The sequence below is a fragment of the Ascaphus truei genome, chromosome 5 (genome assembly GCF_040206685.1).
Source record: "Ascaphus truei isolate aAscTru1 chromosome 5, aAscTru1.hap1, whole genome shotgun sequence".
NCBI classification, from domain to species: domain Eukaryota; kingdom Metazoa; phylum Chordata; class Amphibia; order Anura; family Ascaphidae; genus Ascaphus; species Ascaphus truei.
In genome coordinates this window covers 37,261,996-37,406,174 of record NC_134487.1, presented here as the reverse complement: position 1 = coordinate 37,406,174, position 144,179 = coordinate 37,261,996, and the positions used below count along the sequence as shown (strand labels likewise).

General features: G+C 42.9%; 4 protein-coding genes and 1 long non-coding RNA gene across 6 annotated transcripts; 3 read left to right on the top strand and 2 right to left on the bottom strand.

The window, feature by feature from the left end:
• Nucleotides 1-1,658: 1,658 nt before the first annotated feature.
• On the bottom strand, nucleotides 1,659-13,777 carry PSMC2 (proteasome 26S subunit, ATPase 2). Its single transcript, XM_075599645.1, has 12 exons — nucleotides 13,571-13,777; nucleotides 12,224-12,261; nucleotides 9,832-9,913; nucleotides 8,735-8,834; nucleotides 8,138-8,269; nucleotides 7,591-7,663; nucleotides 7,050-7,145; nucleotides 5,046-5,210; nucleotides 4,407-4,494; nucleotides 3,791-3,993; nucleotides 2,228-2,324; nucleotides 1,659-1,939 (listed from the first exon to the last, which is right to left on the bottom strand). Exons 1-12 carry the CDS (start codon nucleotides 13,656-13,658, stop codon nucleotides 1,782-1,784), a joined length of 1,320 nt encoding a protein of 439 aa, XP_075455760.1. The 5' UTR covers nucleotides 13,659-13,777; the 3' UTR covers nucleotides 1,659-1,781.
• A 979-nt stretch (nucleotides 13,778-14,756) lies between these two features.
• On the top strand, nucleotides 14,757-18,009 carry LOC142494369 (uncharacterized). The gene is made up of 2 exons (XR_012801399.1): nucleotides 14,757-15,374; nucleotides 16,817-18,009. It is a non-coding gene; the product is annotated as an uncharacterized LOC142494369 (long non-coding RNA).
• Nucleotides 18,010-37,191: 19,182 nt separating this feature from the next.
• DNAJC2 (DnaJ heat shock protein family (Hsp40) member C2) lies at nucleotides 37,192-60,585 on the top strand. The gene is made up of 17 exons (XM_075599642.1): nucleotides 37,192-37,363; nucleotides 39,225-39,415; nucleotides 41,157-41,232; nucleotides 44,833-44,931; nucleotides 45,577-45,718; nucleotides 46,283-46,363; nucleotides 47,538-47,603; nucleotides 48,369-48,460; nucleotides 49,418-49,539; nucleotides 50,822-50,971; nucleotides 53,397-53,485; nucleotides 54,611-54,680; nucleotides 55,956-56,143; nucleotides 57,496-57,596; nucleotides 58,144-58,257; nucleotides 58,964-59,118; nucleotides 60,078-60,585. Exons 1-17 carry the CDS (start codon nucleotides 37,306-37,308, stop codon nucleotides 60,150-60,152), a joined length of 1,869 nt encoding a protein of 622 aa, XP_075455757.1. The 5' UTR covers nucleotides 37,192-37,305; the 3' UTR covers nucleotides 60,153-60,585.
• Nucleotides 60,192-77,763, bottom strand: PMPCB (peptidase, mitochondrial processing subunit beta). The gene is made up of 15 exons (XM_075599643.1): nucleotides 77,741-77,763; nucleotides 77,543-77,610; nucleotides 77,075-77,179; nucleotides 75,986-76,126; nucleotides 74,585-74,671; nucleotides 74,034-74,163; nucleotides 73,112-73,310; nucleotides 72,862-72,941; nucleotides 71,170-71,282; nucleotides 70,582-70,725; nucleotides 69,112-69,272; nucleotides 68,432-68,517; nucleotides 67,985-68,073; nucleotides 67,646-67,721; nucleotides 60,192-60,759 (listed from the first exon to the last, which is right to left on the bottom strand). The coding sequence occupies exons 3-15, from the start codon at nucleotides 77,147-77,149 to the stop codon at nucleotides 60,695-60,697; spliced, it is 1,446 nt and encodes a 481-aa protein (XP_075455758.1). The 5' UTR covers nucleotides 77,150-77,179; nucleotides 77,543-77,610; nucleotides 77,741-77,763; the 3' UTR covers nucleotides 60,192-60,694.
• Nucleotides 77,764-110,518: 32,755 nt separating this feature from the next.
• LOC142494929 (N-acyl-phosphatidylethanolamine-hydrolyzing phospholipase D-like) lies at nucleotides 110,519-140,638 on the top strand. Of its 2 annotated transcripts, XM_075599640.1 has the most exons (6): nucleotides 110,543-110,756; nucleotides 125,107-125,378; nucleotides 125,652-125,943; nucleotides 133,206-133,852; nucleotides 136,533-136,647; nucleotides 138,291-140,638. In XM_075599640.1, the coding sequence occupies exons 3-6, from the start codon at nucleotides 125,665-125,667 to the stop codon at nucleotides 138,411-138,413; spliced, it is 1,164 nt and encodes a 387-aa protein (XP_075455755.1). In that variant the 5' UTR covers nucleotides 110,543-110,756; nucleotides 125,107-125,378; nucleotides 125,652-125,664; the 3' UTR covers nucleotides 138,414-140,638. The 2 variants fall into 2 exon arrangements, with proteins under 2 accessions (XP_075455756.1, XP_075455755.1); XM_075599641.1 differs by lacking the exon at nucleotides 125,107-125,378 and having other exon boundaries at nucleotides 110,519-110,756.
• Nucleotides 140,639-144,179: the final 3,541 nt, after the last annotated feature.

Here is a 144,179-nt window from a genome sequence, read left to right as displayed (position 1 = left end):
GCTCCGACGGTCCCTACTTTAAGTATGGATCGTCAGAGCAGTAGCTTGGGACGATATGCCCTTATTACGCAGACTCAGTATGAGGTGTGTGGTTGCTACAGGGGGGGGGGGGGGGTTTGCATGATGCCACAGGACTCTCGGCCGCAACACGCCAGGTTTGTGCTGTGATCACTGAAGGTCATCAGGGACTCTGTGGGTGAGCAGCGCAAACTGCAGGAACGTTAAAATCGGTCTGATTAAGTTCTAGGCCACAATAGAACTGGAAACGGAACGCCGCTTTGGTGCAAAATTTTGCCCCTAACCTCACTATAAAAAGCCGGTAGCGATCCCATTGTTTTAGGAGCGGGATAAAAGGACCTCGATCCAAAACATTGCCCATTTTATTGATTTTTGTGTGCTGATGGATTAAAACTTGACTTTCATTTATACATTTGAGGAGTGCTGTGAATTTGTCCTTTCTAAACATTTGAGGATACTATCATTGTGGGCAGACCTGCGAATTGGGAGCACGTCAGTAGAAGTGTGGCTGCTGACATGGGAAATGCCAGGGGAGAACCAGAAGTACTCAGTGGTCATATACTCAGTGGTCGACAAATCACCAAAAAATCTACTCGCCACCTAGTACCACACGTGTGCTGCTTGGGCCAATAGGAGCTCGCCACGATGTTAAATCCACCCGGGGCGTGCAAATGTATAGGTTTGTCAAACACTGGTCATACTGATGTTTAGACAGAATTACAGGCATTGCACCAGGTTTCTCTTTCCTCACAAGTTTTAGGAGTTTGGGGGAGGGGGGGATCGTAGCTTTAATATGATGCACCAGAGAACTAAATGTTATTGCGCAAAGACTAATGAATAGTTCTGCATAACATATCTTTTCTTGTTAATTACCAAGGTTATAAAAGCAGTTACTTAATTTATACAAGTAAAGATTTTTTCTGTTAAAGTCTTATTACCCGTGTGTCACACAAGAAGCTTCAGATCATTCAGCGTAGTCACAGGGAAATATAGAAATGGTTTTTACATTTGCCTCGACCATGAGATTTTCCTTATTATTAAAGTTGCACATGAGCTCGGTGAATGTGACTTATGGTCAGAGGTTTTCTGTACCTTGTAACAAACAGAAAACAAGTGAAACAAATCTGCGTTTACATATACAGGTGGAGGTTTGTGGTGTTTGGACAGCTCTACGAACTATTTCCCTAGACTGGGCAAGTACAGGGCGCTGTTAACATTTGTGGGCACGGAAGTTGTCAAACTAAGACTGTCTCTTGTTAACCCATTCACTGCCAGATAGGTCTTCAATGTCTGGTGCAGATGCACGGGCTGGAAAGGAGGTTACATTTCAGATTGTTTTTAAATAAAGTGCTACATTTGACAATTATTTTGATAAATGTTACGTTTACCGAAATGTTGCATTAAATATTTCCGTGTACTTTATTTGCCGATAGTATATTTTTCTAGATATATATTTTTGTGTTTTACTAAAGTAAATGCCTTGTTCCGGGAGATGTTTGTTCAGACAATAGAATATGACCATTAATGTTTATTTCCGATCAAAATAAAGTGATTGATTGCAGTGCCGTCTCGTCTCCCTTTATTCTTTTATGGTCCCAGATACACAAAGCGGAAAATCAACAAACACAGAAACAAAGAGGCACATTCCCAAACCTTTATTTGTACTTTACGTTAAGAGCACTATTTTCTACACAAGTGTGGTGACAATTTAACAGTAGTACAGAATGAAAAACACACAAGCTTAATTAGATTACTGTTCCATTTTAATTGTAGGTCATATATCTTGGTGTGGCACTGAATTTAGCGTATGACTTGATGACCTTGTTCACAGCCTCCAAGAAATCTTTCTCCGTGGCAACTTTACGACGGGCTCGAATAGCAAACATCCCAGCCTCGGTGCACACGCTCCGAATTTCAGCACCTGTATAGACGGACGTTAACAATTAGACACAAGTAGCCATATGGCTCACACCGTGACTGGCACACATCACGGTAACCAAAAGACAGGAACAATGCTTTTATAGGAGAGTGAAAGTGCAACTATTACCAAAGCAACCAGTTTATTGTGCTCGTTTCACTAAAAAAATATATCCAGCATACAGATGATGGGAATGTATGTACCACAGAATGGTCCGACTTCCTCATTTATACAACCCAAATAATATGCCACTTACTAGGAGAAACCCCCAGATAAATTCTGTAACCATACCTGTGCTATTGGGACACAGTCGAGCCAGCAGTTCAAATCTTATATCCCTCTCAACACTCATGGAACGAGCATGAATCTTAAATATGTGCGTACGCCCCTAATACAAAAACAGGAAGCAATAATGGTTAAATGGATATAGAATTCTGACATTTTATACACATCCAAAGATCGGATTTTTAGACTGGGTTTTATGTTCCACAAAGTTAATTTATAACTACATTAAAAAAACATATTTAATCTATAGATTGACGTGATATATATATATATAATATTTTTTTTTACAGAAGAGTAACGAATATAACTTAGCAAGTTAAGTAAATAAAATGGTAACGCTATGAATAGAGTACTTGGTCACTAAAACAGACAGATTGTGGCATTAATATACAGTTCCAAATATCACAATCCATATGTGTAGCCTGTAAAATAAAGCGGCCTCAATCTGATCTTCTCTCCTTAAAGCAGCAAGACATGTGAAATCTTAAACGGGTTCTTTTGTTTCTTTGTTTTTATAATAAATTAGTTCTGTAGTATTAGATAATTCTGCATTTTAAAAATATATATTATTCAACTCAATGCCATTTTTAGTGAGTTTTAAAGCATCCTTTGATTTCTATAGCAGGTGTTAACCCACCTCCCCAGCAGTGCAAGATATTTGCAGCACTTTACTGTTTGTGATCATATGTTGCCAATATTCCCGCAGTATGAGCAGCAAACTGTAACAATAGATGTTACCTTAGTAATATAAGGATACATTGTAGCTACAGTTACACTGACTGAAGCAGCCACGTTACTACCACCATAAGGATTTTTACAGATATATAACAAATTATAAAGTACCAAGTGATTGCCATCTTATGTAAGAATGTACAATTATACATTGCCATGTGCTTCAAATATACAAAAAAGACCACAAAAAAAAAGGGGGCGTCAGTGAGCGTCCATCTCGAACGGTCCATGAAATGTCTGTTAATTGAATGTATAACCTCTGTTCATACAACGTAACCAGGTAGTGCGCATAACTCTGTGCTCAGGGCATACTTGAAAGGAGAGGCAACTCTCAATGTATTACTTTCTGGTAGCAAAGAACATGCAGCTTTCATAAGAAAGCACCGGCACGCCGCAAGGTCTTGCAAAAAACAACCAAAACAGAAACAATTGCTCTATTTTTTGCGAGAGCTGTGGAGTGCCGGTGCTTTCTTATGAAAAAGCTGCTTGTTCTACTTTGTGATATTGTCTCCCTGCAAAGGGTGGCCCTCCGTGCACCCGAGGCATTTCCTTATAGTGTGGCAAATTATTTCCCAGTAAACTATTTTAGAATAAATCAAAATGAACACGTATATTCCACAGTATCTTTCTCAAAGCTTTGCAGTTAGTCTGTTGCTTAATTTGAATAACTATTATAGGCACCCTAAACTCTAAAACACGCTATGCCACAATATGGTATTTGAAACTGCAGTTTAACTAATCAAGTGAATTATTTTTAAACACATACACATGCTTTTTTTCTGCAAAATATTTAAGACATCAAATGTATTTTAAAACCGAACAGGAGTTTCCTTTTACCTCAAGATCAGGTAAACTAAACTCAATTTTTCTGTCCAGTCTTCCAGGCCTCATAAGAGCTGGGTCCAAGGTGTCGGGTCTGTTGGTTGCCATTAACACTTTAATGTTTCCTCTGGGGTCAAATCCATCCAGCTGATTGATCAATTCCAGCATAGTGCGCTGGACTTCATTGTCACCTCCAGCTCCATCGTCAAAACGAGCTCCTATTAATATAAAGAAGAAAAGTACTGAGAATATTCTTGTTTCCACCCCTTTCACTCCAGTAAAGTAATCCCTGCATGTACCATTTCTTCCGGTGACTTGTAAGGGAGAAGGAATGGTGTAACCGTCCCGGCTCAGAGCCAGCACATGTGCTGCTCACACACCATAAAAACACTTCTATATGGAACCAAAAAGGTACACAAAATATAGAAGATATTCTGCCCGGCTGCTAGTTCACAACTAGCTGCTGACTTCCACTGCCCCTTACATTTGCACCCTGCCCTTTAGATTAGATCCATTAAATAGGGATCTCCTTCCTCATTGTGCAATAACGTGTTTGAATGTTTGTTACTTGCACATTTTAGCCATGTGTACCTATTGTAACGCATTAACAGAAACATCTATTTGAACATACCACCAATGGCATCAATTTCATCAAAGAAAATCAGACACGCTTTCTTGGTCCTGGCCATTTCAAAGAGTTCCCGCACCATGCGGGCCCCCTGGAAATAAAACAAATTGCAATTAATATTAACTAGAAGTAGATTAACATTTTTGTGTAGGGCATATTACTGCTCTGAAGCAAGAGAGTACATCTGCAATATGTGGAGATTTATGTTTTCATCAATGTGAGCAATACATATTAAACACATTCTTTAGTTGCCCGTAAAGCTCCTTTAACAGATAGAATTTAAACAGCCAATTCCTGCCTTCTATATAAAAGCTACAAATTGTGGTACTTTGTCATTACTTCACTTTTTAAAAAAGTGCATAGTGTGACAACAAAGATTTAACTGCAACACAAAATAATTACTATACCACGAAGAAACTTCATCTACCAGCAGAGTAACTAATGCCAAAGTATGGTAAATATTTACAACATCTTTTTCTTAACCGAAGAAACGTGATGGATGGAGTGATGGCCTTCCATTTTAAAAAAAGATTCATTTGTTTGCAAAGATCATTAGTGCTTTGAATAAATTACATACGTCGGAGCACTTGTTATGCAGTAAGGAGTAGCCAGGATACTAGTGTTGTGAACGCATGTGTTTACCTCTCCAACATATTTCTGCACCAACTCAGAACCAATCACTCGGATGAAGCAGGCGTCAGTTCTATTAGCCACTGCACGGGCACACAGAGTTTTCCCTGTTCCTGGAGGTCCAAATAGCAGTACTCCTTTGGGGGGCTCAATACCAAGATTAACAAACCGCTCCGGCTAAGGGAGAAAAAAATAAAAAGTCTTGCCAAGTTCTGAAAAACTAAGAATCAATCTGTGCAGAAATTCTTATTGTTCGTTTGACATGCCCTTCCCCCTCAATATTCCAATAGCACTCTCCCCCCCCCCCCCCCCTTCAGTGCCCATATTAAAAGACACCTCTTTAACCAAACATATGGGTAGCGCTGTTGGCTGATACTATACATCTCTTATGCACTGACCGTGGTCCCTTGCAGACGCATTTACGATAACTCCCCTCCCCCTACTCTCTCCAAGTTCTCCCTACTTACCACTTAGATTGTAAGCTCTTCAGGCCAGGGACTCCTTTTCCAAATGTTACATTTATGTTGAAGCACTTATTTCCATTAAACTCCAACTGGGTTCCCAGCACTCGCAGGTAAAATAAAGAATGAATGTCACGGGTATGCCAAGATAAATTGTTACTATGTTATAAAGACATAATAGAGGATACTGAGAAATGCAAAATGAATATACAAATTCAGGGTGTACACAGAATGTGATACTGGCTAATAACCATTTAGCAAATCACACAGATACACAGTGAAGCCAAAAAACACAGTATATATAAAAGAAGAAGAATGTAGATCATACAAAGCACAAAAGGAGAGAACACATAAGAACCACATGTGCAACAGGGAAATGCTACACAATTAGCAGGGAGAGAAGTGCAGAGAAAAACAAGGGGGGCAACGTTTCGGGGGGTGAGCCCCTTCTTCTGGCCCGTTCCCACAGACAGGCGGGTCTCTGGTACTTCTTGGTACAGCTGCTTTCCTCTCCAATCAGCTTGGATTCACAGCAATTCGGACCGGCTAACTTAATGTTAGCCCGAGGGATTTCTATGCATTGTGGATGCCTACTTGCCCAGCTCACAGGCTTTGGGGAACATTTACCTTGCACTTTGTCAGCTTGTCTTTCTAATAGCCGGGGTGTTTTCAGTAAATACTTTGTTGCCCTTAGGGCTTATTTGTGCCTTTGGCCATGTACAGGCCTGATACTATAGAGCTGGGTTTACCTGATTGGGGCTACATCCATTTTATAGTGTATTACACCTGAGGGAGGTTTTATTTTGAGGGTCTTAAGGGAAGTACCACAGACCCACCTGGGTTAGAAGGGCCAGAAGGGGCTCACCCCCCGAAACGTTGCCCCCCTTGTTTTTCTCTGCACTTTTCTCCCTGGGTTGTTCCCCTCCTGCTAATTGTGTTGCATTTCCCTGTTGCACGTGTGGTTTTATTTGCACTCTCCCATTGTGCTTTGTATGATCTACATTCTTCTCTTGCATATACTGTGCTTTTTGGCGTTCACTGTGTATCTTTTTTGCTAAATCGTAATTAGCCAGTATCACATTCAGAATTTGTATATTTATTTTGCATTTATCAGTGTCCTCCATTATGTATTTATAACATAGTAAAAATTCGTTTTAGCATACCCGTGACATTCATTCTTTATTTTACCTATGAGTGCTGGGAACCCAGTTGGAGTTTAGTGTGCTTATTTTGGAGGGTTTAAGGTCCCTCTCTTGTTCCCGCTGCACCACTATCATCATATTGCATAGACCTGTTTATCGTTAGAGTGCTGCCTATACTCTATACTTATTCCCATTATGTTATATTATTATGTCTCGTGTATTACTGCTGTGAAGTGCATGGATGGCGCTATACAAATAAAGATATACATACACTTAGAAAAAGCAGACACAGAGGTGAATGAATGAAATGAATTGAACGCGTAACCTCTGTTTATGCAATGTGTCAGAAGTAACCCAGCAATAAGGACCTGGTGCTAATCTGTGCATTAGATCTGTGGGTTCAGTAGACTTACATGAAGCAGAGGAGTTTCAACGACTTCCCTTAGTTTTTCAATCTGCTCTTTGCATCCACCAACATCACTGTACGTCACATCAGGTTTCTCCTCTACCTATGGAAAAAAGCCGGCACGTTATACGCCAATATTTACAATATGCAACATGAAACAAAAAGGATATTTGGAAATGCGATATTCCATAGTGTATATGGAAAAACTCTCTGCCTCTCTAAATGGCTCCACCTCACATTTCAGTGACTTGGGCCCCTAGGTTCCAGCATGCAGGTATATCTCCATATTTAGATTAATATACTTTGAACGTTGTGATCTATGTTGTATAAAAACTGATGTTCACTATATCGAATATGTACAAATGCGGTATCCTTCCCTATTCCCCTAATTCCCTCCACAATTGTGATTTTACCAGATTATATGTATCAATGTACCTCCCCCCTTTTTTCCTTTTCTGTATCCCCTTCCCTAAATTTTGAAAAATGATGAATAAAAACTTAAAAAAAAAAAAAAAAGTGGACATTCCAGTAGGACTGATAAAAGTTACCTGCATCATCGTTACTGTGGGGTCAATCTTTGGAGGCAAAGGTATATGGATCTGGTACTTGTTTCTATCCACTCTACAGGCGACACAGATGCAAGACTGGTATTATATTGAGACATTATTTGAAAAATCACATAGCACGTTAGATTTGCCCAGCTCTCCCATGGAATGCCTGCATAAGCCAATGAGTTTCACTTAAACCCGCTGATGCCAGAAGGACAAGCAGATCAATGGGTTTCCGGCCTCTGTCAGCAAATGGGCTGGCAAACATTAAAGATCGCAATGTTACACCGTTCTACCTACACAATGGGGGAGGAGTGAAAGCAGTGTCACAAACAACCAACACATTCAGTTGCATTGTAAAGTTTTCAGTGGTTTTAATACAAAAATAAAAAACTTTATAAACCTACAAGTTTAGGAAGCATTCTAATCAGATAAAAGACAACATGAACCTAATGCACTTTTATAATATGCGTAGAGTTGCTGCTATATAAATAAAATTAGACATACATACGGTTCATTTCACAGTTGAGAAATGTGCATTTCTTACCCAACTCTCATCCCTTCCTCTATGTCCGTAGGGGCAACTTGATCACTAAGGTCAACCACAAACTTGGCAAACTGCTTGACATTAATAATGTATTTTGGATCTTCAGAATCAGCATTGATTATTTTTGTACATCTAGAAAGAAAGCAAACAACGCATACAAAAAATTAAGATCACTTAAAAAATAAAAATGCCGTCTTTTAGCTGTGTTTTCTACACGCCATAAAATCTTCACTGAATAGGGGTTATTCATTAAACGGAGATAGAGTGCAATTGAAATCAATGGGAGTTTCTGTACAATAGTGTGCTGATCAGCACTCTGTTTAACAAACAACATTGTTTATTACTGCAGCCTGATGAGCCCTCACACAAGGAGTCTATGCACAAATGTGACGTAAAGTTTCTAATATACTGCGGCACCAAGGACAATCTTCCAGATAATGACGGCGCAGCAAACGGACATTTACAATGGATGAAATATGTTATTGCTGCCTCAAACTACAATAAAAAAGTCTGACACAAATACAGAGACCCCACAAGTAATCAGAGACGGGGGTTTTAACAGTTGCCAGTATGAATAAGTGAGAAATACGTCAATACCTGGCCACTTGCAGCGGTTGTTCACTCTGGAGAGTCTGTTTATCGGCAGCCAAATCCCACAGGGCTGGAGGGGCAAGTCCTGTGTCCGACTCCTTAATTCCTGAACAGATGATAGGCATGATTGTCACTGTACCACAAACATATTTTTGTTTCCAGATGTACGTGCAGAAAAATGAGACACTGTACAGAAGGCAGAGATATTAAACAGCAGCACATGCACAGTCAGACCCAGCCTCCATCAGCTACACTAGCTCCTCACCTGGCAAATAGGAGAGTTACCCCATATCCATTTTACATTATTAGACACTTTACAAATATAACAGAAGTCTTGAATAAAACTTTAGTGATGAATAATGGCAAGCCCGCTCTATTAAAAGCTCACATGTTTATTAGGGAAATGCCTCCTTTCACAGCTCAAAAAAAAAGTGTTAGCTACCAGCATCAGTCTACTGGAGGAGGCTCCTCGACCACAGTGAGGGCCGGTGCATGAAAAGAATGCAACAGCGACGGGAACTCTTCGGAAGAGCTGTCAATCCCCGCTCTGCTTCCCAAAGTTGTGCCCTACAATACTTTCCATTGCGCTATACAGGGCATCGTGGGGCTACTTCACGGAGCAGAGTGTTGATGGACAACTCTACTTCCACAGACAAGGTCTTTCAGCTCCACAAGTCACCCCCAGTTTTCCATTCGGACCGCTGGTTTTTATGAGCCCTGCCTCAAACTTTTTCAGTTGGTACTTGCCAGTCTGTCACACTGTGTATTAGGCCTAAACCAATAGTAACTGAGCTATTACTGTTTTAAGAGCTTGCGAAATTGAGGATGGGCCGTATACATCTGTAGAGGTTAATTCAGCAGTTTATGTAGTTGTCTTTTAAAGAAAAAAAATACCTTTACCACAGTAATGCAGATTTCTTATGCTGATCATGTATGACTATTTTAAAATGAAATCCCCATTAGCCCGACCACACAACCTTTGTTTACTTTTTTCCCATACAATTTTCAATTATGCAGCTGTAACTGAGGATATATTATTGATACGATGTTGCAATAGACAAATTCAAACAAGTTTAAAACAAATAACCTAAAAAAACACATACCTGTGAGCTCATTGATTTTCTTAAGCAGCTGCTGTATATCATCTTCTACCTGCTTGATTTGTCGTGAATACGTGCTTTGCCCCTACAATGGCAACAACAGTTCTCAACTTTGGCACTCACTTTATATACACAGTTTCTTTACATATCAAACTGCATGGCTGCACTGCTTGGTCCCAGTATTAGAATACCTATGCAACGGTACAGCTTACTACAATGAACAACCAATTGAAAAAAATGTCTCTTTGGGTTACACTGTCAGACTATGGCCAAGATTACAGTCCTTACTTGCGCGAGCGCGCGATGGACCGCATAGCCTCGCGCACACCTGCAGCCCTAGCGATCTGTGCATTTGGCTGCAAAGGATTGGGGAGGCGTGGCGGACGCGTCACGAAGCTGGTTCGCGCCCTCATTGGCTGAACCGCTCACGTGACGATGACGTCACACGGCCATGCTTGAAAAGACAACATTTTTTGTCTCTTCAAAATTTGGTCTCGTCATCGCGCTCCATTGTGTGCGCGCACTAGGGGCGGCCGCATACGGATTCTGACATCTGTGTTTGGTGAGCGCGTGCACCATCGCGTCGAGTGTAATCTCAGTCTTATAGCTTGCATTGGTTTTTTTAAGGCCATGTTCAGAAGCTTTTAAGATTTGGATATGTTGGGCCAGATTTTTATCCACGACCGGTTACCCACGAATGACTTGCACTTCCTGCTATGTGAATATGATTTGGATGAGACCCTATACTAGTTACCAATTGACTAAGAAAAATGTGTAGACACTCTCCCCAACAATTATTCTCTCCCTTGTGTGGAGATTATGTCCATCCTACCACCTTCTATATTAGTGTGATTTATGTTTTAAGAGCTTTTCATTCAATGTTATATGTTATTATATTGTGGTGTGCATTCGAGTGATTTTCTTTTGGGTGGCTTCCCTGAGGTCATCCGTTTTTGTTTTCACTTGATAACTAATCACATTATTGCACCCACGATACCCTCACTTTAGATTTATTAACTATATACTAACTGCGCGCATTTACTCGGATTTATAGAATTCTCAAGTTGATCAACTTCCATTTCGGTGTTTTTTTGCTTTATTAAAGCTTGAAAACCTTGCGAGCGGAGGGGTGTGATTTACCCTGGCTACTCCCTTTAGTCTGATGTCCAAGTCAGCGTACGCAACAAGAGTTATCACCGGCAAAGCCCTCTTCTCTACCGCTCCTATGTATTAGTCTTTTTTATAAACACAGATGAGGTTAGGGGTAGAGGAAACTCTTTATTGACAACAGGGCCAAATTAAGAGGCCCAGAAGAAAAAGGTTAAGGTAAACTGAATAGAAGGCAGCTTGTGATAAAGTTAGTGGCCTCTGAAGGCAGAGAGCTCGTTTGAGACTAGAGCTAAATAACAAGCAACACTGAGCACTCCCTGTCACAGCAACTAAAGGCCCCAATTTGTACACATTGTGCTGCTCCTTCCTCAGAACTGTGTAATGCAAGTAACAAGTATACCAAAAGCAACACACAAGAAAAGGAGGTGTATTTACCAAGCAGTCTTAAAGCTGCAGTTCAGTCTTTTTTTTTTATTATTTATTTTTTTAATTCAATAGTTTCATGTGGGCAATCTCTAATTACCTAAAGAACTGTATAGCTGCCGGTCAATTCGTTCTCCATGTATTGATCGGCGAAATTTGGCGACATCTTTAGATATGGGATAGGTTTTTCATCTGCTTCTGTCAGTCAGTGGAAGCTCATGAATATTCATGAGCACTCCTGCACTGACATGTGCTAGAGGGAGGGCAGGGCTGACAAAGGGGTGTGCCAGGGCTTGTGACAGGACATGAAGGGGCAGTGCCTTAGCAAATGGCTGTTAAAATAGAATACAAGAAAATTGGTCTTTCAAAGTTGTTGTTTTTAAAACAGAAAATGCTAAAAGTATTTTTTCTTACTACAGAACTGATTTATTAGAAAAACCACAAATGCAGGATATTGACTGAACTGCAGCTTTAAGTCTTAATGCACCTTAAAGTCCATTTATTTGAAGGGGTTGCAAGGTGCTAGTAAATCTAGGAGTATGTCTTTGTCGTGTTGATGTTTCACATGAAGGTTCTTAGGATCATATAGATCTTTCCATTAGACTTTATCAGCAGGAACCTTAATGCTGTCTTACAAGAGCCCAGGCAGTGTCAGCTTTAGTACTGTCACAAGTTAATATAACCAAGGGAAAATAGTATCCACAATATTTACCCAACTATATGGTGCATATCAATGAAAAGTAACATCATTCAAGCAATGGATTCAAAGGCTTAGATGCCTGAGGCACAAATGTGTTAAACGAATGGAAATGAAAGCATTTAGGTCTTTGAAATGTAAAATACCTATTATTCTGCAACTTACATAGGTTTTTAACAAGGCAATATCCCCTTCATCCAGAGCTGAAATAAAAACACAAAGCAAGTACTTTAGCAACTTTTGTATTAATACAATTGGCGATTCATTCAGATAGAACTCAGTTCATCATGTACATCCTACCCTATGGTTATATAAAAACTTTGTGTTTGAGGGTGACATGTAATATGTGACCTTAAATTAGGAAGCATATTTGGTTTGCTAGTCACTCAAATCTGACCCTGGTTAAAGCTATAATACTTAGTAGGTCATTCTTGACGAGAGTGGGTTTTAAAGAGATAAAAATGGAACAATATACATTTAATATTTTAGCATAATCATTCAAATGAATAACACGAAGGGTTTTTTAACTATTGCTGTGAATGGGTCATAAGGTGCCTTGTGGCTCGATACTACAGTATTTAATAAACATGGGCCTTCATTACCACAGAAGTTTAGGAATCAACTGAGTATTGGCAACAAGAGGAGACTATTCACAAGAAAACAGCAGAAAATTGCGGTATGTATCTTGCAGACACTATATTTTCATGCTCTATTGCAATCTCCCTGCAACCTCTAATTACTGCAGCATCTTGCAAACAGTACATTTGGGAGGGAGGGGGGGGGGTGCAACCTCCCTTTGTCAGGTGCATCTAACTAAGGGCGGTTGTACCTCCCGAAACATTGTGCTTGCGCTTTTCGCTGCAGATTTGGAAATTATTTCTGTTGTGCTACTAATATTCACACTCATTGCTGCAGGCCTCACTAGGCACAGACAAGAGTATAAAATACATCATAAAAGCTTTAACAGTGTGTATATTTCTTCACTTCTTCACTAAAACAAAAATCAGCTTTTTGTTGGGTTGTCCTTGAACCCACAAATCTTCAGGGCCTTAGACCAGTACAAACATTTCAATTAACTCATTCGGTGCCAGAGGCCACACTTTCACGCTGACCGGGTTATGGGACAGCATTATATAGGCGTTAACCCTCTATGCCAGAGGGGACCTGCGAACCATCGCGCTGGCCTTGGATATCGTGATAGCCACGGCGATTAACCCATTTAGTACCAGAGAGGACACTCGTGCCCTGACAGGGGGGGTTGAGGGATACCATTTTACAAGTGTTAACTCTTTCGCTGCCAGAGGCTCCTGCCGCAATGCATTCTGGCAGCAAAAGGGGTTAAACAGCCCTGCTTGCTTACATGGGAGCCAATTGTATCAGACGTCACTTGGGTCTCACTTCGCCCTTCACATTGTTGCCCCGGTGTCTCCAGACCTCCCCCATGTAGACATTGCTGGTGATGTGGAAGGCCCGGCCCGTGCTAGTCACCCCGGCGCGGCCTCCCCCACTCACCTCGGATGGGCTTATCCTCTTCCTTCTCCTCCTCCTCTTTCTTCTTGTCCTTAGTCTTCCGCTGGTCCGCTCCCAGGTAGTCCGGCATGGTGACGGCTGCGGCGGGTGTGTAAGAGACAGCGACACACACAAAGCAAACCGGAAACGATTCCCAAGTCCCGGCGTTATTACACAGCAAACTTCAGGTAACTTCCGGCAGCTTCCCGGAAACCCAGTGTCGGTGCGTCACCGAAAGCGACACTGGTGGTTGGCGAAAGTGCGAGGATGTCGGATGTTGCCAACCACCTGTGATGTCATCAGATCGCGCCAGCTCCAGGACTGCCTTGGTTTCAATTGAAGTCTGTGGTTCAGGATGTCAGTGCAAGCTGTGGTAGGGCCAGAATAACAACAGTAATAACTTTATTTTACATACGAATAGCAGGGATATGGTTTCAATATTAAAGATGGATGCCCCAAAAATCATTATATTAACAAATATAGTATGTTTAAAAAATATATATATATATATATATATATAAGATGAGCATACAGTTATATTTACATATTTGCATATTTGCTTTGCAATGGAGGGTTTTTGTCACTTTTTTTACTCACCATAACTTAACTCAGTATTATGGTATACCCCATCCCTTAGCTTCTTTGCATACCCAGTCAATCAACCCCACACTGATGAGACCCATTAAGATCGAAACAGCTGTCTGTGGGTGGTTTTCTGGGTATGCACCTTAACCCTGGCTGTGCTCAAAGCTGTGACCATGCAGCAAGCTTAAGCCTATAGGGAACCATGTTAAAAATGGTTTTTGAAGCAAAAGGTGGCACTGCGTGCTCATTTGCATGTCATTTCCCAGAATCCCTTGCTGCAGTGGAAGTGCTGTGTGCTGGGTGATAATGGTGAAGGGCGGGGTTGCAGACCTGCCTTAGACATGCAGATGAGCATACAGTTATATTTACATATATATATATATATAGAGGTATCAGTACCGTGTTAGCCGAGCTTCAATAATCAAAAAATAAATAGATGATACCGTTCTGTGGCTAACGAAATGCTTTTATTTGTGCGAGCTGTATCTCGAAAGCTCGCACAAATAAAAGCATTTCGTTAGCCACAGAACGGTATCATCTATTTATTTTTTGATTATATATATATATATATATATATATATATATATATATATGTAGCGGTCATGTAAAATGCCTACAGTCATCTCTCCTGTTGGCAGTAAGGCCTGGTAAGTGTGGGCATGCCAGCAGTAATTATGGAGGTTTTCCCTCACACCCTGGTGGGGTGCCCTGTGTATGGATGGGACTGGTCACATGCTCTGACTCCATGGTTAGTGATGTCAGAGGTGTGTCAGCCTCAGAAGTTACATAAGGCACAGCACTGTGTCTAAAAGTTAGTTGCTGTATAGTTCTTAGTTCTAGTTCAAGCCCAGCAGGAGTTGCTGGAGAGTCTTGGTATGAGACCTGAGTTCTGCTGAGAGGAAGAGTTGCGGTAACTCCAGAGGAGACTGTGTCCAGGGACCTGGCACAGGATAGTGATCCCTGCGGGGATAGGGAATCCCTATTAAAGGAAAGAATCACCTTTGAAGGGAAGCAGCGGGGAGAATCATGAGAGGCTAAGTCTCAACTGCGAGGGGCAGCTAGCCCACATCATTCAATAAAGATGTGTTCATTCAGAAATCCTCTCGTGTACATCTGTGGAATGAGTGTACAGAGAGGAGCACCACGGAGGAGTTCCTCAACAGGATCATCCCCATGCGGACGCAGGGACCCTGTTGAGGTGGAGGCGCTGCACTGGAACTAGGTGAGACTCAACACACTACCTCAGCTGCCTGTCTAGACGGGTTCTCCCCACACACCATCATGCGGGAGACTCAGGAGTCCTGTAGCCAGCAGGTGCACCACCAGACACTACCACACTGTAATGGGGACCGGTTAGACCACAGGGGCCAATGTGAGATTGGGTGGGTCAGGCCGGGCCAGAAAACGCGTTATATATATATATATATATATATATATATATATATATATATATATATAGAACACACAAATGAAAAGGACAAAGACAACCCCCTTGTTAGCACTCTAAATTACACCTAAAGAAAATCTACTAATAAAGATTATATTGCAAGAACCAGATGCACTGCAGAGTCAGAAAAATGAACAAGATTTTATTGGAATAACAGCAAGACACACTAACTTAAAAACATGAATATACTAAAGACAGCCTAACAAAATATATGTATCAAAAATATATTGGATAAAAGGGGGACTGTTAATCTAGTGAATGAATTCTATTTTACCTCAAAAAAACTAGAATGTATCTAAATGAATATAAATTGTAACACAAAAGTAGTTTAATATAACCCTTGAAGGTAATACAAAATATTATAAATCCCTACTGGCATTAATGCCTAATAGAGAGATATATGATGGATTGTGGCATGGAGGAAAAGTATATGATCAATGACCCAGTATACAGCCAGGAAAAATAATATATTACCAAAAATAAAGGGGGAAGAGAAAGGCAAACAGGGAAAAAAATGATATAAAAATAATAATCATACCCTGCCTAGCAATTCCCAAAAAAAAAGGAAAAAAAGAAAACAATGAGAACTGATGCAGCAAAAAAAAAAAATTATACCTATTAATGACATGCTAACAAACAGAGTCATACAAATGGAAAATACAGCAGTGCATAGCACTGCAAGGACAAGTAATGCCCAGACAGCAAATAGAGTTAATACTCAGCTGTAGCAGGGTTGCGTGAGGCATGTGTCCATCAGATTGTAGAAGGTTTGTTCCAATGTTTGTGCATAGCAGAAATAAAGAAAATCAAAAAATGCTGCAACAGATCCTTCACAAGTCCATCCAAATAAAGATTACATGGGGGCTGTCAGAGAGTAAACACTATGCAACCTATGGGACTTAACGATTCCTTAGGGTTTGCTATGTTTCTGTAGCTAGTTTTTGAAACTGTATACATATGAAATCTTGCAGGACCAATGAATTTTTGGAAATTAGTGAAGAAGCATGCCCTCAACCTCTCAAATTTAAATTACATAATTATGCATCATTTTCCTCTCTGTTTTACTATTTATATTTTTAAATCATTGATTTATTTTTAATGATATAATGTGATCATCTACTCTTTTATTCATTTCATCAATTTTGCAATTTGCTTTATAATAGCTTTAAATTTAATGCAACTCTATTCTACTAACATGCATGTCCTTTTTTTGTCAGTGCACTGATATATGAATTGATACCTGCATCCACGCCAGTTCTTGATGTGATTGGCTGATGACGTCACCAGATAAATATCTTACTGACGTCTGATCTTGCACAACTTCTGCTTCAGAGTCATCACTGTGATGGGATCCTCGCCTATCCAGATGCAGTGTTATGCAATAATTGATATAAGTCTATATATGTCTTTAGAAGCTGTTAAGCCAATATTAGAAGTAATGTATTGCTGATACAATTAAGACTGTGATGAGTAGCGATGTATACAACTTAGGACTCTGCAGCAGTACAAGTACTTTCTGAAATATGACTGCTGTTTTTTGCCCATGATCTTGTGCATAATGAAATGACAGAGATCAATTCCAGATGATCAACATGTCTATAGCAGCCCTACAAGTTTCTAAGGGATTTTTTTATCCCATATTGCCTGTGATCTAGGCTACTTATATGCTTTATTACTGTGACTATGGCCGTTGTTAGCAAAGTTGATAAGTACATGCGCACTGTGATGGGATCATTACCTATCAAGATGCAGTGCTATGTAATAATTGATATAAGTCTATATATGTCTTTAGAAGCTGTTAAACCAACATTAGTAGTAATGTATTGCTGACACAATTGAGACTGTGATGAGTAGCGATGTATACAACTTAGGACTCTGCAGCAGTACAAGTACTCTCTGAAATATGACTGCTGCCTTCTGTCTACGATCTTGTGCATAATGAAATGACAGTGATCAAGTTCAGATGATCAATATGTTTATAGCAGCCTTACTAGTTTCTAAGGGATCTTTTATCTCTTATTGCCTGTGATTTAGGCTACCTATATGCTTTTTTATGGTGACACTGGCTGTTGTTAGCAAAGTTGATAAGCACATGCGCACCACTGCTAATATATAGGTTCAACCTGTTTAACCTGTTGTTACCTTAAGTAATTACATTATTACTTGCACTGGTGTGTGTGATGCAATTGAACTTGGCCAGCATCTTCTATTGGATAGGGAAATACTGACAATGCTGCAACTGATTACTTCTCCTCCTATATAACACTGCTCGCCTGCACTTTAAATTTTACCACTCCGGGAAGAAGCCCACCGACGGGTGAAACGCGAAATAGGCTGTCTTTAGTATATTCATGTTTTTAAGTTAGTGTGTCTTGCTGTTATTCCAATAAAATCTTGTTCATTTTTCTGACTCTGCAGTGCATCTGGTTCTTGCAATATAATCTTTATTAGTAGATTTTCTTTAGGTGTAATTTAGAGTGCTAACAAGGGGGTTGTCTTTGTCCTTTTCATTTGTGTGTTCTATATAGTTGTTATTATCCCCTAGCACCAACAAGCTCTATAACTTTTTTAACTGATTTAATTTGGGGTTTATATTTTATTTTACCCCTATAGTCAGTATTAATCTGGGGGCTTGCTTTAACCTTTAATATTAGGTGTTGAGCAACTTCCTTTTTTGTGTGTTTTATTTATATATATATATATATATATATATATATATATATATATATATATATATATGTAATACGATACCGTTTGAGCGAATATCAGAGGCAGCACTCCACAAGGTTGTCAAAAAAAGTTTTGTATTTAGTGTGACATAATAACCAACGTTTCGGTCCTCCACACGGGACCTTTCTCAAGGTGATGAACAAACAGAGTGCAGTAAAACACATATATATACCCTAAGCAACCAAGACAAACAGGTGCAACACATGATTTAATATATCAATCACTTACATGCTGTATACAGGAACTACCCATTTACAGCGCGTCAGCTGTCTATTGCGAATAGCTCCGCATTATTTATTTATTTCAGGTGGTTCGCGCATGCGCAATGGCCATTTACTTGGTTTTTATGACCAATTTTCTCCCTGCAGTAGCGCTTGGCTCGCGCAGTTACACGTTTTTGCTAACATGCGCCCTCCACTGGCTCGGCTACACGCGACGGAAGTCTTTGTACTCAGTTACATCAACTTTTGACACACACATGCGCAGTGAGCGCAGCTTACGTGGCAGGAGTGCTACAGTGCTCTTGTTAACACCTGACAGCCTGGTTTCAATGGGTAGTTCCTGTATATAGCATGTAAGTGATTGATATATTAAATCATGTGTTGCACCTGTTTGTCTTGGTTGCTTAGGGTATATATATGTGTTTTACTGCACTCTGTTTGTTCATCACCTTGAGAAAGGTCCCGTGTGGAGGACCGAAACGTTGGTTATTATGTCACACTAAATACAAAACTTTTTTTGACAATCTTGTGGAGTGCTGCCTCTGATATTCGCTCAAACGGTATCGTATTACTTATTTGATTTATATAGGATTTGCACCCACCTTTATCTACCTGACGGAGTGCCTTGTTCTCATTCATTCACTATATATATATATATATATATATATATATATATATATATATATATATAGTGAATATATATATATATATATAGATAGTGATTGACAAATCACCAAAAAATCTACTCGCCACACAAAAAAATCTACTCGCCACCTAGTACCAAATGTGTGCTGCTTGGGCCAATATTTACTCGCCCGGGGGTTAAATCCACTCGCCCGGGGCGAGCAAATGTATAGGTTTGTCGAACACTGTATAATATATATATATATATATATATATATATATATATATATATATATATATATATATATATATTGTGACAGAAACCAGGGGTTGGTAATAAACTCCATATACAGGGCTCCCAGGATACTGAACAGTTTCTGTCCTGTCTAAGCTGAACAGGGCAGCCTCGTGGTACAGGCACTCCATTCCACAGTTTGTCTGCTGCCTGTTTTCTGTCACCTGTCATGCTGATTAGAGTTCAGGTATATAAGACCTGTTTCCTGTTTCCTCTGAGCCCCGCCCAAGAGCCTGGAAGGCTGCTGAACTGCAGAGGGGTGAGAAAGCCTCTTTCCCAAATCGCTTCATTCATTCTGTTAGTTTGTCTAAAGACTGCAAAGGTACTTATTTTGTTGGTGGAAGTGGACAAGCCACTTCCAACTCTGAGTCAGGGACATCTAAGTTTAAGTTATCGCTCAGACGAGCAGCTTTTTGTTTGGCTTTGTTTTCTGTTTAAACTGTGGCAGTCTCAGTGCCTGGGACTGAATAAACCAGGCATAGCCTGTTTAAAGGAACAGTACGTGACGTCTCATCATTTAACCTACCCTAAAAGACCGTGTTCTAACAGTCCCGGACAGACGGCGGAGCCCCGGAGTAAGCCGTTTGTCACATATGGTGGAGAATGCGGGCAGAACACTGAAAGGTCTGGGGGTTAAAGAACTTTAAAAAAAAAAAAAAAAAAGAAGGTTTTTTTTTTCTCTCTCTCCAAACAAGATGGAAGACGTGGTGAGTGCGCTGGTACGCAATGTCGCTGTCCAGAAAGACGCGAATGAAGCCCAGCAACAGGCGAGTGAAACCCAGCGACAGCTGTTAATAGCCCAGCAAGAGACTAATGCAAACCAGCAAGAGACAAACCGCCTGCTGAGAGAGGAGCAAAAGCGGTTCGCTCAGGGCTTACAGCAGGAACTCGAGATCCTGAGGGGGACTATCAGTAACCTTCCACTGGCAGAGGCAGCCCCAGTTCCGAAAATGACCAGGGCAAGCCACTACCTTCAGAAGATGGGACCCTCGGATGATGTGGAAGCCTATCTTCTCACGTTTGAACGCACGGCACAGAGAGAGGGATGGCCAGAAGCTGAGTGGGCTGGTCTAATCGCACCCTTCCTAAGCGGCGAACCCCAGAAGGCTTACTTTGATCTAGAGCCCGCCGAAGCTAACGTCTATGCAAAATTGAAGTTCGAGATCCTCGCCCGCCTCGGCGTAACCACGGCTGTTCGTGCCCAAAGGTTTCACGCATGGTCCTTCACGATGGATAAAGCCACCCGAAGCCAGATGTATGACCTCATCCACCTCGCCCGGAAGTGGCTACAACCCGAGATCAACTCAGCAAGCCACATCGTGGAACGGTTGGTCATGGACCAGTTCTTGAGGAAACTTCCCTCTGCCTTACGCCGTTGGGTCAGTCGGAGTGACCCCCACAATGCGGATGAGCTTGTGGCCCTTGTAGAAAGGTACAGTGCAGCAGAAGAGCACCCGCAACCCACAGTCGTGGAGCAACCCCACTATCCGAGGTTCCAGGACTCTTCCAGAGACGGTAAAAGGGTACCGGGGTTAAGGGGCGCTGAAGAGCGGCGACCACCTTCACGCCGCTCCAGCAACAGTGGTTCGCACACTAAGGGCAATAGCCAACATGGGGAGCCGGGAAAAGGCTCTAAGTGGGACACAGACTATGTACCTAAATGTGTAAATTGTCATGAGAGGGGCCACACAGCAAAAATCTGCCCACTAAATGATGAGCCCATGCAATGCAACAGCGTGGAACCTTATTCGCTGTTGTCCCAATGTATGGGCCCTAGCCCAGAGGACCCCTTGAATAACCATCTGTGGGCATTTGTAAAGGTTAATGGTAAGAGGGTTCGGGCACTTCTTGACTCTGGGAGTATGGTCACACTAGTGTCCGAATACCTATTGCCCATTAAGAAGAAACAGGTAAACAGTTCACAAAGAGTGGCAATTTGTTGTATACATGGGGATAATCATGAATATTCCACTGTTGATGTTTTTTTTGAAACAGAATTTGGTTCTTTAGATTTCAAGGTGGGTGTTGTACCCAAACTGGCACATGATGTGTTAATAGGGACCGACTTTCCCCATTTTCTAAAAATGTGGTCCCCAGCTCAGAATAGCGCCCAGAGTTCAATAGCAGACCATAACGAAGTGTTAGAAGAAACAAATCCTTTCCCTTTTTCAGAAATGGAGGTTGACGAGGGCCCAAATAAGAAGGGGGAAAAGGAGGAGTGCTGTGAAATTCCCTTCCCCATCACTACTTTGGTAGGGAATACCCCAAATCAAGATGTTGATCAGGCACTTACCACCCCAGTACAGGATAAGACCCTCGCTGACCTAGAGGTCAGTCCTGGGAGTTTTAAGAAGGCCCAGTGGGAGGACCCCACATTAGCGGTAGCAAGGGGAAATATACGGGACCAGAATAGTACTCATGGCCAACCAGATAGGTCACTTGCTTACCCCTACTTCGAGGTAGAGAACGACCTAGTATATCGGGTTGATAAAAGAAAATCAGTTACAACTAAACAATTGTTGGTACCACGGACATTCCGTAACGTAGTATTACACCTCGCACATAGTCATCCATTGGGGGGACACCTAGGGGTGGAAAAGACAAAAGAAAAGGTTCTCCGAAGCTTTTATTGGCCTGGGGTTCTGGCAGAAATTACAAACTATTGTTCCTCATGCCCAGAATGTCAGATCACCGCCCCGTTCAAAGCATACCGCAGCCCATTGGTACCCCTTCCCATAATAGAGGTACCATTTGACCGGATTGCTATGGATCTAGTAGGACCCCTAATAAAGTCTGCTAGGGGACATCAGCATATATTGGTAATATTAGATTATGCTACCCGATATCCGGAGGCAGTTCCCCTACGTAGCACCTCTGCTAAAAACATAGCAAAAGAGTTAGTACTTCTGTTTTCCCGGGTCGGAATTCCTAAAGAGATCTTATCTGACCAGGGAACACCATTTATGTCCCAAGTAACAAAAGAGCTATGTAAACTCCTAAAAATCAAGCATCTCAGAACCTCAGTCTATCATCCACAAACAGATGGTTTAGTGGAAAGGTTCAATAAAACCTTAAAGAGCATGTTACGCCGGGCGGTCGATAAGGATGGGAAAAACTGGGACTGTTTGTTACCATACCTGTTATTTGCCATTAGGGAAGTTCCCCAGTCATCCACAGGCTTCTCCCCGTTTGAACTATTGTATGGCCGACATCCAAGGGGCTTACTGGATATAGCCAAAGAAACTTGGGAACACGAGGTTACCCCTTACAGAAGTGTAATAGAGCATGTTGCCCAAATGCAGGACCGCATTGCTGCAGTCCTACCCATAGTGAGGGAACACATGGAGAAAGCTCAAGAAGCACAAAGGAATACGTATAATAAGGGTGCTAGGGTCAGAATTTTTTTTCCAGGTGATAGGGTACTAGTTCTGGTTCCCACCGTGGAGAGTAAATTCCTTGCTAAATGGCATGGGCCATATGAGGTCTTGGAAAGAGTGGGAGAAGTAAATTATAGGGTAAGGCAGCCAGGTAGGAGGAAACCTGAGCAAATTTACCATATAAACCTACTCAAGCCCTGGAAAGATAGAGAGGTCTTGTTAACCCTAGTACCCCCAGGTCCGTCAGAGAATCAAGAAACTGACCCAGAGGTTAGCATAGCTGAAACACTGTCCGTGCATCAGAAACGAGAGGTCCAGAGTTTAGTGAGAAGGAACAAAGAAATCTTCTCTACACAGCCAGGTAAAACTAACGTAATTAAACATGACATAGTCTCTGAACCGGGGGTCCGAGTTAACCTTAAACCGTACCGAATCCCAGAGGCCAAGAGAGAGGCTATAAGTTTAGAGGTTAAAAAAATGCTAAAACTAGGCGTAATTGAGGAATCCCAAAGTGGGTGGAACAGCCCTATAGTTTTAGTCCCAAAGCCAGACGGTACAACAAGGTTTTGTAATGACTACCGGAAACTAAACGCGGTGTCAAAATTTGATACTTATCCTATGCCCAGGGTGGATGAACTTGTAGAGAGACTGGGCAAAGCCCGATATCTCACAACCCTAGACCTAACAAAAGGGTACTGGCAGGTTCCCCTCACAGAAAGGGCAAAAGAAAAAACAGCCTTCTCAACCCCAGACGGCCTCTTTCAATATAAGGTGCTGCCTTTTGGCTTACATGGAGCTCCCGCCACATTCCAAAGAATGATGGATAAAATTTTAAAACCACATGTTCGGTACGCTGCCGCCTACCTGGATGATGTGGTAATCCATAGTGAAGATTGGCAGTCCCACCTTCCAAAGGTCCAAGCTGTGCTCGACGCAGTTCGGTCTGCTGGACTAACTGCTAACCCCGCTAAATGCACTATTGGTCTGGAGGAGGCCAAGTATCTGGGGTATTCTATTGGTAGAGGGTTACTCAAACCACAAACACTCAAAGTAGAGGCGATACAAAATTGGCCAAGGCCAGTCACAAAAAAACAAGTAAGGACCTTTTTGGGGTTAATTGGCTACTATAGGAGGTTTATTCCCAATTTTGCAACTAAGGCAACCCCACTAACCGACCTCACAAAAGCAAGAGGACCGCTAATGGTAAAGTGGTCCCCCGAAGCCGAACAGGCCTTTAGAAGCCTGAAAGAAGCTCTCTGTGCCCAACCAGTGTTGGTCACACCTGACTTCTCCAAAGAATTCGTAGTCCAAACCGACGCATCTGAGGTAGGGCTGGGGGCGGTACTCTCCCAGGAGTCTCAAGGGGAGGAGCACCCCATCCTTTATTTAAGTAGGAAACTAAATCCCCAGGAGAAAAATTACTCCATAGTCGAGAAAGAGTGTCTCGCAATAAAGTGGGCTGTAGAGACACTCAAGTATTATCTGTTGGGGAGAAAGTTCAGATTGGTCACAGATCATGCACCCCTTACCTGGATGTGTCAAAATAGGGAGAAGAACGCTAGGGTGACCAGGTGGTTCCTAAGCCTACAGCCCTTTAAATTTTCTGTGGAACACAGGTCGGGGCACAAACATGGCAATGCCGACGGGTTGTCAAGGATGCACTCCCTAATATCCATGGTCGCTCACACCTCGAGGTCTGAGCTGGGGGGGAGGATATGTGACAGAAACCAGGGGTTGGTAATAAACTCCATATACAGGGCTCCCAGGATACTGAACAGTTTCTGTCCTGTCTAAGCTGAACAGGGCAGCCTCGTGGTACAGGCACTCCATTCCACAGTTTGTCTGCTGCCTGTTTTCTGTCACCTGTCATGCTGATTAGAGTTCAGGTATATAAGACCTGTTTCCTGTTTCCTCTGAGCCCCGCCCAAGAGCCTGGAAGGCTGCTGAACTGCAGAGGGGTGAGAAAGCCTCTTTCCCAAATCGCTTCATTCATTCTGTTAGTTTGTCTAAAGACTGCAAAGGTACTTATTTTGTTGGTGGAAGTGGACAAGCCACTTCCAACTCTGAGTCAGGGACATCTAAGTTTAAGTTATCGCTCAGACGAGCAGCTTTTTGTTTGGCTTTGTTTTCTGTTTAAACTGTGGCAGTCTCAGTGCCTGGGACTGAATAAACCAGGCATAGCCTGTTTAAAGGAACAGTACGTGACGTCTCATCATTTAACCTACCCTAAAAGACCGTGTTCTAACAGTCCCGGACAGACGGCGGAGCCCCGGAGTAAGCCGTTTGTCACAATATATTAAAAGTTGTCTTATGTTAGTGCATTGAGGATTTTACAGCTGTTTCAGTTCACTTCTTTGCATGTAAAGTACACTCTCCTTAACCAAGCTCAGCCTCTAATCAGATGACATTATAATTATGGGTTCAGTGTATTGTTTTCTAAAATCTGTGTTTATTTTTTTTTATTCTTTTACCGCTGTTTTCATTTTATTAAAAAATCAGTGTTAGCAATAAAAAAAAAATTGACATACCTTTGAATTTGGGTGTTTATCTGTGCACTTTATTTCTTTGTTACCATACTCCCCCGTTATGCCTTTGTCTCCTACCTGTGGACTTGCTGCCATGAGGGGGAATTTAATTCGAAAGGATGCTTTATTTCCGGGTTTTATCCGTTTTAACCAAAAATGCAAGATAATAAATTGGTGGTGTTTTTTTGGTTGAAACCTAAAACCAGAACTCCTAATTATAACGGATGTGGAAGAAGAAAGGTCAAAAATATTCCTGACCCCACCTTCCCTTTCCCTAAACAGTCACTTACAGCAAATTGGATAATCTGTATTTTATAGTCACTTATAGGGGATAATCTGTATTTTATACAGTCATAGTTTGCACCCCCTCTCAAAAACCTTCTGGGTTTTTAGTCTACCAGTCTTTCTAGTTGTTGCCAGGGTGGAGAAGTAGGCATACTACTTACGGTAGGGTGACCAGATGTCCCGGTTTTTTGTTTGTCCTGAAATTTTTGTAAATGTCCCTGAAGATAGGACAATTTCAAGCCTAAAATATTAATTATGCAATATTCTCTATATTCATATTTATTCCGTGTGTAACTGGTTAAAATAAGTAATATAGTATTAAGTTAGAAATTATATTGGAAAATGATAAGATGCCTCTGCAAAGATAAGAAGATAAATTAGTCTGAAGACAGTCAGGTGCAGAAATGTTTCTCTGCTGAGTTGCAAGAGTTTGTAATCAAAGGTTAGTAAAATAAATATTTAGTAGTAAAAGCCAATACAATAGAGATGGGTCTTAAAAGATAAGGAACATAGGATTACCTGACAGAAAAAAGAGGTTCTTCTAAATCAAAGTAAAAGAAGAAACGATAAAAGAAATGTATCGTTCAAGCAGATGTAGCAAAGAAATTATACTAGTTAAATGTCAGGATAGGACATGTGAAATAAACCTAAATTGTAACCAATGTCCAGTGTTATGATTGAAAAATTAGTATTTGAAAGACAAATTACAAAGTTGTAGCAAAATTCCTAGAACTGTATCAGGAATATAAAAGAAAGAAAGAAAGAAAAGCAAGAGAAGATTACCAACATTATAAAAGAATTGCATGGAAAATGAGGGATAGGGATTGATACTGAAGTAAAAAGCAATTCAGCTCTCATGTCTTGAAAATATCTGCAGCCCACAGAGTAGCCCCCCACCCTCTCCTTCCTCCTCTGAAAGTTACATATGAAGTTGTATACTTCACAGACATGCAAGTTAAACATCAACCTAGAAAGAAATTGGCTAGAATTAAAAAAAAAAAAAAAAAAAAGTAGTTTTAATATCAGTTTTAAAGAAATCAATGAATTAATATGAAAGTATCCAGGTGAATTAGAATAATAAGAATAAAACAAGGAAAGTCTTTTTAAATTAGTTTGTTGGCAGAAATTAGAATCAAACTGTTTTTTCTCTCTAACCATTAGTGTAGAGAAATACTACTGTTTAGTGTAGATTTTTTTTGATATCAATGGCAGGGTATAATTTTTTAGGATCACATGTAATTATTTGGCTACAAATCAGAAGCGTATGATTTCTGATTGTCTTATCATTTCTGTGTTCCGCACTGAAAAAGAAAAGGGGACATCCTCTTCAATGTTGTTTGTTTGTTTGTTTGTTTTTAGAAAGAGCATAGTACATTATTTATTTATTTATTTATAAAATATTTTACCAGGAAGTAATACATTAAGAGTTACCTCTCGTTTTCAAGTATGTCCTGGGCACAGAGTAAAACAAATAATACATGGTTACAATTACAGTTACATAAATGAACAGGGTATACATTATATACAAGACATTGCGTGCACAGTTAAAGAAAATATATATTATGAGCGTATGAAACAGTTACAGACCAGATTAAAGTGTGAGACAGCCTTAGATTTGAAAGAACGTAAGCTGGTGGTAGATATGAGAGTCTCTGGTAGGTTGTTCCAGTTTTGGGGTGCACGGAAGGAGAAGGAGGAACGTCCGGATACTTTGTTGAGCCTTGGGACCATGAATAGTCTTTTGGAGTCTGATCTCAGGTGATAGGTGCTGCATGTGTATAATATGTGTGCATAAATAGTGTGAAGGAATGATATTACATGTCATGGAGTGAAATATTATGTCACTCTATTACATTTAATGATTTAGGATTGAAGAATAATAAGGGTTAAAATAAACCTAAGTAGCATTGTATTCTAAAATGTATTAGTATCATGTTTTAAAAGAAAATGAGAAATTAGGCAGTTGTGAAAGGATTATGCTTGTGTCCTACTGGATAACACAGTGTATGAAATACATATTAGGGGTATAGAATATGAGATTAAGATTTACATTGTAGTAATTCCATAGCTCATTAACATGTTTTTATCAGATCTTAGCACCGATTTTGGAACTCCTGGGTGTGGGAGATACTGTGTTATAATATGTGAATGATCTATTGATATACTGTACATACAGTTTTGTTTGTTTATGCTTTAGAGGAGTCAGGACTGAAACCATAATACACGCATAGGGAATCCCAGAGAGAGGGGGAAGCACAGGAGAAGTCTTTCAAGTGTGAATGAGAGGAGAAGCTTGCTGTGCCCGCAGTGTGACGCAGTCACGTGGTGCGGAAGACTGGTGGAGAGAACCAAACCCGGAAGTCCTGCGGTGGCTGACAGTGGAGGAAGCGCCGGCGCAGCCTGACCCCCCTGCAGCAGCCACTACGCATACAGGTTACATCTCCCACAACGGACACAGACTAAGCTCTATTTCCATTGCCTTATTTCTGGGGCTTGATTGTAAGTTCCCACTGCATCCGTGTGCCTCCTGATGTTCATCAACTAAACCTTTTTTGCCATTTTCTACATCTGTGTGGCTATTCTTAATTTCTACTACTGTGTCATGTGTACATCTTATTTTGCTTCATCCTCCCATCCCATGGGATTATAGCAGTGGCTATCTGTATACATCTGTCTTATCCACTGTGTATGTTCCCATTCCCAGTTGCATCATTTCTCTACCATACAGGATTGCACTATTATTTGTGTTATTGTTTTTTCTCCTCATATGTTCATCCTGGTGTCTGCGCTCCCTGACTCCTGGACACTGCAGAGCATATACATGTCTATTTAGGTGGGGTATAATACGGTAGTAATGATTAGGTATGATTGGTAATTAAGAGAACAAATGTTGGGAGGGATGAGCCCCCTCAACTTCACATGTGCTGCAGAGTGTACAATCCAGGGATATGCCGTCCATATACTGATTGCAAAACAATTCCGGACAAGAAGGAGTTAGGAAATAACACAAGCACAGTCTCCTGACTTAACCCCTAGTGTGGGAGTAGCCTAGCGTAGACGGAGGGCTGACCGAGATGGTCTCTCAACCAACCACGGACCCCTCGAGCATGTAAATCCCGCATATATGGCTGCTCACCTGGGGTGGCTTGAAAAAATATATATATATAGTAAAGGAGTCACTTACTCCAATTGTGCTGCTCCGTCCGGATCGGCGTGCTCCAGGCTGCTTGTGATGAACGAACAAAAACCTCTCAATGAAAGGAGTGGATCAGCGGGCACTGCTGGCAAAAATGAGAGGCTGGACTGCGCTAAAAAATGCCTTTATTTAAACCATGAGCAAAAAACAGATTAAAAAGGGAGAGTCCCCCCTAAGCGCTCTAACGCGTTTCACCCCTGTGGGGCTTTGTCAAAGAGTACTATTACTCACTACACATTGCCTTAAGTGAAGGCCCAAACCGGATATGACATCACACCATTCTCAATATGGTCCAACGCCCACACGTAAGTGAGAGGTAGCCCACGGTATCGGAGGATGCACACCAGTCCGGATCGGGTCACAAACTGCTACACACGCGCATTGGTTACCCAAGATGAAGAATGAAAGAACATATTCAATTCCATTTGTATATGTTTTGTGTTAGATTTATTTATTCATTTTTATTTCTTTCCTTTTCTTCAATTGCACTGAATGTAAGTAGATTTAATTTGCCCATTGGGCAATCAGTGAAATGTCTTGCTACTGGAAATCTGAGGTCTTTGTTTTTTATAGACCTAATATGTTCCATTATACGTATTTTTAATAGTTCTCCCGATGTAGTTCTTTCCACACCCACATGTTAACATGTAAATGACATATTGGGTATTACATGTTATAAAACTTTTCAATTTCATTTTATCCCTATTTTTCTTCGTACGTATGGTTTTTATAGATTTTGCATAGGTACACATTTTGCAATAACCACATTTCTAAAAACCTAGAGGTGCCACAAAGCCTTTAGTTTTAATTGAAGATGAAGCAAATAAACTGGGTGACACATAATTTGATATTGTCCTTGCTTTTCTAAATACACATTTGGGTACATTTTGAATTGATGGTTTTAATTTAGTATCAAGGTTTAGAATGTTCCAATGTTTAGAAACAATGGTGCGAATTGCATTAGCCTGTCGGTAAAGTTGTGTAATAAAGCATAATGGTACCTTCGGTTTATTGTCTCTGATTTTGTCTTGCATGCTCAAACGATTATCACGTGGAGTATTAAGTGCATGTTCAAATGCCCTCTGTATATCAGTCTCCCTGTATCCCCTTTGGCAGAATCTTGAGGCTAGTTCTTTGGATTGAAGTACAAAATTGTCCATATTTGAACATATACGTTTAAGCCTTTTGGAATGCTTTTGGAATGCCTCTAAGTAGAGACTTCGGATGTCCACTATCTGCCTTTAGAAATGCATTCCTTGAATTAGGTTTCCTAAATAAATCAGACTGTACATGGGAGTCCAAATCAATGTATAATTGTAAATCAAGATATTCAATTCTTTGTGAATTATATGAGAACGTAAATCGTAAATTCAGATTATTATTAAGATAGTCCACAAACTCCCTCAATGACCCCACATCACCTTCCCAAATCATCAATAAATCGCAGATAAAAAATAATATTACGATAAGGGTTAATGTGACTAAAAATGTGATTAAACTCCAAATAACCCATAAATAAGTTTGCGTATGAAGGTGCAAATGATGTGCCCATTGCCATTCCTCGTGTCTGTAAATAATAATGTCAATCAAAAAGAAAATAATTGTGAGTTAATAAAAATAAAATTGATTCAGTGATAAATGTGGTTTGTGCAGGTGACAATTGTGATTTATTAAGAAAATGTTCAACAGCTGTGATTCCTTGTGTGTGATCAATAATTGTGTATAAAGAGGTGACATCTAAGGTCACCCAAAAATAATTCGGAGACCAAGTGATATCTACAAGTGCATTAAGTAAGTGAGTAGAATCCCTCAGATATGACGGGAGATTGTGGACTATCGGTTGCAAAAAGATATCAATAAATCTCGATAGACCATCTCCCAAAGATCCAATGCTCGATATAATCGGTCGACCAGGAGGGTCGACCAGAGACTTATGGATCGTTGGGAGATGGTGGAAAATGGGGATAACAGGGTTAGCAACCGAAAGGAAACTTCTTTCTTTCTCGTTTAGAACCTGCAAAACAACACCAAAGTCTAAGATGTTTTTTAATTGAGCTAAAAAAGTATCTGTTGAATCTGCTTTGAGAGACATATAGGAAGCTTTGTCCTGTATCTGTCTCAAAGCTTCATTTTTATATTTGATACTGCTCTGGGCCACAATTGCCCCCCCTTATCAGCATTTTTTATAACAAGATCTTTATTATTCATGAGACCAAGAAGGCTGCTACGCTCTTCTCTGGTCAAATTGTTGCCAAAATTGGGGGAGGAGGTGTGGCCCAAAGCTAATAAATGCAAATCACGCTCAACCAGTTTTTCAAAAGTGGCTATGTGTGGGCCCTTAATGTATGAGGGATAAAAGATGGATTTATTCTTCAACCCTGAATCTCTGGAACCCACTAGGAAGGACGAGATATAATCAACATCTTCATCGTTGTCTTGTTCATCCAGGAGGCTATTCATGTCCTGTAGGGTACATAGCTCTCGAAAAGTAGTTAATTCACAAGTGTTGGAATTATTCATTGGGGTAAGAGAGGGCTGACCAGGATCAACATGATCAGCTCTGTCTATACTTCCAGATAAAGTGTTAAGTGTCCCTCTATTATCAATATTATCATCCCCCTGAAAAAAAGTTTTTAGAACCAACTCCCTGACGAAGCATTGCAAATCTATAATGGTGTCAAATAATCTAAAGTTCTCATAGGGAGCAAAGATAAGTCCTTTGTTCAATAGTGAGAGTTCCATTATTGATAGTGTGGTCCCAGAAATATTAATGACATTGTTGGGATGTTCTAGGCGTATTTCTTCCTTTTGGGTCCTGCGCCTATTGATAGGTAATTATAAAAATATTTAGAAAGTTAAATTATTTTTACATTTTAAAGAAATGCTGTAATATCATTATTATAGTGTAGAAACTTGTTACACATAATTCAAGTCACAAAAGTCAAAGAAAAGTATAGTGTATATATGGATGAATGTAAATTATAGAAATGAAAGACAGGTAAATATATATAAACAGATATCACTGCCAAGAACCTGATACTGTACTTGATTCTCTCCTCAGGTGAAGGATATATTTAGAAACCTGGAAGAGAGTCCCATTTGGATAAAAAGTACCGGACAAACCGGAATTTCTTTTCCCCCTGAGAGTATAACATTAACAGGTCCATGGTATCTGACACTTTTTGGAACCAATGTCCAATGTGTGACGATGCTCGTCTCCATTCAGGAGACGGACCTGCAGGGCTGAGGTAGGGATGCAGAATAACCGACCAGAGCCCAGGTACAGAGTCCTGTTAGAATATCCGAAGTCGGTAAGCAGGCAGAGGTCAGAGCTGGAAGCAGTGGTGCAAAGTCCAAGAGACAGGCAGAGGTCAGGGCTGGAGGCAGTGTTGCAAAGTTCAGGAGGCAGGCAAAAGGTCAGGGCAGGCAGAAAGCAGTGAGGTCGAGGTCACAGTCAGCAACAGGGGAATCCAATCAGGCAAAAGGGTAAAGCGTGACAGCGTAGACAAGCGAGCTGCAAAACTTAGAACTTTGCTCAGCGACTCCCACCAGGAACTGCAGCCTTATATAGTAATGAATACTGGGAGAGAGTGGAAAAGATGGGGGAGAGAAGGGAAGAAAGCTCCCTCTTGCTACAGTCTATAAAATGGTGCCAGGGGTGAAGAAATATTGAACAAGAATACTACACTTGCCTAGACAAGTGAAGAAAGACCCCTATACAACTAGCACTCATGGAATGGATATATGATATATACAGAATAAAACTTAACCTTTATTGGTTTATGAAATAATATATAAAGGGGGGATGAACACTAAAGCACAGACACACAACACTTAAGACAGCTGATCACATAGATAATTAAAACAAGTATTAAACAACACACATCCAAACAAAAACACAGTGGTTGGGGTGGTGTACAGAGGGACTAGTAGTAACTGGCACCTTAGATAAATTCTAATGCTAATGTAAAAGATGCCTCAGGGTGGTAAATATATATAGGTCCAGAAAGTGTGGTGTGTATGTATAGTATAGGTAGCAACCTAACACCATCCAAACCAGTCCTGATTGAGTAGTCACTAAAAAAATGTTGTAAACGAGCTGCAAAGAAAAACAGTGAGGGGTGCAGTTCCAAAAAGCACCCCACTGATAGATGGTAGATAGGTACTGATACAAACATTGTTTATCAACCAAATATACTTAGTGAAGCATGATAGGGTAAATACTTTAGACTAAATTTTGCCTGATAAATTGTATTCACATCATATTCGAAAAAATTGACAATTGCAAATAGTCCTTGCTTAAGGGAATATGGTTAACATTTTGTTAAATCCACACCCCTCCCCATCTCATATGTTCTGCCAATCTCTTTGTCAGAGATATCCTCAATTCATGACTACACATTTTTCCAAGCTAGTGTAACAGGTTTCCTGGACTGGCCTGACCCACCCAATCTCATATTGGCCCCTGTGGTCTAACCCGTCCCCATTACAGTGCGATGTCTGGTGGTGCACCTGTTGGCAACAGGACTCCTGAGTCTCCCGCATGATGGTGTGTGGGGATCTGCCAACCCAAACAGGCAGCTGAGGTAGTGTGCTTGAGTCCTACCTATATCCAGTGCAGCGCCTCCACCTCATCAGGATCCCAGCTTGAGCTTGTGGATGGTCCTGGTGAGGAACTCCTCTGTGGTGCAACCCCCTGCGTAATCACTCCACACTTACACACGAGGGTATCTTTCAACGGGAACATCTTTATTGTTGGATGTGGCTAGCTGCCTTCCACAATGGGTGCATTTAGCCACACATGATTGTCCAGCAGCTTCCCTCTGAAAGGTATATTCCTCCTTGATTAGGGATTCCCTCTCCCCGTAGGGATATCTATCCTGTGCCAGGTCCCTGGTCACAGTCTCATTATCCTGCAGCGTATATCAACTCTGAACTCCTCTAACTACTAACTTTTGATCAGTGCTGTGCCTTATGTATCCTCTGGGGGCTGGCACAACTCTGACATCACTAACCATGGAGTCAGAGCCTGTGACCACTCCCATCCATACATAGGGCACCTCACCAGGGTGTGAGGGCAAACTTCCATAATTACTGCTGGCATGCCCACAACTTACCAGGCCTTACTGTCAGCAGGAGAGATGACTGCAGCCATTTTACAGCATGGCTACACTAGGAAGCTATAAATATCAGGGTGTCTCTGGAACCCTTAGGTTTCAATGTGTTCCTACAATTGAACCTATGACTAACATACTGCTATTACCAGTAGTCATATTATTGTGTAATAGATTATTGACTGCCCTTGAATGGTCAGAGGGAGATATATGGTGTATTTCCCTCTGAGCAACCACACTGCATAATTCATTAATGTACCACAATTATGCACCTAATACTATTATGGATAGGTATAGTATAATCTGTTCAGATCGTGTGCATATTTTTCAGGATTTCATGGCTGTGAATATAGACACAGGATTCCATACACGTATCTGGCACAGCAAGGGTTAACACTGATGTTACTTACCTGGAGGAACTATAAATACCTGCTAGCCTGCAGGGTTCCCTCATCATTACTTGCAACTTGCCTTGAAAAAGCGTCTCTCGCGAAACGCGCGCGTCAATAGTGGCTCCCTTACTATTCTCACATTTATTTCAGCTAATCCTATAGATGTTGGCTTTTTTAAGCATTAATAAAATGTGATTTATAGTTTATAAATGTTTTTATATTATTGTTACTTAGTGATTTATAATGTAATTGTTGACTTAATATTGTGCACATCAGTATGAGTACTCGTGGTTGGTGGGACCTACCCCCCGGTCTCATCCAATCACGTAGCTTCATCTGGTATATATATATGAGGTTTAGTTAGTATTAGTATTCATATCCCTGAAGAAATTGTTTTTAACGAAACGCGTAGGATATTGAAGATTGCGTTCCCTAAGGGGTATATATATACCAACATCTATTTATGAACTTATCTACAATCTATACAATTTAAGAACTTTGGCACACACGATCGTCTGCTTCCTTATGCCGGTTTGAACCTTGGAGTCTCCGTACAGCCCCGATGACGCGACTCGAGTGACATCACACCAGGAAGTGAGTCCGTGAGGGATTCGGAGCGGGGATTGCCACGGCGCTTCAGACGGCTGGCAAATCGTAGGATCAGTGACTGAACTAGAGGACACCTGGGATTATAACACATCACCCAAGCTGTCGGTTAACACTCCATATCTTTGCAGTCTGGCCAGATGCGGATTCGTGCTGGTAACATGTGCCAAAATTCATGTATTGCCTGACTATATTGATTTTTTGGACGTGCATATTTTACCACCTTCACTTAATCAGTTTTTAATATATTGATTTCACTATGAGTAGTGCGCTGTGTTTTCTTCTTTTTGTATGCAGATCAACGTAGGATGGGCTGGACGAAGAGACTGTGCAAAAAACTATGCAAAAGCACTCAGCAACTCACCAGGTGGATGAAAAATAAAAGAAATTTATTAAACTACATAAAACAAAAATACATAACAAAACAGGGGAAAAGCACTCCACCTGGTGAGTTGCCGAGTGCTTTTGCATAGTTTTTTTTGCACAGTCTTCGTCCAGCCCATCCTACGTTGATCTCCTGTCTTGCAGTTACGACGCCATTGCAATACCTTGCTTCGAAATTGGGGGGGACAAATAGTTTGAATGAACGAGTGGACGCTCGACACACACACCTCTCTCCTCTCTATGCTGTTTCCTCATCTCCTTGGCCCACCCCAGGCTCCTGAAACCACCTCCTGATTGGCTTCTCCTGTGTAATGCTGCCAATCAATATGGAGGAAACTACCCTGCCCCCTAGAAACAGCCCTGGTTGGGGAAAACCTGCGTCGTCCCCCCTCCAGCCTGTCACGTTAATATGTCCAGAGAGGTAATACCGGACACATATATGTCCATTGTTACCTCCAACTTTTTAATGGACAGTGTCCAAATACAGGACAGTCCAGTTCAATACTGGACACCTGGTAACCCTACGCCATGGCCGTTCCACAGATCTGTAAATTATATTCATTTTCAGACAAAAAATAATTGTGTTGTAAAATAAATTCTATACTTGAAAATAAGGAATTTTTTCTGTATAAGAGGCCAAGACATATCCCTGGCAAGAAATATGTAATAGCATTTAGAACTTTAGAGTGATTTATGTATGTGTAAACTGATTGTATATCCCAAGTCCCCCATTTGTAAGTGCTCTGACACTTTATCTCTGATAGTCGTGTCTTTCCAATGGTACTGTAGTTGGATGACCAAAGGTAGTAAAAAAACAAACAAGTTTATATATTGTGGCAGGCCGGATGTCATCAACTCTATCCCGGAAACTATAGGCCTCCCAGACGGCCTGACCAAATTCTTGTGCACCTTTGGTAGGTGATAAATAAATAGGTGTCTCTGATTTTTCGATGAACAAAAATGTATATTCAGAATATTATGATATTGGGTTTCAATGCATTTCAAAGGTGCACTTGATACATTTAAAAAATCTTTGGTGGGATCATTACTTAGTTTCTTATACAATACATTGTCGTTGAGTAATCTTTATGCTTCCACAATATATTCACTTGTCCCGAAGAACTACCCTTAGCCCCCCCCCCCCTTATTTATCTGCTTGTCTAACTGTTACATGATCCAATTGGCATAGTTGATTTATAGCCTTCATTTCTCCTTTGGTAAGATTATACTTAGGCTGGGGTCATGGTGCCGCAGACCGTGCGGACGCTGAGCGATCAGACTGCCTTAAGGTAGTGTTCGTGTCCATGCAGCGTAGGGCGCAGAAGCAGGCGCACGTTGCGCAAGAAATCAAACTGATTTTTTGGCGCGACAGGCCAGTCACGTGAGCGGTTCGTCCATTAAGGGTGAGCCAGCTCCGTGACGCCCTAGTCACGCACCCCACGGCCCGTCCACCATGGCCAGGGAAAGCACCCGCTTCACGCAGGTCATTTCCCAGCCTCCGCACACGCAAAGGCACCGTCCAAATCGTTTAACACAAGGGAATAAAAAGTATCAATATAGCTGCCCTTGGACTGGTATGGAAAGATGTTTAAAATAATATAATCTGCAATATAATTAATTTGGAGACACATGCATACACATATATAAAGTTATATAATGTACACTGCCTGTATGTATATATTGCAAGTATATGTAACACACACACACAGTACATGTAAAGCAATACAGTTGATCCCCATGAGTAGAGCTGTGCGTGAGTGATTCATCCTCCCCCTTCCTGCAGTGTATGGGCCTGAAGTCTTGCAGAGTGTGTGTAGCCGGGCGGACGGAATTTGCTGTGACACACGGCTGTGACCTGGAAGTGCTTTTGCTGCTTCCATGCGGCTTTGTCCGTTGGTGCCGGTAGACGCAGCAGAGAAGACACCGCATAGCGGCGAGAGCGCCCGGCCCCGGCACCATGCTGATAGAAGCGCAGGCCGAGCACAGCACCGCGGTCACCAGGGCCCTCTATGCTGGTGAGATACCGAGCACACCTAGGGCTCTGTGCCCCACCTCAGCCCCCCGGACTGTGTCCACTAATACCAACCCAGCAGCTCATGCATTGGATGTATAGGGTTGTATGGTAGAATAACAATAATATGCCTTCCATGATTATACGAGAGAGAGAGAGAGAGAGAGAGAGAGAGGAGAGAGAGAGAGAGAGAGAGAGAGAGAGAGAGAGAGAGAGGAGAGAGGAGAGAGAGAGAGAGAGAGAGAGAGAGAGAGAGAGAGAGAGAGAGAGAGAGAGAGAGAGAGAGAGAGAGAGAGAGAGAGAGAGAGAGAGAGAGAGAGAGAGAGAGAGAGAGAGAGAGAGAGAGAGGAGGAGAGAGAGAGAGAATGAGAGAGAGGAGAGAGAGAGAGAGAGAGAGAGAGAGAGAGAGAGAGTTGTGTGTTGTGTGTTGTGTGTTGTGTGTTGTGTGTTGTGTGTTGTGTGTTGTGTGTTGTGTGTTGTGTGTTGTGTGTTGTGTGTTGTGGTTTAGCCGGCAATGATTTTCTCCCCTATTGGGATTTATAGCGTGCTGATTAGGCTGGTATATTAGGTTAAGGTAAGAGTTAGCCTGGTATATTAGGGTTTATGCTGGGCTGGCATGTTGGGGTATGGGTTGCCTGCTATATTTGGTTTAATGTAAGGGGTTAGGCTGGTATATTAAGGTATGGCTGCTATATTCGGGTTAAGGTAAGAGGCTGCTTTATTAGGGTTACGGTAAGAGTTAGGCTGGTATATTAGGGTTTTGCTGGCATGTTGGGGTATGGGTTGGGCTGCTATATTTGGTTTAATGTAAGGGGTTAGGCTGGCATGTAAGGGTATGACTGGTATATTAAGGTATGGCTGGTATATTCGGGTTAAGGTAAGAGGCTGGTTTATTAGGGTTACGGTAAGAGTTAGGCTGGTATATTAGGGTTTGGCTGGCATGTTGGGGTATGGGTTGGGCTGGTAGTATTCGGGTTAATGTAAGGGTTAGGCTGGTATATTATGTTTTAGCTGCATATTGGGGTAAGGGTTAGGCTGGTGGGATACTGTCATGCTGAGCAAGTCTTTATACCTGCTGGCCTCCAAAAATAGTGAGCAGATTATTTTGTTCTTAAAGTGGCTGTCCTTTCCAGATAGGTTGTTAGACACCTTACAATGTCCAGCCAATGCCATTTTTGTCCTGTAGTATATTTTTGGTTTGGACAGAGTGTAAAATGATTGCTTGATTCTGGTGAAAATGTGATACAACTCAAATGGTAGTAATGTTTTGAATGCCACTTTAGGTACATTACTGCATAATGTTCTTTGGCCAGGGTTCATCAAGCTGTGATGTGGGTTATTGCATCCCAAATCCAGCAGTGACTGCCATTCAAGTTAATGGCATTTACCAGGGTGTGATACTACGCATCGCGGCGTGATGAATTCTCAACCTTTGTCAAATAAAACCTGTAAAACTACTCTTATGTCTGAGGTTTTTTTGCAGGTACTACTGTTTTCTGGGTTAATATTGTATCTGGGGCTTCTTGAAATAGCCGAAGGATTATAGGCACATTGCTTTGCATACTGTATTTATATCCCAAGGCAGAATCACAGATCTGAAATCTAGATCCAAGTAGTATGAATGTCAATGTATTTGTAAGCCTGCTCGTAAAATTGTTTTCAGTAAGGACGCACCCTGTCGTGAGCACAATGAGAAGAGAAAAGCCTATTTAAAAAAAAAAATTGCCTACCATAAATCCACTTTGCAACCAGAGACCAGTTTCACAATGCAGATTCAGTGGCCAAGCAATAGAGTTAGTAACAGTGAGTTACGTTGTTCGCCATGGATATCTTCCTGGTGTGACTGTATCTTTAATTTGTTACAGCTTCGGTGCTGTGTCAGGTGGAACCTGTGGGACGATGGTTTGAAGCTTTTATTAAGCGCAGAAACAGGAATGTGTCGGCCTCGTTCCAGGAGCTGGAGGATGAAAAGGAGTCGTCCGAGGAGTCAGACGATGAAGAGTTTCAACTGGAAGAATTTGCTCTGCTGAAAACACTTGATCCCAAGGACTGGAAGGTTCATATATTTATATATTTACCTGATCTGTTTGAAATCAGGACATCATAAGTCTGGGGAGACCATCCTAAAATATGCTCCCCACCCCCCCTTGAAAATAAACATATTGCATGGTAATATTGTGTATATCCAACACTTTCTGCACCTCAATGTTCTTTATTAATGCAGAAAATATGATTTAACAGCTTCATTGCCCATGATGCTTAAACATTGAAGGCAGTTCTGGGAATGGAAGGGCAACATTGCCCAAACACAAATTCCCTTATTAAGCTTGCAATGTTTGCTCCTGCTAAAGCACCCGAGCAGTACACGATTATAGTGGCACTCCACTAACAATGAATTATATATATATATATATATATATATATATATCACACTTTAAATAGTAGTAGCATTATTGTATTGCATTAAAAAAAAAAAACTCTGCAAAACCTAATACTTAAAAATCTACAGGTCTTCCCACCTCCCCCTGTAATTCCCTTAACAGATAAAAATGATATAATAAAATAAATATTTTCTCATTGCAGCCTCATTTCTGTTACCTTCAGAAGAGGTGGTTATTTTAAGTGATCAGAAGCCTTTAAGTTTACAAACCGATATCTCCATTGTGCTCACATACAAAATAAACTATGGGAAGCTTTGTAAATAGGTCCTTGCACCAGCGACCATCTGCTGTCCCCTTTCATGTTGTGTTGTAGTCTGGGATTCTGGTTGTTTTTAGCTTGTGGTTGCTGTTGATCTCCTACACTGCTAAACACAGTAGTACCAGAACATGTGGTCAGGGGCTAACACTCGGATCAGAGAATTGTAGTGCAGGGCTCCTGGTCACATTTTCAGCCCACCGGCAGCATAGAGCTGTAACAAGACTAAAGTCCCTCTCACCTGATGGAGGGTGTGTTCGTCCCCCCACCCCATACACTGTGAATGTATCTGTGTCGTGCTGCGCCAGTCATGCTAAAATGTCTTGGTGTGTAACTTTCCTTTGTCGTCTTGTTATAAACACAGAACGATCACAAGTGCTGATCATTCTGAATATAGACTTTACACATCCCATAAAAGGAGATTGGCAGCCATTGCTCATACTGTACGTTGAGCTTTTATTTAACCCTTTCTGCACTGGGGGAAAAAAATAAGGGCACCAGACTTGGCAGCTCAGCCGCAAAATGCATCTGCAAATATTCAGCACTTCTGTGCTTATTTCTTCCCTCCTTTTTAGTAATTTGTGTCTATGGTTGAGTATAAAGTTTGTTGGTTGTGATTTTAAATATGGAGAAGCATTGGGCGTTTCTCCTTCCATGCTTAAGCTGGGTATAAATGTTTGTTGCATTGCTTTACATTTATACCATGCTACTTTACAACGTTGTCTCCCATCAACGTTTCTTTTTTGTTTTTGTCTCCTAAAATTACAATTTTAAACATTTCTTGTAATGGAGAGAAGTCCTCTCGGCCTGCAGGAGGCTATAACTGGTTTGCCATTGGGGTAGGCCGTGTCCTAAAATAATTCACTCCTTGGTTGTGGGTAAACCCCTTCTTCTTCCTTCTTTTTTTATTGATGCTCAAGAAATACATAAATACACACAACATCCATTATGTTCAGTAACATCCACACAAATCATAAAAACATATATTCCTAAATCTATTGGGGGGGAGCTCTTTCCCTTGCTTCGTGAGATCTTACGACTTGATCATAATACCTCTCCGTTCCCCAGGTAAACTCCTTTTCTAATGTCTTTCTTTCCAGAACCAAGATCACTATGCGGTGCTGGGACTGCGGAATTTGAGGTACAAGGCCACGCAGAAACAGATCAAAGCCGCTCGTAAGTTATATGGGGGGCAGTAGCATAGAACGAGGCTGATTTTTTTTGTATTTTCTTTGTACTGCGCAAGCGGTGGCGGATCACTCCAGCTCTGCCCACTTAATTTAATTAATTTCTTATATGCATATACTCAGAGGCATGACGTCTGGCTGTGTCTCACCTTAAATTCTTTCACTCGCATCACGTTCAAATCACCCAAGTATATCCATTGTTAAAGCAGCGGTCACCGGTGATTGCGGTGTTCTTTTTCCCTTTTTTTCCCCCCATTACTTTAGGACAGGCCTACACAACTCCAGTCCTCGAGGGCCGCAAACAGGCCAGATTTTCAGGATATCCCTACTTCAGCACAGCTGGCTCAATTAGTGGCTCAGTCATACTGAGCCACTAATTGAGTCAGCTGTGCTGAAGTAGGGATATCCTGAAAACCTGGCCTGTTTGCGGCCCTCGAGGACTGGAGTTGTGCAGGCCTGCTTTAGGAGATCTCCTCTTGTCCTATCCACCCAATCCAGTGCTGGTTTTATTTTAAATCTGAGGCTTCGTTTGTGAGAGAGAAGCTTTTGAAATATTAAGGGAGCGTCTTTTTATTTTTTATTTTGTCCGAAGCAGCTGATTGGGCCATTTTCGGTCAAAAGTGGGAATTTAGTACGAAAACTACCCAATCGTCCGTTTCAGACAATATAGAATACGCCCTAAAGTGTCTGTGAGGTTAAAATGAAGCTGTCCTCAGAGTCCAGTGCAGTCTGAAGGTTATCAATGCAACCAGCAGCTAGAGATGAAGAAAATCATGTTTTTAATACTAGTAGGTGAGGGATATTATCCCAATGATCAGGTCTCAGCTGTCCCAGGAGTATAAATGCGTACTCAGAGTATTGGTTTATAGTCAAGGTACTTAAGAGCATATATGAGTGCTATGGGAGACTCAATGAAGCAATATAAGCATAGGTATAAATGTACTAGTAACGCTGGATGGCTAGCTCAGATCTCCATATATACCATAAAGGTCCTGCATAAGCCCCCAGCAAAACCAAAAAGTACATACCATAATCAATGATTGTGAGACCTCCCTCTGCAGCACAGCTCTATCCTTGATGGGTGGGTGCGTCACGCCAGGCGTAATTGAAGAAAAGTAGTCCCAGAGGGTCCAAAGGCGGAGCACTGCCGAACAAACAATGGGGGCTGCAACCAGTAGCGTATAAAAAGGCTTATTTGGTGGTCAAGCAGAAGTACATAGTAACTTTGACGCGTTTCGGGACCTGCGTCCCTTTGTCAAAAAGTAAATTCGCGTCTGCACACATACCTGTTATATAGCGAATCCCCCGCCCCCGGCGATGACGTCACAGAGCCTAAAACTCACGCGAGTCAGTCAGAGGGACCAATCCATTGGCGGACACAGCCACCAATGGGAGGCCTCACTGCAGACTCGCCCCCCTGTGAGCCGTGGGATCGGGAGCCGCCTGCAACTGAGGAGCATGTAAAAAATATACATAACACAATGTGAAAGGTTAAAAACAAGTATAGCATAAAGCTATTATAGATTAAAAACACGAATAAAACACCAACAAGACAATGGTGAAACTGTCTGATATACATAGGATTATAGCATAGAATGGACCCAACATACATAATGCAATCTATCAAAGAAATAAATGGACAGAGCAACATGGCCAACATTAGTATATTTTACATATCGTGGGAATAAGTTGTGCCAGGGCTGTGTGAAGAACTATATAAGTATATATGAGTATTGTATTGTCATCATCATTGTATGAGTATTATCATCATGATATCATATAGATTGTGAACATATAAGAATGTAGTTGACAATAAATTCTATATAAGGTCATCTAACCAACAATCAGGATATCCTTACTCATTTTAGGGTATATGGAACAATATAACATCCAATCCAGGAGGAGATAGGGAGTCTCTCTTGAACCAAAGAGAGATGTACTGGATTTATGCCCTTGGGACAATGGCACCCAGGGGCATGAATCTAGACTGGGAACTCAAACATTTTCTGGTATAATGAGTGAAGATTTCCCAAATGTACCTACCCATCGCACTATATGTATTGTTTAACATTGTTGATACTTCGGACTTGAGTGGGATTTATGTTTGATTACTGTACATGGCATATTGACTGAGTAATACACCTTCTATGATGAATTATATGCCATGAGAGCGATTATGTGTTTACTTGTAATCAAAATCAACCACATAGGTCTTTTCCTGTATGCATATTCATACACTGCATTAACATAATTGATACGTTGTATATGTGTAGATAGAATATATTTTGCTCTACACATTTATTTATATGCTGCAAGAGCTCATTGGCCCTGGATTGGATGTTATATTGTTCCATATACCCTAGAATGAGTAAGGATATCCTGATAGTTGGTTAGATGACCTTATATAGAATTTATTGTCCACTACATTCTTATATGTTCACAATCTATATGATATCATGATGACAATACTCATACTTATATAGTTCTTCACACAGCCCTGGCACAATTTATTCCCAGGATATGTAAAATCTACTAATGTTGGCCATGTTGCTCTGTCCATTTATTTCTTTGATAGATTGCATTATGTATGTTGGGTCCATTCTATGCTATAATCCTATGTATATCAGACAGTTTCACCATTGTCTTGTTGGTGTTTCATTCGTGTTTTTAATCTATAATAGCTTTATGCTATACTTGTTTTTAACCTTTCACATTGTGTTATGTATATTTTTTACATGCTCCTCAGTTGCAGGCGGCTCCCGAGTCTGCAGCGAGGCCTCCCATTGGTGGCTTTGTCCGCCAATGGATTGGTCCCTCTGACTGACTCGCGCGAGTTTTAGGCTCTGTGACGTCATCGCCGGGGGCGGGGGATTCGCTATGTAACAGGTATGTGTGCAGACGCGAATTTACTTTTTGACAAAGGGACATAGGTCCAGAAACGCGTCAGTTACTATGAACTTCTGCTTGACCACCAAATAAACCTTTTTATTCGCTACTGGTTGCAGCCCCCATTGTTTGTTCGGCAGTGCTCCGCCTTTGGACCCTCTGGGACTACTTTTCTTCATGTTTTTAATACTAGACAGGACATGCTCAGAGAGTAATATACGAACATTTTATGAGTTAAACTTATCTATAGGCTTCGGGGTGGATGGCTGCTCTTAACTTACAAGGAATTACTATTCGCTGAGCATCAAACAGTGTAAACATTGATAATGCAACAAACGTCTTTTATGATGGCAAAAACATGATTCCCAAACCCACGATTCATGCATTGGAAATCTGTTTTGGAATTGCAGAGGGCTCTGTTCCCATGTAAGGATCAACTATGTTTTTATTGAAAGAATAATTGTTTCTTTTTAACGCACTCTGTCATGAGCCTGTTTTTGTGTGGTCCTTAGTATTCTTTTTACATGGCTTTCTTCCAAACCGATCATTGTTGCTTTGGAAGCTGCCGTAAATGTGCTGCTAGGATTTCACACGAGAGGTGGCTGCATTAATGGCTGTGAAGAATTAACTGTAAAAGGTTTCTGAAATGTACGGTGTTCTTGTTTAGTAAAAGGGACCACCTCTCTCTCCTCTTTTCCTCCAGATAAAGCAATGGTCCTGAAACACCATCCTGACAAGAGAAAAGCCGGCGGGGAGCAGATCGTCGAAGGCGACAATGATTATTTTACGTGCATCACAAAAGGTGAGATTAAGATATTGAACCTTGACTAGTAATCCCACAGCCCTGTACCTTGTGGTTTAACAGAGAGCTTGCAAACTGTTATATGCAAAGAAAAAGTCACATCTGTGACGAAGAGGCTAAATAACTTTTCAACAATAAATAATTCCCCTCCAGGGAAGCTGCCACAAATTGCTTTAGGCCTTTCAGGCAGGGATGGTGGGGTAGCCTACTTCAGTCTTCAAGGGCCTGTTATTCGGGATATCCCTGCTTCATTCTGACTGAGCCACTGATTGTCACCTGTGCTGAAACAGGGATATCCTTAAAACCTGGCCTGTTGGTGGCCATTGAGGACTGGAGTTGGCCGCCCTTGGTGTAAAGCAGGAAGAAAATTGAGAATATAATCATTTTGTTTTGAAAAGAAAGAAAAAAGACAATAAAGATGGCCACCATGTTGAATCTTGATAGCTGCATCATGTGAATTGCTGTAGCACTCCTGGTTGTGCTCTGCCAGTTAAAGCAATACACGTTGCATTAACTGTGACATAACTGCAGCTTGGGCAAGGGCTTTTAATAATGGCTTTGCTAACTTTGCTTACATCATGACTGCTTTATACATTTGCTATTGCTGTTCTACACTGAACCCTTTCTTTGTTTTGCCATTTCTAGCATATGAAATCTTGTCTGACCCTGTGAAGAGAAGAGCTTTCAATAGCATAGATCCAACTTTTGATAATTCCGTACCTTCTAAGAATGAAGCAAAAGACAACTTCTTTGAGGTGTATTGTCCTGTATTTGATAGAAATAGCAGGTAAGGTAACTGATCTACCACCAATAAACCCACAATGGAATCCCTGGGATAGGATATAGGAGTGGCCACTTACTGTACTCATTTAAACATTATTACCCAGGATCCTCTGCACCTATCAAATCTCCCAATTTATGATGTCACATGAATAATGACACCTTATTGTATTAAAAAGTAATTCTTTTGTGTGAGCCCTGAACAATATCTGTGTGTATAAGTCTTTATGGGTGGCGGGTGTACAGAGAACGTTTGAATGACTGTTTTGACTTCTTTATGAAATGTTTACAATTTCAAGTCTAAAGAGATGACTATTTAACATACATATATATATAATATATATATACCAAATATATTTCTGCTCCTGTCATTGACCCCTTTCCCTCCAGAGGGCGCTGCAACACGTTACTTTGCAGTCCCGTCTGGCAGCAGATCGCCTTTCTAGCCAATTATCCCTTTTAGTATTTTGGCATTATGGACATTTTGAGGTGCACTGTTGAATAGTTTGGCTTAAAAAAAACCCCATCTATATAAAGCACTTTTATAATTTGTTTATAAATTGCATTGCAGGTGGTCAAACAAGAAAAACGTCCCGAAGCTTGGAGGCGTCAACACGTCTATTGAAGATGTCGATGCATTTTATTCATTCTGGTAGGTCTGTTTGTAAGTTGTTTATAATATTGTGTGTGTGCGTGCGTGCGCGTGCGTTTGTGGTGACGTGTTACTACCACAGAACATTGACCTCGGAACAATAACGCCAGTAGAACAAGATAGAGTTCTATGGCAGCACGTCCTTAAACAGTTTGAAATCGCCCCTTTATTTATGTTGGTTGCTCAGACTGCTGAAAATAAGAACAATGTTTTCAGGCTCTTTCTTAGTCCCTCGGGGGACAGTAAAGGGCCACGGATCCAAAACGTGACTGCTTCCGTTGGTGTGAGCCGCGGTCGAAAAAGCAAATGTGTGGCGCCGGGAAACATCTCGGCCGCAATGTCTATGTGGGGAGTTGGTGATGTGGTGGTTTTATTATTTTATTGAAACCTATATAGGGTTTCTCTGTGTCTTATACACACACGTTTCCGTCGCCACGTTCGCTGCCACTGTACCTCTGCATCTCTCCGAATCATCCTGCACTTCTCCTTTACCAAATGGGAGGTTCAAAAACCCAGACTGGGCTGAGATCTCGACCTAGTAGGTGCAATTTTAGAAAGGCAGGTGAACAATATTGTAAATAACTCGTCAGTGTAATTAGCTTTGTTGGATTCAGTAAAAAAAATTGTGCTGATATATTTTTTTTTTCTCTTTCCTCCCCACCCCCCGTGACACATTCCCCTTTTTTGTTGCTATGAAATGAATTCTTACCAGATACTTATTGTACTAAACCTACAAATCATTTAACTGATGCAAAATAAAGACTTTACAGAGAGCAACAACAAATGAGCACGAGGTTCACAATTTACCAACAGCCCAGCTACTCGATTTTGTATTTCTTTTGTAACGGCATTTAAAGGGGTCAATATCTCTGGAACCAAAGCGTCCTCTGGAGATGAAAGCAGCGCGGTTCTGCTGTGTGGGACCCTCGGTATAAATGCTGCCAAAACCCCCAAAACATAACTGGTAAAATAGGTGGGATTGCTGCATTAAACAATCTTATTTTAAAAGAGATGAAGATCTTCAGTATAAACAGTTGGCATGGAAACATTCAAATTAAAAAAATGTGTATGTATGCGCCAAAAAATGATATAATTGTACTTGTGAGTACTGTAAGCTTGTTGCATGTATTTAGTTTTAACAATTTTACATTTTTTTTTTCTCTCTCAATACAAGGTATAATTTTGATTCTTGGAGGGAATTTTCGTACTTGGATGAAGAAGAAAAAGAAAAGGCAGAATGGTAAGTGTTGTTTTTTTTTTTTTTAGCACTTGCAACAAAGAAAAATAAACACCTTTTTTATTTTTGGGTATTAGCCTGCCAGGTATTTTGAATAGTCCAGAATATCAAGCGTGCAGACCTGTGATACTGGGATGCACCCGCTTTATATTTTTTGTTGTTCACTACTGATCATGGCTTTACAATAAGACCAGCCTGTTAGAACATCAAGACCATTTATGTGCAGACCTAGTTATACTCCGACGTATGTTGCTAAAGTTTAGTGTGACATAAAGGGCTTATAAAATTGTTGCGGCAGTCTTCGACTGAAGCACCTGTGCTGAAGGAGGGATATCCTTAAAACCCGACCTGTTTGTGGCATTGAGGTCTGGACTTGGTCACCCCTGGTTTAAATTGAGGAATAACAGATGTTAGTTTGGCATTTTATTTTTATTTGAGAATCCTTTATGATGTCGCTGCTTTGGAGCTTAACTCAAAATGAATGAATTAAAAATGAGTGTTTAATGCTATAGGATTTAACACTTGTTGGGTATTACTAATTCAGTAGAGTTGTAAGAATGACTTTATTTGAACTGCTGTATATTTAACAACATTGTGGTGCTTAGATGTTTCAGTCATTCGGGTGAGGGGGCCTTGTCTATAACATTGTACATTGTTGTGTCTGTTGTGAGTAATGACCCAGTAAAGAGAAATGAACCTGGATTGGGAAATCATACCAGATAGAGCACAAAATGGCCACAAAATAATGTCCCTTTTTTCTGCTTACAGTCGTGATGAAAGGAGATGGATTGAAAAACAGAACCGAGCAGCCAGAGCACAAAGGAAGAAAGAAGAAATGAATAGGATAAGAACATTCATTGGTACGTGTCAACGTAGTTTCCTTCAATCCATTGCTTGCGCCTCCTGGCAGTAAGGGAGTTTAAGGTGCCCAGTTCCATGTATATCTGCACAGACTTACTGATACACGCAGAGGCACAGATGGATATATACAGCGGTATGCAGGTATTTCACAGGCACAGCTGTTACACACTTAGATTGTAAGTTCTCTGGAACAGGGATTCTTTTCCTATTGTACCCTTTTAACCCACTGAGTGTCGGAGGGGCTGCAGCCCCTCACTGATGACAGAAGGGGAGAAGTCCTCTTCCTGATGGCGTTCGCGACACCCCCTCCTCCTTCCACCCCCCCTTTCCTCAACCCGACAATAAATTGCTGTAAGATTATGACGTAGCTACTACGTCATGGGGCCCCTGGAGTTCCAGAACCCATACTGTAATACCTACGTCTGCCCTATAGATCTAAAGGTCTAGAGGGCAGACGTTGCACGTTGCATTATATTGTATTCTAATGTCTGTTTTGTAAATCTCTGCATATAATGTTGCCACTATATAAAAAAAATGGATTAAATGCAGTGTGGCAACCATATAAGCAGAGAAGGAAGAGGCTTACAGTTTGTATGTTGGTTTGTTTCCTGATTTTATGTATGGGAATAATTGAGCTACTTCCTAATTTGTATAAAGCCCTTCAAAACAGAACATTTATTTTAAGTGTGTGTGTGTGTGTGTGTGTGTGTGTGTGTGTGTGTGTGTGTGTGTTCCTAAAAAAAAAAAAATAGTCTAGCACACCAAAAATTAGGAATAGTCAAAAGAGGTCATTTAATGACTTAGAGAAGTCATGGCAGCATCCAGCGTTTCGGTACGCGACAGGCACCTGTATCCCTGAAGGGGTTAAGGAAAAGTGAGCACATCCATTCCACGTCCGGCGTTGTAAGGGGGAAAGCCAGGGTGGAACTGACGCGGTAGTTTGTTTTCCCCCCCAGACAACGCCTACAGCAGCGACCCTAGAATAAAGAAATTCAAAGAGGAAGAGAAAGCGAGGAAAGAGGGAGAAAAGAAAGCGAAGGCAGACGCAAGGCGAAGGGAGCAGGAAGAAAAAGAAAAGGTGAGGACCGGCGGCGTGCGTCCGTAACGCATGCGGATACTCGCGTGCAAATATTCCTCTACTGTACTAATTAGGTGATCCTTCCTATATATCTGTTTCTGCAAGATCAGTGGGTTCCTTCATCCAGCAGTTGGTCGACACACACTTACCAAGCTCAAAACTCCAAAACCCAGTCCCACCGTATTCTATATTGTGCCAACTGGAGCACTACTGGGAAAGTAACCTCAAATATACTACGGTAAATAAGGCTGCCCCGATGCACATCCAATATGACCGATTTATTTGGTTAATTTCTATGTTTTTCTTTTTTTTCTTATACGTACGGGTCATTTATTAGTTCAATCTTTTGGCCAAAACATGTCAAGGTAGACCCTTTCTTTTGGTATCATTTATTAATATTTAACGATTTGTAGAATATTTAAGATATTTCCTTCGGACAGCAAATTCCCCTAACAAAACCTTTTTTAAAGCTTCAGGGTTTCCAAATTAGTTTGTGAGAAGCGCAAAGCAAAGGTAGTTTCAAATAAGTGTATAATTTTCATTGGCGGGCGGCCCCAGCTATTTTGTGTGAAATAAAATCAATTTCATGGTATGCCGAGTAATGTGTCATAACACACATGACTGATATCGCTTGTACTCGGGGAAATACAGTGGGTACCACTCTCCTCTCAATCGGTCAAAGCTGCAGAATTTCCAGGCCCAAAAGATAGAACGCTTCACAATAACATAGAAATGTGTAAAATTACTGATTCCTAGGTTGGTGTCGCTGAAGAAATAAATAAGTGATTTAAAAATTGATATCACAGCAGAAAAATGTAATAAAAAAAGTCTTATTTTAATCAAATTAAGATTTAGGGTTACATGTGATCTGCCAAAACAGCCGTTTGTCTCCAGCTGAAAATCCCTATTAAATTCTGTGCATTTTTGGCTGAAAAAAGGGCCAAGAACTATCGCTTTGGTGGTTACAGTATTTATTTTTCGTTTTCTGTGTTAATTCTACTGTTAAGCTAGAGATGTCTGTTTCAAATGTCGTAGTCCGACTGCAATACCACAAGATTATAACGATGTGCCTTTAAGCAATGTAATATACAATGTAATACTATACATTATGTATGGATGTCCTTTCTATACTTGTATAATGCTGGTTGTGCAATAATGGGAATATAGTGATATAGATGGATCGATAGTAAGGTGATGTGTGCAAGTGCGGTGCCCAAGTGCCTAACGTGAGCTATATGTGATTCTAAAGAAAGCCACTAACTGAAGCATCTGCATATCACAGCAAAGGCAAGCGGAGCTGGACGCTGTTCGCCTAGTGAAAGAGAAGGAGGACGAGGAAGCCCGGCAGCAAGCGTTGCTTGTGAAGAAGGAAAAAGAAATACAGAAGAAAGCAATAAAGAAAGAACGGCAGAGGCTGCGGACATCATGCAAGGTCGGTAGAGGGGACAGGTAGCGCTTGCAGATGAGTGAATGTCATGTAGAGTGTGCTCGACTACCGTCCTCAAAATCAGCCTCTCCCCCCAACAGGTCAGGTTTTAAGGATATCCCAGCTTCAGCACAGTTGGCTCAGTCGAAGATCAGATAGGGTGCAGGAAAGGGTAATGGATAGTCACAAGGGGCAAAATGCAAGTGAATGGGCCATATACTGATGCAGTCATATTAATCTTCGCCCTGCACAGCCTAACCACCCACCCTTGGGCAACTACCACCTTCACACACCCTCCCCCTCTCTCCCCCCCCCTGTCATCTACCCCCAACAAACCAGGTATATTTTTAACCCCTTCATTACCTTAGCAACTTGCCACTAAGGTAATGTAGCTACTTTTTTTTAATTATTATTATTTATATAGTATTGAAGCCGGGGGTGTCCTGAGTTGACCCGCATTTAATTTCAGCCCCGGGGACCCCCTGCTTCCCGAGTTTCTGGCCCCGGTACAGGGTACCGGTATCTCCTGCAAGTTTTAAATGTCCCGATTACATGGGCCGTGATGTGGGAGAATTAAACTTGCAGGAGATACCAGTGGCAAAGAGAAAACCAGGACTGGCGCCTAGGTGTAGATAGTGTCACAGTCAAACAGGAGAGAACAATGGGATGGTAACACCCACTGTTAACCAAGAAAGCTGAATAAAGTACCCACTATTAACAGATGACAGGATAAATATATGAAATATACCCACTCAACCTAGGCAAAAAAGGAAAGTCTTCGTTTCCCTTGGAATGTGCTGGATGGATGTGGTAAGGGAGCGGGATACCATATATAAAGAGAAGAAAAAATGGAAAAATAGTACAGCACTGTTTGGCACAATATGCAGTTCATGAGCAGTAATCCGCATACATTATACTCACATGTAGAGCAGTGAGTTAGGGCATGTCACCCTTAAAGTGTACAGGAACAGTGGTCCCACGTAAAGGAACCTCTAGAAACCAGGATGGAAGGATAGGGTGCACGTGGTTCCCGGAGGATTAACAGGTTGCAGGTTTAACAAGCCTGAGGCACATGGAGATAAAGTGGCATGATCAAAGCCTCCAGTCCTTGTTTTCGTTCTCCAGCAGCAGCCGCCTCCTGCCTGCACAGCCTCCTCCGGCGCTCCCTCTCGTAGGCCTGTGGGTTACGTCCCCCTGGCTTTCTTGAAGTTGTTAAGTTAATCAGCGGTTTTAAACCCCCGCTCCTATTCTTCGCACAATGTGACTACAGCTTAGTCTCACCCATGCAGATAATAACAGTGACATACCAAGGTTATTATCTGCATGGGTGAGACTAAGCTGTAGTCACATTGTATATAATGTATGCGGATTACTGCTCATGAACTGCATATTGTGCCAAACAGTGCTGTACTATTTTTCCATTTTTTCTTCTCTTTATATATGATATCCCGCTCCCTTACCACATCCATCCAGGAGATACCAGTGCCTGAAACGGAGGCCTGTACCTCGGGAAGCAGGGGGTTCGGGGCTGAAATTAATTCCGCTGCGGAGACCCCCTGCTTCAATCCTGTGTAATTCAAATAGAATAAAAACAGCGCGTCGCCTGTTAGAGATGCGCAGGGAGAGGGAGCGCTTGTGTCTGCTCTCACTGCGCAGCTCTTCCAGACTGGTGCGGCCCAGTTGGATTAACACAGCAGGAGTTCCATTCAGAAGCAGGGACCCCTGCTGTGTTAATCCTGATGGGCTATTAGTCTGGCCGTGAGGAAGCCGCGATCTGGCCATCGTCAGGCTGCCTTTCCGCTGCAATTTCCTTGAGGAAAACTGCTAAATGATTCTGACTTCACCTGTGGGGCCTTGTGTTCTGAGCCATGCTACTCTATGTGGTACCTTCCAGCACGGCTTGGTTAATATGGCCACTTACAGCCCATTCAACTGAAGGGGTTGTAATGTGTCTTCTGGACTAGTAGGTGTCTTTGAGTAACGCATCTTGGTAAATCTGGCCCTTTATCGCTGATTCACTTGAATGGGCCTGTAAGGTGTTTTCCAGCACACATGGTTTTATGGAGTAGCATTTATGTATGCGCCAGAGTGCCTTCTCTGTAGCACCTGAGACATTGTGAATCGATACCACAAAGAGTTTTTCTACCACATCGCTGTAAGGCCGCGTCCATAGTGCTGTATATGGCGCGAGCTACGTAGCTCTCGCTGAGACACTATGACGCATATGCGCTTAGTGCTAGCACGTGCACATGCGCTTCGCAATACAAACAAGTTTGTATTTCGAAGCGCGAAGCCACGTCACAGAAGCGGGGAAGCTAGCTCGTTCCACTATGGACGCGGCCTAAGACTTTGCTACCTGAGAGCGCTGCTATGCGAAAACCACATCACACTGGGGGGGAAATAACTTTTTTTTACTTCTCTATTTCCACAGAATTGGAATTACTTTTCTGACAATGAAGTAGAAAATGTAAAAATGATGGAGGAGATTGAAAAACTGTGTGATCGTCTCGAAGTAGCAAGGTAATACACATTGTTTTTCGCTACCTCCTTTTTTCCCATTAAAAATGTATTGCTGTTCTCTATTGGCAGTGAACCTGGTTCATATAGGAACTGCATTGTAATTAAGGGGTATAGTTTTGACACAATTGTTTTAATTTTCACAATACTGAGATCTGCAGCCAATTCTGAGAGAGAAATCTTATTTCTTATTTTTGGGGAATGTGCCTAATGGGGGATGTCTGCGCCTCGTTACCATAATGTTGGACTATGCCACAATAATAATCCACCACTTGGAGGCAGCATATTTCAGGCATAGGTGTAGGCATAGCAAAATATATCATTAAACCAGTTCAGCTCAGAACGGGCGTAGAATTCACCGCTTCTCAGTCCTGGTGGCAATAATCTGCAAGATGCGCTAAGGATCAACAGGACACCTGGGATCCATTTTGTTGTTGCTTTTCTCTCTCACTTTTTAGTCCCGACGTGAACCAAATTGGGGTGTAGATTAAATACCCTTCTAAGAGGGAGAGTAGGCTGAGGTAAATAGCCCCCCATCAATTTAGTACTACTATTTACCCATGGTCACTGACCCGACTGGAACGAGGTCCTTATACAGACCATCACCGTCTCAGCCACCAGTTCCAGAGACTAGCGAGTGCATGTCATCGGGAACTATTTACCTCGGCCTAGTCTCCCTCTTAGGAACGACTCTCTGGCTCTGGTTACCCCTTTGTTTTTTCCCTCTCTGTATCATTACCCCGAGTGCACCCACATATTTACTATTTTTGAGCTGAGTGGGTGCCCCCCCCCCCATGTCTATGTTCTAGTGAATGACTCGCCTGTATTGTATGTCTTTTTATTTATATAGCACCATTAATGTACATAGCACTGTATGTCTCATACTAAATGTGTGATCCAAGCTTTCGCTTTCAATATAACTTTTGGATATAGAATTAATATCTCGCGCAATTAGAACTTAAAAATGATTGATTGAACTTGATGGCGTTTTTTATTTTATTTTTTAAACCCTTTTTACTAGGTCAATGTGTGTGCATTAACCTGCAACATTGTGTATAATTATTTGAGGTCCAAACCAAACCATATTGTCTCCCTAACGTGCTTTTTTATTTTTATTTTATTTTTCAGTTTACAATCCTTAAATGAGACACTATCCACAAGCTCAAGGGAAGAAGGGAAATCTGTGGTGGAAAAACAGGTATTTTAAGTGAAAGCAATAAAATAACACAGCAATTGTATCTTCAGTGCGGCTGCAATGTATAAGATGGGCATTTCATTGGCAACTTTTATGGCTCAGTTCTGTGTCTCTTAGTTGCACATTTTCATGCATTCTTTGTCTATCCCAGTTTCCTCTCCTCTATTGACAAAACAAATGTATTGTGACCTATAAGGGCACACATGGGGGGGAGTTTAAAGGGCAAGTGACTTGGATAGGAATCTCAATAGCTATTATCAGCCATAATAAGCGATTTGTAACTGTGAGTAAAAAATAAACCTGCACATCACAGCTTGTACCCGTAGTATGGTAGAACATTGGTGCGCAAACTGGGGGGCACGCTGAACTTCATGTATATTGCAACAATGATGCTTGCATAGAAAAGTAGTTTGGCTACGTAACCGTAACCGCTGGTAAGTATCTCGTCAGTTTTATCCTGCAGGGGGGACACTTTCTTTCCGTTTTGCCCTGACTACATTTAAAGTTGCAGTCCCACTTGCCAGACTCGCCCTCCACTTTTTTTTCTTTTTTATACTTTGGGAAGTTGGAGGGCCCCAGGAGCTGAACTATGCTTTTTTCCCTTCAGCCACGCCCTACCCTCCTTTTACCAATATACTTAACAGTATGTTGCAGGGAGGGGAGTTTAAATAGCCATCCAATAGGAAGCCATTGGTCTGCGGTTTGGCAGCCATTTTGTTTGCCCCGGAGGCAGACTTAAACCCGGTAACTTCACTGGTAAGTATCTCGGGTTCCCTGGAACTGAAAAGAGTGGTTCAGCTCCGGGGGACCCACGGTCTCCAGCCTGTGTAGAAAGAAGAAAAAAGGGGGCGGTGGAGATTAAAGGGGATTGCTGCTTTAAGATGCACTGAGGAAAGCCTGGTGCTGGAAATCTGGACATGTGAAGCCTGTAACCTTATATCATTCTATCGCCTTTATTCTGTTTGCTGTGACTGGTGCTCTCTGGTATTGAAATGGCACTTGGAGTTCTGCTTTGTACCCACAAAGAGTTGAAAATCTGCAACAATTGAACGTACTGTTATTGCCTGTTACAATAGTGCCGCTGTTTTATGTACAGCTTATATCCAAACTTATTGTAACTAGGAAGATGCACCGAGAGATGCTCGTTCTATACATGCTCTTTTCTGTGCATTAAAGTTTATTGGCGACACATTTCTTAAGATGGATGTGACATGCTGTCTGTAACTCCTCCTGATGGGCTGCGCTGTGTCCGTGAGGATAATGCATGTTTTCCGTTAGATCTTAGAAGTAAATGCGCAGCTGAGACGAGAAAAGGAGGAGGAGGAGGCTCGTATGCGACAATCCACAAGGAGCGCGGAGCAGTCTGCCGGGGGAGGCAGCGGGAGCAGTAGCAAGTCTTGGTCAGAAGACGACTTGCAGCTATTGATTAAAGCCGTGAACCTGTTTCCTGCTGGAACGAACGCAAGGTAAGCTGATCAGACATGAGCTTCCCTAGGATTGTCTTCGCACGAATGAAAACCCCACTGCTGCCAGAGACCCCGCAGGGAAGCCGAGGGAGCAGTGTGTTTAATGGGTACATTGCTTATTTTGTGAAGACTGTAATATGTTCCCATGAAACATGAACGTGCTGCTGAATAAAACACTGTTGAGTAGCTGCACTTCACCAAACTTCGAATAACTATTTTGCTTGGAAAGGAGGAGGCACAAAAAAGACCTAGGAAGTACTCTCCAAGTACTAATATTGGATATATTATAGGGATATTGGTTGTTACTGAGGTTGTAAACATTGCAGGGGATGGTGATGGACTGAAGATTAAATCTGGAAATGTATAATGATATCAAGAACAAGATTTAGTAAGTGGTGCTCACACACCTAGCTGATTCACTTGAATGTTGATTTTGAGGGTACGGTCTAGTAAATGGTCTTCGTGCACCTTCTCACCCATTCATGAAGGTGTACTATGACTTTACACCGTTTAGTAAATCTGAGCCTCACTTTATACATCTTGGTATGGTCTCTTAAGGACTAATATGAGTATTAAGTGCATGTGAAGAATGTCCCAAAAACCTATTTAAACTTTAATCTGTACAAAACTCCTGTTGAACTGCCCTTTCTCCAGGAGTATGGCTTTTAGAACTCTGCGCTGTGATGTTTCATTGGGGTGTTGGCAAAAAGCAATACAGGAGTGCACTTCCCAGCAGAAAAAACAATTTGATGCACAATATAGTGTCAACTGGTTATATAAGCACTTGCAGAAGAGTACCCTTACAGAGGTGCTATGTTACTTAATAGGGGTTGTTATACCGACCCCACAGCACGATAAAGTATTACCATGCTTCAAAATGGCTTTAAAAAAATATTTATTTATTTTTACGCGAACTCCTAAAATATTGGTACAAAAGGCAAGAGTCCAATCCAAACCACGGTCTCATTGCAAAGAGCAAGATCAGAAATCACAACTGTGAGACATCTTCTACTTGGCTTGTAGGATGCTTTTTGTGAGTAGTGGGGCTGAAAGTCACTGTTCCCTGTGTCAAAAATGTCCTCTAACATTGGGGTGTAAGCAATTCACCTTTATCCCCTTTACTGCTGCAGGGTTTGTACGGTGTGAAGAAATTAAGCCTGTGTGATTTTTATTCTGGAGACCTTTTTTAGGCTCATGGCCCATCCCTTCGCCTAGCGCCACCAAGTAAATGGCCCTAAATTGTTTGGCTAAATGTAATTCCGCCCTGGCAATATTGGAACCTGCGTGCCGTGGACACGTAGCTTTTCAGAATATTTATTTTTACATTTCTTTGTTTATTCACCCCACCCCAGGTGGGAAGTTATTGCCAATTACATGAACTTGCACTCCAGTTCTGGAGTAAAAAGGACGGCGAAGGACGTGATCAATAAAGCAAAGTCTCTCCAAAAACTAGGTAACTTGACAATAATGTCTTCCATTCCTGAATTCTGTTTCATTCCTGTGCAGATTTAGTTATATTTTAGGACCATCCATAGTGTTGAACATTACAGCAGTGTAATTTGCATGATGGCATCTGGAGGGGGAGTTTTATTACCAAATTCGAGCTGTGTAAGTGGAGGTACAGGGAGGCGGTCATTTACCCATGATTGCACAATGGGGGTTGGTTAAACTGCAATAGTGCCAAGCGGGGCACTATCATACGACAGTTCCCCAATCTGCACTATTGCAGTTAAAGGAATAACATGAACTGTGTATTGCTAAGTTTGGGAACACCCCCCAGGAGATATCGATTTTTTTTTTTTATTTTTTTTTTAATTCAAGACCAACTTTAGTATTTGTAGGGGTTGTTTGGTAAATAATAAGCACAATCTGCAGTCGGGTATTGATTTTGTTCCAGTGCCTTTTGCCAAGATGCCACAGTTAGGTGTTGCTGTTCTGTAGGTGCTGATGGAAAAGTGACGTGGTTCAGGCAAATAATTCTTTTTTTCTTTTTAATTAAGATCCCCAGCAAAAGGATGACCTAAATAAAAAAGCATTTGACAAATTCAAGAAAGAACATCTGGTGGTACCTCAAACTGTGGATAGTGCTGCTGTACCTTCTGAACGCTTTGAAGGTAAATTGGTTTAAGCCACGTTCTGGGGGATATAATAGGGCAGTGTTTTTCAACAGGCCTTGGGCTTCCCCAGGCATTCTTAAAGGGTTCCTTGCAATTTTCAGGTCATTCTGTTCTCAGACACGCTACTAGAGGGTTGTGATTTCTCAGAATTTCACCATATGATAGGGTTCCTTAACCAAAAAAAAGGTTAGAAAAGAATGTAATAGGGAATAATTCATCGCTTAACTGGTTTGCACATCAATCCTTTTATTGTGCATTTATTGATGGAACAAATGCAGTGAAGCACACCAAAATATGAACGCAGTCAAAAGGTAGCAACAAATGTCATAGAAGCATCCAACATTTCAGTGCTGGGATGAAGGTGCCTGTCTGCACCGAAACGTTGGATGCTGCTATGACTTAAGTTATTAAATGACATTTGTTGCTACCTTTTGACTGCTTTAATATTTTGGTGTGCTTGACTGCATTTGTTTGTGATATTCTGCTGCCTGCCCTGAGTATTTTTTGTCTTAGCACCCACTTTACACTTTCTGTCAAATTCAAAAGTAATAAGTCAAGTGTGTTTTAGCGAACCCAAGAGCTATTGTTTTCATTTGTGAACAATGTCTGAATTTAGTGAGGAAAGTAAATAACAATATTTGATTTTATTTCTCTTTGTATTGTAAGTATAAATAACAGAAAACCTCCCATCTTTCTATACAAGGCCCAGGTGCAGATTCCACTCCTTGGACCACTGAAGAGCAAAAACTTCTCGAGCAAGCGTTGAAGACTTATGCTGTAAACACTCCTGAGAGGTGGGAGAAGATAGCAGCTGCTGTCCCTGGCAGGTCCAAGAAGGACTGCATGAAGAGATACAAGGTTTGGAATGCTTTCGGTCTTAATCCATCTTCTGCAAAGCAGGAGCGTCACTTACAGTATTTAGTGACTGTGTTAAATTACCAAGCATGTGGGTTTGTCTTTACATGTGTTAGGCTACGGCCCCAATGCCTGCGCTGCATGCGTGCCTGCCAGGCTAGCACACATGCAGCCGAATTACCCTGTCTGCAGTGAGCTGCAGGGGGAATGATGGGGGCGTGGCCATGTCACTCGGCAGTTTCGCCCTCATTGGCTAGTTCTAATCTCAATTTTCATGTCTGCCTGAAAAACTCGCCGCACAGCGGGCCCGGCCCCATTGAGAGGCGGCTCTTGACCCCGCAGGCGCTGCAGCAGCCAGCGGGGACCAAGCCTAATACGGGTATGCTGCACTGAATATTTACCGATTTTGTGTTCCTATAGGAATAAAAAAGGTATTAACGGGTACGAGGGACACATCCGTATATTCTACACATTTTCGTGGGCCAAAGGGGAAAAAAAAAACTTTTATAAAATAAGTTTTATTTGGATCTTTTTGGGGTAATCAGCATGATATGATTCAAAACAAAAGAGAAATGTGACAATTACAAAGAAAGGATGCTGTGCTTACACTGGGAAATAATGAGCAAAAATAAATATATTTCAAGTTATGGGGGGCCTGATGTGGCCCCTGGGCCTTAGTTTGGAGACCCCTGTCCTAATCCGACTACCAGTAGGAGATGCTTCATGTCTCTTGGGCTGAGAAAGGCAGGTATGTGTCTCAGAAATATACTTGCAAAGACATTGGGTTTTAGAACAGTGCTGCTGTGACAGGTTTGTTATAAGAGCGTATGGCATAGAAAGGTTTTATCCACACGTCATACCACCACTTACAAAAATGCAGATTAATATAGCTCTTATTCAAACTCTAGAATTACACTGTTATGGCATTCACTTATTAAATACGTTTATTTTTTTTATTTTAGGAACTTGTTGAAATGGTGAAAGCAAAGAAAGCTGCCCAAGAACAAGTCCTGAATGCCTCCAAGGCCAAGAAATGAGGCTCTTATAACTGTGTGTTTTATAATAAAAGAAGCAAATACTACACAAGTATTTATTGGATAAATTATATTAACAGGGTGAAGGTTTTCAAATGTACACACAACGTATTGTAACACTTTCATTGCTGTTACCGCCAACTGGTGTTCAACTGATAATTAGAAAAGTTCCAAATAAGTTCACTCGAGTTTCCTGCTTTTCTTTACATCACACCTCCAGTTTACATGACTAATGGATGGCTGCAGTAGGAAATACCCAAGGTTTCCATTTGTATATTATATCGATGCCAAGAGATTGCTCCAGTACATTACAATTTGAAGGCTGCTTAGCGTCTGTCGTAATATGGAGCAGGAGAGATCAAAGTGATGTCACAGAAGTGCCAGCAACTATCAATGTCTGAACTCTGGGCTGGGTTTTTGGCAGAGGAATCCATAAGTGTCTCACTAAAAAAAAAATATTTATGTATAATCACACAACTCCATGTGATTGTAGTACAACATCAGCACCTGAGAGATTTGAGGTGGTAAACATTGGTTTTCTTGATCTAATCTCGGAGCCAGTACATGCCACTGCGTATTCTGTTGTAATCCGGGAGTTGTGCGATGGGGCCTAGTAAGAAAAGCAAATATTAAAAATCTGGCACAATTACATAGCCATTTACCACTATTCTAGAAAGCACCGCTATGAAATTGCATTGATTGGTGGTCCTACCCAATGCCACAAGGATGTTACTTTGCATCATGTTAGAACCTTTCAGCATGTTAAAAAAAAAATAAGTTGAACATCAAATATCTGCATAATGCAATACATTGTTAATTAGGATTATACACATGTACCAGGGGAAAGTATGCTGCAGCCATTGTGGCTGCTTGAAGTATTCTTTAGATAATCACAATGGATATTAAGTTCTTAAATGATTGCATATGGGTTTTTCAATATAATATACGTGAAGATTTCACAATGAAGCATGACAATTAAAAGCAAAGCCTATTTCTAAATAAGGGATGAATCTGATAGTTGTATATGTGCTGTGTGATTTTACATGGGGAAGCCTTTGAGGCAAAGGATAGGTTAAGAAAGCTGCAATAGTGCCAATCAGGGCACTGATTTCAGTATATGAAGTCAGTGGGCGTTACTGCTGATAGACTTAGTTTTTAAACCTCCAAGTGTTGTAGGTGCCAGCACACAACTGCAGCATGGAATGGGTTAAGGCACGTGCTTCCTTTGCTCAAACTATTACACTACATGCTGAATGGTTAATGGAGGAAGAAGTGAATAGGTGGCTTGATAAAATGAAATGACATAATGCACCTGGCCCCGATACAATGCACCCAAGAGCTCTTAATAGCCAAACCATTACATTTAATATGCAAGGACTCCAAGGATCGGTACCCCTGCTTTTTCAATTGTTTATTCATGACCTTGAGGTTAGCAGAATCTCCATCCTTGCTGAAGACACAACAAATTGTGTAAGATAGCCAAATCAGAGCCTGGTACCATCTCTCTAGAAGGCCTTAAATAGATTGGTAACTATGGCAGATGAGGTTTAATACAGATACATGCAAGGTTATGCATTGGGAAACAAGAACAGGTGACATTAAATGGGGCAAAATTAGGTCAATCCTTTATGAAGGATTTAGGATTGCTTGTAGACAGCAGGTTTAGCAATAGTGCCCAATGTCAAGCAGTAGCTGCAAATGCAAACAAGATCTTATATTGCATTAAATGGGGGATGAAAGTAAACATAATTATGACACTGTATAAAAGCATTAGTAAGACCACACATTGGAGTGGTGCCCAAAACTGTACTCCATATTCATAAATAAAGACAACTAGAAAAAGTGCAGATAAGAGCCACCAAATTAATGAAGCGGATGGAAAATGTGAGAGGCTAGCTAAATTAGATTTGTTTACATTAGAAAAGAGTAAACTGGAGGGGATATAACTATATACACATTCAGGATCATTGCAAGGAGCTTTCAAAAGAACTATTCATCCCAAGGGCAGTAGAAACGACACAGGGTGATCCCTTAAGGTTGGAGGAAAGGAGATTTCACCAGCAACAAAGGAAAGGGTTCCTTACAGTAAGGGCAGTTAAAATGTGGGATTCATTAGCCATGGAGACTGATGGCAGATACAATAGATATCTTACAAAAAAAAAAGTTGGACATCTTTTTAGAAAGGAATGGTGTACAGCAGGGGTGCCCAACCTTTTCTTGCTGCACACCCCCTTACCTCAGTGAGGCCTCAAATGACGCCACGTGACCTGCGGCGTTGTTTGACGTCAGGCTACCATGACGTCGCATGACCCCGCGACGTTGCCATGGTCATGCGTCTGAATCTCAGTAAGTAGAGGTTGCAGAGGGCTTGTGTGGTCCCCCGGCATTCAATTTAAACGCCTTGGGGAAGAGCGCGGGACCTTTGCAAGCGCGCCACCCCCCTCCTTACCTCAGTAAGGCCTCAAAATGACGCCACTGGGTCATGTGACGTCACGCTACCATGGCGTCACATGACTCCGCGGCGTTGCCATGGTCATGCGTCTGAAGCCGGCAAGTAGAGGTTGCAGAGGGCTCGTGTGGTCCCCCGGCATTCAATTTAAATGCCTTAGGGAAGAGCGCAGGACCTCTGCACGCACGCTGAACCAAAAAAATAAATCCTTGCACACCCCTGGTGTACAGGGCCAAAATTAGTAAAGATGGGAAGGATGTTGATCCAGGTAGAAATCCGATTGCATTATTAGTCAGGAAGGAATTTGTTCCCCTTATCAGACATCTGATGTTTCAAGTGCAAAAAAAGGGGGGGGGGGTGAGGCGCTTCTAATAGAGGTGCAGTGATAAACCTTAAATAGTGCTTGATAAATAAAGTAAATAATAAATGTGAAACAGTAAACTTCGCAGCTTCGCCCATATAAACATCCGGAGCCTGCTGCCTAAACTAGACGAACTAAGGGCATGGTGCCTTATGCATAAACCCAAAGCCATCGTTCTTACAGAAACATGGCTATCCTCTAAAACCCCTGATGCAAATATCGCCATTCAGGGATACTCCATTTTTAGGAGAGATAGGTCAAAGAGAGGAGGAGGGGTGTTATTTTATATTGCAGACACCTTACAATTTACACTGCTACATTGCCCACCAAGTCCACCCTCTTTTGAAACTCTAGTTGGCAAAATCTGCCTCCCCTTTTCTAAGCCCATCTTGCTTGCTGGCATCTACCGCCCCCCTAAAGCCCTTCTACAATCCTTGACTGATATCACCCAATTTCTTGCCTCCATTTCCTCTCTGAATGAGAAGAGTGAGCTGCTAGTTCTTGGGGATTTCAACTTCAATTGGCTTGACCCTAAAAACCACAAAATCCAGATACAACTCAAGTCACTTAACCTATCGCAACTCATTTCCCAACCCACACGAATAAACCTGAAGTCGCATAACCATTCCTTGCTAGACTGGATTCTCTCCTCAAACCCCAGCAGAATCCAATCCTCTGGCATCCTTCCTGACATTTTCAGTGACCATGCAATAGTGTACTGTGTAAGGAAAATTAAACCGCCCCATTCAAGCCCCAAAGTTCTCCTCACTAGAACATTTAAAAACTTTAACCCACAACAGTTTCTGGATGACCTTACCAACTGCCCATGGCACAGAATCGATTTAATTCCCGACCCTGATTCTGCGCTCGACTATTTCCAATCCGAGTTCTTAAAACTCTGCGATACCCATGCTCCACTACGCAAAATAAGGGTACGGGGGGCCCACCTTCCATGGGTTACACCTGACCTTATAGCACTCTACCAGTTCAGGGATGCCTTGTGGAAAAGCTACAAAGTAACTGGCACTACCAAGGATCTCAATCACTACAGATGCCTGCGGAACGTGTGCACAAGGCAAACAAGGCATGCAAAAGCACAATATTACTCTGACAATCTCCTCCAGAATACATCAAACCCAGCTAATTTCTGGAAGGTTATCAACAATATATTCCAGCCTCCTAACCATCAACAACCAAGTAATATCACTAAGGGGGATATTACTCTGACAAACCCCACTGACATTGCAAATGCATTCAATGATTACTTTGTGGGGTGTGCCACTAACCTATTAGCGAAACGCAGCACAAACCCCAAACCTGAATCTCATCCTGGGAGTACCCCTATAGTCCCACCCCCTCCCAACACTGCCCACAATTTTCAATTTAGCCCAGTATCTGAAGAGGAGATTACACAAGCGCTCCTCAAACTAAAACTAAGCAGCCAATGTGGACCCGACTTACTACAATCTAGGTTCCTACGACTTGGTGCCCCAGCCATTGCCAAACCAATTGCGTCCATAGTCAACTCTATCCTGTCTGCAGGCCATATCCCTAAGACCTGGAAAACTGCCAGAGTTGTCCCAATCTTCAAAAGTGGGGACAAAAACACTGTCTCAAACTACAGGCCAATCTCACTTCTCCCAATTCTATCCAAAGTTATGGAAAAATGTGTCCACTCCCAATTAAGCGAGTTCTACACCAAGACAAATTTCCCTAGCCAATTCCAGTCTGGGTTTCGTCCCAAACACTCCACCGTAACTACCCTGCTAAAAGTTTGCAATGAAATCCAGTGTGGAATGGAACGGGGACAACTCACTGGTGCAGTATTCCTAGATTTTGCAAAGGCTTTTGACACAGTTGATCATGCTATCCTGCTTAACAAACTCCAGAGCTCTGGAATAGGGAAACATGCTTTAAACTGGTTTCAGTCCTACCTATCAGGAAGATCCCAACATGTGTCCATCTCAGGCTCTAACTCCAACCCCCTGGATATCACTTGTGGTGTCCCGCAAGGCTCTGTTCTGGGGCCCCTACTCTTCTCAGTGTTCATTAATGATCTTCCCACAGCTTGTAAGGAAGCCTCAATACACATGTATGCAGATGACACAATCCTGTATGCACACAGCCATAGCCTCTCTGACCTTCAACACATACTTCAGTCTGACTTTTTGAGACTCGAAAACTGGATTTCCCAAAACAAACTGTTTTTAAACACTGACAAGACTGTAACAATGGTATTTGGGACCAAGACTAAATTTGTAAAGCTTCCAGTGACTGAGCTCCTGATTAGAACCAACGCTAAAACCACCCTAACACCTGTCACTAGTTTTAAATACCTGGGCTTATGGTTTGACTCCCACTTAACATTCGGGATGCACATTGATACCCTGACAACCAAGACCTATGCCAAACTAGGGGTACTTTACAGGAACAAATCCTCCCTAAGTCTCCTGGTCAGAAAGCGTATTGCACAGCAGATGCTAATGCCAATTATTGACTATGGAGACATAGTATATGGCTCGGCTCCTCAAACCCACCTTAGCAAACTTGACACCCTCTACAATTCAATTTGTCGTTTTGTTCTCCAATGCAACTACAACACACATCACTGCGAAATGCTCAAAGAACTAGATTGGTCATCACTAGAGTCTAGGCGCAAAGTTCACCTTTCCTGTCTCACCCTCAAATACTTTCTGGGCAAGCTACCCAGCTACCTGAACAAGCTCCTCACCCCTACCACATGCAGTACCTATCACCTGAGATCAGACTCCAAAAGACTATTCATGGTCCCAAGACTCAACAAAGTATCCGGACGTTCCTCCTTCTCCTTCCGTGCACCCCAAAACTGGAACAACCTACCAGAGACTCTCATATCCACCACCAGCTTAAGTTCTTTCAAATCTAAGGCTGTCTCACACTTTAATCTGGTCTGTAACTGTTTCATAAGCTCATAATATATATTTTCTTTAACTGTGCATGCAATGTCTTGTATATAAATGTATACCTTGTTCATTTATGTAACTGTATTTGTAACCATGTATTATTTGTTTTACTCTGTGCCCAGGACATACTTGAAAACGAGAGGTAACTCTCAATGTATTACTTCCTGGTAAAATATTTTATAAATAAATAAATAAATAAATAAACCCTTAAGGAGAAGATCCAATTCCTCCTTTTGTTGATTGCAGAAAGAAACTTGTGGGAAGCGCAGATGTCACCGTATGTGGAAAAAATATATAATATATATATAGTGTAATATGTTCTACAGGAAAAAACAGCTTCAAAAAATCACAAGTGGGGACTCACAATTTCTCAATAAAATACCAGCAGTGTGTATGTATGGAAGACTTGCTTGACATGAAGTACCAGGCTTCAGCAGGACAAACCCTCAATAAAAGAGATGACACTCTTAGTGCAACATTGCATGTTCACTGTAAATGTATTTATAAAGCAATAAATATTGCACTCACATTTTGCACTATGTGCATAGACACGTAAAATTATAGATGCGCAGCTTCAGTGTTCGCCGTCAGCCCCACTCCCAAGGTTGCGTCGCGTCACTTCCGGTTTGGCCTGTCGCGTCACTTCCGGTTTGCGATCGATCGCAGAATTGATCCACACGGGTTTAGGGTGCACTTCTGGACTGTTGCTGTTCACTCAACGCGTTTCGCTTGTCACCAAGCTTCGTCAGGAGTCTCAGTGCAATATTTATTGCTTTATAAATACATTTACAGTGAACATGCAATGTTGCACTAAGAGTGTCATCTCTTTTATTGAGGGTTTGTCCTGCTGAAGCCTGGTACTTCATGTCAAGCAAGTCTTCCATACATACACACTGCTGGTATTTTAAAGAAATTGTGAGTCCCCACTTGTGATTTTTTGAAGCTGTTTTTTCCTGTAGAACATATTACACTATATATATATTATATATTTTTTCCACATATGGTGACATCTGCGCTTCCCACAAGTTTCTTTCTGCAATCTGATAATGTTTCACTGGAGTATTTTGTTTGCCTTCCTCTGGATCAAAATACTGTAAATAGGATAAGTATCTGCCAACTAAATTTAACATAGGTTGAACTTGATGGACAGATGTCTTCTTTCAACCTAATCTACATAATAGGCATTAATCACCTGATAACACAAGGATTCGAAGCCCTTTGTTTATATCTGAAGAATGCAAGAAGTGGCTCAGTGAATAAAGACACTGAGTTTGCAGCAGGGGAGCCTGGTTCAATTTCCAGTGTCTGCTCCATGTGACCTTGGGCAAGTCTCTTTATCTCCCTGTGCCTCAGGTACCAAAAATCAGATTGTAAGCTCATGGGGGCAGGGACAGTGTCTGTAAAAATTCCTATGTGCGGTGCACTACACACTATACTGTAATTGTGAAGCACGTTGAGTCCCATTGGGAGAAAAGTGCTATATGAAATAAAGTTGTTAAAGAATGCACCATCGGGCATTCAAACAGAAGTGACATGGGCTGCTGTTAGTCTAATGGTCACTGAACAGGAGGAGTTTCCCCTTTTAATTCGGCATGTGGTTCCACGTGTAGCTTCGGCTAGTTGGGCTTTTTTTTTCCCCAATAAAGCAACCCAATGAAAAAACTTGGCATAGCTGGTGATCAGTTGGCATTACTAGCCACAAACATGCAGGGGTCCATAACAGAAATAAAACAGAAAATCTTACCAACAGCTGCAATCGCAGGGCTTTTATCATAAATGTATTTAGTACAGACATCTCGTATAGTCTGGGCATCAATCAACTGCAGAGAAGGATTTAATAGATTTGATTAAATATGATCATAAGATATGCGACAAACTATTCCATATTATTTAACTGTAAAAGCATTAGACAATATATTTTCAGAACTAATTTAATGGGCATTGGGTAACAAAGTAAAAAAAAAAAATTGGTAAACTGAGCAAATTTTTTGATTTTATCCCCCCCCAGCAGCTTATGTGTGTGTCAGCATTTCATTTCACATGTACATATTAGTACTTCCTTAAGATAGAAGACATTTCTTACATCAATTCTCGCTTCGAGTTCAGGCAGTGGGATTCTGCGATTATAACATAACATCTGTCTTCCGATGTCCTCACAGATAGGGGTTGATCCTTTAAAACACAAAGCGATATTTTGTAAAGGTCTGTTCTTACAGATGAACTAGAGCAGGGGTGCAAACTGGGGGGCACGCAAGATTTTCTGGGGGGCGCAGCGTTTACAGAGGCCCTGCGCTCTTCCCCAAAAGCATTTAAATTAAATGCCAGGGGACCGCGTGAGGCCTCGAAGTTCTCTTACCTTGTCTCCGACGACTTGGGGCGACAAATTACGTGTTGCCATGGCAACGCAATGTCTCATGACCCCGCGGCATCATTTGACGACAAGGTAAGAGGGTGTTGGTGGACGGCGCAGGGGAAAGAGTTTGTGCACCCCTGGACTAGAGGATGAAATATTTAAACTCGCATAATTTACCATCAAGCTGAAGAAGCATGTTTGTTTTCAACAGATTCTTGGCTCGTGCAACTTCACATTCAGTAACACTTGTACACAGTCTGATCCTATAAAAGGTAAAAGGAGTATATGTATTAATGTGATGCCACATAGAGATCCAGGGTTTCTCGTTACCGTTTGACAGCTAAAATAGCACCACTTTTGGCACCAGTCACGTGACTTGCTTTAGCAATCACCCTATTCTGTCCATCTTCCTGGTTACAGCAATCGCTGATGTGGCTCTAAATTGCCTTGTGTGCCGACATTATTACGCTCATCGTATATTCTGCAGTGCCATACAATGACCTTTAAGAACAAATGTTAAGATAAATGGAAGGAAATCCCTACTCCAAGGAGCTTACAATCTAGACTTATGACCTTTGTGGTATCGCTATAAGACAGAGTGAATTAAGAGGTTGACACTTAACAAGCAAAGCAATGAATTGCAGGCTGCCTGGCAGAAAAGGGGTGTAATGTTTGTTCTTTTATTGTATTCAACATTGTATTCAACCTCCAACGCTATTGTACTGCGCTACGAAATATGTTGGCGCGTTACATATAAATTATAATAATGTCACATAACATTTCTGTCACAGTACTAAAAGCAAGGTCATCCACATTTGCTGAGAAAGTTACTCCACACGCAAAGATACCTCCCTTACCATTCTCTCTGCACAAAATGCATCATGTCTTCAACCGTGTTGGGCTCACACACCATATACAAGCCCCAGAGTCCTGTGTCTGTGTAACAGGTGTTGAAGGACTGGAAGCTGTGACACAGGTTTCCATGGCAGGTGATCTGAGCAAGTTTGCTGGATAAATTCTGTAAATAAAAAAAAAAAAAATGCATGTTCTGCCCGTACTTTTTAATTTGTGAGTGACAAACTTAAAGCAGCAATGCCTGCCCAACTTCAATAGTTTCCTATTAATATGACCCAATAGTTTCCTATTATTATGAATCAGGCAGCCATCTTTCATTGCGTTTTAGTTTGTTTTTAGCAAATAATAATAATAATAATAATAATAATAATAGATAGATATATATCCATCCATATATATCCATACCGGATGAGCGAATATCAGAGGCAGCACTCCACGAGGTAGTCAAAAAAGAGTTGTATTTAGTAAGACATCAAATCCAACGTTTCGGTCCTACACACGGGACCTTTCTCAAGGTGATGTACCCGTGTGTAGGACCGAAACGTTGTATTTGATGTCTTACTAAATACAACTCTTTTTTGACTACCTCGTGGAGTGCTGCCTCTGATATTCGCTCATCCAGTATCGTATTGCCTATTATTTCATACAGGATTTGCACCCATCTATTTACCTGACGGAGTGCCTTGTTATCTCTATATATATTCCTCAATACACCTAAATAAATAGGATCATTTCCCTGCCATGATTTAGTGTTCCTCAGACATGATAACAAAACCGTTTAAAAGCACACAGCTTTCTTTTACTTCTACATAGGCGGCAGCAGCCATACATGGAAAAACCTCCAGAAATCATTAACTATATAAAAAACACACAGCTGTATGAAAGGTTAAAAATCACCAACAAAAAATATTTTTATACGGTGTATTGGAGCAGTTGCGTGTAAGAATTCATATGAGCTAAAAGGAATATTTACCCAGCAATGAAAGATTCTCAATTTGAAGGATATCTTCTCTGACCTCTTTCCTACCAGAATAGTACATAACCGATTGAAAGCTTAAGCTCACATTGAAAATAGTTAATGGGGCGTTTGCAGTATTCCATCCCCTCCAAAAACAAAACATCCGACACAGGTAGGCCTGCTCTTGGAATAGGTCATGGATATCATTTCATGTATCATTTTTATTAGATTGCATGCTAGTTATGAAATATTTTGGAACGGAAGAGCACCACTCGCCATTAATGAATGCACTGGGGCCTGGGGTTTTTAATATCAGGAAATGTGTGTGTGCAGCAAACTGATCCACTAGTCCATCCAAGATCACATTCTGATTAAAGGGCTTCGTAGCTACAGAGAGAAGTGTGTGTAATGGATGCGTGGGCACACAACACAATTTCCTAAAAAGGAGCACAGACACCAATTCACTCATGCACAGCCGTCAGGGGGAAGGTCCCAGAATGAAAGATTTCCGTACCACGCCACCTCCGAAGGAGCGGTCCCAGTTCCCGATGAGGGTATTGGCCACCATGAGAGGGATCGTGTCTGGGTGAGACCAGCCAACCGCTTCCACGGAAATGGCAATGTGAGCAAGAGGCATCTTATCATCCCGAACGCGGATCTACAGGACGACATGGAAACGAAAGAGCATTGCAACCCATTCATTAAATCCAATTTGTGGCAGTGAGTGTTAAAAACGTGCCGCATCCCTTCTCAAAGTACTGTACACTGGAGAAGGCGAAGTAAGAGCACACAGCCAAGTGACACCTTCAGTAGGGATGTCCCAATATATTTTGAGTTGGTATTAAACCAAACCTGGGGGTCTTTCTGAAGCAAGTCATCCCGTGGTTATTTTTTATTTATTTTTTTAAACACCAGAAATAGCAGCAAACAGGAGTGCAGGAAATGTTGTTTGGGTGGGGGATGGGGGGTTAACACACTTTCCATTATAATAATGTAGAAATGTATAAACCCAGGCTGAGCTGCAGCACCCCTCCCCCCCCCGTTCCCTCCCACCCAAGTTCGAGCCCCCATGGTAGCAAAGGTTCCCCTTCCACGTGCTTACCTCGCTACCTGTGAAGCTGCAGAGGGGTAGGGTAGGGGTCTCTCCATCATATGTAGCTGGCAAATTACCAAAATGATACTTCGCCAAGTCGAGAAGCTCATCGTGCGACACACCTAAAGCAACAGAAACATTTTAGTAATCTACATTTGGAAACAAGTCAATCACTAAATAACAGCGAACAGACCGGGTTAACATACAAGAGCAAGCATCTCAACGTACCTCTAATTTCTATTGGAGGTTTATTCTGCTATAACCAACTTCTGCCCAATACATTAGGTATATTGATTTTTGATGCGGTGTAAAGATCAGTGTGGGCAACATTTTATGGGCCACACACTGATCAAATGGTAAATATACTGGATGTCATTTAAAATCTGCAAAAGTTTATGGCTGCAAAATGAGGCTGTGACCACAGAACTGTCATTGTCGTTCATTTCCATGGGGCCACCGATACCAAGAGAAGCTTAATGCTGCAATTTAGCGGCCCCATTCAAATTAATCGCTTAGGATTTCGAGGTGGCAACACTTTTGGCTGCATGCGATGCAGCCAAGGTCCCCCTGGCAGCCAAGAGATTAACACAGCTCTGTATTATAGGTTTACATGATCCTACCCCCTGAAATACCATCCCTTCTCACATTAGACTTTACCCATCACCACTTCCTCCATACGTCAAAAGATAGACAGACTTAAAAAAAAAAAAAGACAATATTTGAGGGAAATAAAAAGGCCCTTTTCTTTAACCTCTTTTCATAGTTTGTGACTGCAGAGGTGTTATTTGCTATAAAAGGAAACAGCAGCTGTTTTACCCAATCCTAAAAAAAGTAGAATCAGATAACTGGTAAAGTAATTATTCAAATAAACACCTCACCCTACTTTCTTCACCACACCCTGAATCACCATAAAGAAAGGGTTACAATACTTAGGAAATCTCTATTAATACATACGCTGAACGCAGCGAGATGTACTATCGCTGCCAACTGGAAAAATCTGGAGGCACCCACTATGGGACAATGGGAGTCGAGAATATGGGAGGTTATGAGGATGGAGCAACTCTCATATATAACTACTGATACAGAGTTAAAATTTGAACTCCTCTGGCGACCATGGTCAGAGTTCACTGGTAACAGAATATTGTGAAAGGATAGGAAAGAGGAATCATCTGCCAAAATGAGAACTAAAGAGACAAAATGGGTTTATCAAGCACAGGATTGATTCGTTTTTTATATTTTATAGCAATCGAATATTTTTATTTTGTTGGTGTTTGTATATGTTATTCAATAATCTATATACATGTGTAATATAATTTTTATGTTGTATTGTATTGTTTTGCAGTGTATTATAGTGTTATATGTTCGTTGTTACAAAACTGCGATTAATAAATAAAGAATATAAAAAAAAGTGTTTCAATACAATACATCCTATGTGATATTACCAGAAAGGCCGCATGTGAAATGTATAATCATGGGTTGCTTCCTGCCCTTCAGTCTAAGAGGCCTGAAATGCACGTGTGCTGAAATGGCTTAAACCAGGGGTGGCCAACTCCAGTCCTCTAGGGCTACCAACAGGTCAGGTTTTCAGGAAACCCCTGCTTCAGCACATGTGATGCAGTCGAAGACTGAACCACCTGTGCTGAAGCAGGGATATTTAAACCCTTTCATTTTACCAGGGAAGCAAAACAAAATCGCACTGACCTCCAGCAGCAGCAAGCACGATCCTCGGCCCCTTGTAATGTGTTGTGATGTATTCCACCAAGTCATTGCGGTTTATGGATCTGCAATTGGGGCGTAGAAGAGGCTTAGCAGAAATAAAAAAACAACAAAAGAACACGCAATACAATATTTATAAAAAGGTACTGTACACCCAGTACATAACGTTTGTACTACAACAACTCAAAACCTTCTGTTGACATATTTATGATCTACGATGTGTTATTGTTCCTACTTGATGTTTTCTGTGGGCCCCAGTATTGTCCTTCCCAGAGCAGTGGTGTTATAAGCTGTGGCGTGCAGGTAATCAAAGACCACTTCTTGCAGATTGGTCTCCACCTCCTGCATCTCCCGCAGGATGACTCCGCGCTCACGCTCGATCTCTGCCTCCCCCAGGGTGCTGTTCTGAATAATGTCTGCCAGGATCTCTACCGCTACAACACAATCGGTTACAAGCAAAAAAATTATTTGACATAGTACAAGTAAAATAAATGATATTTATGCATTACTGGTAGGGAAGAGTATGGTTTCTGACTTTTAGGCCTCGTCCAGGGTGAAAGCAAGTGCGCCGGCGCTTGAGCGCCGTGACGTCCGGCGCTCATGTTGCTCGGGCGATTCCTGGCCTGCCAATTGCACGCGTAGGGGTTGTGCCCGTGACGTCACATGAGCGGTTCGCCCTCATTGGCTGAACCACGCTTGTGACCAGGACAAGGGCGACAAAGAGAAAAAATGTTGTCTCTGCACGCATCGCGCCTCCCCACGCTCACGTGCAAGCGCCCGCGCAGTATGGACGCTACAATTGAGTTTCATTGTTTTGATCGCACACGCACGAGCACTCTCACCCTGGACGAGGTCTTAGGAAAAGCTAGTAAAAATGTTCCTTCAGGTGACAGCCTTCTCATTACCAGTCAAACATTTGCAAAGGGATGCATTACAATTACAAAGGTATTGCATAAAATGCTTAGGGTATCCAACGAGACTCGCTAGGCTTTATATGGGTCATACAAAGCAGCACTGCCACTTATTCCTTCAATGGTGTTGATCGGATACAGAGCCCCTCAGAATACCACCTCGGCCTGCAAGGTGACATGGTCCCACCAATAGAAGACAAGCAAACACTACAAAAAGAAAAGTGCGCACAAACGTGAGCCTCGTACCTCTAGGTAAGTCTTTGGAGAAAGCCTTTGCATAATACACAGTCTGCTCCCGAGAGGTGTATGCATTTAAGTGGGCACCCATGTTCTCTATCTCAAGCTCCAGGTCTAACTGGGAACGCTTCTTGGTCCCCTAGAAATCAACCACAAATATAAAAAGTTAGGCTGCAAGTCTATTGTTTACTAAACATAAGAGCTCCAAATTTGGCTCATTTGCTGCCATTGAGGTCTATAATTCAAAGATTAGGATAGATAGGATAGATAGGATAGATAGGATAGATAGGATAGATAGGATAGATAGGATAGATAGGATAGATAGGATAGATAGGATAGATAGGATAGAATAACTTATTTCCTACTAGTCATGCTAAACGATCAAGAAATACCAACAAGTATGTGAATGAACAAAGACAGACACATTCAACAAGATATTGAAATGGTCTCAGCATATAAACAACCTGTGTAAGACTATACTCTACGTGAAGGCTGCAGAAATGTATTTGCTGTGTACTAATAACTGATGTGCATAAATAAAGACAGGTTTTCATACTTGCCTTAAATGCCATATGCTCCAGAAAATGGGCTGTCCCATTGTTCATCTGGTTCTCATACCGGCTCCCAGCATCGATCCAGAGACCAACCTAATTAAAACAGAACTTCGTTTTAACAGCACCCTAACTTCAGAATGGCCTAAAAAGGTGTGACCCCCTTCTTTAGCAGCAAATAGGATGGCGGAACGGCAATTACACCTCTTCCTCAACCTACAAATTTCCCTTTTGCTACATGAGGGTGTTAGAGAGCATTAAGGAGAACGATGGGGAGACCCTGTTGCCAGGGCTGCCAACAGGGGGGGGGGGGTCTGTCGGGTTTGGCATCCCGGGCCTGGTGGGTCAGGGAGCCCGGCCCCCCTGCGCGGCCTTCAGGGCCGCCAAGTGGGGGGGACAAAAGATAATGGCTGCCAGTCGCAGCCAGGCCCCGGCTCTGCATCAGATGCAGGCCTTCCTGTCCCAGCCTCTGACGTCAGCACGCCTCAGCTTCCGGTGCGCGCTGACTGGGAGCTCGGCGTGGGACACAGAGTGAGGGGTCCTGCATCTCATGGCCGGTCACGGCCGGGCCCAAGGTGTTTACCTTTTTTTTATATGTATTGGGGATGGAGTGGGGGTCTTGTTATATGTATTGGGGGAGTGGGGGTCTTTTATATGTATTGGGAGGGGGTGGGGGCTTCTTTATATGCGTTGCAGGGGTTTTATATGCATTGGTTTGTTTTATATGTATTTTTTTTAAAATATGTATTGGGGAGGTGTTTTTTTGGTATGTATTTGGGGGGGTTTGTATATATTTGGGGAGGTGGGGGGTTGTATATATTTGGGGGTTGTGGATTTTTTTGTATGTATTTGGGGGTGGGAAGTTTTTTGCATTGGGGGTGGTTATTTTGGTATATATTTTGTGGGTGGGAATTATGTGAGGGGGGAGGGAATTGAGTGAAAGTGGTGTACATGACGGAAGGGGGAGAGGAGAGAGGGAGTGAGGAAAAGATGGAATAGTGGAGAGAAATACATGTGAGGCGGGGGGCAGGGATTGAGGGAGAGTGGGGTAATTGATGGAGGGGGGAGAGTGAGAGGTGAGAGAGGGGAGAGACATACATGGGAAAAGGGAGGGAAATAGAGGGGGCTCGCGAGGTGTGAAATAGGGGTCGCAACACTACCATTTAAGTAAAAGTTACAATTTCATGGTTGGTGTGCTATGGGTGGGGGGGGGCCTGCTCCTTGCTTTTGTCTTGGGCTGAAGATTTCTGTTGGCGGCCCTGCCTGTTGCCAATATTATTATTATAATTATTATTATTGTGAGATACTTGGAAGTGGGTACATATGGCTTAGTATTTTGAAGGCAGCCCCAACTATATCATGCTTAAAAGACAAAATGAAGAGTCTATAGGGAACAAAAGTTGTTCCTACCGTACAAGTCGATAACCCAGAGTCCTCGGAGGCCACTCGGAGTCCATTTTGCAAAGAGGTTACTTTAGTCTCAGGCACATTCAAAACGGCTTGTGTTGCTGCGTGCGTGGCTTTAAACCTGATTATTGCACATCTTCCAGGCTGCACAAATAAATAAAGGATATTAGAAGATAAATACAACGTCTTAAATGGTATAGAACAGCGGTTCATACACGGTGGTCCACCAACTCTTAAATATTCTCTCTTTAGATCAGTGTTTCCCAAATCCAGTCCTCAGGGAAACCCAACAGGTCAGGTCTTAGGCTGCGTCCCCGCTGGCGCTGACCGCGCTCATGCTTGAGAGCGGTGACGTCACCAACTCTCTAAGCATGAGCACCCAGTGTCCTGCCTATTTTGCAAGCGCGGACGGGCATTGCGGGCAAGTTGAGCGCGCTTGAAAGTCGGGTTTTTTTTTTCTCGTTTACTCAAGCGCCAAACTTGGGTGAGCGTGCGTGCCCGAGCGGGGACTTCCACATATAGACATATAAGTAAAAGAGGCAAGCACCGCACGCTCAGAGCCAGTGGGGACGCAGTCTTAGGGATATCCCTGCCCCAGCACAGGTGACTCAGTCAAAATGACTGAGCCGCTGACTGAGCCACCTGTGCTGGAGCAGGGATATCCTTAAGACCTGACCTGTTGGGGTTCCCTGAGGACTGGAGTTGGGAAACACTGCTTCAGATAGCTTTTTCCTGTAGCCCGGGTCTATTTATCACTGCCAGCCTAATAGTGCTAAATGCTGCTCTTTTGATACAAGTGCAGTATTTGTGACCCTGTAGAAATCTATAATAGTAGATCTAGGAAGTTTTATGGTCACGGCTATTGAGAGATGGAGAAACCTCCCTGCCCCAGTGTGACACATTGGAATAAGAAGTTTGCTGCACGATGGTTAGAGGTCACTGCCCTGAGCTCCCTGCTCTGTACATTATTATTATTATTAATAATAATAATAATAATTATCCCGCTCCTCCTCCTCCTCCTGCAGGGCTGGGGTGACGATAACAATCCCACGGGTTACTTCCCCGTCCCGAGGCTCTCACTACCCGCTGTACCTGAGACCTGCTTGCTAAAGCCCTGCTCAGGTTTCTTCCGATGGGTCCACTCAGCCTCCACATGGACGCCGCCATCTTTAGCTCTGCCGTTCTGCTCTCTCGTCACTTCCGTGATAGAAAAAATAATAATAATAATGCTGTGTCATCTTGTGTCGTGAGAGTGTTGAGGAGGGGAGGCAGATAGCGTGGGGAGGGGAGGCAGATTGTTGAGGAGGGGAGGCAGAGTGTTGAGGAGGGGAGGCAGAGCGTTGGGGGGGAGAGCATGGGGAGGGGGAGTCAGAGCGTTGGGAGGGGAGACTGGAATGTTTATTTCCCTCTCCGGCAGTGCCATGGTTAAATCCCTGCATGGGGGAAGTGGGGGTGCTCCCTGTAAATGTTTGGGGGTTCATTTACTGTCATTTTGTAATTGTATTTATATTTACAGGCAAAAGTTAAGTTATTGAAGGACAAAGCCAGGAGAACACTAACCAAGTTTCACCATTTATCAGCGAGATTCAATGGGATTCATTTATATCATTTTCTTTTCTGCATTCTTACTGGGGGAAGACATGAGACACAATTTCCATGCTAAATGTTAGTTTATATATATACTGTATACACACACACACACACACACACACACACACACACACACACACTTCTAAAATTGTAATAACTGGTTCTTACCTTCATCTGTCTGTTCGGCGTCTACCAGCATCTTTTCACTGCTTTCATCTCTATCAATATGGTCGCGCGGCGGCAAATGGTGCTGCGTTGCCATGCCAACGGAAAGCCAGGGGAAGTAAACGCATCACGTGACGTCCATTGCCATGACAACGCGACACCACTTAATGTCGTAGGATCTCGTTGCCGTAGCAACGTGTAACGTCACATGACGTTCCCGTTGGCATGGCAACGCGGCAACATTTGACGCCACACGGTCATATTGATTGAGATGAAAGCAGGGAAAAGATGCTGGTAGGCGCCACCCAATTAAGCACCGGTTCGGCGAATCTGTGAAATTTTAGTAACAGGTTTGCGGTTCATATATACTTTTTTTTTTACCCACCATAACTTAACTAAGTGTGGTGAGATTTATCCCATGCTTCATTTTACAAAGCCAGTATAACCAACCTCACACTGATGAGACCCATTAAGGTCGAAACATCTGTCTGTGGGTGGGTTTACTGGCTATGCATCTTAACCCAGGCTGTGCTCAAAAGCTGTGAAATGCAGCAAACATAAGCTTGATAGGGGACCATGTTATATGGTTTTGAAGCAAAAGGTGGCACTGTGTTCTCATTTGCTTGTCATTTCCCAGAATCCCTTGCTGCAGTGGGAGCACTGTGTGCTGGGTGATTAATGGTGAGGCAGGGTTGCAGACCTGTCTAAGACATTCAAATGAGCACACAGTAATATTTCCATTTGATAGATATATCTATAAACTGAAAACGTATGTTTGCTGTGCTTATGGGCAATCTGATTGGTCCGTCGGTTTGTCACTCAGCCTCTGGCCAATCAGAGGGGGGACAGTGTGTGTGGGGGGGGGGAGGGGACCGTGTGTGTGTGTACACTGTGTGGGGACGACGACACTGTGTGTGGGGGGGGAGACTGTGTTTGGGGGGGGGCACTGTGTGTGTGTAGAACACTGTAGAGGGGGACAGGAACTGCGCAGGGGGGGGAACGCACAAAGAGAGAGGAGGGAGCGGGAAATTTTACTTTCGGGCAATGCCGGGTCTCTCAGCTAATATATATATATATATATATATATATATATATATATATATATATATATATATATATATATATACAGTTGTGTGAAAAAGAAAGTACACCCTCTTTGAATTCTATGGTTTTACATATCAGGACATTATAACAATCAGCTGTTCCTTTGCAGGTCTTAAAATTAGGTAAATACAACCACAGATGAACAACAACACATGACATATTACACTGTCTTGATATGTAAAACCATAGAATTCAAAGAGGGTGTACTTTCTTTTTCACACAACTGTGTATAATATACACTTCTCCTCTTTTTCTGTATACTATTATTGACACATAGAGAATGGTACCGTGTTAGCCAGTAGAAAAGATGAACAAAAGTAAGGTACAAGTAATACCTTTAATGGCTAACTCCCTTCTTCAGGCCTTTCTGGTCCTGAAAGCTTGCACTCTTTTTAGCCACGAGGTGCCCATTAAAGATATCAATCCTACCCTACTTTTGTTTGATATATTATTGAGGGAGATATAAATCTTTCCAGGGAACCTAAACCTCCAAGTATCAGCAGGTGAACGCCTGAAATGTAGCTCTTCTTCTTTTTTTTTAGTGCTCTCTAGACACCTTTTAGGCTGCGGTCACGCTGCCGCTTGGAGCGCTAACTTTAATGATAGCAAATCACCATGGCCACGCTGACGCTGCACTTGCACGTACGCTTTGCAAAGCTAGGCGCTTGGGGAGACAGGGAAAATTGATTTTCAAGTGCGCTGTAGGGTCACATGATCCTTCAGCAACCAATCAGCACCAGTCAATGCACACAGCACACACATAGCCCCGATCCAGCCAATTACACACTCCCGGCCACGCACCCCACCCAGCTCGTGCTTGCAAAATGCAGCAGGACAGCCAAGAGCTCATGCTCGGGGAGTTGGTGATGTCACCGCTCTCAAGCATGAGCGCATTCAGTGGCAGAGTGGCCGCAGCCTTACTTATGTGCAATCTTTTATACTTCTGGGAAATGTATTAAAATGGGGCACCAAACACTGATCAAATATTTGCATCTGCTTCAATTTGTGCCAGCAACATGTGTGAATCTTTCAGATCTTGGAGCTCAGGGTAACGCCACCTAAAGAAATGGAGACAAAAAAACAGCGCACAACGCAAATAGTGAAGTATGAAAGTGACAAGTGTATATTAAAATAGGGGATAAATATTCTGCGTACATCAAGGTATTAGGACATAAACATTGAGTGTGTTAAACACACAAGTTACCACTCGGCGGCTGCTAGTACAGGAGTCAGGAGTTTGCTTCCCTCGGCAGGCGTCTGGGACAGCAGCTGCGATTTTATCCTTGCCTAGGAACACCTCTGCAAACGATCACCGTCTCTGTGGGGAATCCCCTCTGATCAGCTGGGCTCCAGGTAAGTAAAGCATTCTGTAGCCTGCAGACGCACTTCGAGGGTCCCCGGATTGGTCAGTGAGGGCTAGAGTGGTTCGTAGAGCTCTCCGGTTAGTGCAGTCACAAACGGAGGTGAATCAGCTGGCTGCGGGGGGACGCTGCGTAGTGACGTCACCGTAGCGATTTCACGAAGTAAACAGCAAGAGTGGAGAATAATCTTTAAGGTGCCCAAAAATGCACACAATGATAAAAATAGCAATAAACACATAGACCAAATAACATCCTACGCGTTTCGTAGTAACAACTACTTCAGGGAATAAAATTAACATTTCCCAGAGGTGCTATATACCTCTTAAACACACCCCATTGGTCAGCCAATTTGAGAATAGCTAATCAATCACCTGGGTAGTGTGATAGTCAGAGAGACTAGGGAAATGCGGACACCAATTGAAACAACAACTTTATTAACAATGGAACTAAAATACATCCTAACATTTTAGTTCCATTGTTAATAAAGTTGTTGTTTCCATTTGTTTGTCTCCATTTCTTTAGTGTTCTGGGGGGTGCTGAGCCACCCCCTGTTTTATAGCAGCAGACGCTCTCTACACCGCACTACACGGTTATGTAAATTTCTTTATTGTTCACATTGTGTTTTTTTTGTGGTTTTACCAGTTGGGTAAAAAATTAGAAGGGTTTATGTTAAATACACTTTATCACTGATAGTATTAGAGGTTGATTAGTTGCGCACAATATATTCTGTTCACCATAATGCCACCTAAACCTGGCAGATTTACTACCTGCAAAGATATAGGCACAACTTTTCAAACATCTCATTATAATGTTGCTCTCGTGCTCTCCCCACCTAACTCCTCCCATAACCAGTCCCCAAAATGCTCATAGCACAAGTAGAACAAATAGGGGCAAAAATAGAGCAAAGCACTTTAATACATGGGCCCTTATTTTATAAATTGTGGTAGCACCACACGGAAATACCCATTGACCTGCTTGGTCGTTGTGTGGATTTTTCCATGCCATGTGTACTTTTTTGCACATTCGGTATTGTTTGGTACAGGCATACCCCGCTATACGGAACTTAAATTTACAGACACTCGCGAGTAAGGACATATTTACAATAGCACCATTCCCCTGTGTCCGTACGCTCGCTTCGCAAGTACGGACACTTATTCAGCCCTACAGACCGCCGTAGTTGTGTGATGCGCTGATTCTCCTCGCCCTATTGGAAAACGGCAGCTCGCGCATGCTCCTGTGAGTAGGACACAGGCACGTCCTGAACAGCAATACCGGCTCCCTACCTATACCGAAGTGAAAATAGGTAGTGCTTCACTTTAAGTACATTTTCACTTTACGTACATGCTTTAGACTCATTGCGTATGTTAATACGGGGTATGCCTGTATATAGCATCTAATTTATTGTGGTGTAGCTTCAGAGGCTGTGCTTTGTTTTTAGTGATTTTATTGGTTCTGTTTGTTAATTTGGATTGTTGCTCTTGATATATAATAAATTTATTTGTACTCTGGTTATAGATCCCTAGTTCAGAGTTGCCAGTTATCAATTTTGTCTACTAGTGGTGTTTTTTTATTTAAGATTAAATCCTTGTATAATTCTTCACCGATACTGCCATTCAACTCTGTTGAAGATTTTCATGTCATCTGACAGAACAAATGAGTTGTCATCCACTGCACACTCACCCCGCCCCCCCACTTACTTGGTGTCCGGCGTCGTCTGACGTTACGATGTCGCGTTGCCATGACGACACACCGGAGACCAGGTAAGGCAAGTTACAAAGGCCTCGCACGTGCTTCTCAGCATTTAATTTAAATGCCTTCGGGAAGAGCGCGGGGCCTCTGTAACCACCACGCCCTCCTCAGAAAATCTTGCACCCCCCCAGTTTGCGTACCCCTGATCCACTGTATCAGACAAGTGTACCGTATTAATCACTACGTATATTATCAAATCCTTGTGCGTTGTTGATACAACCAGCCTGATCTTTATGGCTTAAGTGTGGAAATACTTTTATTTCAATCTATTAGCAAGAATTTTGTTATAAGTACAGTATTTAGCAATGTCATAGGTCTATAGTTGCACAACTATTAATAGGTTTCCCTTTATGGATTAGTATAATTGTAGCATGTTACATAAATAGTAGGAGATTATGCTGTTTCTTAGCTTCATTCAAAAGTTGAGTCAAAGGTCAAGAAACTTTATTACACGATTTGAATGCATGAAGTGTCTGGACATTTGACTAAACATTTTTTATTAAGAATCAGTTTGGCCCTGTAGCTGGAGACAACGGGAGCATGTGGCAGGAGAAGCTGGAGAGACAGGTGCATGTGGCAGGAGAAGCAGGAGAGACAGGTGCATGTGGCAGGAGAGACAGGTGCATGTGGCAGCAGAAGCTGGAGAGAACAGGAGCATGTGGCGAGAGAAGCTGGAGAGAACAGGAGCATGTGGCGGGAGAAGCTGGAGAGACAGGTGCATGTGGCAGGAGAAGCTGGAGAGACAGGTGCATGTGGCAGGAGAAGCAGGAGAGACAGGTGCATGTGGCAGCAGAAGCTGGAGAGAACAGGAGCATGTGGTGGGAGAAGCTGGAGAGACAGGTGCATGTGGCGGGAGAAGCTGGAGAGACAGGTGCATGTGGCGGGAGAAGCTGGAGAGACAGGTGCATGTGGCAGGAGAAGCAGGAGAGACAGGTGCATGTGGCAGCAGAAGCTGGAGAGACAGGTGCATGTGGCAGGAGAAGCAGGAGAGACAGGTGCATGTGGCAGCAGAAGCTGGAGAGAACAGGAGCATGTGGCGAGAGAAGCTGGAGAGAACAGGAGCATGTGGCGGGAGAAGCTGGAGAGACAGGTGCATGTGGCAGGAGAAGCTGGAGAGACAGGTGCATGTGGCAGGAGAGACAGGTGCATGTGGCAGCAGAAGCTGGAGAGAACAGGAGCATGTGGCGGGAGAAGCTGGAGAGACAGGTGCATGTGGCGGGAGAAGCTGGAGAGACAGGTGCATGTGGCAGGAGAAGCTGGAGAGACAGGTGCATGTGGCAGGAGAAGCAGGAGAGACAGGTGCATGTGGCAGGAGAAGCTGGAGAGACAGGTGCATGTGGCAGGAGAAGCTGGAGAGACAGGTGCATGTGGCAGGAGAAGCAGGAGAGACAGGTGCATGTGGCAGCAGAAGCTGGAGAGAACAGGAGCATGTGGCGGGAGAAGCTGGAGAGAACAGGAGCATGTGGCGGGAGAAGCTGGAGAGACAGGTGCATGTGGCGGGAGAAGCTGGAGAGACAGGTGCATGTGGCAGGAGAAGCTGGAGAGACAGGTGCATGTGGCAGGAGAAGCTGGAGAGACAGGTGCATGTGGCAGCAGAAGCTGGAGAGAACAGGAGCATGTGGCGGGAGAGCGGGAGAAGCTGGAGAGAACAGGAGCATGTGGCGGGAGAAGCTGGAGAGACAGGTGCATGTGGCGGGAGAAGCTGGAGAAAACAGGAGCATGTGGTGGGAGACGCTGGCAAAAACGGGAGCACGTGGCAGGAGAACGGGAGCATGTAGTGGGAGAAGCTGGTGAGTAGGGGAGCAAGTGGTGGGAGGCTGGAGATAACGGGAGCATGTGGCGAGAGAAGCTGGAGAGAATGGGAGTATGTAGGGAGAAGCTGGAGAGAACAGGAGCATGTGGGGAGAAGCTGGAGAGAACAGGAGCATGTGGGGAGAAGCTGGCGAGGAGGGGATCATGAAGAAAAGAAACTGGTGATGTGGGGAGCATGTGGGGGAGAAGCTGGACTAGGGTGGCACGTTTTGGGGGGCGTTAGACAGTGAGGCAGGTGATGGCGGCAGCACAACTCACGGGATGCCGGGAACAGTCGCATAGCGGAGGAGGAAGCGTGCACTGCAGAGGAGGAGGGCAGCGTCGGTGTCTGTGGCAGAGAATCCCCTAGTGCTCCAACCTCGGCGACCTGGAAGAAAGTGAGAACTTCCGGTGCCAGGGAGAACCTCCACAGCCAAGTAAGGAATTTTAACTGGGGGGGAGGGGGTGGGCTGAGAGGATGAGGAGGGGTGAAAAAAGATGAAGGGGGTGAGTGGATGAAAGGGCTGAGAGGATGAGGAGCAGATGAATGGGGATGAGAGGATGAAAAGGCGGTGAGAGAAAGAGAATGGAGGGGGGAGGGAGAATGGGGAGGATTGAGAGAGAGAAAGAATTGTGTCGGGACAGGGTAAGACCAGCCAACATACAAAAGATTCCAACATTTTGGGGGAATTGTTTTTTGGGGGCTGGCGCACGGCTGAAGATTTGCCTAGGTTGGGGAAGTGACGATCTGCAGATTTTTTAAGATGCGCCTGTCTTTCTTGATGAAATTAATCCAGTCCATGCTGGCTTAGTGGACAGAAGCAGTGAAGGGGATGCATGGAGGGGAGACCCTGTTTGGGGAGCTGCCTTTGGGGAGACTCGTGTGGTCTCATATCAAAGAAGTCATGAGGTGAACCATTACACTACCAGGGAGGAGACTAGAATCAGATCTGTTTAATAAAGAGACTGACAGGAATAACCTGCTTCACTATTAGAGCCACCACCCTCCAAGCTCCACACAGGGATTGCCCTTTAGTCAGTTCCTTCTGGGAAAAGGCTAATTAGCTCACCTAATCAAGTCAGTAGTGGTATGGACAAGAGGAATAACCTGCTTCACTATTAGAGCCACCACCCTCCAGGCACCACACAGGGATTACCCTTTAGTCAGTTCCTTCTGGGAAAAGGCTAATTAGCTCACCTAATCAAGTCAGTAGTGGTATGGATAAGATGCACACACAATTTGTTGAAAGAGGTTATCCTTTGTCTCTATTGATGGCCAAGCGTGAATAAGCTGTGGGTGTGTTACGACCCACTCTCCTTTCATCTGACAAACCCATCAAAACCAGAAGAGATTTTTCCGTACCTTTTACTTCAACATTTACAGTGTTCGACAAACCTATACATTTGCTCGCCCCGGGCGAGTGGATTTAACATCGTGGCGAGCTCCTATTGGCCCAAGCAGCACACGTGTGGTACTAGGTGGCGAGTAGATTTTTTTGTTTGGCGAGTAGATTTTTTGGTGATTTGTCGACCACTGAACATTTAGCAGTATGAGGGAGAGGATAAAAAACATTATTAATTGCCACTGGCATCTTTCTCAAGGGATAAATCCTTAGGTGGTGTTCTGGATTCACACACTCTCTTATACAATAGGGGTAAGAACTTTAGGGATAACCTAGTGAGAGCTGATCTTGTGGGTAAATCACTACAGCAGTCCCATCTGAGCAGACCTAGCACTGGCATGTTAAGATGCTGTACTTGTTCCCAATGTAGCAGTGTACAAGAAGGCAATGTTTTCATCTGTCCCTCCTCTGGCAAAAAGTTTGAGATTAGAGAGCACTACACTTGTCACTCAAAATTTGTCATATACCTGATATAGTGCCTTTGTGGACTGGGATATGTGGGAGAGACCACTCAACATGTCAAGGACCGGATTCAACAGCACAAAGCTGCAATTCATAGGAAAGATCAGGAAACCTCCAGTGGCACATCACTTCACACAGGCAAGGCACAATGTCGGCCAACTTAGATTCCAGGTGATAGACTGAGTTGATAGAACACGGTGGGGAGGTAACAGGGTCACGCTGCTGTTGCAGAAATAGGTCAATTGGATAAGAACATTGGGTACTATGACTCCACATGATATCAACAATGAGCTAGACGTGGGCTGCTTTAAGTGAGGGGGTGGCCAGTGAGCTACTGGTCACCCACCTTTCGGTTCAGCAGTCATGTTCAGCCCATGTGATGATTGTCCTTTCTGATCATCAGCATGCTGTTGGTCACCTTAAGTGAATATCATTTTGGGTGCGGCGGGGTTATGCATTAGGGAAGTCTGATGTTTTGCCGCTATCTTCCTACTCTTTGTGACTGGTTACTCGGTCACTCGCTAGCTACTATCTTTTATCTACAGATCCCCTTCATTCTGTTTCCTGTGGATGTTGTCCGTTATACTGATGTGTGTGTGTCCTACTCTCCCTTCCTATTCCATCATCCTCAATAGCATGTGATCCGTGTCCTCGATGGAATGTTGTTCTCTCTCACCTCTACCTGATCTCATCCGGGGCCCCCACTTTTTCTCAAATGGACATTTACATGCACTGTGTATATGGATCTAATAGTCAGCTACCAGGTGATATTTATTTATCATTTGGATTAGTCCTAGCTATGGGACTGAGACCATGTATTGGCCACTCATGATCCATTTTTGGGTTGACTCCTGGTCTGACCTATGTCACTTTTACAGTAATAATCTTCAGTTTGAGTGATCAGTTCTGAATTCTCTAGTTCCATTTTGTGAATCAAACATAATATATGTTCACATATTTTGGTCTACATCTTTTCTGATATTACTGGGCCACAAGTAGTTAGCTCTCTCATAGAGTAATGTAGATATGATATGGCTTTATTGTGCTGTTATTAATTTCTCTATTTTCTTGTGTTTAATATCATCCGTGACTGAGTGCCACTTCTGGGAACTTAACTCATCTCCTGCTTCAAAGTTTCCCAAAGAGTGCGATAATGTGTATCGATTGTATAGGCAAACATCCACCATTTACTTCCGGCATCTTATCAGCTGATCACCAGAGGAACCGAAGGTGTTTATTTGCTACCATGATTACGCTCTGATCCAGAGGACTGCTCAGCAACCTGGCAACCGAGACCCCATGCAGGACGATTGAAAATAGGTATCTTCTACTTTAGTCGATAAGTCCATGGATCTAATTCTCTTTCCAATATTAATTTATTCTGAGATAGGCAGAAAACCATCTATATCATATATAATTTTACAGACATATCTCAGATATGAGTGGAGAAATACAGTCATGATGGTATCCGTTCAAGTTCTTTGTAGTTCTAATTTTAGTACCCACACAATAAAACATACAGTATATACATTCTTGTAATCAATGTGGCCTTGTTCTCACGATCAACCAGAGCAATTAATATTAATAGACAGTAAGAAAACATATTTTCATTTTTAACTGTTATCTATTAGACATTCATGGTAGAACAATGTCTCCCTATAGTTTATCTCCAGACATCCTTGTGATATGTTTCTAACAATGTATAGATTCAATCCAAAATCAGTGGCAATGTTGTATCTGTACCCCTGTATGTCTCCATGTGTGGTGACTGTATCTAAAGCTTGGTCCCTGCTGGCTACTGCGGGGATAAGAGCTGCCCCTCAATGGGGCCGGGGCCGCTGCTAGGGGTGGCCGCCGCGCCTCGCGGTACGTTTTTCCTGCAGACAGGAAAATTGTGATCAGTATAGCGATGGAGCAGCGATGGAGCGCTAGGCCACTCCCTCTCGGCAGTTCAGCCAATGAGGGCGAACCTGCCGGGTGACATCATGGCCGTGCCCCTGTCACTCCCCCTCCCCCCCTGTCTTTCCCCCTGCAGCTCACTGCAGACCGGGGAACTCGGCTGCACGCGCCGGCAGCCTCGCAGGCGCGCCGGCAGTGCAGACAGCGGGGCCATAGCCTTAGACACACACAGCACAAGGAACACGTTTTGAATTGAAGCTCCAGCCCTGTCTGACATGTCTGAAGGGGAATATGTGAGTACACACCCTGTTGGATTCTGAAGATCGAGTCTACACATTGTTAGAAACATATTGCACTATTGTGTGGTTTTTGTATTTTTTATATATATCTGTGCTTCCCAAGGTCCGGACTACTGTGAAAATGGGATTGGTAAAGCAATCCACAAGAGGGTTTGAGCTGCAACCTAATTGTTATATATACATCACGGAACTTATTGCAAATTGATTGCACTTTATGATTTTTTATCACTGATAAATCTCTAGAATTACTGGGTACTTTCTTATTATAAGAACTGCACTTTATTTTGGTTTAAGCACCATTTTTTGATAACACTGTTTTTCATCCTTGTGATATGTCTACTCATACCATCAATCGCTATTCTGACAAACTCAGTCAAGCCCCTCTTTCTATTGGCTGGCGGGGATGGATTCCCCTTCTCTGATTGGCTGCTCTTTTCCCCCTCTGTTCTGGGGGTAGCCCAGCGGAGTGTATGAAAGGTGCTGACCAGGAGAGAGAGGAGCGCAACCAATCGGGGGTCGATGAAGCTACGGCGGGCGTTTCAAAGAGTCTCTGTTCGAAATAACAGAGCGTCCGGCTTCGTTTTGAAGCCTGAAAAGCTTGCCTCGCAGAGACTAAGTCCCGTCTTTTGCGGTCAAGTTCTCAAAATCGAACTAGCGGTCGCGGTCAGATTTTCTGATGGAATCGGTTCCAGGGGATTCAGGACTATGTCCCGGTCAGGATTTTCTGCTGGATTTCGGTCCATGACATACGGAACAAGGTTCTGTTTGGGGTAAGCCCATGCAAGCGGGTGTCCTACACCTAGGAAAGGTAGATCTCATTCCCCAGACCCCAGTAAGTGTGTATATTTTTGAATTTTGTATTTCTGTGTGTTTCCGAGGTCTTATCCAAATAAACCTCATTTTATTTCACTGCCTTGTTTTGCCTATTGACTGATGTGACGATAAGAGGTAATCTGGCCTGTAATAAAGGAGTTATACCCGACTAGTTGCCCCTAATTCGTGTGGGGAGAGAAGGGTTACTGTAAAATGTATGATGTACTATGCATGTGTATTCCAAAGCACTTTATTCCTTATTAATTCAATTCCCAAGTCTAGTTAAGCAGGAAAATGAGGTAAAGTGTTTTGTGATCTATGGGTAAGCACTGTGATGTAATTTGGGAGTCAGCCCTGTAAAGTGTTCATTGGATTATGTGACTGTATGTACTAATTTCTCAGATAACAGACTGGTAATGGGATCTGCATGTGAGTTACATTTGTATGGAGGGGCTTCTGATTTCATCAGGTGAGGTTCCTGCAGATAAATGTGCATTGAGGACAAGCTGCAGAGCCACAAGGAGTGGGGATGGGCCAGATAACATTAAGTATCTGCCATCAACCCCTCCTATGGGTTAGACAATGGGTTAGACAATGTCCAGCCATTCAGCCCTAGACTTGGTGTCGCCAGGGGGGGGGGGCACTCCTGCTTCCTCCCAGAGTTCCTTGCCTGTTTGTGATAGGACTTCAAACCCTATCAAGAGGCAGGGTGCCCCAACCCCAGTAGTGAGTTGTGAGAGTTCGCTGTTCGTAGTTGGTGGTTCGGGACTCTAATCCAGCAAGGGAGAATTGCTAGCCAGTGTTATTCTTGGATACTTCACCCTGTTATTTTACCGTAAGTGTTATTTTCAAGTGTTATTTGTGTTACAGTGATGTGTTTAGAAAACAAGAACAGAATCCCTAGGAGATGCACTCACTTATAGAGAACTCAAAATAAATAAATTTTATTGATATCAAAACAAATTTCTATTTAAAACCTAAATGAAAGGGTGCATGTTTGTCACAGTTATTGATGGAGCACTAACTGCCAAACTCTATCTGGATATAAACCCTCATTGAGTGATCCAGATAAAGGCTGAATAGTAGTTTGGTAGGCAAAGTGATAGGTATCAGCTCTAGTGGAACATACACAGTCCCATCTACACTCTGATGGGGGAGATAAAGGGGTAAGTACCCAGGGTGAGCTTGATAGTAATGTTCACTTGGTTATCACTAAGCTGCCACCCTATTCCTGGGTATGTGCACCCTTAGAGTGATCCAGACAGCAGGCTGAGTAGTGATAGTGTAATGGACAAGGTAAGTATCTGCTCAGGTAAGTGTATGCTATCCCACACAAATTATGTCAAAGAGATAAAGGGGTAGGCACACCAGATCAACAGCGAAGGCTAGTGTTCCACTTCTATTGCAAATAGATGGGTAGGTGGAAATAGCCCCAGAACTGTAGTGCTAGGTGGGTTCGCTGACATTAACAGTCAATAACACTTGCCTATCTGTCTCATGCATAGAATTCCGCGGCATGCAGGCACACAGTGAATTAAGGCAAAACCCCACCGTTGGCAGTTGCTAGGTTAAACAGTTCTACTAACCATCGGGCTCACAATAAGCAGAGAGCAGTAGAGATAGTGATCCTTCGTGCCCCTTATACCAAATAGCTGACAGTGGATCGAGTACCTGATGTGAAGAGTACTTGCTGACGGAACCCTCCAAACAGCGGTAAAGGTAATTCGTGTTTGCCCTAGCTAGTGGGATCCACATTCGGCCCACATCTCAGTTATCTAGGTGAGCAAGTGCTCCACGAGTGCTCCACGCTGTGAGAACAAACTGACCGCGCTACTAGCTAGCCGGTCGCGCCGATGACGTCACCAGGGGCGTCTCACCCGACACGTGTTTCGTTCCTACCAATGGAACTTCATCGGGGGTGGGCGGGTCTGGGCTCCCTGCAGCCTTTTATGTCTTTAATGTTGTCATGACAACCTGGATAGTGTTCCCATAGTCATGTGTTCAATGACGTGTGGGAGGGGGAGGGAGTAAGGGGACTGGGAGGGAGTCTAAAAAGGGTTCCAAAGACCCTGGTATGGGTTTTAAAAGAGGTAAGTAAACTTATAAATCAAGAGAGAGAGAGAGCAGGAGCAGGCATACTCCCCAGGTTGAAAGAATAATAATAAAAAACTTAAACCAATGTTTGTGTTGTTTTATTGCACATTGGCAGTATCTCTCCAATGTAGGTATGCGGGGACTGAAAATGTAGCTCAAATGGACAATAAGGTCTAGTTATAAGGTGACACAATGGGGGTAAGGTGGAAACATGCTCATAGAAAGGGGGTATACACGAAACCCTCGTTGAGTCCTCCTGGAGACAGAGTCCCCAGGGTATAGATCCATCGGGACTCCCTTCTTAGTAGGGCCATGTCCAAATCGCCCTTACGAATCCCCAGTTTCACAGATTCAATACCCTGAAAGGATAAATAGGCAGCATCCCCCCCATGAGAGGAATTGATGTGTCTGGCTACGGGCACATCTCTTTTGGTATTAATTGTGCTCACGTGTTCCAAAATTCTCCTCCGGAGTTCACGTGTGGTCTTACCGACATATTTTATCCCACATTTGCATGTTATGAGGTAGATGACTCCCTCTGTTTTGCAGTTTACGAAATTTCGCATACTGTAGTGTTTTTCCTGGCGTGATCCATTAAATTGTTTGGAGGGGTTTACATATTTACATGCTTTGCATGACCCGCATCTGTAGGTACCCGTTATCCTGCTTGAATCAAGCCATGTTGTACTGCCCTGATTTTGGTAATGGCTATGTACCAAATGGTCTGCCAAATTGTGTGGGCGTCTATACGTGATGGACGCATGGGGGTTTAGTACCTCGCTAAGGTCCTTGTCCTCCAAGAGGATGTGCCAGTGTTTATTCAGGGCCTGGGGTGGTGGCTTGATGCCAGCAAGAGATTGTTGGTTGCTGTAGCTTTGGTGTGCACAGTGGTGTGGAGTAGGCCCAGTGCATCCTTGTAAATATCAAGATCTAAGAAGGTGATACATTCCTGGCTCATGTTATATGTGAGTCTTAGGTTATGTGTGTTTTGATTCAGCTTGTTTACAAAGGATACAAACATTTCTCGGGTGCCACTCCACACCACTAGCACATCATCAATGTAGCGAGACCATAGGTCTACAAATTTCGTGAACTCAGACATTGTATCAGTAAAAACCCCACACTCTTCCCACCAACCCAGGTACAAGTTGGCATAAGTAGGGGCACACGTTGTGCCCATCGCTGTACCCTGGAGTTGGTGGTAGAATTTGTTCTTAAATAAAAAGTAGTTGTGGGTTAAAACATACTGTAGAAGTTCAATTGTAAACGTATTGTGATCAGTGTGTTCAACGCTTCTAGTATGTAAAAAAGATTCCACTGCTCTAAGGCCCACTTGGTGCTGAATGCTTGTATAGAGGGACTCGACATCCAGGGACACCAAGAAAGTGTTTGGTGTCACCTGGACGCCGTCGATTTTCCTGAGAATATCAGTCGTATCTTTAGTGTATGACGGTAGATTCACCACGAAAGGTCTCAAAACTGTATCATGGTACATGCTAGCATGTTCATTCAAGGAGTCTATGCCCGATACTATTGGTCTACCCGGGGGATTTTTGGCATCCTTGTGTAATTTTGGTAGGGTATAGAATGTTGCTATTCTTGGCTTGGTTACCAGGATGTAATTGGATTCTTGTTCAGTTATAACCTTATTGGCTAGTCCTGTTTTCAAAATAGACTGTAATTCTTTTTGGAAACAGACAGTAGGATCATTCTGCAAGATTTTATAACATGTTTTGTCATTTAGGAGTCTCATATTTTCACGGACGTATTTGTTTTCGTCCATAACCACAATGTTCCCTCCCTTGTCGGAGGGTTTTATGATTATACCTTTAAGTTTAATCAACTCTTCTAGTGCTATTTTTTCTTCCCCGATCATATTCTCTGTGCCTCCTCTAGGTGAAATATGTTCTAGATCTTTAACTACCAACTTGATGAAGACATCTACATTGGTGTTAGAGCCTATTTGTGGCGTGAAGTGGCTTCTAGGTCTTAAAGATGTAAATGGGCCTCTGCCCAAAACTCTGCTACCTTCAGCTTCTAGAGCTATGAGGTTCCTATAGGCTTCTAGGTCTGTTTCTGTGGCATTTTCGAGAAAATCAGGGGGTGTGGTTAGCTGTTCCTTTTAAACATTTTATGTAAGGCTAGTTTTCTACCAAAGAGATGGACATCCTTGACCCAGTCAAAGAGGTTAAAATTGCAGGTTGGGGTGAAGGAGAGTCCTTTCTTTAAAACTAATTCCTGTGCAGATGTTAATGTGATTAATGACAAGTTCACTACCTGCAGTTCATTTAGTATCTTCTCCTCCTTGCCCTGCTTCTCCCTCTGTAGCCCCATATCTCTCGGTCTCTTCGCCTTTCCGTGTCCTCTCCTTGTCTTGCGCCTCGTCCTCTGCTGTTCCCAACCCCCTGTGTGGTCCTGGTCACGTCTAAAAAAGTACCGTCTGCTATTGGTCGTGCTTGAGTCTGTTCTGAAGGTATAGGTTCCTTGTTCTCGGAATTCTCCCATTCCGTGGATGTGTCATGATAGTCCTGTGTTTTTGTGTTTTTTGGAATCTTGTATATTTTGCCTGTTCTGTAGTCGTCTGTATCTCTCATGAGTTTTTTATGTTTCCTTGCTTTGATATCTCTAGTGAACTTCTCAATGTTTTTTTTGAGTTTATTCTCAAGATCTATATAGTCTGGATTATTTTCCCAAACATTGATATTAGTGAGTTCTACATTTAGGTCTATAGTGGCCTGTTCCAGTCTCTTGGTCTCAAAATCTATGAGTAATACCATTAGTTCCTTGGAGCAGTTAGACAGAATATTTTCCCACTTCTTTTGGAAAACTTCATCATCAACTCTAAACGATGGAAATAGGTTGATGCGTAAGCCTCTTGGTATAAATTCTTTAGTGATATAATTTCTTAGGCTCAGAGTTTCCCATACCAGACGAGTTTCTTTTTTATAACATCTTTCCAGATTGTTAAAAAATGACTTAATGTCCGGTGGAGGAGTGTGGGATAGCATACACTTACCTGAGCAGATACTTACCTTGTCCATTACACTATCACTACTCAGCCTGCTGTCTGGATCACTCTAAGGGTGCACATACCCAGGAATAGGGTTGCAGCTTAGTGATAACAAAGTGAACATTACTATCAAGCTCACCCTGGGTACTTACCCCTTTATCTCCCCCATCAGAGTGTAGATGGGACTGTGTATGTTCCACTAGAGCTGATACCTATCACTTTGCCTACCAAACTACTATTCAGCCTTTATCTGGATCACTCAATGAGGGTTTATATCCAGATAGAGTTTGGCGGTTAGTGCTCCATCAATAACTGTGACAAACATGCGCCCTTTCATTTAGGTTTTAAATAGAAATTTGTTTTGATATCAATAAAATTTATTTATAAGTGAGTGCATCTCCTAGGGATTCTTTTCTTGTTTTCTAGTTTATCCTCCTTCCCCGATAGCACCACTCTAGTCTCTACTCTCTTCTGCCCTTGACTGAGCGGGGTTATTCCACCTCTCTCCCCTTCCCCCCAGTTTATCATACAGTGTTGTGTTTGCCTGAAAGGGAATAAATCTTCAGTTTATTTTATCATTTTGTCCTGTTCAATCAGTGCCCAGTATATTCGGCGTGAATTAAGTCTGGTCTACCGTGACAACTGATCCTGTAAATATAAATGGTGTTAAGAGTCCTGGTCTACCGTGACGCTACCTCATTATTTAATCACCTGATTCAAATTTTCCCTTTAATTTAGCTGATAAAACAAGGGTTTCACTTACTTTTGCTCATTCCCTGATTCTTAATTACTCATTGTTTGTTTAATTCATACATTATTTTGTTTCAAAAGACATGGAATTGGCTAATATAAACCCTATTGGATATTTAAGGAAAGACTGGTTTTGATTCAAGGTTATCATGAAAAAACTGTGGAATTTCTATAGGTACCCATACAGAAAGAGCACCAACTCTACTACACTCAACTTAGTGGGCTGCGCGGTCACACACTGTGGTTTTGGAGTGTGGACACTGGGACATTGAGGGACTGGGTTTCTCAGGACACGGTGTGGAACATGGTGGGAACAGCCATGCATGGCGTATGGGTAATTGTAACATTAGTCACATAGAGTTATAAGATTTATTAGAGGATAAGATATATGTGTGCCAGTAAAGTCCTTTCTATTTTACTGTGTATTTGTTTATTGTTTGGGTCCTGCGAGGGGCTACTCCCACTACGTTGGGATCCCTCTCAGGTGGTGGCGCTGCACCAAAGGTATAAGTATATAGGCCCCGTGGCGGAGGCTTAGGCCCCTGCAAGCCAACAGGTTAAGGGCAGCACCAGTAGCCATCCTGTTTAAGGGGAAACAGGGCTACATTTGGAGGCGCTGCCGAGATTCAGACCTGCGGTGCCCGAACTCGGTGAAATCATGTAATTTACTCTCTCCTTACCCTCGAGCCAGGAGGTGTATGACTGGGCGGCAAAAGACAAGTCCCGCCCTTAATTGTACCATTAGTCACATAGAGTTATAAGAGTTATTAGAGGATAAGATGTGTGCCAGTAAAGGCCTTTCTATTTTACTGTGTGTTTGTTTATTGTTTGGGTCCTGCGAGGGGCTCCTCCCACTACGTTTGGATCCCTTTCAGGTGAAGGTGCTGCACCAAAGGTATAAGTATATATATATATATATATATATATATATATATATATGGTCGAAACAGCTGTCTGTGGGTGGTTTTCTGGGTATGCACCTTAACCCTGGCTGTGCTCAAAGCTGTGACCATGCAGCAAGCTTAAGCCTATAGGGAACCATGTTAAAAATGGTTATTGAGGCAAAAAGTGACACTGTGTGCTCATTTGCATGTCATTTCCCAGAATCCCTTGCTGCAGTGGAAGTGCTGTATGCTGGGTGATAATGGGGAAAGGCGGGGTTGCAGACCTGCCTAAGACATGCAGATGAGCATACAGCTATATTTGCATATATATATATATATATATATATATATATATATATATATATATATATATATATTATGTTTGGGTTTTTTAATAGCTTTATTTGTTCTTTTTGTTTTTGGAACTGTGAAGCGCTGTGTGTTCCATTGGGGGTAAGCGCTATATAAATAAAGTTAATATTATTAGATATACATTACCTAGACATTATGTTCAGTCATAAAGAGTTGCATTAACTAACCAACAACATTACAGCTCTAGAGTAAGTTAAATTGTCCAGTGTAAGTGCCAGGAAAATAAACACTTTGCATACTTCACATCAAATGTATAATACACAGACGTCAGCTGCCATTGATTTTCTGTGAGTCTCACTGATTTGCAATGAGTCTCATAGATGATAAGCGGTCTCACAGACTTTAGTGCTGTCTCAGCAAAAAATAATCTGACATTTTCTATTAAAATTCAAGTTTTCAGCTCAGAACCTCCAATTCCCACTGATTACAGGCCCTGGAAGTTAACATGTCTGGATGGAGTCTAATTGATTTTAGGAACTTCCCTTTTTGATGATCAGGTATCTCTTTGCTTTGTGTGGGCAAGTACTGTAAGAACATGGCAAAACAAACACAATCCAGGGTCTCATGGGCCTCTAAAAATAAAGAGATTAGGTAAATGTCATGACAATGTGTCTGTTCAATGTCTAGTTGATCTTTGTCTTCTGCAGACAGCAAAACTGATTAAAGAAAGTCCTGAATATTCTATTTATAGGTGAGCAGTTTCTGGTTGATATTCCAAAGTCACTTTTGTTTATTTTGGTCACCTTTATTCTTGAAGGGTTTTTTAGTAGTAGCAATAAAAACTTCTGCAGTGGTGAGTGTAAAAATAATTCTTATGTTTGTGAAACAGAATATATAATACGTTTTAAACACAGTGTTATTTTAAGAGCAATAAGGTTGAAAGTTAAATATTTTTTATACCTTTAGCTTTTGTAATACAAAAATGGTATTGCTTACTAGAAAGCAGTTTCAGACAATATTTACATAAAACCCCATATAATGACTGTACCCAAATTGGATAGCTCGGACCAAAGTGAACTAAAGGCAGTGGAACATTTATTAGTTTAAATTTAGGGGAATGTTGTCTTTAAAAAAGAAAAAAGATTCAAACTTGTTTTTAAATATATAATTTAACATAAAAATCTAAATATATATGTAACAGGGTACTGCTGCGGCCGAGTTTATTCGAGCATTTGCCCGTTCTCGGCCGCAGCAGTAACCTGGCGCGCGCCGGATGGTGCCGGGCGCGCGCCGAAGACACGGAGGAGCGCCCTCCGATCGGGGCTTTCTCCCTCCCGCTGCCGGATCCGCCGGGTCCCCCGGAACCCCCTGCCGCCGTCCCCCACATCGCGGGACACCAGGGCTCCCTCGGGGAGCCCTGGACGCGCGTGGAGGGGGCGCAGGCACCCGATGACGCGTGACCGCGCGTCATCGCCGAGGGAGTGCGGCTAGCATGCCGGGGCATCCCCCGGCTTGCGGAGCTAGCCGCACTCAAATAAAATGTGCCGCCTCTGTATGTCTTTTCTGCCTATCTTTCCCTACCCTGTTATGTAAGTCCTGTAAGCTGCAGGCAGTAACAGGTTAAATCTATGGACTCTTGACCCCCCTCATGCCCCTCTTATGAGTGATAGAAGTAAGGTGGTGACTCATGGCCTGTGTAAGCCTATGAGGGATAGGTATAGACCATGAGCCCGCCCCTTCTTGATCATCCTAGGAAGGAGTAGCCAATTTAGTTTAGTCCTGCTCTTGAAGAGAGAGGAAGTCCTGTTCCTGCTCTGGAAGAAGAGAGGAAGCAGAGAGCTGTCAGTCTCTCCTATGGCAGGATGAGTGTGCTCACCCTTAGCCTTTGGCTGGGGGAATATCAGATTCAGCCACAGAGGCCCTGTAAGACCAGGGGCCGTCACCATCCAGAGGTTTGGGACCTCTGAGACTCTGCATCGCTGTATGAAGATCAGCAGTTGATGCCTGCCATACATTAAAGACCTGTGAGGATCCGCCATCCTGGCGGCTGGAGACCGTCTCCTCACCTCAAAACATCTGCTGCCACGGACACCCAGGATACGCAACCTTGCGGCCCCGTTACACGCGGGTGGATCTTGCGCGGCCTGTCTGTTCGCCGCAGGCTTTGTCTCCTCCCCCCGCTGCAGCACACAGCGAGTGAGCTCATTCAGCCTCCCCTCTGACTCACGCCCCTGTCTCCGCCGCCGTCCTGGTGATGGACAGAACCGGCGAGGGAGTGACTCGCGCTCTGGTCTCTGCCCCCTGACCTCAGTGACGCGCGCCAGGTCAGCGCGCGCTCAGTCCCACCTCTGTTCCTTTTCAGGCTGCACCATAGGGCACACCTGTGTGCACCAGCAGCCTACAGGATTCGGTTTCCTGGTCCCGCCATGGCTTCCCATTGGAGGATCTTCCTTTTATATACCCTCTGGCTCCAGACTCTCATTGCTGAGCATAGTCTTGTGTGACGCCGTACCTGGCTACATTTTGGTAGAGACTATAGGAGGAATGTCCTCCAAACCAAGTGTATCAAAGTGTGAGATCCGATAGTCATAAATGAATAAGCAAGCTTAAGCGGACCCTGGGATAGGTAAGTAAGCACAAACAACTAGGAGTGTCTTGATTGCAGAGCTCATTAACAGGTTACCTGCTGCCAATGGTATAACAAAAACCTAATCTGAACTAACCGGTGTATATGAACAGCAGTGTGAACAGCAGGTCTCTATCTGGCAGCAACCTTAGAGCAAGATATGAATATCCAGTGATATAATGATGTACAGTTGTTCTTACTCACATGGGTGTTGTTTGAATGCCGTCCCAGAGGCGTGCGTCCAGCTGGTATACAATGCAGACAGGAATCCTTGTGGAAAAAGTGAAGCACAGCTTCAGGGGCTAAGCACAGCAATCAGGGGCTAAGCGAATGAACTAAAAATATTCTTTATTGGGGGTGCACAACATGGTGGCGCAGGGGATATGCCTCTGCCATGTTTCGCCCTGAGATAGCAATTCCTCAAAGAGCACTATTTCAGCGTGAAACATGTCAGAGGTATATCCCCTGCACCACCATTTTGTGCACCCCCAATAAAGCATATTTTTAATTCATTCGCTTAGCCCCGGATTGTTTTCTTCTTGGACCGGCTGTGCTTCACTTTTTCCACAAGGATTCCTGCTTGCTACATTTTGTTCCTGTATCTCTTGCCTTGTCTGTTGATCCTGCCACTGCCTGACCATGCTACGTACCTTGGACTCCGCACCCATCTACTCCTGTACCTAGCTACGCATCCTGATGATTCGTTACTCTCTACTCCTGAACCTGGCTATGCACCCTGACGATCCGCTACTCTCTAATCCTTAACTTTGCAACGTACCCTGACAATCCGCTACTCTCCAGTCCTGATCCGGCAAGTACCCTCTACTACTCTAACATCTATACTCGTGAACTGGCTTGCACGACCAATCTACATTCTAGGCGCACCCGCGAGGCTGTGGGTTGACGTTACTCAATTCCTTACCTCAGCACCGCGGTCGCACTTCGTTTGTGGTGAGCTACGTGTTACAGAATGCTCAGCCACACAAACTTCGACTCCGCTGAGGTAGGAAGAGTCCTGAGCACACACGCAAGCTACCTGTCCAGTATTGAGGAAAAATTATTGGCTAGTGATCAAAGTATGCGTTCCCTTCAGGAGAACTTCAGGTCTCTCGCCCGTTCTCTCCAAGAGCCTCTCTCCTCTCTTGCTCCCGCTGTTCCTGAGTCTGCCACTATGTCCTCCTCACACATTTCTCAAAAACCCCGGTTACCTACTCCTAACCGCTATTGGGGTGACCCCAACGAATGCCGGGGATTTCTTAACCAGTGCTTTATTCAATTTGAAATGAATCAGTCCCGCTTCACATCTCCCCGCGCCAAGGTGACGTATATTGTCTCTCTTCTTATAGGTAACGCTCTTGCCTGGGCCTCTCCCATATGGTAACGGAGATCCGACCTCACACAGGATATCGGAGCCTTCACCAGGGAGTTCCAGAGGGTGTTCGATACACCCGGCCGTAAGGTATCTGCTGCTTCTGCCCTATTCCATGTCTCCAAATGTAATCGCCCTCTTGCTAGATACGCACTAGAATTTAGGACTAAAGCTGCAGAGGCAGATTGGAACGACGAAGCCCTGTCCGCTGCTTTTTGGCAGGGGTTATCTGAAGCCCTGAAGGATGAGCTGGCAACCTATGATCGCCCCACCGATTTGGAGGAACTAATCACCATTTACATCACGGTGGATCATCGCCTACAGGAAAGAAGATCAGAGAGGGTTCATCATCGTGTCACCCCATCCCCGATCTCTCCCGGTCAGGTGAGCCAATCTGAGATTCCTCTCACGTATACTTCCGAACTATGCTATTGGGGGGTACCAGTCTTTCCAAATCCGAGAAGCAACGACGCAAGAATGCCGATTTATTTCTGTACTGCGGTACATCTGGACATTTTGCTTATTTCTGTCCCCAAAAGTCGGGATACGTCAAGTTCCTATGAAACCCGGGGGAGTCTCATTGGGAATGCTTTCTCTTTCCCCTATTTCTACTGACAACCCTTCTCAAATGCTTCTCCCTATCACTCTCCTTGGGGAGGTCTTCCAAGTGTCTATGCTTGCTTTCCTCGATTCAGGTTCCGGAGGAAACATCATAGATCAAGTGTTCGCAGAACGTCATCTGGTTCCTATCAAGCGTAAAAGAAGTCCCATTGCTCTTGAAGCCATTGGCGGAAGACCTCTTCATCTGGCTTTTATCTCACTGAAGACAGAGGTACTTCACCTCAAGATTGGGAATAATCACTTGGAAAAGGTTCAACTCAACATTATTTACACACCATCCATTAGCGTGATCCTCGGCCTTCCCTGGCAACAGATTCCTAATCCCCCGGTGGACTGGCTTAACAAAGTACCCATTCAATAGAGCTCTTTCTGCACTAAGAACTGCATCATCAAAGCAAGTAGTATTGGGGGTACCACCGTGTCTGAGGAAAAGGAAAGGGTACATTTGCTAGAGGAGTAAGCCGAGTTCCGGGACGTGTTCGATAAGGTCAAATCTGAGGTTCTCCCTCCACATCGCCCGTTCAATTGTCCCATTGATCTGCTTCCAGGTACCACGCCTCCCAGGGGAACCTCTTACCTGTTGTCTATGCCCGAAACCAGGGCAATGAAGGAATATATTGCAGAGAATTTACTTAAAGAATTTATACGTAAGTCCACCTCTCCTGCAGGCGCTGGATTCTTCTTCGTGAAAAAAAAGACGAAGCTTTACATCCTTGCATAGACTACCGGGGACTTAACAAAATTACAGTGAAAAATCGTTATCCTCTTCCCCTTATTTCTAAACTTTTCGATCGATTACAAGGAGCTAATATTTTCTCTAAATTGGATTTACGAGGTGCCTACAATCTTGTCAGGATCCGTCAGGGTGATGAATGGAAAACTGCTTTGAACACCAGAGCTTGACATTATGCCCCAGCCATGTTTCAAGATTTCGTCAATGAAGTTTTTAGGGATCTGCTCAACTCCTTTGTAATCATCTATCTTGATGACATCTTAATCTTTTCTAAATCTGAACTGGAACATGTTAATCACGTGAAACAAGTGCTCCTTTGCCTACGTGAGAACAGACTTTTTGCTAAACTCGAGAAATTTCATTTTCATCAAACTTCTACTATTTTTCTTGGATATATCCTTTCTGACACTGGCCTCACCATGGACCCCGCCAAGGTCAAGGCAGTACTGGATTGGCCTCAACCCACCACACTTACAGCAGTGCATCGATTTCTTGGATTCTCAAACTATTATCGCAGGTTTATCCAAAAATGTTCTTCTTTAGTGGCTCCGCTCACGGACCCTGCTTCATGGCCAACTTTCGGGCTTCAGTCCTTTGCACTTCTCAAGAAGGTATTCGTGCCGCCCCTATTCTTACCCATCCTGATCCCAAACTTCCCTTCACTCTGGAAGTTGACGCCTCTGACGTTGGAGTAGGCGCTGTCTTGTTCCAGAGAGAGAATCCACTGTCCAGGTTCCATCCTTGTCCTTTCTTTTCAAAAACAATTTTTCCGGCCGAATGCAACAACGATATCGAGAATCGTGAACTCCTGGCCATGAAATTGGCTCTCGAAGAATGGAGACATCTTTTGTAAGGTACGAAAGACCCCATAGCTATCCTGACTGATCACAAAAATGTGTTATACATGGAGGGAGCACATTGCCTGGGAGCACGTCAAGCCAGATAGTCGCTATTCTTCTCTAGATTTAACTTTATAATTTCCTATCTTCCTGGATCAAAGAATGTCAAGGCTGATGCCTTATCTCGTCAATTCTCTCTGGACGACAAGTCGGAAGACCAGCAAAAGCCCATCCTCCCTCCTAAATGTATCCTTTCGGCCACTTCTTTCGGAGCACTCAAGGACATTGTCCGCCAACAAAGTCATATTCCTCCCGGCATTTCGCCTCCTCAGGATCGTCTCTTCACTTCATCGCTGCACCGCAAGAAAGTTCTTGAGTGGAGCCACTCCTCCAAATCTGCACCAGGAGGCCTCTGGATCTCATTTCCCATACATTTTAGTGGCCTGGGATGCAAAAGGACGTAAATTTTTTGTAGCTGCGTGCCCAACATGTGCCAGGACTAAAACTCCCAGAATTCTTCCCTCGGGTCTTCTCCAACCTCTGCCTGTTCCAGACCGGCCTTGAACTGTCAGGGTTCTGCTCGCCACAAACCAGGGTCGGACCGCGAGGCTGAGGTGGGGTTGTAAAAGCACCGACCTGAGACCGCGCAGGCTGATCCGGATTGCGCAGTTCGTAGTCATATGTCGCAGGATCAGGATTGGAGAAGACAGCGTCGTCGTTGTAGAAGCCAGGGTCAGGACAGGAGACATCAGGATAAACATTGTTCAGGCAAGAGTTCGGCAACAGGTAGTCAGGAGAGCCCCGCTTCAGCTTAGGAGTGCGGGGTTGGCCTCTGCGCGAGCGGCGACCATGGCCCATGGTACTGGTCACAGGAGATGGTAGGCAGACCAGAGTAGCACACCGCTTAGCTGCACGGGTGCACCAGTGCTACAGCGCAAGAGTCGTGAGCGGGCTAGGGAATCCTCTGTCTCAGCGCAGGAACCAGGACACGGCCTCTCTAGATTAGGGAAAGAGTAGGCCCCAGGAACCAGGAAGCTGAAGATACACAGGGAAACCTCCGCTTCAGTGCAGGAATCCAGGAGACTGAAGGACACAGGGACGAAACCTCCGCTTCAGTGCAGGAATCCAGGAGGCTGAAGGACGCAGGGACGAAACCTCTGCTTCAGCACAGAAGAACAGGAGTGGACCGCTGCGTGAATATAGCAGCCGGTCACAGGAAACAAGGAGCTGAAGTGAACAAGAAGAGTACTCAGCTACAACACAGGAGACTGGAGCAGACCGCTGCGTGAATATAGCAGCCGGCCTTAGGAAACCTGGAGCTGCAGACAACAAGGAGAATACTCCGCTTCAGCATGAGAGACAGGAACAAGCGAGGGCTTGTGGCAGAACAGATAGTGACATCCAGGAAGGACTATGCTCAGCCAGGAGCATTATGGGAAAGCAATACTTAAAGGCCAGCGGGCCAATCCCCAGCGGGGGTGTGAAGGTACTGCTCCAATGAGTGAATGCAAGTCTAGGTTGCAGTGATAGGCTGCACAGCTGCAATAGATACCAGAGGGAGTGTGTATTGCTTTGGTGAGTGAATCCAGGCTGCAGCAAACATCAGGAGAGGTGCTCCAGGACTGCACACGTCTGCAAGGTAAGGCAACCAGTAAACCGCGGAGCGGATTCCTTACAGTACCCCCCCCTTCACGCGAGACCTCCGGGCGAACATGAGCACACATAGAGTTGGGGGACCGGGAATTGTTGCTGAACCGTCTAGGATTGGGGGTAGAGTCGTGGTCCAGAGACTCGTGGTTACTCCTTAGTGTACCCCCACCCCACGGTGAAAACTGCGGCCAGACAGGACCATCCATGGGTCTCGGAGACATCGAGTTGTTCCTAAAGTTCTTTAGGTGGAAAGGGGATCCATAGACGAGCAGTTCCTTGGTGAGTACAGTTCTAGGAAATGAGAGTGGTAGAAGAAACATCCTTGGTACATGGCTCGCCCCGCAAAATGACTTGGAAATCCAGGACTGTGAAGAACCAGAGAGTTCCAGAGCAGAAACGGTAGAAGAACCCCCACTGAAAGCCCAGTCTTTAATAAAGGAACCTGAATCTAGGATCAGCGGCCCTGATAGTTGATCGAATACACCAGGAGGAACTTTGTAACAGAAAAAGTCTTGGCTGACCACTGCATGTTGGAATTTGCGAGGAATTTTTCCTCTAGAAGGCTCCCAGGTAATGGTTAGTAAGGGTATAGGCTGGTTGGAAGCATCTCCCGGTATTGGTATGGAAGGTGACAAGGCAAGCAGTAAACCAGGCATAGGGACCGAAATCTTGGGATACGTACAGAGTATTTCCAACTGAGAGGAAATAACAGGGGCAACCGAAAATTCCGAGGGACAAAACCATGGTTTAGCAGGAGCAGAGAAGCAAACAGTAGAGCACTCCATTACTGGGAAATCTTCATTGGGAGCTAATATTGTCAGTGAATCAGGAATAGTCCTTGGGATCTTCAAATCAGTAGCTTGAGAAAAAGGCAGAGCCAGGGTAGTGGTGGGAGGGAAGCTAACATCAGAAGCTGAAGTCTGTACCTCAGTGACAGGGCCCTGAGAATCAACAAGCAGCAAGTATGAACTATGAAAACTCTTAATGACAGGCACCTTAGGAGTACAAGGAGTCTTTTCCGAAACTGCAATGGCCCTAACCACAGGGGTACCTAACCTGACAAAAACATGAATTGGTGTGTTTTCTAGTGCAAAATCTCTGATCACAGGACTCCTAACCGATAGTGAGGGTGTCTGGGTTTGATTAGAGAAAAAATCAGATGTATTGATAAGTGACTTAGAAACAATTACTGAGGTTCTAGATTTGCTGGACATGTGAGAAAAAATAACCTTTAAGACAGGAGTTTTAATTTCTTCCCAGAGTAACCCCATGTTTGCTGGGGCATATTTAGACACAGTACTGAGGGACTGGGTTTCAGCAAAGGCAGGACAGCTAAACAGCTCAGATTTAAACCCCAGGACTTGTAATATATGCATGGTGACCTCAGACAGTACTAAGGGAGTGACCACAGATATGCTGATCCCTGGAGAATTAGCCTGGACAGAGAAAACAGGGGAACCCCCAATCAGTATACTCCTTGTAGGAAGAGCTTCAGAATCAGAAGGAGAATCATTACCTCTCAGAGTCTCAAAACTAGTAAGACACAATTCAGCGAAAAGGGAAACAGTGTGCAAGCTTTTTACTAATCTATATGAAAAAGCGTCACTTTTGGGAGAAAACCGTGCGTCAGCAAACATTCCTGGGAACATAATATGAACCCCAGGAGGAACATACAGACTACTGTATGCTTTTAACCCTAAGCTTAAAGAGGAGGAGAACTCAGACAGTACACGGGGGTGAATCATAACTGTACTGGTCTCTAAAGTAGGTATTTGGTAAGGAATGTCTGGGAAACCAGAAATTACTGCAGACTCCATAATGTGGGAACTATGCGCTGAAGCAGGGATCACCGCTATGTGGGCGACAGGCTGGTTCAGCGAAACACCCGGGAGAAGGAACTCTGCGAGCAAGCTTAGGGAAAAACCTGACTCCTGAATACATTTATCAGGAACCAGAACTTTAGCCGAAGTCTCCGGAGACGAAACTGCGGAAACTTGAGCTGAAGCAGGGGATTTATAGCAAAGAATATCTAGGGACTCCGTACGGTTATGGGAATCCCTCAATGCAACCTCTGCTGTCTGACTTGTGGACTCATTCTCTGAGGCTAAAACGAAGGCATTAACTTGGAGGCAGCAAGAATTTACAGGGGTTAATGCAGACAATGCCTGAGAGTAAAACATAGGTAATCTTCTCTCTGAAGCTAGGGGCGTGACCATGGCTGACAGAGAACAGGGATTTACCAAAGGAAACTCAGAGAGCTGCCCCACAGAGGTTAATACAGAAATAACCCTGGGAACAGAACTTAGGGATTCTTTCTCTGACGGGGAAAGCGCACAGGACTGCCTAGCAGAGTTTAAAGCTGGAAAACCCTCAAGAGCTGGAGTGACAGATTCGGAGTTAGAAATAGGGGAACAAAGGGACTTATTCTCTGATAGTAGAACCTTAGTGTTGGCTAGTGAAACATATGTATTCTCCAGGGGAACCTCACAGGACTGCTCGGCAGAGGTTAACGAAAACATATCATTGGTGTCAGGGAACCTGGCCATACACTCAGGGCAAGGATCCGTGGTAGACCAGGGATACAGCCAAGCGGCAGCGAAGCTGGCGAGGGGAGGATCCTGTTCCTTTATGCAAATGTCCAATGTCATGGAAAGGATATGGAGTGTTTTTTGGGCATCAACCAACATGAGGAGAGGGTCCTCTTTTGCTATATAAATGTCTAAAGACAAGGCCAGGGAAGAGAGTTCTTTTTGGGCGTCGTCCAATTCTAAATGGTACACATTTTCCCAAGTTAAAGGGTAACCAGGAAAGCAAATACAAGCGGCCAGCGATTGTTTTAAGTCCCGGAGGCGGTAAACCTTCATCATGAGATCATTGCGGCATTTGTTTTGCAAAGGGGTTAAACCTACAAACACAATCAGATCTTCAATCAGGGGTATTATCTCACATAGAAACTGGTATTCACACTGGGACTGGTTTACAGGCTGGGACAGGCTTTCAGACAGAAACTTACCAACCCTCACCACAGGGCGGTCCGAGTTTGTGCGGCCGAGCATACTGTCAGGGTTCTGCTCGCCACAAACCAGGGTCGGACCGCGAGGCTGAGGTGGGGTTGTAAAAGCACCGACCTGAGACCGCGCAGGCTGATCCGGATTGCGCAGTTCGTAGTCATATGTCGCAGGATCAGGATTGGAGAAGACAGCGTCGTCGTTGTAGAAGCCAGGGTCAGGACAGGAGACATCAGGATAAACATTGTTCAGGCAAGAGTTCGGCAACAGGTAGTCAGGAGAGCCCCGCTTCAGCTTAGGAGTGCGGGGTTGGCCTCTGCGCGAGCGGCGACCATGGCCCATGGTACTGGTCACAGGAGATGGTAGGCAGACCAGAGTAGCACACCGCTTAGCTGCACGGGTGCACCAGTGCTACAGCGCAAGAGTCGTGAGCGGGCTAGGGAATCCTCTGTCTCAGCGCAGGAACCAGGACACGGCCTCTCTAGATTAGGGAAAGAGTAGGCCCCAGGAACCAGGAAGCTGAAGATACACAGGGAAACCTCCGCTTCAGTGCAGGAATCCAGGAGACTGAAGGACACAGGGACGAAACCTCCGCTTCAGTGCAGGAATCCAGGAGGCTGAAGGACGCAGGGACGAAACCTCTGCTTCAGCACAGGAGAACAGGAGTGGACCGCTGCGTGAATATAGCAGCCGGTCACAGGAAACAAGGAGCTGAAGTGAACAAGAAGAGTACTCAGCTACAACACAGGAGACTGGAGCAGACCGCTGCGTGAATATAGCAGCCGGCCTTAGGAAACCTGGAGCTGCAGACAACAAGGAGAATACTCCGCTTCAGCATGAGAGACAGGAACAAGCGAGGGCTTGTGGCAGAACAGATAGTGACATCCAGGAAGGACTATGCTCGGCCAGGAGCATTATGGGAAAGCAATACTTAAAGGCCAGCGGGCCAATCCCCAGCGGGGGTGTGAAGGTACTGCTCCAATGAGTGAATGCAAGTCTAGGTTGCAGTGATAGGCTGCACAGCTGCAATAGATACCAGAGGGAGTGTGTATTGCTTTGGTGAGTGAATCCAGGCTGCAGCAAACATCAGGAGAGGTGCTCCAGGACTGCACACGTCTGCAAGGTAAGGCAACCAGTAAACCGCGGAGCGGATTCCTTACATGAACACACCTGTCCATGGATTTCATTGTTGATTTACCTATCTCCAAGGGTATGAACACAATTCTCGTGGTAGTGGACCGATTCTCATTTTATACCCCTCAAGGTTCTCCCTATTTTATACCCCTCAAGGTTCTCCCCAATTCCCCTAAATTCGCTGATATCTTCATCAGGGAGATCTTCCGCCTTCACAGAGTACCTATGGTGATAGTATCAGACAGAGGGCCACAGTTTATTTCTTGGTTCTGGTGCTCGTTTTGCCTCCAATTAGGCATTGCTCTTCATTTCTCCTCAGGATACCACCCGCAGATTAATGGTCAGATAGAAAGGACCAACCAGTCCCTTGAACAATATTTATGCTGTTTTGTATGACTCTCAAGACGCCTGGGCAGAACTCTTGCCCTGGGCATAATTCGCCCACAACAACGCGCGTAGTGGTTCAACCCTGGAATCCTCGTTCTTCGTGAATTACGGTTTCAACCCGTCGACTCTCCCTCTCGCTCTGCCTGCTTTCGGGGTCTCAGCGGTCAATGACAGGACCAGGGATCTTCAAAACCTTTGAAAGTGGATCCAGATCAACATCAGGAAGGCGGTCGATATTCAGAAGACTCAGGCAGATCGCTATCGCAGACCGGCTCAGGACCTCTAACCTGGCGACAAGGTCTGGCTGTCATCCAGGAATATCAGGCTGAAGGTCCCTTCTATGAAATTTGCACCCAGATTTCTTGGACCCTTCTCTATCTCTGTGAGGATTAATCCAGTTGCTTATTGACTCTCTCTTCCTCCCTCCATGAGGATTCCTTCTGTGTTTCATGTTTCACTTCTCAAGCACGTGGTTCAGAACCTGTACTCTGTTCCTGTTACTTTTCCTCATATGGTCAAAGGCCAACCGGAGTACGAGATTCAGTCTATTTTGGATTCCAAGATTTCCAGAAGATCGCTACATTATCTGGTGCATTGGAGAGGCTTCGGTTCGGAGTTAAGGTCCTGGATTCCGAGTCATCGGGTTCACGCAGCCAGACTGGTCCGTATCTTTCAAACGAAATTTCCGAACAAGCCTTCGTGGAGTCGCCCGGAGATCGCTCCCCGAGGGGTGGGAGGGCGGCGGTACTGTGAGGATACGCCATCCTGGCGGCTGGAGACCGTCTCCTCACCTCAAAACATCTGTCTGCCCGCCCGGGCTCTGTCTCCGCCCCGGCGCGTGGCGAGTGCGCTCATCCAGCCTCCCCTCTGATTCACGCCCCAGTCTCCGCCCCCGTCCTGGTGACGGACAGAACTGGCGAGGGAGTGACTCGCGCTTCGGTCTTCACCCCCTGACCTCACTGACGCGCGCTCAGTCCCGCCTATGTTCCTGATCAGGCTGCATCACAGGGCACACCTGTGTGCACTAGCAGCCTATAGGATTCGGTTTCCTAGTCCCACCTTGACTTCCCATTAGAGGATCTTCTTTTATATACCCTCTGGCTCCAGACTCTCATTGCTGAGGATATTCTTGTGTGACGCTGTGCCTTGCTACATTTTGTTCCTGTATCTCCTTCCTTGCATTGCCATGCCTTGTCTGTTGATCCTGCCACTGCCTGACCCTGCTATGTACCTTGGACTCCGCACCTCTCTACTCCTGTACCTGGCTACGCACCCTGACGATCCGCTACTCTCTAATCCTGAACTTTGCTACATACCCCGACAATCCGCTACTCTCCAGTCCTGATCTGGCAAGTACCCCCTACTACTATACTACTACTACTCACATCTATACTCCTGACCTGGCTTGCACGACCAATCTACATTCTAGGCGCACCCGCGTGGCTGTGGGTTGGCGTTACTCAATTCCCTACCTCAGCACCGCGGTCGCGCTTCGTTTGTGGTGAGCTACGCATTACAAGACCCTTGTTATGACACTCCTGTCTAAGTATCATTCTTTGGGCAGGAGGGAGAGAAAGCAGTAGTGGGGGCTGACTTCTGGAAATCCTGGAACCCACTATGGCTGGAGGCGCTGAACACCAAGAGAACGAACCTAAACCTGTCCTAATCTCCATTTCATCGCAGATCAGACTCAGCTCTCCTGACCCTAACAAGTGTTGCACCACACACTGGGTAGCATAGGCTGTGTATCTCCCAGAGAGGGGGGGATGGGGGGGACGGGGACAGACTGCAACATATGTAGCAATTTTTACGCTTCTTTTAACAGCCAAATGCTATGGAGGATTTTTTTTTTATCTTCCTGATAAGATTGTTTGGGGATGCTACAATTTCGAGGTATATTGTTTTTCTTTTGTTCTTTATTTTTAATTTAATTATGGATACCATTATTAGCTAATGAGATAAAAGTGAAGGAGATTAAGTATGAATTTGATAAAAAAAAGAAAAATATATTTCTTTTGCACATTACACATACCATTTTCACAGGTAAAATGACTTTGCTAGTTTGTTTTAACTTGGTATTTTGCCCACTGTGCTTGTTTAAGATGAGTATCTCATATTCAGCCACTGACTGTGATCCATTCCTATCTAAGGGGACGCAACCTAACAGATGGGCAAATGCCATTGTCATCCTTATTGTTGTACAACACTTTGCCTCTATAGGTCCCTGTTGTGTAATGTGGGTGACAGAAGTATGTTATCATGGTATTTACAGATTGGAACAAAAACAAATACCAGATATCTGAGGGGTGCAGACTCCGAGTCATACAGGCAGGGTAATGCCCGGGGATTTCCTTGATATTTGTTTGCTAATAACCCGCCTCCTCGTGTTGCAATATGGGTGGGCTGCAGTGACATGTTGCTGGTGAGGAGGAGCCGCACGGTGTGTGATGGGCGGGCTGCAGTGACATGGTGCTGGTGAGGAGGAGCTGCACGGGTCTCTGGAGCTGCCTGCTGCAGTTGCTGCCTCCTGTGTCGCCCTCAGCCGCCTCCTGTGTCGCCCTCAGCCGCCTGTGTGTGCGGCAGGAAGCAAAGCAGCATCAGTTGCAGCACCAGCAGCAAGCCACGCTCCCTGAGCCCGGGACATCAGGAGAGGGGAAGGATCCTCATTGAGGCAATGGAGAGGGACAACCAGCAGCAAGAAGAGGAGGGGGAGGCAGAGAGGTGAGCATTGTCGTGTGTAAAAAAATACGTGCTGGGGTTTGTGTGCAAGAGAGTGGGTTGCTCGGGAGGCAGATCAGAGGCAGGGGTGCATAGGAGTCTGTGTGTACAAGAAGCAGGGACCAGAGGTGTGTGCACAAGAAACAGATTTATAGGTGCAAGTGTGTTAGAGGCAGGACGGAGAGGTGTATGCATGTTAGAGGCAGGACGCAGAGGTGTATGCATGTTAGAGGCAGGACGCAGAGGTGTGCGCATGAAAGAGGCGGGACACAGGCGTGCATGTAACAGGCAGGGCTCAGAGGTATGTGCGCACATGTAAGCGGCAGGGCGCAATGGTGTGCGTGCATGTAAGAGGCAGGGCGCAGAGGTGTGCGCATATGTAAGAGGCAGGGCGCAATGGTGTGCGCGCATGTAAGAGGCAGGGCGCAATGGTGTGCGCGCATGTAAGATGCGGGACACAGACGTCTGTGCGCATGTAAGAGGTGGGACGCAGAGTTGTGCACGTATGTTGAGGGCAGAGGTGTGTGCACAAGAGGCAGAGATTTATAGGTGCAAATGTGTTAAGAGGCGCAATGCAGAGCGGTGCGCGCATGTAACAGGCAGGGCGCAGTTCAAGATGCCATTTAAAAAATAAAATAAAAAATACATTCAATATGTGCATCAATACAATCCACACAATAAGTAATTGGCTAAATTGCCTATCGATACATTCTCCTGTGATCAATCGGCGAAGATTCGGCTTGGGTTTCACTAAATCCCTGTCAGTGCAGCAGAAGAGGACAAAGATACAAAGTTTTGTGTGGAAGATCATGTGACCAGGCAGTCACTAGATACAATTGGTTCACTGCTAGGGAGAGGGCAGGGTTCAAACGGGTATGCAGGAGCCTGTTTCAGGAGAGGAAGGGGATGTTGCTTTGTAAATGGTTGCTATAGAAACAAAAAAAATGCTTGTTATATTATAATACATTAAAAAAAATTCAATGCTACAAGTATTTTCTCATAGTAGAGAACTGACATGAGAAAAAAAACACATGTAGGATATTGCTCGAACTGCAGCTTTATTTAACACTTGTCATTATTTCAACAGGTGTAAATTAAATGTGGATAAAGCAGGTACTTGACTGCACCCTAGAGATATACAGTGGTATCGCAGAAAGCCAATGTCACATTTTGTTGCATTACAAATAATGTATGCACAGTTTTTCAAACAAACTATTTTTATTCTAAGCTACAAAGCTGCAGTGGTTAAACTGAACAATTATATGAGGAAGTTAAATGTTAGACAAGAAAATGTACAAAATGAAATGTACTGGTTTCATAAGTATTCAGCCCCTTAAGTCAGTACTTGGTAGATGCACCTTTTGCAGCAATTGCTGCTGTGAGTCTTTTTGTATAGGTCTGTGCTAGCGTTGCACATTAGGATGGTGACATTTTGTCCATTCTTCATGGTAAAATATATCCAGTTTTTGCAAAGTTTGCTAGGGATCGTCAATAGGCTGCAATCTTCAAGTCTCGCCATACATGTTCGATTGGATTCAAGTGAGGACTTGGACTGGAGCACTCATGAACATTCGTTCTCTTCTTGTTTAACCACTCCAGTGTGACTTTGGCTTTGGGTTTTAGGTCACTGTGCTGCTGAGATGTGAATTTCATCTCCGGTTTTCCCTCAAGGATTCACCTGTACGTTGCACCATCCATTCTCCCCTCTATCCTAACAAGCTTCCCAGTCCCTGCTGAAGAGAAGCATTCCCATAACATGATGTTGCCACCACCATGCTTGATAGTTGGGATGGTGTTGACTGGGTGATGTGCACTGTTGGGCTTGCGCCAGATATAACACACAGAATTTAGACCAAAAAATTTAATTTTTGTCTCGTGTGACCACAAAACTCTTTCCCACATGTCTACAGCATCATGTTTATGCTTTTCCGCAAAATCCATATGTGAGTTAAGATGAGTCTCTTTAAGTACTAGCTTCATTCTTGCCACCCTGCCATACAGGCCAGCTTTGTGTAGGGACCGACTTATTGTTGATATGTGAACACCGACTCCCATCCTCCCATCTCGGACACAGAAGTTTGCAGATCTCTGAAGGTCATTGTTGGCTTCAGAGAGTGACATCTCAAACCAGTTTCCTGCTTGCCTGGCTTCTCAGTTTGGGCGGACGACCTGATCTGGGTGGTATGATGCATCTTCTACTTCTTAAGGATGGACTTCACTGTGCTGAGGGACAATGAGCGCCATTGATATTTTCTTGTACCCTTCTAAGCTGTGCCTCTCTACCACTTTATACCTGACTTGTTTCAAAAGCTCCTTAGTCTTCATGGTTGCTTTGTTGGATCACTACGTGAGTTGCAGCTTGAAAGTCTTTATATACCTGTGGGAAATGATCTACAAGTCAAACCACATTGATTACACACACGCTGAAACCATTTCACTCATTTTGTAACCTTTCAAACAATTAATTTGCACCTGCAATCTGTTTTTCTCTGTAAATCTTCTTTATATTCTATATGCATTTTCTAACTCTAGTTTTTGTAGATTCTACATGTAAAGTCTAATTTGAAAGCGTTGTGGAGTACTCTGTGCAAAACAAAATGTGAAAAATGTGTAAGGGGTGGGGGGTGGTTTGAATACTTCTGTATACTGTTGTTTTTGAATGTCAGGATGTGGTTCAGACCTTACCCTTTTTCATCAATGAATAATTAACCAGATTATAAAACGGGCTTTAGGGTAGAAGTCCGGCTCCTTGTCCAGAGCTGCGTTGTTTATCTTTAGTTTACCCTGCAAACAGGTAATCCAACACAATCTCCTTCCTGCTTTTTGCTTCTAAGGGCTTGACCCCGCTGCTTACACTGCACGGACGAGAGCCCTCCCCTCAATGGCGCTGGGCCCGCTGCGAGGGGGGGCCGCAGCGCTGAGGCGAGAGCTGCTCCTGCTCTCAATAGAATTGAATTGAGAGCAGGACTCGCGTCGAGCGATACGGCACGCCCCGCGGCGGTTCAGCCAATGAGGGCGAACCTGCCGGGTGACGTCATGGCCGCGCCCCCGTCACTCCCCCGCCACGCCCCCCCCGGTCTCTCTTCCTGCAGCTCTCTGCAGACCAGGTAATCGGCTGCACACGCCGCCAATCTCGCGGGCGCGCGTTGCAGCGGAGATACCGGGGCCTTAGCCTCAACTCCTTGAACGCCTTGTATTCTCTCACTTGCTCCATTTTCTCACCACCTATTCTCTCAGACAATCTCTACAATCTGGTTACTGCACTACTCACTACCCTGAAACAGCCCTCACTAAAATGACGACCTCCTTTCTGCTAAAGACAAAGGTCACTACACTGCTCATATTACTCGACCTCTCTGCAGCATTTGATACTGTGAACCACCCTCTTCTTCTTCACATTCTCTTGGTATCCGTAAACAAAGCCCTATCCTGGATCTCCTCTTACCTCTACCTTCGTACTTTCAGTGTCTCTTTGGCTAATACCACCTTCTCCTCTTCCTTCCCCCCCTCTCCTCAATGGGGGTACCCCAGGGCTCTGTCCTGGGACCTCTTTTCTTTTTACACACTCTCTCGAAGTAACCTTATTACATGTCCTGCCTTCCTGACTCTCTCATCTGTCTTCCCTACAATCTATCCTAAACGCTGGTGCCAGAATCACTTTACCCTTTCCTAAATCTGTCTCAGTATCTCCCCTGCTGAAATCCCTCTCCTGGCTTCCCATCAAATCCCTAATAACACACTCAATTCTCCTGACTTTTTTAAGGTTTTACACTCCTGCTCCACCTTACATCTCAGCCCTAATTTCTCGCTGTACACCATCCTGACTCTTGCGCTCTGCTGAAAGATGTCTTCTCCTTACCCCTTTTGTGTCTAAAGCCCTCTCCTACCTTAAACCTTTCTCACTGGCTGTCCCACACCTCTGGAATGCTCTTTCTTTCCCTCAATATCCGACTAGTACCATCTCTGTCCACCTTTTAAGACCCATGTTAAAACCCAACTCCTTAATGAAGCATATGAGTAGCTCCGTGGCTTATGCAATACACCTCATACATCGACCTTGGCATGTTGCAGACGCACTTATCAGAACGCCCTCCTACTGTCTCTGTATGTTCTTCCTACTTACAATTAGATTGTAAGCTCTTCGGGGCAGGGACTCCTTTTCTTAAATGTTACTTTTATGCCTGAAGCGCTTGTTCCCATTATGTGTTGTTTGTATTATTTGTTATTTATATTATGTCATGTGTGTTACTGCTGTGAAGCGCCATGTACATTAATGGTGCCATACATACATACATACAACTACAGTTTTATGTATGCAGTAGAGTAAGCAGGACCTTTCTATTGTGTCCTGGAACTTATTCTCAGCAGTCCTGCACAAAAGGTCTGTGTTGATCTTTTATATCTAGTTTGTGAGTCCAGGTGCATGTGTATGATGGATCTACAGAAAAGCAAAGTAATTCTGCAATTTACTTGTGGTGAGAGGACAGAGAGATGAGCATTGTAGATACAGAGAGGGATCGCACTTATAAGAATTTTACTTGGTGTAAATAAGATGCTCTTAAAGCCTAATTAGTTTCAGTCCGCAACGCAGACTGTTCAATACCGTTCAATAGTAATAGCACACAACTCTCATGCTGAAATTATAGTTTTAAAGAACTTATATTTTTTGTAACCAAAAAAAAAGGGAGGTGGGAAAATAATTTGTCCCTTTCAGTGCCGGAGGCAGAGTGCCACTCTCCTCCAGCATGCCACAAGGAGTGATCGCGATGTCTGTGATGAGACTAATAGAAGAATCCTCTTTCGTCCAGATCGCATTGGGTGATTTCTCCTAGACAATGAGCAGAAAGCCCATGCTGTAGCCACTACATCATTAGGACTATTGTGTGCCAGACCCCATGATGTGGTGGCTACCTCATGGGCCACCCAAAGGGTTAAAACTACAATTTCTGCACGAGTGCAGTTTTGTCCCTATTGAAGAGGACAAAAAGGTCTCCAGTCAAATGGATCCAAAATTTGCATTCCCCTGTTTGCATGGGGCAAAAGCTCTTTTTCTTGGATTCACGAAAGGTCTATCCTTTTGATTTTGCCTTTAAAAAAAAAATCGTCAGTAGATTAAATTGGCGTTTGATATTGCCTTTTAAAAAATAAAGATAACACAAAGCAAAGTGCTTAGTCGCTATGTGCAATTAAATAAAATACAATAATAACACAATATATACAGGGCAGCCAGGAACACTAGCAGAACAACACCAGAGAGAACACAAAGAAAATATACAGACCAGCGCCCAAAAAAGAGAGTCCAAAGTCCCTAATAGAGTCCAAACAGATGGAAGGGAAGATAATCCAGATGGTCCAATCACTGAAAGATCTCCAATCCGGGGGTCCGTGACATAGGGACAGAAACAAAGAAAAATAATAGTGTAATACGTAATGTTAAAATGGGACAAACAACATGAAACACTTAACAGAAGACAAACATAAAGCAATCAAGCTGAAAGAAAAATAACTATTTAATAAAACAAACGGAGCCTGCTGCAGCGGGTCATCAAGGGGTTTAAACCCAAAACCCTACTTACAGCAGGACTGGAATAAACAAGCATGTGTGACCAAGTGGGGCAGACGCCAGCAGCAGTGGGGGTCCTCACGGGATCCCTGATGTGTAATTTCTTTCCCTCTAGCTTCGGAACACTCTCCAAGATGGACGCCGAGTAGGGGAACTCCACACTCTCCTGCTTGCCAGCACAGCAGCCTCGATGATGCTGCTTCCTGTTTCACTTGATTGACACTTGTCATAACCAGTGTAACTCCAAGGCGCCATGACCTTTGACCCTACGCGTTTCGTGACTGACGTCACTTCCTCAGATCCCCTGATCAATCATCAGTCCCCCTTTACAGTGGCTATATTTGATTATTATACACTTGTACATTTATTATATTTTTTATGGTCACTCATCAGCCTTCATCGATTTATTGTGGCTGTGCGGCGCTTTAACCCCCTTCGGGAGGATTTCTCACAGTGCTATCTATCATCGCCTGCACGCCGAGCTGCGACGAGCACTCCTCTCCCGTGAACAGACCCGGAAGTTCCGCTGTTGCCGCGATGGAGCGGGCACAGGGTTGGCGGCGAAGAGACCTTCGGCCGCTCGTGAAGCTGTGGTGACTCATCTCACCTTACAACTATACAGCTCCAAGGAAAGTTCGATGAGCAGGAGAATTTATATTATCTTGTTGAAGGACGTTACAGGCACGGAATCTATCACCCCAGTTTCAGTCACGTCAGTCTTTTCATCACAATTACATGGTGCTCTTAGGGAGCCTGTTGCTGGAAAAGCTACTACTCATGCATTATATTCTTCATTTACTGGGGTGTTTCACTGCCTAAGTCCCAACTTATAGCAACAATAGCTACCATACTAATGAGCAGCTTTTCGTTATTTCTGAGCGTCTGGTGGGTCAGTCGTTTGATTTACCCGTATTATACACTTGTTTATCATTCTAAACAGCTGTCCTGACCTTTTCTACCTGGCTGTCTAATACTCTGGGGATTCAATCATCAGTCCCCCTTTACAGTGGCTATATTTGATTATTATACACTTGTACATTTATTATATGTTTATAGTATATTTATTTGGATCGGTATTATGCACTTATGCCACCTCATCTCTCTCTTGGTGGTATCAATATTTTTACCATCTATCTTGCTATATGCTTCACTACATACAGTAGGCATTATTTCAGCCAATTATAATTAGGAAGCTCGTTGGCTCAGCCTTCTCACTCTATGCATTTTTAATTACTGTTTATACACACAATACAGTGATATGTTTTATGAATCCCCTGATTTTCTATTAAAGGTTATGTTTTAATTATGGTGGTGTGCAACCAAGTGAATTCTTTGTGAGTGCACACTTTAGTGTCCACCGTTCTGTTTTTGGATATTGAACAGACAAAAAAAATATTGGAAATTTTTAACACCTGTCGCCAGACTAGCGGTAGACCTACCTTGCCATGTATATAATGGCCACTATATACATAACCTAGAATAGGTGATCCAAAAACACTATATTAACATTGCAGAACATAATATATTAACCCTTTAGTAATCTAAGTCAGGGGTGCGCAATCTTTTTCCCCTGCGCCCCCCTGCTGGCTCTCTTCTCCCCCCCCCCTTTAACTTGGCGCCGGTGTTCTGCGTCACGTCGCCATGGCAACGCATCTCCAGAAGCCATCTGAATCAAGGTAAGGGAAGTTTACAGAGGCCTGTGCCGCTCCCCCGGCATTTAATTTAAATGCCTTCAGGAAGCGCTTGGGGCCACTGTGAACCCTGCACCCCCCCGCAGAGAATCTCTGGGGGGGGGGGGTGGAGGGGGCGGCACACCCTTGTTTGCGCACCCCTGTTAGAAATGATCAGTTAGTATTGGTCAACCCATGGCTAGCTGGAGACTTGGGCTTCTAAAGGCTTAATATTTGCTCATATGGCTGTTATCTTTATGCAATACATTGCAAGTCTTGTGCATCAAAGGGGTTAAATAATTATCTGCCATAGGGCTTTATAAGAAATCCTATGACAGAACTGTATGATAGACATAATGTGATATCTTTTACCACAATTGCGCCACTGGCTCTGATTACCACTGATTTTCTATTATTTACAACCTTTTTGTATTGTTAACTGAGTTAACACATTTTTCCTCCACTTCCTCATGGCACCCAGTAGATAAAGGGTTATGGCTCATACTTCTGCATTGAGTTAGGCCGAGGGCATGGTCAGCGCTGAGCCGCTTTAGCAGGGACTCGTGCACGCTTGCGGAGGCGTAGCTCTTAAATTTTTTTCCGTTTGCACGCTGAGTGGAGCGATGGGCCGGTCTTGTGAGCGGTTCGTCCTATGAGGGCGAACCAGCTCCATGACGTCACTGACACGCCCCGGAAAGGGCGGACTAAAGCTAGGGTAATTTCTCTCGGCCTCCGCATGGCTGAAGTTCCTATGGACTCAGCCTTCGAGAAAAAAAAATATTCTGGTTTCCTAGTACAAGGACTCCCTTAAGACACCAGCAACCAATCATGTTTTGCTCTACTCCATGGAGGTACAGTAGGAGCGTTTTACTATTACCTCACCCTCCTTTTTCTTTCCCCCTCCCCCATTTTTTTTTTTTTAACTTGCCTTTGCCGGGCAACCTTTATGCCATCCTGCCAGGCTGGAGCTACCTTATGTCTCCAGCTGTGCAACTGCAGCACCAGCCGGGAGGAGTGGAGGAAGGGGCTGTACCAACACCGACCACAGTCAATGTGAGATCCACCAATGAGAGATTATCGGACACCATTTTGGGACTCCGGTGCTTCGGACCGCATGCCTCCTTGCGACACTGCAATGCTCTTGTGTCATCCTCTCTGAAAGAGCCAGGCCGTCGGGGACACACCACCTGACCTGGTACGCAGCCAATTAAGTTTCTCTCTTATCTACTGGCCTCCAGGGTCAGTTTTGGAGGCTTCCTCAGTCAGTGTGTGGTACTCTGCTGGTCACTGTCCTCAGCACAAGGCTGACCCTTCAACTTCTGAAGCTGCGGTGAAAACAAATAAAGCATTAGCCAAGATTAAACATTTTGTAATCACATGGCAGAGCTTTTTTACTTATTTAAATCCTCAATGACTAACTCTACAGAAATAATTTGTGCCTGTCAAGGGAAAATCACACAAGGTTCAGATCACAAGATCCCCTGACTATTCAGCTGGCTCGTCTGCAGCTTCAGATGTGGACGTTTGTTCTGACTGGGAACCACTTTATTTATTTTTATAAAGGGAATAAATAAGGAGATATTAAAGAATCAGGCTTCTTTAATCTTAAAACAATTGACAAATTACTTAAGCATATCGAAGATACACAAAAAGACTTTGGTGCGACAGAAAAAGCATTCGTACAGAATTTAAGGAGGATGATCCGCTTTCCGGTCCGTCAATCCATTAGAAAATAATTTAGGATGGAGTTATATTTGGTCTATAAAAAAATCCACTAGCATGGATTCTTTATCTGAGCAAAATGACAAAAATTGGGATAAACACCTAAAGTCAATGCAGCTGTTTCTCGGCAAGCAGAACAACAATCCCTTTTGAAGGATGGTTCTTCCTTCTCCGATAGAATGAATAGAAATATGTTTTAGAAAACCGTATGCTTTGCTGGGTGCCAGATTTAAAACCGTAATAGCTGTCACCTGTATATCCAGAAGTTCGAGGATCTGGCCAAGAAATCCTTAGGAACTTTGATATCTTCAAAGAAGCCATTGACTTTTCTTGCGATGCATCATACGGCATGATCTTCAGGTTGGTCGTAGCAGCTCTTCTCGCGTTATGGTTGAAAGATTGGACCGCATATACGTCTTTGTAGAATCACTTAATCTTCTTATTACAGTACTTTCTACAGGGCCGTATTTATTCAGAGAATAATTTTTCACTTCCTTAGGAAAGATGTAAAAAAAATTTTTTTTTAGGTGATTTTGTTTCCCGTATTGTATCAGTAATTGAAATAATGCAGACCAGGAAACCTTTTTCCCAGGCAAACCCAAGTCAAAAGTTTTCAAACTCCTAAATCACTGCCTGGATGTAATTCCACTCAATTTCTGAAATTCAGGGCGGTTCCATACCCCAATTTCCCCCATCTATAGCCGATGCAGACTATTCACTTTTTAATAAAATGGACCCCAACAACCTCATATTTGTTGTTCCTAGAAATCATGTCATGGCTACAAGTAAGAATTCCACCAATGACCAGAGAAATACATCTTTTTGGTAATCCATGCCTCCAAAAGACCAAATCAAAGCAAAAGCATTCTTCGACAACATTAAAGATCTGCGTTGTTGATGTCCCAAGAGCCCCGAAAAAAAGTAGGGATATATTGAAATGTTTTACTTGTGCCTAAGTCATCAGATGAGTTTTGCCTCATCATAGATTTGAAACTATTTAAAATTTGTTATTTCAAATTGGAATCTCTCAGATCTATCATGACAGCCATAGAGGCAGGAGATTTCTTTACATCTATTGGTTTAGAAGATGCATGACCCATCCACAAAGATGATCAACCGTTTCTGCACTTGTGCATCTAAGACCAACACTTTCAATTTACACCTCTACCGTTTGATCCATCACACGTTCACCAGAATCATGGTAGTGCTAGCTGCACTTCTCAGAAGAAAGGGGAATCTTTGTTTTCCCATACACTGTAGCTATTTGACTGACTAGTGAAAGCCAGATCAAGGACAGAATCAGCAAACCACAAACCACACACCACACCTGGATCATCAACCAGGAAACAAATACGTTTTCTAGTTTCAACATGAGAGTAGCTTCCTAGGAGTTTATGCAATGTTGTCTGTGTCAGAAATAGAATGAAAAGTTCCAAAAGAAAATATCGCTACTCACAGCAGCATAAGTGATTCACTGGTAAGATTCCATTTATGATTGCTGCAAAACAAATTCGTATGAAAATGGAGCAAAGATCCCTACCCACGCTCAAGCTTTCAAAAGATAACCTGTCCACTTGACCCCATTCCTTTACATATCCTCTGCTCTCTCCTCCAATATAATACTTAATTTAACTCGCACCTTCAACCTCTCTACGCTGGGGTATTCCCCTCATGCTTCATGCATGTTACTGTAATATTTATCCTGGAGAAACATTCTCTTTATCCAGTCTCTCCCTCCAGCAACATCCCTATCTCCATTCCCTCTCTGACCTCCAAACTACTAGAATGGCTTGTATACAGCGACTTGCTAGACTTTGTCTTCTAACTCACTCCTGAACACACTTCTATCTGGATTCCACCCTAACCACTACTGAGACTTCCCTAGGAAAAGTAGGCAATAACTTTTGAAAACACTAAATCCAAGGGGTTTTACTGCTCATTACTCATTCTACTTTGCCTCTCCGCTGCTTTTGATACTGTAGGTCACCCCCTCCTCCACCATGCTCTCCAAACTATTGGTCTCCGTAACAAAGCTTTCTGTTGGTTCACTTCTTATTTGTCTAACCTCATCGGCACTATCGCAGTTTATTACATAATCCTTAAATAATCAGCCACAGGGTAGAAGCTGTTCCGATTTTGCTCCAGCTTGAACGTGAAGATATTGGTTCGCAGACCCGGTCAATATTGGAAAAGAGGATTATTGGATGTTACATTTTGTCCCAAACTTTCTGAAACAAGACCCTATATTTCATCCTTACCCATAAAAACTGTCTCTAGCACGCTGGAGATTGAGTGAGAAGGCCCAAGGGAAGAAGGTTTCTCTGATCCAATAATAAATGTTATTTGCCAAGAAAAATTCAACCTCCGTTTATTGTAGAATTTGGAAGACCTTTAGTAGTTTGGATTTTCTTTAGAAAGGCTCTGACCAGTATAGTTAAATGTCACATTTCACCATTAGGAGCCAACCAATCACAGACAAGAGCTTTATTTAGGCAACTCAAAAAGTAAGGTCAAGGATCATTATCCACTCCGCAACTGTGACCTTAATTTGGTTCTTAATCAACTAACAGCTCGTCCTTATGAACCACTGCAAGATACCTCAATTAAAATGGTGACATTTAAAAGCTCTCTTTAACTGCCATTAATGTACATTGGCAAGAAGAGTGTATGAGCTCCAAGCTCTCACACGTCATCTGCTATACTTAAATATTCATGCAGATAAAATCTTGATGAAACAGTTACTCGATCTAGATCCAAAGTGGTCTCTCATTTTCATTTAAATAAAGAGATTATTGTACCGTAATGTTGTCCTCAGCCAGTGAATGATACAGTGAAATGTCTACACACCTTGCATGTTGTACGTTCCTTAAAAGTACAGCGGCAGAAAACGCAAAGATTCAGAAAGCTTGACTGACTATTTTCAGGCAAAAGGAAGGCCATACAGCATCAGGAAACATGATCGCGAGAATTGCATTCATCCTGCATATTAATGTAGCACATATACCCCCACCGTCTAGGAGATACATGTTGCGGCTACAGGTGTTGTGGTGCGGCATACCTGTGCGGGTTCAGGAGAGCTGAGTTGTCTGCGGTGATATGGAGACCAGGACAGGCTTTTGGATGTCTTCTGATGTTCCTCCGGGTGCTTGGCGCCTCCAGCTGTAGTGGGCTCCAGAGTGCTCAGAGATCAGTCCCCACTAGAGCATAATTCTTCCCTCCTGCCCAGGGACTGACACTCAGACAGGAGTATAATGAAAGTAACAGGGGCTTTATTGCGTCGCTGCAGTAGATGGTCATACCGCATTTGCAAGGGCTCAGAGGATCCCAGGCCTCTGGATGTTGTGTGCTCTCTTAATGTGGAGCCTTAGATATAACTGAGCCAGCCAGCCATGAGGGCTGGACTGGCCTCTCTCTCCCACAGGGAGAGGAGACAGGCCCCCACACCCCCACTATGTTGGAAGGGGGGGGGGGCGAGAACTAACTAAATTTGGTACTTCCCGTCTGAGGAACCAGAAGGGAAGGGCTCAAGGTCTGTATCCAAATAGGCTGTACACAGACCCTGAGTCACCACCACTTCTGTCACTTAGAGAGGAGCATGAGGGGGGTCAAAAGCCCACAGAATTCCCTGTCGCAGCCTAGACTGCTAAGGACTTATGTGACAGGAGGGGGAAAGAGAGGCAGAGTAGACTAACCATGTTACATTAACAAACAAAGAAGGTCTCATCCATTAAAGCCCATTTGACAAAAGCCATGCCAGCATCAGGAAACACGATCACAAGAATTGTATTCATCCTGCATATTAAGAAACAAGGAAGGTCCAACCCGTTAAAGCCACTTTTTTGCACTTGACAAAGACTTTAATAAATTAACTCTTGTAAATCTGTGTGCCCCATCTCCTATCCTTTTTGTATCCCGTGGATTGGACGCAGCCGATCGTACAATGATTGGAGCACCGGTAATTGTATCACTCTTTATTACATTGTGGTGTGCAGCATTTATTCATTGTTATATCATCCAACCCGTTAAAGCCTATTTAACGAGAGCCATGGCAGCATCATGTACAGAATTGTCCCAAGCCTGTCCAGAAGAGATTTGCAGAACTACAGCCTAGTCCGCTATTCACGCTTTTTTTATAGTTGTTACGCATGTCTTATCTAAAGGTTGTGATACTCCCATCCAGACCCTGATATATGGATATTTTACCAAGTGACTTCTTTACCTCCCCAAACACTCCCTTAAACAAACCAGCGGAGAGATACCTGTGAAACCTGAGATATCTGGGAAACATGCTCATTTGAATGAAAATTTGCATATTTCCCAGGTATCTCTGGTATGTTAATTTTTTTTTCACAGGTATCTGTCCACATAGTTTATAAAGGAGTGTTTTTGGGGAGGTATTGTAGTCACTGCCCCCAGGGTCTGTATGGGAGTAACGCCACCCAAATAACCTTTTATATTTCATTTAAAGGCGGCCCTCTTGCCTATCGGGGGTATTGTTTTCATTTTTTAAATCTGATACTTCGTTCAGGAGATATGAGCAGGAGGGCAAAATAAATGTCTCCCCAGAGCCCAGTGCAGCCTGAGGTTACTTTTTGGTCATGTATTTCAGAGATGGCAGTTTCCTACAACAGGCCCTTTATCTCCCGACAAGTCGCGTTCATGTGATTCCCTCCTCAGCGATGACCACATGTTCGCGACAGCAAGGCAGTGGCATGAATGGAAGAGGATGGTCAGCGTTCCTGTGGAGTCTTGCGTGCGATCTCCCCTAGAAAACAAGCAAAATAGGCGTGATGTTCACTGAATGTCACAAAGGTCTCCAGAATGCCGGCCCTGTTGATATTCAGTGACCGTCATAAAGACATTCGAATGGTTATTGCCTCTCTTATAATAAGCCAGAGTGTGTTAGTGGAGTCTTGTCTTCTCGGTGCAGCTGTAACATTTTCTGTGTAACTGGGTCATTTAGTTACCTTTGCTGATTAGCGTAGTTAGAAACGTGATATTTTATTGGTCCAGTGTGAAATCTCAGTTGTTTTGAGGAGAGTTGAAAGGTGTAATCCTCTCCACACTTATCTAGATATTTTTACATGATTTGCTGAAAAATTGATTTCCAGAGTTGCCATTTTTAGCAAAAACAAGCCTTACTTTTTGGTTTGTCAAAGTAGCCTATGACCAGTGATATAAGGGAGCTACTCTAGGAGTGGTTTAGCTCATGCCTGTGAAGAACAACCTTCTGTACGTTTTTCTCAATAGGCTTTTGTATTACAACAACGACAAAGCAAAAGTGCTCAGGCAGCCATGTCTAGTGTTTAAACTAGGGGACAATCCTATGTTGCAGGAAATAGGCGTGTGTTTTTTTTTTTTTAAAACAACTTCTCAATGCAACAACCTGTTACTGTAGGTGCCAGAAGACCGCCGTCATTTGCAGTCATGTGATCGCTTCAGCAGTTCCTTTGCTGCCGCAAATGGAAGTGCAGAAGGCTCCATATCTGTTTCAAACCGGCCAACCGCTACGTTGCACTAGCCTGCCTAATCAACCTCTGTAAAACAAGCAGTACCCCCCTGACGTACCAGGCAACTTCATAGTACCTTTGGTGTGCCGCGTCTAGGACAATTAGCCTCGGTTATTTCACAACCTGCACATTTGGTCGCAAGGACAGTTTGCAGCCACAGGTAATTTAACTTGTGATCCCTTACCCTAATAACCTTGACCCCTAATCCTAACACGAATTGTCCTAGACGCAACACATCAGGGTCAAAACGGCCAATTGTCCCGTAGCAGCTGAATGCCCATGGCTAATTGTCCCTTTTTGTGGCGTGCTAGGGCCCAAGATATACCAGGGACGTCATAAGGGCACACTAAAAGTTACAGTTTTCTTCATTTATATCCACATATGTGTTCACCAAATTACCATTTAAAAATGTTTCCAATGGTTTCAATTTTAGAATCCTTCAATATATGGAGGCAAGTGAGAAAAGTGACCTGCAGATTGCCAACTCTAGCAACCAGTACCCGAAGGACACACTGCAGAACGCCAGGAGCAGCGACTCCTCCAGGTCGCCCAGGAAAAGCTTGAAGTTCGATTACAGGCTGGATGAGGAAGTGACCAAATCGATGAAAGAAAAAAACGGCAAATTCGTAAACCCTTGGCCCACCTGGAAGTCCCCTGCCTTCCTGAATGCGGTGAGATGGAAAGTTACAGAGGAAAATAATAGCAATGTCCCAAGCTCCAAGGAGGTAAGTGACCTACTGGAAATGCACACTTTGCTATTATTAATATTATTATAATACGTGTATTGTGTGAATAATGAATGCTGCACTTTACAAGGTAAGTGCACAGACAAAGTAAAGCATTAAAAAAAAAATATATATATATATATATATATATATATATATATATATATTCTATTCTTTGTATTTTTTTTTTACTTGGCGGATCCCACAGAGCTCAGCCACGATACTCCTGGTACCTCCTCAGGTGCCTCCTAAATGAAACATCAATATATGGCTGCAGGGGTGAGCGTTGGCTCCGGTACCAATAGAAACCCGTAACATCATTGATAAAAGCTTGCAAAAAAATTACAAGTTAAACTTCTCGCCAACCAGGGGGCCCCCTAAAGCTGGAAGCATCCTCCCCCGCCTCCCTCCCGCCGCCCCCCCCAGATAATAATGAATGCACGAAGTTCTTGAGAAATTGCTGTTTTAAAATTTAAGAATGTGCTTTTGCGATAAAGAGCATTACACATGGAAAAAAACCATAATTCTCTGATCCAAAAACCTTATAACCAAAGTAAATCTATTTTGCATAGAAAGTTGCATTTTATCAAATATATATATATATATTGTACTGTAATCCTTCCGTCACCCAAGTATTAATATTTTTTTACATACATTTTTTTTTCCTCCAGCCCTTTCAAAATGAAAGTCTACCTTTTTTCTTTTTTTCCCCAAAAATCTTTATTTAGGGAGCATTTTTCATGGTAGAGAAAGGAAAACGTGTTTACTTCTGGTACATACATTTCATACTAACATTTGAGTATTTCAATTTTAACACACAGCCACCTGCATCTCTCTCCCTTTTCTTTTAAAGCTGCAGACCAAGCAACATCCTACATGTTTTTTTTTTTTAATAAATCCGTTCTGTACTATAAAAAAAAAATGCTACAAGTATTTTCTCAAAGAACTTTGTATAACATTTTAGCAACAATTTACAAAGTCACATCCCCTTCCTCTTCTGAAACAGGCTCTGGCACACCCCTTTTGAACCCTGCTCTCTCTCTAGCAGTGCACCGATTGTATCTCGTGACTGCCTGGTCACATGGTCTTCTCCACAGAACTTTGCATCATTGGCCCTCTGCTGCTGCACTGACAGCCATTTAGTGAACCCCGAGTCGAATCTTCGCAAATCGATCACAGGAGAACGGATCGATCGGCAACTTAGCTAATTACTTGTCAATGAGTAGATTGCATTGATTGTATTAAAAAAAAATCGACAGCTTGGAATGCTGCTTTAAAGGCAGTTAAAGTTGCCAACAAAGTGGGATAGAAGAGGATTTTTACTGGCACCTTCACGACTTTCGTGCCGTCACTTGGCGTGCATAATGAGTATTCTCAGTACTCTGATGCATTTCAAAGAGGCCACAACACAAAATAGTCTGTAAGCCATGATATTTTTCTTTTAAAAGCTCTTTCAAATAAAATATCTTAAAAAGTACGCCACATTATGGTCTGATTTTATATATATTTTTTAAATGGCAACTTTAATATGTTTGATTTGTCCTTATTGGTTTTCTATTCCGTAGAAAGGTGACATGGCTTCACATCTTCAGTAAATACTCTGGTCCGATCTGAAAAAGAAAAGTTGAAGATCTGAAATGCTCATGTATAACCAATCCATGTTTAATTGTTACTGATCACCCAAAAATTTAGATCCTGCAAATTATCCAGAACCAACACAGCTGCTAAAATAGCTATGTCTATTAACACATAGTATTCACGCAAAGTGCCAAATAAGACTTTAAAAAATCTTACTCCTCAAGCGATGTCTAGGAAGTTGAGACCTGGTAGAATTGGGTCAGCCGTTGCAGACTTTAATTGCAGCAGCAAATCTCCACGCTCTCGTAACCTTAGATTGTCTTTGCGTGAGATTTTGGGAAAGTTTTCAATTCTCTTGAAGAGTGCGTCTTCAATTACCTCTGGGCTGCCATAGCACTCGTCTAGTCTTTTAACTCATGCTGAGTTAAGCCCTTTTTAGGGCTATTCACATGTACTGACCTGAGTCTCTTCACATACTCTGAAGACTTTCCCCAACCACTTGGCTAGTAGGTCAAGTTCTTCATTTGTGTTAATATCCAGTTTTTTTTTATTATGTTCCTGAATGTAGACCTCCACATTCTGTAGTTGTCAGGTTGGTCGTCAACCTTGGTACTGTAAGTCCTGTGTTGACCAGTTTACTTCAGACCAAGTACTTGGCTAAGTGTGTAAGGCCTGAGGCTTCAGTGTGTGTGTGTGTTGAGGAATATATTGTTTTTTTGTAGTTGGAAATGTTGCTCTATCCATCATCTGGGTTCAAAGCGTTGAAGCGTGCGGTCGAGTGGGGTTGGTCAGATGCCTTTGGTGTGTGTGTGTCTTTATTTATATAGCGCCATTAGTGTACATAGCGCTTCACAGTAGTAATACACGTGACAATCATATAAATAACAAATAATACAAATAACAGATGATGGGAATAAGTGCTTCAGACATAAAAGTAACATTTCGGAAGAGGAGTCCCTGCTCCGAGGAGCTTACAATCTAATTGGTGGGGAGAACGTACAAAGACTGTAGGAGGGCATTCAGGTAAGTGCGCCTGCAGGGGGCCAAGCGTTATGTTTCGTGTATAGTATTATCCACGGTGCTACTCATGCTTCTTTAAGCAGGTGTGTCTTAAGGTGGGTCTTAAAGGTGGATTGAGAGGGTTCTAGTCGGGTATTGAGGGGAAAGGGCATTCCAGAGGTGTGGGGCAGTTAGTGAGAAAGGTTTAAGGCGGGAGAGGGCTTTAGATGCATAGGGGGTAGAAAGAAGAAATCCTTGAGCAGAACGCAATAGTCGGGATGGTGCATAGCGAGAAATTAAGACTGAGATGTAAGTAAGGGCAGAAGAGTGTAAAGCTTTAAAAGTGAGGTGGAGAATTGAGTGTGAGATGCGAGATTTGATAGGAAGCCAGGAGAGGGATTTCAGCAGGGGAGACACGGAGACAGATTTAGGAAAGAGTAGAGTGATTCTGGCAGCAGTGTTTAGGATAGATTGTAGGGGAGGCAGGAAGACCGGACAGCAGGTGGTTACAGTAATCGAGACGGGAGAGAATGAGGACCTGAGTCAAAGTTTTAGCAATCGAGTAACAGTGGAAAGGGAGTATCTTTGTTATATTGCGGAGGAAAAAGCGTCAGGTTTTAGATACGTTGTGAATGTGAGGGGCAAATGAGAGAGAGGTGTTGTGTGTGCAGGGTATGCGTCATGTGCAATAGTCCTTGCTGAGCCGAACCTTGCAGTCGTGTCTTCTTTACGGTAGATGTGAGGTGACTGCATGTAAGTATGAGGAAGCGTGTTTCTCTGGGTCAGCGTACATGGATTGGTAGCCTGGTATAGTGCATCCGAACAAGTTTGAGCATTTGGATCACTGTGGTAGCTGTAGCCATCCTCTCAAAGCATACACTACCTGAGAACAGCATCTAATTCATGTGAGTTCTTCATAGCTTTGGTATCTGTAATAACCTGCTTGTCGGGTAGAGATGGTGAACTGGTGTTCATACTGGTGTGACTTATTAGACAGTCTCTGATGTGCTGGGCTGGATCTTCTGTAGCTACTTGCTTGCTCCGATACTCCTCGCCATCTTGTCTTGCAGCTGCTTGAAAGATCTAGGTTTGGGCTTCAGCTGCGGCCGCTTCCTTTTCTCCACATAAGGCCTCAAAATTGGCTTACAGTTCAGCCTTACTATGCGTAGCAGCGGCCGCATAAGAGGTGGCATCAGTGGTGGCCCTCTGTTCCTTTTCAATATGGGCTCACTCCAATTTCATGACTACCTCTTTTTGAATGTAATCAGCCCTTGCACACGCGGCCTCTGCGGCAGCTCGTGCCTTGGTAATACCTGTGCTTACGCTAGATACGTTACGGTCTAACGTAGGACCTTGTTGAGTGTCTTGATGCGCCGAAACGCTGTGATGCAGTCTCCAGCAAGAGGTTCTTTCTCTGGCTCTCAGCTTCTGTGTTAGCGGTCTGCACGAAGCGATCGCGTTCCAGATCAATTGCTTTCTGCAGGTCACATTCTTGCAGGCTTTCTTCTGTATTGGTTCTTGTCAAGTAGGTGCGAAATGCCCCCGACAGCAGTTGGTAAGGTCTGGTGCTAGAACTTGGTTATGTCTGCTTAAGCTGCTTTTCATGATCACTAATATTTGTAACATTAAACATTTTAAGTCCAGTATTTTTTCAGGTCTTCTCTAGATTGTCAATGTCCGATTCAAATCTTTCGTGGGCCTTCTGTGTAAGTGTGTGTCCGTTTAGGCTTTACACACTCTTGCGACTGCGGTTGTGTAGAGGACTCGGCGTCTGCGATGTTAATCTTTTGCGTAGTGTGTGGTGAGACTTTTGAGTTCTGCCATGCTGCAGATGTCTGTGGGCTGCCTTTGCCAATGTGTGTTGCCTGCGGTCTGTTACCTGCGTCAGCGACGGACGATTGCCTCGGATAATGCCGGTCGGTGTCCTGTAGGTTTCTGTGGCTCTGATCCGTAGCACCACAAGTTAACTCAAAGTTAACACGAAGAAACCCATTTATCTGCCTCCTGTACACACAGCCCGAGTCGCACGAACCACCTCCCTCAGAGACGCCACCGACATGACGTCACAACCCAAACAGGTGACTACATATTTAGTATTTCACAGGCTGGGGTTTTTTCATGAACCACCACCTAGGGGATTTTATTTAATTGTTGTTATGTATTCATTTTAAGTCGTCGAGGTTACATTAATAAAATTTCTTTATTTTGGTTTTGTGAGCTTTTACTCAGTCAAGTGTGTCGTTAGGCAGGAGTAATTATACTCCACCTAGTGGGACAATTGACATCCCAGGCTATTATAGCTGTTTCATTTCTTTGAGTGCAGATATATGGGTTTCTTCGTGTTAACTTTGAGTTAACTTGTGGTGCAATATATATGTTCATTACCCATTGCACCTTAGTATATACTTCTTCATTGTAATAGGTTGAGCGTTGTTATCTCTTTTGTTGGTTACGCTCTGATCCGTATCCTGACTGGATTTCTGTAGTGTGGCCCTCGTTAGCCCTAACTGCGGGAACGTTTCGCAGGAGTGGATCTGAGGGGCTTGTATCTTGGCTTGTGCAGCTGTGATGAGATGCTGTTTGTTTATTCACTGCATCTTTCTGTCCTCAGCCTCTGTCTGCAGTAAAGCTGTTTTTACTGCAGCTGTCTGTGATTTTCTCTCTCCTCTCTCTCTCCTCTCTCTCTCCTCTCTCTCATCTTCTTCATGCCAAATAGAGTTCTCCTTGAATTTCTGAAAACTTTATTAACAAGCACAAAGAGAAGTGAATAAAAAGCTTTTGGGGATGCATAAAATAGTACAAGGTAAAAAAACAATACTAGGACATGGAGAGACCACTTAGGCCAGGTGCCTGCTGCAGCGCCCGGACAAGAACCGTGGGCCCGCTAAGTACCTTGCCCGCCACATTGTGCAAATAGATTTCCCTGAAGACAGGAAATCTGTGCTCGCGATGGAGCGCTGGCCATGCCCCCTGGCGGTTCAGCCAATGAGGGCGAACCTGCCGGGTGATGTCATGGCCATGCCCCCGTCTTTCTCCCTGCAGCTCACCGCAGACCGGTGATCTCAGCTGCACGCGCCGCCAGCCTGGCAGGCATGATTGTAGGTTTTGAGGGTGATTTGTTCACTTAGTTGCTATGATTATAGATTATACGGTGGAGGGGCTCTGGAGCCAATCTCTCAGGCAGCCATTCCCCTTGATGTCACAGGAAGTCTCTCGCCTAACATATATTTTAATGTATTTATTTTTAAATCGGAAATTAAATGAGATTTAAGAAAAGTGTTCATATATTTTTCTGTCGTAAAGACAGAACGAGGTTGCATTTGCTATTGTATTTGTTACACATGCCTTTGTATGGGAACTTTGAAGTCTAGATCAGGGGTGCGCAAATTTTTCTGTTTGTGCCCCTCTGCCTGCTCTCTCTCCCCCGCCCCCAGCTTGCGCCTCCCCTCCCCCCCCCCCCCTCCTCCTTACCTGCTCTTCTGCATGGGTGACGTGTTATGGCGCGAAGCGTCGAAGGAGAGCAGGTAAGAGGGAGTTAGAGGCCTCGGGCGCTCACCAGCATTTAATTTAAATGTTGTGGGGAAGAGCGTGGGGCCTCTGTAAGCGTCATGCCCCACCCCAGAAAATCTCACTTCTCCAGATTTGTGCACCCCTGGTCTAGATGAGTTTGAAAAGCTATCTTACTACCTTTTTTTTTTTTTATGCAGCATTTTTATATTTATGCTCCAAATTGTATAGAATTAAAGTTAAAAAAAAATTAAATTATTAGCGCACATCTTCCCCACCACATCAGGCAACTGGTTTAAATACAACTGACCAATTAATATGTTATTATTATTTTTTTTAAAGATCCAGTGCAGACACGATACTTGATGCAATATTATCAAAATATAAAAACCAGAAGGTAAATCTCCTATAAAAGTAGAGCCCCACTTACGACTGAGTTTATCAGATGGAATCTATTGAGGGAGAGCAGAACGTTTCAGATACGCTGTGGACCTTTCATAAGAACGAACCTGAAACGTTGTATTCTCCAATGTTCCCTCAATAAATTGCATCTGATAAACTCAATCGTAAGTAAAGCTCTACTTTTATAGGAGATTCGCCTTCTTTTTAATATATTGTGTTGGCCACACAACTACAGTAGGTATGTTTTTCTCTCCTGTGAGTTGAACCATTTACCCCATCACTATTTTTTCTAGTACAATATTATACCAGACAGCAGGGGTGTGCAAACTTTTCTGTTTGCACCCCAGTGTCTGCTCTCCCCCTTGCTCGCTCCCCCCCTACTTACCGGCTCTCTAGCATACAGTAGGTGGCTTCATGTGACATTTCGTTGCCATGGCAATGCACTGCCATTTTACCCCGCAGTGTCATTTGACGCCACGTTGACAGGGTGACACGTCACCAAAAAGCCGACTGAGAGCAGGTAAGAGAGAGTTACAGAGGCCTCGTGCCGCCCCCAACATTTAATTTAAATATTGTGGGGAAGTGCGCAGTGCCTCTGTAAATGCCACGCCCCCACGTTTGCGCACCCCTGCCATACTGTATGCGCTTTGTGAAGCATTTCGTGAGGTAAGTGCAACTTTTTTTAGTACACCAATAAACCTTTGTTATTACTCACTTCATTGAAGTGCAACCTCCACCCCTTAGATCCTTCAAGCATGGTTTTTGTCTCTTCATAGGAGCTTGACAAGAAGCTTCCAGTAGTCGAACCATATTTCGTTCGACACCCAGAGTTTGCTGGGAAGACCAGAAATGGACTACGAGTCACGTGGTTGGGACATGCTTCGGTCATGGTGGAAATGGATGAATTAACATTTCTTACTGATCCCATCTTCAGCCAGCGTGCATCTCCATCTAGCTTTATAGGTGCAAAGCGCTTTCGAGGGCCGCCATGCACTGTAGAGCAGCTTCCAAAAATCGACGCTGTCGTGATTAGCCACAACCACTATGACCATCTGGATTACCAAACTGTAGTCCGCCTTAATCAGCGCTTCGGCACGGAGCTGAGATGGTTTGTTCCTTTGGGTCTCTTGAACTGGATGCAGAGCAGCGGTTGCAAGAATGTGGTTGAGTTGGACTGGTGGGAACATGACTGTGTTCCCGGACACAATGACGTGACCTTTGTCTTCACTCCAGCCCAGCACTGGTGCCGAAGGGCGGCCTTTGATGAGAACAGAGTTCTGTGGGGCAGCTGGTCTGTCCTGGGACCTTCAAACAGGTTCTTTTTTGCAGGAGATACTGGTTACTGTGCTGCTTTTGAACAGATCGGGAAGAGATTTGGACCTTTTGACATGGCTGCTATTCCTATTGGAGCCTATGAACCAAGGTACGGAGTTTTACTTACAGTAGGTAACAACTAAACATGCAGTACATCCTTGGAAGCGCACCCATACACATTACATTTCCATTCAAATTTCTTATATTCATCACAGATCTGTTAGCCAGGGAAATTTGTGGTGGCCATGCATGCAAACGTTGACCCAACCCATTAAAATATGCATATTGTTTCATTCTTTCCTAAATTCCCCTAAAGGAGGGGCACGCTTGATTAACAGTGTCATTTTTATGCCTAAAGCAGACTCCATCCATAGTCTCTTTAACTTCTTTACTACCAGAGGAGCTTGTGATGCATTGTGTCATAGCGAGCAGAGAATGCAGAGGCTCCGCAGAATGTAAACATTCCCACCTCACTGTTCTACTAACATGTTCCAACTTGGCCGTCGCACACTTCAGATCATAGAAACTGTGCTTCAGTAACCCACAATACTATTCTAATTGTAGCATTCCATGCATCTTCCTGTTTTGGTAGCACAAAAAAAAACAGAAGGCATGTGGTGAATACAGAGAGCATTATATCCGTAATATAGGATATGCTTCTAATCCCTTCCCCTAAAAATATTCTACTTGTACACAAAGTTAAAGCAACAGCTACCACCATGCATTGTCCAGTTTGTGTGTATGTGGTGTTATAGGGGCGGTTCCTTTTGAAGACCAAAGTTAACCAATTGCATTGATGTGTCAGTGGGGGTGGCAGTGGTCCCCTTTCCTGGGGACAAGGATTGATAAAACACTCGATTTTACATGCATTCAGGCTTCAGGATCCATGCTAAAAATACATTTATTAACGTAGTAATGTTTGTAAGTACATATGGAATCTTATGTTCCTATGAATACAGTATATTGTATTATGAGAAGTCCGTGGAGCTCCAGTATCTGAACACTAATGCTCAATACATTTATTGTGCCAAAATGACACCAGTGCAAAAACGCTGGCATCTTTGCCACAGTATATGCATTGATAATTAATCCTTACTTTCTGTTGTGTCTGGATTTCTTACAGTATGTTACGATTTCTCCAATTGGGGTATCTTTGGTGCTTAGCTTCTGTCTATTCTCTAATGACTTTTGGGACTTAATGTATCTCTATTTTTCAAGCTGAATGAAACACAAACCCACTTGCATTGCATTGAAATATTTGTGCCAGTTGGAGTGCTACTGGGTTTGTGACCTAATGTATACAAGAGACCCCACTGCTACATCCAATATGACATTATTTAGTACATTAATGTGTGTTTTATCTATATTCTTTCTTCATAAATATGGGTCATTTAGTTCAATACAATACTTTGACCAAAATATTTTAAGCATGCGCCCACGTCACAGAAAACCATTTCAGTAGGTCCTACACCACTGAATCAGTGGGTCCTAGAATACATGTGAACGAATAGCTTATTTAGAGCTCACTTCCCCCCCCCCCCCCAGGGGAGAGGTGGAGATGTATATGCTGCTGCTAAAAAAAGGGTGTGTGTGTGTGTGTGTGTGTGTGTGTGTGTGTGTGTGTGTGTGTGTGTGTGTGTGTGTGTGTGTGTGTGGTTTTTTTATTATTTTTTTTTTTATTATTACAGCTCAACCCTGTTATAACGCGATGCAAGCGTGGCTCCCAATTTTGAAATTTATGAATACTTTACAACACGATTATTGGTATCTTAAATACTTTATTGTACAATGCATACAATTATACATTATTTCTAACGCGATCCGCTTATAACGCGATGTGATTCTTTGGACCCCAAGCACAGCGTTATAAGGGGGTTGAGCTGTATTTTTTATTTATTTTTTATTTTTACTCTTTTTGTAGATTTTCTTTTTCTCACTATAATTATTGGGCACTTATGGTTTTTAGCCAGTTTTAACTACACTCTAGCTCCTACATAGCACATATAGTGCTACTTAAACAGTAGTTTAAGCTGTTGGCTGCAGCATGTTTGGTTCCTCGTCTGTGCAGTGGAAGAAATGCATAATAGAGTATTATATTAGTAGTGTAGGACCTACTGAAATGGGTTCATCATGAGTTGGTTGTAGGCTTTAAATATTTTGGCCAAAGTATTGGAGTAAATTACCCATATTTAATGAAGAAAGAATATAGATAAAATACACATTAAGGTGCTAAATAATTTGACATACTGGACATTTTACATAAGTCAGCTAGACAAGAAAGTGCAGTGGATCCAGGACAAATATTGTATCAATAAATAGGAGAATCAATATTCAATGTATTAATGTTTTAGTCAGTTTCTGAATGCTATGTTGCCTACGGTTTAACATTGCAGAAGTAATAAGTGATCGGGCAAATATGAAAAAATATATATGATTTTATTTATTTTAAACTTTTTTTTTATTGAGTTTTTATTTTGCTCATGAGAGAGCACACAAAGCCAAGGTGTACAGAAAGGGGGAAAAAAAGGGAATAAAACATCGCAGGTAGGTATTTACTGTTTTATGAATATCGACACATCAAGAAGCAACATTGACTTTGCAACATTCTTTTCTGCAGCATAAGTAATTCAGTTTTTTATGATAAATATTTTTTGTATGGGTCTTTAATTTCCAAAAATAATATGGTCAGTAAAAGCATTTTGCTCCATGTTCGGGTTTTTTCCCCGGTTGCTAGAGCTTAAAAGGTGGTCTAAATAATATTTGTTATTTTTATTATCTGTTTATATTAGATGGTTTATGAAAGCTCAACATGTAGACCCAGAAGAAGCAGTCAGAATTCATGCCGATGTCCGCGCAAAGAAATCGGTTGGCATTCACTGGGGAACCTTTGCTTTAGCAAATGAGGTATGTACTGTACAACCTTCCAAATGAAACATCTCCTATGGGAAAGGCCCATTTGCCATCTTTTCAATTTAGGGATAGTGTTGTTCAGCAGCAGTGCAAAAAATCACAGTTTTGCACTGTTTCTTTGGCTATTTTAAACAAAGCAGACTTTTTTTTTATTTGCCCATAGTATTTATGACCAAGTAAACAATCATATGCGAACAGACTGTATGCATGTAGGTGGGAATTATGCAATATTATATTGTACTTGTTTCCCCTTGGGTTCATTGCATTCTAAACGTCTACATTTAGCATAGGTTGAACTTGATGGACGTATGTCCTTTTTCAACCTCATCTACTATGTAACTATGACAGTTGCATGTCGATTCCTTTGTGCTCCTTAAAGCTAAATCGTATCTGGGCCCAAATCCAAAATGTTGCAGCGATATGTTTTAAAATGTCAAAACGGGTAGATGAAGTCTTTTCCAACAAGATCAGACCGTTATACATTTATTTTATTTTTTTTAACATAGTTTTTGCTAATATTTTTCCTAACAATGTTTGTATGTAAACATAACTCAAAGGGGTTCAATTGCCTTTGCCTCGCTTTTCTCTCCCTTATCATTGACCCCTGCCTTAATTGGCCCAGACATTAGATGGATGTCCATAAATCTGACCCTCCTCACTTTAATGGAACAAAGGAGACTGAAAAAAATAATTTTTTGTACTTCAAAATATACCTAGTTTTAGTCTTTTTTTTTTAAAATAACATCTCTTTTCATTTGTTCACTCTGGTCCTAAGTGGGAATACACCTTTTTAAAGTGAAAGATACCGTACACCTCAAATAGTATAATACATGTTTAATACATGGTAAAACAAAATGAAAGTGTGCTCAGTGATTGGGTAGTCATTTCCCTCTCCTCTCGGCATTCCAAGTAGTGGGGCCGGTGTGCTAGCGTGTAGTGGTGATATCACTGGGGTGTCCCAGGATTTACAACGAACTTGAGCACTGTTCGTTCTCACCCTACGCATTTCGCAGAATACATCCTGATTCAACTGCTCAGCCTGCGTATCCTGCAAAACGCGTAGGGTCAGGACAAATGGAATGGTTCTCCGGTCCACAGGGAAGTCACCACCATGCGCTGCCCCCACTACTCTGAACACCGAGGGGAGAGGGAGAAGGAGGGAAGATACGATTTCCACCATCAACTTGCCTAAGACACTTTTACCATTTGAAACAACGTCTTTTTAACCACGTATTAAAAGATGTATTATTCCATTGGAAGTTTACCTTGCCTTTTTTGCATATGATATTTGTTGAAATTGTTAGTTTCAGAGCTGAACTCGTCTTCAGCAATGGGAAGACAGCATATTGAATGAGGGTACTTAATGCGGGAAGTGGGGGATGATCCCTTCTTTGCTCTAGATTAACAATTAGAGGGGTGCTACCTGGGAGGAATGGCTATTTTACATACGTGAGAGGAAAGAATCCCTGATGATGCACTCATCTTTTATTAAATGAAAACAAATACATTTTAATAAATTCGAAATAAAGCATAATTTAGAAAGATTTTGTAGTAAATGAGTTCGATATGGTCATGGATATTATGTGCAATGAATGGCCTCTTTTGAAATAATTAATGTCTCATTATACTCAATTCAGCACTATCTGGATCCACCAATTAAACTGCGTGAAGCCCTCAAGAGATATGGACTGAATCCAGATGATTTCTTTGTTCTGAACCATGGAGAATCAAGAGACGTCATTACTGATGACAATGAATGAAGAAGATTGAACATATTTGTGAATGAAATCAAATATATTATGATTTTCCTGTTTGGTTTTGTATCTCGCATGAACAGCAACTTTTTTTTAATGCTCTACACCAGAGTGTGTTTGAGCTCTTATCTGAAATTAATATATTCAGTGGGTATTGCAAGTATATTTACTTAACGTGATATTCATTTTAACACTAACTTGATTGTGATTTGTAAATGGTGCTATTCCAAAATGAAGTCTTCTAGCACTTTTGTGTTACAAAAGCACTTTAAATTCAATGGGTGATTTGTAATTCACCTTGTTTGCAAATGAGACCATAAAAAGTTAACTTAAAATGACTACATACATGTGCCTTTTAAAAAATACAATATGATTTAATTTAGATGTACTACACGTAGAATAGAGGTTCACACTTGTTGATCATTGTGCATATATTGCTGGTACTCCCTCCATATCTGGCATGGCAAACATTTTGTATGTACCATATATTTTATTCTTCTCACAAAATATGGAAGAGAGTGGGTTGTGGGTTGTGGGTTTGGCACTAGTCTATGAAATTGGAGACCCAGTTTTAGATCAAATGCCATCTCCAAGCTCCCGGTGCCTCTGGTACTGAAATTAAGAAACTATTTGGAGCACAAATTGTGAACATATGACCGTTATTAGAGATGCGTTTTGTGACATATTTATTTGCAAATATTACTCGGATTGCGGGTCCTACCAAAAATATGCAATTTTGCAAAATGACTCCCATTATTTAAATAAAAAAATGAAGTCTGCACTTTTTGCTCTGAATGTCCAAAAAGCATTCAAACGAACTTTCCACACATTTTGTAAAACATTCAAAGGAAAGTTTGCGAGCCCTTATTGGGACATTCACACTGTTCTACTAGTTTAGGATTGAGCAGCACTTTCCTTACAGGACCCTAATTTCAGGAGCTCATAACGACTCAAATTGAATCAAACTTAAACGGCAATTTTGGCCAATCAAGATTTCCCCCAAAAATATTATGTCACAATTGGGGAATATTTTAGTCATAATTAATTTAGCTTTTTATGCATATTTACTTATAGTGCCTTTTTGAAGAAAAAAAATAATTTTTATTTTTCTAGTGTTGAAATAATTAACCAATTAAATCTAGTTTAGCATATGCAGTTGAGTACTTCACTAAGTTTGCAAGTAGTCACCTTGGATTGCTTGTGATTTATAACTAACTTTGTACATATCTATAATTTTACATCTGTATAACATATACATACTGATTTTATATAATTCTTTAAAGGTTTTAGCATTGAAATTGGTTAGTGAAAGAATGTATGTGAAGCCTGTTGTAATAAACCAAATGTGCTAAAGGAATGTAAGAAACATACAGGAAACTTTTTTAAGCTACAAAGTAAAACTTTAGGTGAATCTCTTCCCCCAAATGAATTACCTAAAGTGCATTTTATTCAGAATATACAGTATACAGTTGTAGCAGGCGTTATTACCCCCATTAACGCAGGTTAATGCATAAAACAATGTACAATATATCACACGCATTAATTGTTTGTTCTAGTATAGCGCTGCTAGTTTTACGTAGCCCTTTACAGAGACATTTTGCAGACACAGTCCCTGCCCCGTAGAGCTTACAATCTGTTTTTGGTGCCTGAGGCACAGGAAGATAAAGACTTGCCCAAGGTCACAAGGAGCCGACACTGGGAATTGAATCGGTTTCCCCTGCTTCAAACTCCGTGCCAGAGTCGGTGTCGTTACTCACTGAGCCACTCCTTCAGGAGATAACACGTGTTACATTTGTTTTCAAAGGAGCTCCGTCAAATCTTGCTGTAAATATTGCACTTAACGGGTGCAATAACGTCTTTTACATCTATATGTTTTATTCTGGCGACCAGTCCAATTTCTTAAACCATATAGCCAATAAAACAACAAAAAAAAACCTGGTATAATTCTCTCTCTAAAAAAACAAAAAGCTTGCACTAAAGCTAAAGTAATGTGAAGCATGGTGTAAAATGATCATTTTCCTCTTCATAACCATATTAAATGAAGATACTAAAATATGCTGTAAGCATGGCCTTGGGAATAAGGGAATTCCTGTTTAGGAAGATGCTAAAATATGTGCTTGGTATGGTCGAGTTATGACATTTTGATCTGGGATCTTATGAAATGGAAACACAAATATGACCGTTCTCTGTGTATTATTTTGCAAAATAAAAGACACTTGTGGGATAAGAAAGTTGTATTTTGTTTCCCCTGTTTTGTTGCACGATTATTTAATGCAGACATTTGTTTTGAAAACACAAATGCGTGCAATTAATTGTATTGAGATGCATTACTAAAGGCCCATGTCTATGTAATAAGCCTTTTGCAATATTATTTGACATGCACTGGTGAAAGGATAGAAATAAGTGGTAGTTGCAAAGCTCTGTGCATGCCACAGTTGATTTGCAGAGAACTGGCAACTTTTTAAACCATATAAAGGTGTCATGGGTAAAGCGGCAGAGTTGTTCATGAAAGTCATACGTAAGTAACACAGCAACCCACTCGATTGTCACTGGACACACCTTTATTAACAAGCTGGCTTAGTCCTCCCGGCCAGTGACCACTTTAAGCAACAGGTCAGATACACGTTTCCTTCTTCCTGAATGAGACAACTTTGATAAATGCATAAACATATTGTTGCTATGTGTAAACAATACATATATTTGTATTCTTTTTAAACAAGTGCATTTTGTCAAATGTTAATTTCCTGATCCCCACATGGCAGAGGATACATTTTTTTGCTGCCCTAGGCCCGGGCCCTAATGGGAAATCTGCCCCTGTCTAGGACCTATTTTTACCTAAGAAGGCTCCTATTCTTTATAGAAAGGCTAGGAACATTACATGTACTTTTGCACTTGGGCATGTTGATTAGGGTGTTATGGAAAAAATGTTACCAGGTGGCGCCTATGCAAAAATAAACTAACATACAGTGACAAAGAATACAATTATAACATATAGTCATATAATCAATATACAACTGTGCTGATTTTAGAATGTCCTTGAGGAGATGGTGAGCCAGTAAGTCCAACACCCGTTGATAAAATGCGAAATGTGACGAATTCATGGATTGCAGCACATGTGGAGACAGAAAGAATAAAACAAACATAGTGTAATATTGCAATGAAAAGTGGAACAAATGTCCAAGAATGAGGGAATGATCAGTTCCCTAGGGATAGAAAGTACTCAAGATGTAAAGATGAACAAAAGGTACATTTTAATAAAAACAACAATACATTTTCCATGTTGATTAGGGTGACTATATTTGTCCCGGGATACCTGTGCATCATCTGCATCCATATTTGTGAATTGTAGGCGTGGCAGCGGCAGATCCCTCACATGTAAACATATCCATTCGGAGAATCCATTCTGTTCCAAGGTGAATAAGGAGATATTCAAAGTGAATTCATTTATAGCAGTAATCCCGCCCATTTTGTAAACCGATTTGTTTACTTGCATTTGTTTACGTGCTGGTGTTCCTTCATGGACATTTATAAATAGTCATCGTAATCCAATAGGAAACCAAAAAGAAACCTAACATTGCTACTTACTCCACTTATCAGCACAGAAAAGAGAGAGACCTAAGGGGGGTAATGAATAACAGCGAGGAACGAGAGCCCAGCTGGGATCTCAAAAAATAAATTGTATTATGCTATGTATGTATTATGCTATGTATGTATTATGCTATGTCCTTCTCATATCTTTTTTTGAGGAGGACTTCAGTTTGTAGCCATCTTCCATTTGACTGCTTTGTGGTCATTTGACTACAACGGACCGACTGTGAGAGCTTCTTTTCACTTATTGGGCACTGCACAGGATCATCATCATCATTATTATTATATTAATTTCTGTGGGAAGAGGTAAGTATTTTCCTAATACAATTAGGAGCTCATGGGAACTGTATGACGCATTACCTTTTAAACTAAGCTGAGCTTAATTGAAATAACGTAAATCAGACATAAACATAATGTGGCGGTAATGTCACAGCACAATTTATTAAACCGTCATAATAATACATAACTAAAACCATTACATAATGAAGTTAACCTCTCACCTACCAGCCAGAGAAAATAGAAAATAGTTTCACAATCTTGCCAGATTTTTCTTTTTCTGAGTAATGTTTCATGGCATTGGGCACCACAAGGATAAGTCTCACCTTCCGTCTGGGCTAGGACAAATTATAGACGCACCTGAAGGAGGATATATATTTTCCAAAGGATCCTATACCCTGTCCCCGGTATCTATATTGATGCCTAGCAAAGACATAACAGCACGAGGGCTCTCTGTCTTGTAATGGAAATGTTCAAAAGTGCCCCGTTTTAAACCACTTACATGTAGCACCAAACACTCCCAGTTCTTTCTTTGGGACTTACCCTAAAAAGGGTGCTTACTCCCCCCCCCCAACCCCCCCAAAAAATTCTTGCCATCTTGTAATAACATACAGGACCCCTATAAGCTCAAATGGTTAAAGCTCACTTCATTGCAGCCTCCACTTATGGGAAGCTGCATGCAGTTTGATTGCGACAAATCTAATACAGAGTGCTTTTCCTGGTATTATACAGATTAATAAGAGCTTCAATCAGACCTAGAACTATGTAACTAATTTTGACAGATTTATTATAAATCATTCTTCCTGGTAATGTACAGGTTATTAAGAATCTATTTTAGTGTTAGGACCCTTGAGACGTGGTCTGCCTTGGAGGGGCTCAAGGGCTTACAACACTTTGGCCAAAGAGTTAAACTAAAAGACCATTTTATTCAAAAGATATCTATATATATATATATATAATAATCAAAAAATAAATAGATGATACCGTTCTGTGGCTAACGAAATGCTTTTATTTGTGTGAGCTTTCGAGATACACTGATCTCTTCTTCGCCGGAAGAAGAGATCAGTGTATCTCGAAAGCTCCCACAAATAAAAGCATTTCGTTAGCCACAGAACGGTATCATCTATTTATTTTTTGATTATTGAAGCTCGGCTAACACGGTACTGATACCTGTACACACACACACACACACACATATATATATATATATATATATATATATATATATATATATATATATATATATATATAAAATTAGGCACTGTACCGTGTATTAGTGTCATTTGGATGTAGCACTGAGCTCTGTCTGTGTTTCACATCTTGTAATAACTCCTGTTTAATGTCATACTCGAAAGACAAATTTGGGGAGCGCAGATATCACCATATGTGGAGAGAATAAACAATATATAGTGTAGGAATTTCTTATGCAGGAGACATCTTGTGTAATGTCATACTCGAACAGATTATAGAAATGAAACTAATATCTCCCTTTCTGATATTATACCCATAGCTCTTAAAACCTGATTGCTATTTTGTACAGTAACTGCATATGTAGTTGCATCAATGGATGACTCAGAAGTCTGCAACCTGTTGCATCTGGAGGCATGCTGGTTTAAAACGAAATCTTCTACTGTCACCTTGAAATCACAATACCATAAACTCTTTATATAGGCTCAGGGGAGCCCAAACGTTCTATTTATGCAGCCAGATGAAATCAAGTAGATTTGGAAGCAGGAGAATTGCGTAGCCTATTCAGCCAAATTCTCATAATTCCATGATGCCATGGCCTATACAAATTATATTCTTCACTTCATCGCATGTGTGCGGTACAAAGCTGGTTTATTCCCATTGCTGTATGTGATGTTGAAATTCTGTATTGGCCAAAATATACAACTCAACCAAAGTCGG

What these genes read in the sequence shown, in the direction of transcription:
- LOC142494929 (XM_075599641.1), top strand. Translation starts at nt 110,710, where the DNA reads ATGGAGAGGGACAACCAGCAGCAAGAAGAGGAGGGGGAGGCAGAGAG. An exon ending in ATGTCCCAAGCTCCAAGGAG is followed by an intron (nt 125,944 to 133,205) that starts GTAAGTGACCTA and finishes GTCTCTTCATAG; the next exon opens with GAGCTTGACAAGAAGCTTCC. An exon ending in ATTGGAGCCTATGAACCAAG is followed by an intron (nt 133,853 to 136,532) that starts GTACGGAGTTTT and finishes TGTTTATATTAG; the next exon opens with ATGGTTTATGAAAGCTCAAC.
- PSMC2 (XM_075599645.1), bottom strand. Translation starts at nt 13,658, where the DNA reads ATGCCGGACTACCTGGGAGCGGACCAGCGGAAGACTAAGGACAAGAAG. An exon ending in AGAGGATAAGCCCATCCGAG is followed by an intron (nt 12,262 to 13,570) that starts GTGAGTGGGGGA and finishes TTTTTATTTCAG; the next exon opens with CTCTGGATGAAGGGGATATT. An exon ending in TGCAGAAATATGTTGGAGAG is followed by an intron (nt 4,495 to 5,045) that starts GTAAACACATGC and finishes TTTTATTTCCAG; the next exon opens with GGGGCCCGCATGGTGCGGGA.
- PMPCB (XM_075599643.1), bottom strand. Translation starts at nt 77,149, where the DNA reads ATGGCGGCGTCCATGTGGAGGCTGAGTGGACCCATCGGAAGAAACCTG. An exon ending in GGGCCCACAGAAAACATCAA is followed by an intron (nt 72,942 to 73,111) that starts GTAGGAACAATA and finishes CCCCAATTGCAG; the next exon opens with ATCCATAAACCGCAATGACT. An exon ending in AACTCGAAGCGAGAATTGAT is followed by an intron (nt 67,722 to 67,984) that starts GTAAGAAATGTC and finishes CCTTCTCTGCAG; the next exon opens with TTGATTGATGCCCAGACTAT.
- DNAJC2 (XM_075599642.1), top strand. Translation starts at nt 37,306, where the DNA reads ATGCTGATAGAAGCGCAGGCCGAGCACAGCACCGCGGTCACCAGGGCC. An exon ending in AAAGTCTCTCCAAAAACTAG is followed by an intron (nt 57,597 to 58,143) that starts GTAACTTGACAA and finishes TTTTTAATTAAG; the next exon opens with ATCCCCAGCAAAAGGATGAC. An exon ending in ACCTTCTGAACGCTTTGAAG is followed by an intron (nt 58,258 to 58,963) that starts GTAAATTGGTTT and finishes TTTCTATACAAG; the next exon opens with GCCCAGGTGCAGATTCCACT.